General features: G+C 34.4%; 1 protein-coding gene and 1 pseudogene across 1 annotated transcript; both read left to right on the plus strand.

Annotated features, from left to right (window-relative positions):
• The first annotated feature begins 3,388 nt into the window (after nt 1-3,388).
• Nucleotides 3,389-88,124, plus strand: LOC113093589 (receptor tyrosine-protein kinase erbB-4). Its single transcript, XM_026259281.1, has 29 exons — nt 3,389-3,453; nt 4,961-5,065; nt 5,152-5,153; nt 7,932-8,083; nt 20,419-20,605; nt 32,950-33,084; nt 33,565-33,630; nt 35,272-35,390; nt 35,608-35,749; nt 35,951-36,064; nt 37,863-37,989; nt 38,113-38,186; nt 39,826-39,916; nt 43,354-43,553; nt 53,873-54,005; nt 55,098-55,191; nt 56,214-56,368; nt 57,214-57,258; nt 57,450-57,582; nt 59,398-59,520; nt 59,616-59,714; nt 62,160-62,345; nt 78,726-78,881; nt 79,146-79,221; nt 80,062-80,208; nt 81,193-81,290; nt 81,408-81,578; nt 83,244-83,541; nt 85,078-88,124. The coding sequence occupies exons 1-29, from the start codon at nt 3,389-3,391 to the stop codon at nt 85,935-85,937; spliced, it is 4,353 nt and encodes a 1,450-aa protein (XP_026115066.1). The 3' UTR covers nt 85,938-88,124.
• A 33,050-nt stretch (nt 88,125-121,174) lies between these two features.
• Nucleotides 121,175-121,291, plus strand: LOC113093590 (uncharacterized; annotated as a pseudogene).
• Nucleotides 121,292-144,179: the final 22,888 nt, after the last annotated feature.

The raw sequence follows: 144,179 nt of genomic DNA on the forward strand, positions 1-144,179 counted from the left end.
TGTGCGTGAAGAAGAACAGTGTGACGAGTGTGTTGTTGCATGTGCCATTAACGTTATGGTGCATCATCATGTATACATTTTTTTTTTTGCACACAATCATATACATATTCTGGAGGAACATATTTGCATTAATTAAAATAACTGTATAATTGCAGTAAATGAAAAGCAAGGTGTATTACACTTCTAAACCGATATATTTGTGTCACACCAATTGCTTTAAATGCGATTACTTTGTTACTGCAAAACTCAGTGGCAATACATTTCTATTTAACTTTAGGTTTGCAATAGCCTGAATCCCACTATCAAATATTATCAGATTATCAGAGATCATAATCCAATAAAAACAATAGGTAAAATTAGATATATTGTGAGATAAAAGATATATTGGTAAAATACAACATTACACAAAAGCGCCAGAGCCGAAGGAAGTAACTCAGTCAGCATGCTGACACAAAATCTGCTCATGTCCAGATGGTTTTGTCCACAGAAACCAGACCGCTTGGTTAAAATGGAGTGATTTTAATGTACATTACTGCAGGCAAATGTGCCAGCTATGATGAAACCTTGACCCCTGAATGGAACTGCTACAGGTCTGGCTCTGGAAAATGAGCTCATATGTGAACAACAGGAATTTAACTCATTACATATGTACATTTAAATTCTAAATAAGGTTTTTAACCTCTGTAGATGGTTAACTTTTCACCTCTGTTACTAAATAATTCACACTTTTGGATCATGGCATTATCTACTCATATAGGAGATTTCGAGATTGAAGACCTGGCTTGCATTCCTAAATATGGCATGTGGCAGAGTTCAATTTGTCTTACAGGATAATTTAAAGGAAACAATTCACCCTATAACCTTCTCACTAATGGATCCTCCGCAGTGAATGGGTGCCATCAGAATGAGAATCCAAACAGCTGTTAAAAACATCCCGACACTCCACATGAACTTAAGTCCGTTAATTAACATCTAGTGAACCGAAAATATGCCGTGTTTGTTTGTTTGTAAGAAACAAATCCATCTTTGAGACTATTGTCAACTCCAAATGTTTTCTTCCTGCTACATGAGTCATCGATTCATAATATTGGTTTCTCCAGTGAAACAATCAGTAAAGAAATATGCACAGATCATGAAACGTTTAAAAGCGGAAACAGTCAAAACAGTTTTAAACAAATATTTTGATGTGAGAGGACAACAGGAGATGGACTTTAACATATTAGTGAGACAGATAACCTCTTTAATTTGTTGTACTGCACATTGCTGGGCTGAGGCCTCAGAATTACCTTGGGAGTCAGCCGTTCCAAACTCTAAAAAATTAAAATAAATAAATAATCTCAAAAGAAAGTAGGAAGCAGAGAAATTCATCGTTGATTTTTGCCCATTATCCCGATTTTGTGCCTATTTATGTTTGGACAGCAAAACATTACAATTTTAAAAACATGTCATGATTTTCTTGCATTTCTGGATTTTTATAATGATCTGAATTTTAATGGTTAAGTTTTGTTGTAAATGTAAACACATAAAAGCCCAATGAAACCAATAATTGGCAGCATCTACAAGTTTTAAGACATCATTTATTACGACTATCCAACTATTAATAATCTAATAAATTAATATACTGTAGCTAAATCAGCCTGACTACATTAGTCTAGACCAGTGGTTCCCATCCTGTTCCTGGAGAACTCTCAAGACTGTACGTTTTTGGTGTCTCCCTTATCTGACACACACATTTGAGGTCTTAGAGTCTTCACTAATGAGCTGATGAGCTGATGTGTTTGAAAAGGGAGACATCTCAAATGTGCTTTGTTGGGGGTTCTCCAGGACCACTGGTCTAGACCAACGAGTGAGAGTTTTTATTTGATGTCTAAATCAGCCTTTATTACTTTGGATTAAATTAATAAATTTTTCTTTTAATCAGATCAGTAGAAATCACACCTTCCATTTAATATTTCAGAGTACTTTGGAAGTGATTTTAATTAGTATTAACCAACTTGTAATCTTGTTTTGTAGTGTGCAAGTAATATAATATATCAGTATATTTATAAAGGGCATTATGAAAAGGACTTGCTTGGTAATGTCCTAATTCAAAAAAATAAAATAAAAAAAAAAAGATAAAATAAAAAATGATAATCACATGCAAATAGTAGAAATAGAATAGCCATAACAAAACACTTAATGACTAGTATATAAGACTTTATGAATGTTAAGGCATTTTTGAAAAACATTTGAATGAACCATATTTCTGCACCAGAATGTATCTTATGAACTTGTACTTGAAGTATTGTTCTAAAAACTGATGGCTGCAGTTGCATCTACAATACTCAGATATGAGATTCGGGGATGTGTCTTCTTTCTGTGCTTCACAGGCTGATTCATGTTATTGCACTTGACAGAGTTCATTTCCAAGAGGAAACCATCAAACTTCCTGCTCATCGCTAGGGATATTACGGTCAATTTTGATATGAACAGCCTAACTGCAATGGGAACACATTACATTCGGAAGCCTGGAATGCAGATGCATGATTATATCTATCACAAACATCAAATTTCCATCACATTACTCAACCAAATGTTGCGTGTCATGTGCACAGCACTGCCATTCCTCCCTACGCTTCTTTGTAGATTTGTTGCTTCATATACTTCTTCCCAGAAGCAAAATGCTATTGGTAAATCCCAAGTTTGACAGAACGGGAACATAATTCCACCTCCCAACATGATTTCTATGCTTCAGTGATCTACTACAATAGCCGGCCACCTGAGATATGACTTTTACTATATTACATTCAGCAACTGTGACTCTTAATAAGAATATGGATTACTGCATGAATCTGATTTATAGTCACCTGATTATATTCTGGCCGACCGCATCATGTAATGTCCAGTTCATGTCAGATTTCTGCTATTTACACCCTTCTTTTTGCAGTTTAAGCAAATTACTATTGATTCAGAATGTGAGAACCGAGGCTAATTTTAATCTCATTAAAAAGGCTGCACATATTCTTCAGCACGTCTTCAGAATGGTCCTATTTTCATGTATCTCAGCCTCTTATAATTAAATAATTGTTCATATTGTGAATTTACCCCATTCAAGACTGCAATATCCTTTTCCAGAATGTCATGTATATGTAAATACAAATTTTGTTCTTAAAAGACTTGAAATAATAACAAATTTACTGATTTATGTATTGAATTATTTATTTATATAAATGCTAATTTACAATAAAACATGATAAGAACCTGGATGAAAACATTAAAGCTGTCCAAACTTGGGGACCTGAAAAGTGTGGATATCTTAATCAAATGAAATGAACAGATTTGTTGCACATCAGCACCCCAGGAGCTTGGGTTTACAGAGTCAAAAATGATGAGTGTGTGAAATAGCGGGATGGGTGTTAATGTGGTTTGTTACTCCATTGATCCTGCCTGGATCCCATATCCTGAAGTTCTGACGTGGGCTTTTTAAGTCTGTAAAGCTAAGGGCTCAGTTTCTGTCGACAAACACCATTGAAGTATGGCAAGGAATCCCTTAGCATCAGAAACGATCATGGATTATTGGGTCATTGTGGTCACGGTGCAAAAGGACACATTCTCATTTTTCATTCTTCGGTTTTGAGCACATCAGTCACCCTTATATTGAACATTTCATTTGAAACCCTTTTGCTTCTTAACCATAGTAAAGCAAAAGCTCAGAGCACTAAAAGTTAAAGGAGAGATAACATTTTTGAGGCGAATTCTGTAGCATAACCAGAATAGCCATTCTCACAAATTGCCAAATGTGTGTACATTTTTTGTAAATAAAGCACACTAGTTATCAAACCAGTTATCTGGTGATTTTGCAGCATAACTACAATTGTATTTTTTTCATATTTGATTTATTATTATTATTATTATTATCCTGAATTTCTTTTGATTTTACTGTATGTGTTATGGTATCCTTTTGTCATTTTTTATTGTTTTTCAATATTTCTATTTAGCTTTCATTCCTAATTCAGTTTTAGTAATTTTAGTACTATTTAGTTATTCCAGAGGGTTAAAGACATGCAAACCATTGAATCACACTTCTTACTTTTATATCTCATGATCTAACTACGTATCTCACACACACAACTTTATATCTCAAAATCATAATTTCTTGTAAATTTGACTTTTTGTCTCTCAACTGAAACTTCATATCTTCCAGTAGTGCATATTTATAGTGAATAGTTTCATAATTGCAATTTTACATATTGTTGTAACTGTATATACAAAAAAGTGTAATGTTTATTTTACTCAAATTTCCTCTTATTTACTTTTTTCTTTTCTTTCTTTCTTTTTCTACTCTGAAGCAAAAACATGCTTCCATATCTAACAGCTTTTATCCAAGTGTTAATTTACAATCATACATTTTTCTAGGATGCCTTTTCTGTTTATTAAACCCTTGTGAAAAGTGAAAGCAGGACACTCTTTACAAATTAAGGTACTTTGTAGCCTCAATCTCCAAATTTAAGCAATGTAGCTGAAAAAAAAAAAAGGCAAGTAGAAGGAAAGGGTGGGGGAAAAAAGATCAACGTCTTACGTTCGCCTCTCTAGTGCACTTTCTCAGAAACAAATTAACCCCAAGCACAGAGGAGACCCCTATTTGAGAGAAACATGGTAACGGACAGGGCATTGTTCTCCTCACCAGCTGCTTTTCTCACACATAGATATGTGGCATATTCAATAAGGAAATCTATTCTCCATTTGTCCAGCAGAGGTCTAAATCTTCTCTCTGTGTTCACCATGGCACCGCCATGTCCTCTGGGACTACCTAACTGTGACAGTGAATGAATTTAGTGGGGAAGATTGTAATTTGTCCACAGCAATAATATGGAGTGGTCCGCTCTGCAGGCGGCGGGCCGTAATATAGCTTGCTGTAATGTAGAGAAACAGTCACCCTCCGGGGTTCAATAACTGCTTATTACTCCTGCCTCCACTTCAGAAGCATCACCATCACCATCAGCCCAGTGGCCTCCCACATTATAACTCTACTGTACTATCGACTGGAGTTTCTGTTATTCGCTAAGCCTGTTGAGCAAAATACCCTGTTTGTGGTCATGGTTCCACAGGTCCATGATCTAAAAGATGATGTTAGGGAATTGTCCTCGCTAGCTCTCATTTGTCTTCATATAGAGGTAAGAGCCGAGCTTGTCAGCTTTCAGGAACAGGATCAAATGACATCTTGATGAAACCAGCTTCAGAACCTCTTTATGTGTGTGTACTATATATACAACATATATATATATATATATATATATATATATATATATATATATATATATATATATATATATATATATATAACATATATATATATATATATATATATATATATATATATATATATATATATATATATATATATATTGCTCTGAAATGTATTTTTTTTACCATCAAATTCATGTCCCAGTCACATATTCTTAAAAAAAAAAAAAAAAAAAAAAAAAAAAACATATACTATCAGAAAAAGAAACAGTGAGAAATAAATAAATAAATAATATTATTTATTTTTACAATGTTATTAATATTCTATTTATTAAATCCAAGTATGAATCTCATCAATTTTGTGATTTTAGAGATTTTACATATATTTTAAACATAATAACTCAAGGCTGTAATTTATACAATATATTTTATATGTGAAATTATATTATTTGTAATAGTTAACATTTCACTATTTTTGAATTTGTTGGGTCATCTTTTATATTGTAGCAGTGTTAATTTTGACACGAAATTTTAATTTAGTTTTAGTCTTAGTCTTTTGACTATAATTCTTTTTAGTTTTAGTCAAGTTTTAGTCATCTGATTTGTTTTAATTTTAGTCTTATTTTAGTCGACTAAAATTGCTTGGTATTTTAGTCGACTAAAATTGCTTGGTATTTTAGTCGACTAAAATAAGACTAAAATCAATAACAGATTTACTAGACAATTTTTTACAACTGGTATAGGAAACAAACTTAACCAAAATATATAAAACACAAATTCAACTTTATTTCAACACAACTGTGTCTTTATTTCGATTCAAAAGCTTTTATGCAGCAACAAACACTGTCATGATAATGTAAACAATAACTAGCTGCCAATTGACCATCAATAAAAGAAAAATAACGTTAGGTCCAGGACCTTAAAGCTTACAGCTGAGCTGAACAATAAGTGCATACATTTAAAGTAAATATTTAATAAGTTGGCAGCTAGGTGGATAAAAAAGTAACAAGATTTTATAAGGTATTCATTTGTCTAGCAATATTGTATGTTTTAAATACTACAATATTGCTAGATTTGTATGTATAATGATAGGATGTGAACATTCATGTTTCACATGACTAATATAGAAATATTTGTGATATTGTCAACAAGTAGAACATTATAAAATATACTAAACATTAGTATTAATCAAATGAATTTATCATGATATTACGTATTAGTATTGTGCTCGCATCTAATTTGAAGAAGGGGCTATTTTACAGTACTTTTCAGTTCGTAATATTTAATGCTACAACATCTACGCACTGCACTATTCCAATTTTGCTTAGCTCAATAAACAAAAGAACATCGTTGTGAAATTACATTTGAGAAAATGTCCGGGTGGCTCGTCTGTAAATGTCTTTTCAAATTGGTTGTGCTTTACACTTTGTTTTGTTTTGTTCATCGTCAAACGTGAAGTGAGCTGTGGACATTTTGTCGCTCTTTTAGACAGTAGGGACTTTAAGCAACAGCTGCGAATGGAACGGCTACAGCGACCGGAAGTTTGCCGTCACACCGCTGTAGCCAAGAACGTAAAAGTCATTAAGCAACGGTAAAACAGAACAGCGCAACGCAGCATTAATTCATTTATTGAGATCCAAAAAAATATATAATTTAAAAAAGCAAGAGAAGGATTGCTTTTGGCGTTAAATGACAATCTTTTGTCAGAAGAGGAGTTTTTAATATTGTATGATGTAAATAAGTCTAAAAACATAAAATTTATTTACCTAACCTCTCACGTTGTAGCGACTCTGGCAAATCAGCTGTTCTCCCGTAGTAGACCGTTAAATTAGAACGTCACAAAGTAGCAGTTAAATTCGCGCAGGCGCCGTTCCACCAGAGGCTGTTGCTTAAAGTCCCTATCACCTCTTCGAATGCCGACTTCCCGGGAGCTCATAAAAACTGAAAACCTTCGCTTCACGTCTCAATAAGTCAGGCTCTGATTGGTTCTCTTCTCTCATGCAGTCTGTTCTGTTTTGCCGGTTCTTTTGCTCATTCCTCGCATCTCTCCCGTCTGCTGATTTGATTTTCGTCACAGTCTATTTTCGTCTCGTCCTTTATTCGTTGACGATAATGTCAATCAATTTAGTCATAGTTTTAGTCTCCATCAGTGCCTTCTTTTTTAGTTTTCGTTTCGTTTTCGTCAGCAAAAATATATTCGTGACGAAAATAATGACGAAAATATTTAGTCAACGAAATTAACACTGTATTGTAGATATACATTGGTAAATACTGGTCACAGACACAGATGTTAACTTTAAATTTAGCCAAGCTGATTACACACTAAAACTATCAGAGATCATGTTTTCAATCCATTCCAGGTCTTATTTTTACAGGATTTATTGCATGAACCAATCACAGCTGAATATAAACAGTCATATCCAATCATATTGCGATGACTTTTCCCATTCATTCTCAGTTACCCCCCACAAAACCCTCAGCACGCTTTATGGGTTCTGTTTAAACTGAATTGGCTTAGAAGCAAAGCAGATGCCAACTCCCGATGTGACAGTGTTTCTTTAGAAAAACAAGTGATTTATACCTTTTTAATGTCATATTTTGTAATATTTATATAGTCTTGTGGATTTATTTTCACTTAATGAACCTCTGGTTCAAAACTGCCTAATCACAGTCTGATCTATTTATCTGTCTCTTTTTCTCCTCTATAGTGTGTCCTGGCACTGATAACAAGCTCAGCACGCTGTCAGATTTGGACGAACAGTACAAAACTCTTCGCAAGTTCTACGAGAACTGTGAGGTGGTCATGGGTAATCTGGAGATCACCAGTATTGAAAGAAACCGCAATCTGTCTTTTCTTAAGGTGAGTACACAGACAGACAGACAGATAGACATAGATAGATAGATAGATAGATAGATAGATAGATAGATAGATAGATAGATAGATAGATAGATAGATAGATAGATAGATAGATAGATAGATAGATAGTGTTTTTCAGCTTTGTGCCTTTTATTAAAATAACACAAATGAGCAAACTATTATTATGCATGACTAACAGAATACTATGTAAATATATAAAAAAGCAGAAGACTGTTTGCTCCCAATATGAACACTCCAGTGACATGACATTAGAGAGCAAGTCATCATGTTTTTCTGGATTTCAAAGGCAGTTGGAGCTTTTAGCAGTCTTTTGTACGGGTGCTGCAATTACTGGTAACACTGATGGTTAAATAGCTCTTTTACATTTGCATTAATGGATGTTACTCTGGTTCCACGCTTGGTATAACTGCAGAAATAGAGCAAAAAGGCTTTATGAGGCTGCCTTGTTTAAAACCAGGTGTATGACTTATCTACAGAGAAATCACATGGGACCTGAGTCTTAATAAATTAATGGTTAGGGCTATAAGCTAATAGTGGACTGAGGAAATCTAAAGAAATCAATTTTGTGATAACAAGGTGCTCCGATTGTTTTTGTTGTAGAATACGATAGGGGATATATTCGCATGCTATAGGAACGAAAATGATTGTGTATAAAATAGATTTTAAGGTGAAAAAATAGACGAAATATAATTAACTTGATAGAGCTCAAACTCAAAACAAGCAACAGCAACAAACAGGACAACTGTCTTTGTCATCAGACTTTGACTTGTAAAGGTGGTCTAGGTTATGGTTCACATATTACAGAAGTAAACTGACATTTTCATATAGTTATTTATATGCGTCTCCTGTGCATTTTATTGAGACACTTCCCTCTTTTTTGCCACACATTGCGCACAAAAACAATTGAACAAACGAATGTGTGTTTCAAAGGTCTCTTGTTGTAGCCCTGATGTTTTCCAATCAATCTACCAGCATCCAGGATCCAGGTGTGTATTGGCAGGTGGTGTCACTTTGCTGTCAGGTTTTATCCTGGTCAAGGCCTGAGCGTTCCAGCAGAAGCTAATGATGTTACAGGCTTTGACTGACTCTTCATTAGGGTCTGATCAATCAGGCTGCTGGCTCCCTCCATGTCAGCTTTGTGGGATACCAGAGTGGCTCAATGTCTGAGCTGCCAACTCGTGTTAACATCAGGAACTGCCACAGACAATCACCTCTTTGCATTTTTATATATATATATATATATATATATATATATATATATATATATATATATACATGCAGTACATGTGGAGAGACAGATCTATGCAGTGGTAGAAAATCTCTCAGATCATGTTTTCTCCTTCCCTGTTAAAATCCTTCTCACATTTCAATACGAGACCCATTGGCAAGAAAGCACAAGTTTTGCAGTGACCTGATTATGGTTGAATAGCAAGGGTGTAGAAGCACCTCACTCTGGTTGTAAGGCTACAATTGACATTTCCTGTAAACTCTTATTTCTGATTGATTGATTGATTGATTTGAATGTTGTTCCAGGATCAGAAATCACTTTCACCCATACGATACATACATGCATGTATTAATAAAAAACTGGAACGTTTCTGTGTAAAATAGTTTTAGATTTGTTGCATAAACCACTTATTTCTAATAAATCAGTTTTATGTAACACACAATAAATAATTCATGTAAAAAATTTATTTATGCATTTTATATTATTTATGTATTCCAGGTAGGCTACTACACATTTGTTGCATATGCTTTTTGAATGGAAATCTGAGTCTGTGGCCTTGAATGCAATGCATTTTGGGTGACAAGGCATGCAGAGGAGAACATTACAGATACTCACAGTGACAGCATAACCAGCAACTAACTGACTCAACATAGAGAGAAAGTGACACAGACTGGAGTATTGGGCATTTTCAACCATGTAAACAGACACTGTACGCAAATGAACCCATCTGTTACAGAGCTCTCTCTATTTCTAACTATTTTCTCTTTCAGCAAGAGTTCAGAAGTCAAGAAAGCTTGTAAAAAAAACTCCATTATATGAAAAATTGTCATAGTTTTGACCTAGAAAAATTTATATTCAAGGCTTTAGCCACAACAATCCATTTAAATTATGATGCTGTTAAAAGTGGATTTATACCTTACTGTTGTATGCATGCAAAAATTGTTGTGGTGATGTGTTTTGCTACAATTCTCCCATACAGTTATGCTTGTATTAATATTATTTTTACAGTTTTGTTCCTCCTAGGGAATGAGTTTAGTAAGTGCGATTACTAAAACGCTCTGCCTCTATACCCATTTCCCTCTTATGCTCCATGAAAATCCATTTGCTTTCCTTTTTAATTAGGTTGTAATCAGAAACTGGGCCTGTCATTAATCAAAGCCACCCAAATGAGAGGGGATTGTCCAGCTCACTAGCCTCATTACAGGTTTGTGTGTGGGGGGTTTCTCTACTAATATTTCAAGGCTGAAGCCTTTTGCGAACCCAGAAACCAGTAAGTCACTCCTATTGGAGTCCTTCTGCAGGTTAAATCCTTAGGCCAGTAGGTGGTAGCAAGAGAGTCACTTTATGAACTACTGTAGTTATTCAATCTTTTGCGTAACCGATTTGTTCAAAAACACTGATTCATTCAGGGACACTTATTAGCCTACAACATAACTGGCATTATAAGTTGAGCTTTTGTTAACTCAACCATTGTATGAAAGCTAAATAAATAAATTCATACATAAAAATAATAATACTAAATAATAAGTAATTTGAATAACTTAATGAGTAAGTCATTGAATAATCATCTATCTATCTATCTATCTATCTATCTATCTATCTATCTATCTATCTATCTATCTATCTATCTATCTATCTGTCTGTCTGTCTGTCTGTCTGTCTGTCTGTCTGTCTGTCTGTCTGTCTGTCTGTCTGTCTGTCTGTTACTGTAATTTTACACAAAAATCACAACCACTCCTTTAAATTATTTTGGAAAACCTTGTTCTTAAATTGTATAAATATTTCACATTATTACTGTTAATGTTACTGTATTTGTGATCAAATAACTTTGACCGTATTGGTAATATTCTTCTCAAAAAAGAGTATTATAAACTGAACTGACAATTTTCATATGGTTATTCACTGCATACTGCAAAAACACTTCTTGTTCACAATTTTCATAGTGCAAACAGCATGAAAATCACAATAGAAAGTATGCTGTTTCAGATATACCCAGTATTTCTGTGTATTTAGAATATCTATCAAAGTTGTATGTCCATTTCCTCCTCATAGCTGTTATTTCACCAGCTAAATGTGTGCTGCTGTATGGGCATGTCCTTTTCCGAGCGGTAAATGAACCAGGATGTAATTTTACTAGAGATGATGCTACTTGACTTCTGAACCTCTCATTTACAGATGTAGAATTTCACTACCTCCTCGCTATCACTAAACCCTCTAAAATCACTTCAGCCTGACATAATGTGCCCAGTGAGAAAGAGGAAGGGTTCAAGAGGGCTTATGGGAGAAAATGGTAATTGTGTCTGTGGGCTAATAGCACTGTCTCATTATCCCACTGCACTTTCACTGTAACATTGTTGGAGGAGAGAGTTTCAGCGCAGCCGCAAGCTCACTAACATTAGTGTAATTATAGCTTCTTCTTTTTTCATTGGAAATTAACACATTGTTAGATTAAGTGTCTCTTCACCTCCTCAAAATTACTATCACAAGCTCATAGCATATTAGTGTTTACTAATTACACATTTTAAATTTATGCTTGAAATGCCATGAAATAAAGGCCGTATTCATGGCTCTGTGCACATACAGTATGTTCAACTTATTTTCTTGCTGTAACTTTTTTAGTGATGAGTCTGAGGACTGCATCAGATATATGTTTTACAAACACAAAGAGAGAAACGGAAAGTGTTGACGCAGTGCTCCATCTGTATGCAGCCATTTTTTGTGAATCAATCAATACGAACAATAAAATTAGCAGATGACTTTAAACCGAAAATGTATGACATGCACACAGAGATTATTGGAGTTTGATTTATTAGAAAATACTTTATTCTGAATACATTTTTTTTAATTAGTTTTTAGTTTTAGTTAAGAAAAAACAACAATCATATGAAGTGTGTCCATTCAGTTTATACATGGCTATCTAAGTCTCATTACATTCACCAGTGTTATGAAATTATCTCTGAGGTTAAATTAATTCCTCACAGCAATTATAGACACCTGGAAATTATTACAGCTACACAAAAAGCGCTGACAATAAAAATGACCATAATTGAATGCACAGCATTCATATGAATGATGATTGAACTGTGTATCTTAATCTGTCATATTAGACAATATTGACCCTGGCATAGACGAAGCTGAAGTGTAATTAATTCTAAATCAATTACACAGAATCTTTTTTTGAAAGCTTCTTGCCTGCAGATTGAATTTATTCAGTGCAGTAAAGCCATTTCTTGGTTTGCAAAAAAACGTTCTTCTATGAATCACATTCAGTGTAATGCATTTAAGATTCATAGCAATTTTCCAAAATGTAGTTATGGTTTATCATTCACAATATGCCAGCTCTCTTCTCCAGTGGTTGAATGATTGCTGTTGTTTGTTCTCATGGCCATGATTGCTATTTAAATGACAGTAATGATCGTCTGAGATGCCGAGCGCTAAAAGAAGTCCCATTATTTGAGTTATGGAAGACCAAACTTTGCTTACAACATGCATTGTTATTAAAATGAGTCTTCAATGTTGCTTAATTTAGCCCTTCAATTTGATTTCCTTTATGGATTTTTAATATTTGCCAGTGAGAGCTCGTTCCAGGCAAATATGTGCAGTGTCATGTAGCTTGCCACATGCAGTTGAACAAACAGATTGCATTCAACAATAGTGTTGACATTTATATTGTGTTTGAATATAGAACAGACATTGCCTGCTCATAAAGACGCCTTCGCCACATTCTGTCATCTAAAAATGGATGATTGTGACCCTGAAACTCTTCCCACTTCTCACTGCGGGGTTCTGTCAACTACCCTCCTCAGTCACCGTCTCATATCTCTCACGAAAAATGATCTTCTGGCACTTTCTCGCTTGTAACTGGAGTTGTTTTGTTTGTTCTGAATATTCTCCTGTTACTTCATTGTCATCTCGCTTAAAAAAAAAATGTTCTCAATAAAGATGTCAGCAAGCTTTCATCATGCATTCACCAAAGACAATCAAGTATTTGAAACGAGACAATGAAATATAGGGTATAAAGTAGGGGTGTAACGGTTCACAAAATTCACGGTTCGGTTCGATATGATACACTGATGTCACGGTTCGGTTCGGTTCGGTTCGATACGTTTTAGATACAGCAAAATGTAAAAACATCTCAACTTTTCAGAATGCCGCAAGCGCACCGCGGGTCATGTGACAAGAACCAACCAATCAGCTTCATCCTTTCCCGTAACAACGTTGAGAGCTCAGCCAAGATGAAGGAACAGCTGATCGTAGTTGTATATGGATTGCAATTTTGAAATAAATTTAGTAGCAGAGCTACTTCAAGCGATTTTGAGAGCTGCAAATCCATTTATCCTTCGTTGAAATTTCCGCGTCTCATGGAGAGAGCACGTCATTGTTGCTTAGCAAAGACAGACGCCTCATGAGCGCTTCTGCCCAAGCGCTTTGGAAAGGAGGAGAACGACATACCGTTGTTTTTTTATCCACCACTCTCTTGCCATCACCATTATAGCTTAAAGGGAATCCAAAGTGCACCCAAACACCAGACCTGTTGGTTATTGGGGGATCTTCTCATTTCTAGTCTGTTAAACGCATTGGCTATTTTGCAACGAGCCTTCAGCGCGTACTGAGTGAGCGAGCGCCTGCTGAGTAGCCTAACATAAACATATAAGATGGTGTTTTTTTCTTCTTCGGGAGTGTCAGGGGCGTTGCCTGTTACGTTGTTTGGGTTATTGGGCTACCTTGTTGAACGCATATCATTATATTTCTATCTCTCTCTCTTTTTTTTTTTTTTTCAAATATAATTAATTACTCCAACGAACCGTTCGGTATACATAATGCGTACCGCGTACCGAACCGAAAGCGTCGAACCGAACGGTTCAATACGAATACGCGTATCGTTACACCCCTAGTATAAAGTCATTAGAACTCCAAATATTTATTATTTGCTGAAGATGTTTTACCGGCAATGATTTTAATTTAATTTAATTTATTTGTCTTATCTTGGAAGACTGTGGTTCTCTTACATTTGAACATCAATCTTGTCCTTGATATTATGGAATAGTAATTGTGGACAAAGTAGAGGTATAAAGTGAATGTGAATAGCAGATATTCATATTGAAATTTCTTAGTTTTGCTAAATATCTTGATAAATCTGTGCACTGTTTAAGATATCATTGAGAAATATCCAGAAATTGAGTGCAAGATTACTGGGGTAGCTGGGAAGCTAGAGACTTATTTGGCATTATTTTTTAAATCGCATTGCTATCTAAGAGAAAAAAAAAAGTGATTAAAGAGCTTAAAAAGCTATTACAATAAGACTTGTATAGTATAGTACTATTATAGTACTTTTTATATAATATAAAGTTATCTGAAATAAAGATAAACTCTAAAAAGATGAATAAACTCTATATCGACTTATTAAAAAGCAACAAGAACGGACTAAAGGATTTATATACTAAGATACTAAAATGAACACAAAAGCAGAAAAATATAAAAATGAAATATTAACACAAACTACAATAGTACCTTACTGATACTAAAATAAACAATTGCATCCAATTCATATACATGTATATACTTATTTATATATTATACATTATAACTTTCAATATTACAGTTTAAAAATACATAGTTTTGAGCCCATTCTTAGACATAATAATGCTGACCACTGTATTATTGCTCCTTTACGGCTAATAAGTTTGTGATGCATGATATTGGACAGCTTTGTGGGATATCAGTATTCATGCGGTCATATAGTGCGTGCAAGTGTGTGTGTGTGTGTGTGTGTGTGTGTATGTGTGTGTATGTGTGTGTGTGTGCGTGTGTCCTTTATAGATCACTGCATTTACATTTACTGTGCTTTGCATGCGTTCCTGTGACTTTTCTCCTGTGGAGTGCATAGACAGAATAAAGTCATTTTAGTGTGAGAAGTAATAGTTAGAATAGTACAGAGGTGGGTAGAGTAACCAAAAACTGTACTCAAGTAAAAGTAAAAGTACTTATGGAAATATTTACTCAAGTAAAAGTAAAAGGTCTAGTCTGAATATTTACTTGAGTAAGAGTAAAAAAGTATCGGATAAAAAATCTACTCAAGTAGTTAGTTACTTGTTACTTTGGTTCATACATACTGAGTCTATTTTTATTTGGATATATAGATAAAATGTATGTAATGTATGTGTGTGTGTATAAATATATATATATATATATATATATATATATATATATATATATATATATATATATATATATATATATATACAGTATTGTTCAAAATAATAGCAGTACAATGTGACTAACCAGAATAATCAAGGTTTTTAGTATATTTTTTATTGCTACGTGGCAAACAAGTTACCAGTAGGTTCAGTAGCTTGTCAGAAAACAAACAAGACCCAGCATTCATGATATGCACGCTCTTAAGGCTGTGCAATTGGGCAATTAGTTGAAAGGGGTGTGTTCAAAAAAATAGCAGTGTCTACCTTTGACTGTACAAACTCAAAACTATTTTGTACAAACATTTTTTTTTCTGGGATTTAGCAATCCTGTGAATCACTAAACTAATATTTAGTTGTATGACCACAGTTTTTTAAAACTGCTTGACATCTGTGTGGCATGGAGTCAACCAACTTGTGGCACCTCTCAGCTGTTATTCCACTCCATGATTCTTTAACAACATTCCACAATTCATTCACATTTCTTGGTTTTGCTTCAGAAACAGCATTTTTGATATCACCCCACAAGTTCTCAATTGGATTAAGGTCTGGAGATTGGGCTGGCCACTCCATAACATTAATTTTGTTGGTTTGGAACCAAGACTTTGCCCGTTTACTAGTGTGTTTTGGGTCACTGTCTTGTTGAAACAACCATTTCAAGGGCATGTCCTCTTCAGCATAGGGCAACATGACCTCTTCAAGTATTTTAACATATGCAAACTGATCCATGATCCCTGGTATGCGATAAATAGGCCCAACACCATAGTAGGAGAAACATGCCCATATCATGATGCTTGCACCTCCATGCTTCACTGTCTTCACTGTGTACTGTGGCTTGAATTCAGAGTTTGGGGGTCGTCTCACAAACTGCCTGTGGCCCTTGGACCCAAAAAGAACAATTTTACTCTCATCAGTCCACAAAATGTTCCTCCATTTCTCTTTAGGCCAGTTGATGTGTTCTTTGGCAAATTGTAACCTCTTCTGCACATGCCTTTTTTTTAACAGAGGGACTTTGCGGGGGATTCTTGAAAATAGATTAGCTTCACACAGACGTCTTCTAACTGTCACAGTACTTACAGGTAACTCCAGACTGTCTTTGATCATCCTGGAGGTGATCATTGGCTGAGCCTTTGCCATTCTGGTTATTCTTCTATCCATTTTGATGGTTGTCTTCCGTTTTCTTCCACGTCTCTCTGGTTTTGCTCTCCATTTTAAGGCATTGGAGATCATTTTAGCTGAACAGCCTATCATTTTTTGCACCTCTTTATAGGTTTTCCCCTCTCTAATCAACTTTTTAATCAAAGTACGCTGTTCTTCTGAACAATGTCTTGAACGACCCATTTTCCTCAGCTTTCAAATGCATGTTCAACAAGTGTTGGCTTCATCCTTAAATAGGGGCCACCTGATTCACACCTGTTTCTTCACAAAATTGATGACCTCAGTGATTGAATGCCACACTGCTATTTTTTTGAACACACCCCTTTCAACTAATTCAACTAATTGCCCAATTGCACAGCCTTAAGAGCGTGCATATCATGAATGCTGGGTCTTGTTTGTTTTCTGAGAATCTACTGAACCTACTGGTAACTTGTTTGCCACGTAGCAATAAAAAAATATACGAAAAACCTTGATTATTCTGGTTAGTCACATTGTACTGCTATTATTTTGAACAATACTGTATATATATATATATATATATATATATATATATATATATATATATATATATATATCAAACCGTAGACAGCACATTTGGTTTTCATCCAATACAGATCTTCATCGCAAGCAAATAATAGCCTTTGCAGATTTACTTTCAATTCAGTGCAGATCATGCCACATCTTCAACGCTCTTTCTGTTCTTAAACGTTACAACTCTGAGTGAACCGTTTCAAACGCTCAGTGCGCGCGGCAGGATACTGAACGAATCATTCAAACTGATTCACAAACCAATTCACTCATTTGCCAACTGGTTTGAACAAGCCTTTGAACAGAATTGACTCAAAAGAATGAATCATTCACATATGGGCATCGCTCTTTGCCCAGAGAAAAGTAGACGGCGCATTTGGATCAAACTGAACAATTTATTACATTTATTGCATTAAGATAAAGTAACGAGAGGAGCGAGGCCCACAGTATTGAAGTAAAAGTACAGATTTCCCCCAAAAAAATTACTCAAGATAATTAGAGTAAGAGTAAAAGTACCCATTTTTAAATATACTCCAAAAAGTATTAGTTACCCCAAAAATTTGCTCAAGTAAATGTAACGAAGTAAATGTAACTCGCCTCTGGAATAGTGAATACTTTCCCAGATCTCAGAGCATTTCTAGATCTCTAAACATATAGCTGAAACATTTATAATGACTGAGATGCTGCTATAGAAACATGACCTTTAATCTGGACAGAATCGGTATGTTGTACAGTATCGTTTTATTTAACGATAGCACCAAACCTCTTATATCAATATTGTTTTTTTTTTTGTTTTTTTTTTGATAAGTGTTTTTTTGTTTTTGTTTTGGTGCCTCTGTTGTTGTGGTTCCCATATGCAAATGTACCACAGTTCATATCGCAAATTTTAATTTCACTGTTGAAGTTTCATAAGAGTTTTTGTTATCCTTGAAAAGAAGACTATGCAAACTAAACCCAACAAAAGTAATTTTCCGTATTAACAACCCTCACAGCTGCTGTGTTTATGCTTAACATTTAGCTAAAGAGGTGTTAGCATGCAGTTCACTGTGATCTGACATTATTCAGAGTTATGCAAAGCTCCTGTTTAAAAGAGCAAAACCTTCACAGGCATATTAAACAGCTTAAACCTCATTTAGCAATAAATAGTTTATTGTTTACTGCTTGCTAAATTACCTTGACTCAATTATGAATTGTGTCACTGAACTGTAATTGCAATTGCATTAGCCTGTGTTTTTAAGAAAGTCTGTTAATACAATTCAAAAAATAAGATTTTTTTTTTTTCTCTTCCTTTTTTTTTTTTTTCTTGGCAGCTAAGTCACTGGTCCAGTGAATTTTTAATACCAAAGGGGCAAAAAAACTAATTAGTGTCAAAGTAAACAGTGTTATTTGAGAAGGTTGTGAAAAGCAAAGTAATCCTTTAATTAAATAAGGTGAATTAGAACCAAATTAGAAATTCTGCCCATGTCCTGAAGGCCTGTGTAAGGTTTTGGAGGAGAGTTTTGGTTTGTTGCTAGGTAACAGAAACTGCTGATGACAATAACATAGGTTGCAGATTTAGTAGTGATACTCGCTAATGCCAGAATCACCATTAACAATATGTATACTTAGAGTTAGTTATTTGGACAAGAATAAATATATAAGTTACCAAACCACAATAATGTGGCATGAGATCTTACAATTTAAAATAACATAAAAATCTACTCTATGAAGTGTCATTCACCAAAAAAAAAAAAAAGAAAAAAAGAAAAGGAAGAAGAACATTTACTATTAATGTATCTATTATCAGGCCGTCCAAGATGTGGATTTATCTAGTCTATTTCTTCATTTGAACATATTTGGAGAAATGTACCATATCACACTGTGGATCTTCTGCAGCAAATGGGTGCCATCAGAATGAATATCTGTTAAACCCTTACAATAATCCAAATGTAATCCACACCACTCCAGTCCATCAATGAATGACTAGTGATGTAAAAATCTGTGTGTTTGTAAGAAACACGTGTATCATAAAGACGTTTTAACTGCAAACCATTGTTTCAAGCTAACATACAAGTCCTTAGTGAAAAAAGTTCTCATCTTAAACAGGAGACAAATATGCACCATTTATAAGCGAAACCAGTCCAAAACAGTTTTTAGATAAATATATTGGTGGATTTTGATGTTAGAGGACAGAATTTTTTTTCTTGAAGGGAGTGTTATTATAGATTATGGGTGCACATTGGCCAGAAGCTGCGGTTTGAGGTTAAAATGTCTCAATCAATGTCTTTCTTACAAGCATCATAACAAACAGCTTTTCGCTTTTCAAGACATTCCTTGATGGGCTGGGGTGGTGTGGATTACTTGTGGATTGTTGCAGTGTTTTTTATCAGCTGTTTGGACTCTCATTCTGACGGCACCCATTCACTGAAGGAGATCCATTGGTATGCAAGTGATCTACTGTCATTCTAAATTTCTCCAAATCTGTTCCGATGAAGAAACAAACTCAGTCTGAATCTTGGATGTCCCGAGTGTTAGTAACATTCAGGATTTTATTTTATTTTCTGGTGAACTATTCCTTTCGTTTAATCAATATGTGATTGGTTGTCTAAGTGTTTTGCATATGTGATTTCTCTGAGTTAAACCCTCAGTAGAATCCTCAAAAAACATATATTCAAAACATATTAAAATTCATATCACAATTCTTACACCCAGCTGTGGCCATTGAAGTTCTGTCTGAAATTTGACATTATAATGATCTTTAGCAGTGTGTCTCTGCACTTCCAGTGATCCTGACTGGCAGGTGACAGCTGTCGGTGTCTGCTTGGTCAGCTCTTCAGATAGATTTCCATGACTATAGTTTCAGTGTGTGTGTGTGTGTGTGTGTGTGTGTGTGTCCGATCAGTACAGCTATATCAAATTCACTTCTTCAGCATGAAATAGACCTGTCCTCTGTGCCTGCTAATGATATGCAGTATGAAACAGTGATTGGATGTCAACATGATTGATGTGGGTGTGGAGAGGGAGGGTCCAGTGCTCTCTTGGGCCATTATCTCTTCAAATTATATCAAGGCTGACTGATGAATCGACTAATAGACTTGATGAAGAAGTTTTGGTAAAGCCTTGACTAAAGGACAAACTACATCCTTGAACTACCTAAAGCAAGTGGCTCATGGGAATCACCTGAGACTGTAGAATGCATTTGTTTAGTGAATTTCTTTTTATCTCTGCAGTCCATCCGTGAGGTGACGGGTTACGTGTTGGTGGCTCTGAATCAGTTCGACTATCTTCCTCTGGAGAACCTGCGGATCATCCGAGGAACTAAACTGTATGAAGGACGATACGCCCTGTCCATCTTTCTCAACTACAGACGAGATGGATTCTTCGGCCTCAGACAACTCGGCCTCAAGAACCTGACAGGTATATTCTGTTATGTATTCCTGTTCTAACCTATTTCTTCAAAAGTTCTATAAGATTCTAATCTGACAACATTAACCTAAAACAACCATCCAAAAAAGTTTAAAACATGTGGCACAACTTCTTAGCTCAAATAAATCTAGAATGCTGCAGAATATCAAAGAAGGAAGAAGTTTTTTTGAAATTTCCTCTTAAAATGCTAAGATATTTTCTAGATAACATGTTTTAATATTACCGCACTACTTGGTGTCCGTAAGATTATATATATATGCATCTCGTCTGTAGTTGTAATTTATATTCAAATATATATTTGTAACTTTCTATTCAACAAAGAAACCTACAAAAATGTAGCACAGTTTCCACAAACAAACATTAAGAAGCACAACTGTTTTCAACACTGGTACAGTTGAACAGTAGTGTGTATGCAATTACTGGATAGAAAAAAAACCCAAATAAGATCTGTTAAATAATTTTCCATATTGTAATTTGGCCAGGGTTGGTGCAGAATGGTTGTCTAGTTAGTAAACTAAAGTTAATGTTTGTACTCTTTTAATGTCTGACTGAGGTGTATGTTGTGCTCTTAGTCTAAATGAGCATAGCAGGGACTTGTGTATTCGAACACATGTCTGATAAGATTGGCTCTAATAATGTCTTTCATGCTGTGCAGATCACAGCTATGATAATCATGTACATCACAAGATGTCTCTCATACAAATTAGCCACTCTTCATTATGTGATTGCATTTTTATATTATCAGTGTATTTTATTTCAGTTGAGCATGTTTTACAGATGCTTTTTTTTTTTTTAAGCCGTTCTTGGTTGCCTCGTAGGGCGACTTTCTTTTACATTCTATACCATGCAATATAGAAACTCATCTTAGAACAATATTTCCAGATCCCTGTTGGGAAGCAAAACAATATGGAGGGAAACAGAAACAGATCAAGGAGCCAAACAACCAACAGACAAATAGAAGAAGCTGGTGGCACCTCACAGCAAAACAGCCAGAGGCGTGATAATGCTTGTCTGACTTCTGATGAGTCATGGATGGGCAATAGAAGCCCAGAGGAGTCCGACAGGTGGTACAGAGTCACAGTAGGTGAGGGAACGAATATTAAGACAACCACTGACATGTCCAGTAGGCATCTTGCATAATCATGTAGTATTAATCTCAAATACGGCTTTAGCACTTTAATGGTTTATTAAATAATATATTGGTGTAGAGATAAAGCCACTGCCTTCTTGTCTTCATTTCTTAGTGTCTTCAAATATAACTCTTTGCTTTTATTGCTGCTCTCTTGATTGTGATGCGGTGTCAGATGGCGTCTTTGAATGACTGGGGTGTGAGGTCACTTGTCTTTGAGTACTTCAGGATTCAAGAATCCACGAAATTTAACTGCCACAAATCATTTTGTCAGGCTTAAAGGGATAGTTCACCCAAAAATGAAATTTCTGAAAATTCACGTTGTGTAATGTAATGTGACATAATTTTCATTTTGGGGTGAATTAACACTTTTAATGAACAATACGAGGATAGCACATGAACTGGATGCTGGCATACGTGCATTGGTGGATTTTCGGGTTATGCATCCTTTATGGTTTAGAATATCAGAAAAAATTAAAAAGTGTTTACAGTAATGCACTTACAATGGAAGTCTAAGAAGCAAAGCATTGCTCTAGGATATACATCAAGTACACATTGATTCAAATCTTTAAATCATGTTAACATATGAATAATATTACCTTTTTAACTATATGCAAAGTTATATTTAATCAAATCCTGTCATGCCCATGAAAAGGACAACAAACCTGATAAACTTTGTATGGTATGCTAAAAAATGCATTTAGATTATATATGAATATATAGAATGTCTTACTGCAGACTTTAAGTGCATTACTTTAATCACTATTTTGGCTTATTTTTCATTTACATTTGTTATTTACAATCTGAAGGGCAAGCCTATATTATTTAATTTCCAATGATGCTGTTGATAGTGGAGCATTCATTTAAATTAGTTAGTGACTGTTTACAACCACAGTTAGAAATGTGCAGTAGAATCAGAGTAACTTTTATTCTGAACCTAAAAGCTTGCATACACAATGTTCCAGCGCAGTGTTGCAGAAAGATGCACACTGTTTATGATACTACAACAGAGCCCTTCATAAAAGACAGTGCTGTATATCATAAGCAAGAAAATGCAGCAAAGGTTGGCAGGGTTGAATGGGAAGAGCTGCACATTTGAGGTAACTGTCGTCTTTTTTGAATTCCTCGCTAAAGTCTTTGAATAGTTTTTTTTAGGATTTAATTTTTCTATTCCTGCAGTATTGCTGGCAAAGTCTGATTCTCGAGGCAATGATAGCCATGTTTCTGCAATTTTCAATATGAGTTTTAAGAGATGAAAGTTGTTCTTCAGCCCCTTGAGATATTCAGCACATTGATGATGAATGACTCCTTTGATTACACCCATGTGCTCCTCTCTCATGGCTCCTGTACACAGCTCTGCAGCATGATCAATAGCTTTCATAAGCAACTTATGATACAATGATGGCTGTAACCTTATTTTCGGTGGTCCTTCAATCAAATGTTCTTCTTTTTTTGACTATGTCCTCCTAGATGACCTCTATAACCATCAGCTACGTGAAGGGCGGTTTCATCAACCTTTTAAAATCTCATAAGATAGGATTTCATGCAGTGTGTTGTCCGGAAATAGTTAAATTACTCAGTGGGCAGATCCCTGTATGTAAATATTTCTTCATCTTTCACCACATGTGGCCAAAGCTTATTGCATAATACAAATTCAAGGATCATGCGCAATACTTTCAAGAACTTGTTCAAAAATCAAGGCTTGCATTATATGTTGCTCATAGACAGTAGTTTCTTTAATTACACACCAGGAACAAGCCAAGAAATCTCATTGTGCATGCAAAGCAATTAGACCAGTATGAATACAAATTAAAAAGCATCATTTAAATGATCCACTCATCTTGAATTAAAAATGACATTTCTGTATACAGTATTTCTGATTTATCTGCTTATGTTTTTGTCTTATTTAGCTGCATTAGATGCCACTATTACTATAAAGTACTGTCAGTGCAGCAGAGATTACCACATCGTTCCAGTATATATAATGCATGCTTTTCCAATAGAAACATTGTCATATGAAAACCTGAAACAGTCATTTTAATGTAAAAACTATGCATTACCTTTCTTATGAAAATCCCCCCGAATTAATTTTCACTGAACTGTTCCTTTATGAACAGCCTTTTTTTCCCCTTTAAGAAACAAAATCTTGAATTCTCTTCTTATAAAAATCTGTATTTACTAAAATCGTTTTAAAAAACTTTGTTGTTTTCTGAAGGGTTGAGAGTTGATTTTGGTTGTGTTTAACATTTATCAAAATTGTTCATACCTTCTCTAAATGTTATTCTGATAAAATGCAGTATGGTTTGGAAACCAGTCTGAAATGTAGATTCTGAAAATGTAAATTCAAACGTTCCACTTTATTGCATGTTTTTATTTATTTATATTATTTATTTATTTATTTGATTGTTATTTATTTATTTATACAGTATGTTGAATCCTGTTGAGTTATTCTCTAAAGCTTTGCCATTAAGTCTAAGCCATGTTTGCTGACTCCACAATTCCACCTTGTCTAATTATTCATTATGTTAGACAAATCTCCATGCAACCTAACACTTTGTGCCCTCATATGTATGCTTGTGCACATCCCTGGCGGTGTATTAATGCAATAGCCTTGATGTGAAGCATGCTCGCCGCCCACCCCCACAGAACCTCTTGGGCTAGCATGTCCAGTCCTCTGCTCTCCTCCACACAGCCTTGGCTGCTCAGTTAGTAAACTCTTTCTTGCTTCTGAGCTTCTGTCCATGAACCCAAGGCTGGGTCTTCATTGTGTTGACGTTTCTAATCCAGCTGGGCTCCTGTATTGTTCAGCTTCTTTGCAGACTCTCTAGATAACAATCCTGTAGATGAGTTTCAATGCTTTTTTGAACAGATTATTTTGAGTTCTACTTTTGTTTACAAGGTCACTTATACAGTGTGGTTAACAGTGTTGGGTATAGTTACTTTGGAAAGTAGTTAGTTAGGTTACAACGTTACCATCAATTAAAAGTAATCAGTTATGATACAGCGTTACCTATTCATAAAAGTAACGCGTTAGAGTACTCATGCGTTACCAAAAATTAAAAGCCGTTTGCAGCGGCTCACACACGACAGACACAGCCCCCGGCCCCTTTAAATGCACCTAGAAGTCGTGACTCCCGACAATGAATAACGTCAGTCATCCGACTAAATTAACACTGCAGGATAACAATAACAGGAAAGACAGTCAGCAATAGGCTATTCCACATGGCGTTTTATTTATTTGTTATCACAGAACATATTATTAATCAAAATTCGCACCTAACGTTACCCAGCCCGGGTAGCCTAGGCTACTGTATATTATGAGCACCACAAGATAACTCCTGATTTTTCTTTAACTTTAAATAATGCAGTTATCAAAGTACAAGTATGCTTGTAAACACAACCTTAAACAGGCTTGCAGATTTAAATCCATTTAGAAATGATGAACAACCAGCCAGCCAATGATCTAACAGAAATTAACAGCTGACTGTCAAACAAAAATGATAACAAACCGAATTAAATCCTTCACTGCCACACAGGCAAATGACAAATCGCTTAATAGCCGAACTAATTATTATTAAAGTGTCACTCACAGTCACAAGCCTAAATTCGCTTTAACACAGTCCTCTTACATTTACTCTTCAAAGTAGTGATTAAAACGTAGCGATAAATTTGAGGTAGAATTTTTGGCGGTCGACAGAAGCTTTTCACCAAAGCAGAGTGTGCATTTTACCGTTATGTTCTTTTCTTTTTCGTTGACAAATTGAAAATAATGTGCGTACTTCCATAAACCAAACGCTGTCCTCTCTGCTATCCTGCCGGGAGTTCGAAAAAAAAAACACACACACACAGGGTCAGGCGCAGGGCACAGACGCATCACAGCCATTGTCTTTACGATCACAGAGCTTCGGCTCCGCTGATACATCCGCAGGTGGCACAGTAGACCTAGGACTACTGTCTGACAAAAAGCAGGCTGCAGTCGGGATTTTCCTTTCCTTAAAATAACGGATTACTTTTTTTAAAAAAAATAACGAAGTTACTGATTACTTACGCACGAAACTAACGCGTTAAGTTACAAATTTCAGGAAAAAAGTAATTAGAGTACTCTAACGCGTTACTTTGTAACGCGTTACCCACAACACTGGTGGTTAACTGTAACGTTATGTTGTGCAAAGTGGGTTGTGATTTCATGTCATTTCATGCTCACTTCCAAAAGAGGAACCTTATTAAGGAAATAGCTTGGTTAAAGTTTCAATGAAATATACGGTATAGTGTCAGGAGTGTTACTGTATATAAAAAGAAAGAAAAATATGTTGGGCACTTGGTTCCATGCATTGGTTATCGGTTGGATTTTGAGATGTTGGTGCTGCACTCAAAAAAGGAGGCAGGTAAATGTGAACTTGAAGAGATGGGAACTAAATGACATGAAGATCCAACATAAGGAACATATGAATAGTAAGCAATGAGATCTATAACATGCATTTGGAAAATAGGATACATTTTTATGTCATGCTGTCTTTAACAACGAAACTTGTAATCTTACTAATTAGAGAAGTCAGTGACTGTTTAAAGTAAATACTTCAAAAAGAAAAATACAAAAAAAAAGAAAATGCATTTTTTTTGTCTAAACAGTGAAAGCTAATGTGGTTCAGTGTTTTCACCTCCAATTGATTTCCATTTTATGCTGCATAAATAAATAAATAGTTGAAACATTGATAATTGATAGTCTGTTGTCTCTGCTGATTTGACAAAACTTTTTTTTTTTTTTTTTTTTTTTTTTTAAATGTATGATATTTAACATGCATTACGATTGATTTTGGAACAGTGGAAGCAAATTAGGTTAATTGTTTTTCCGCAGTGGATTGCAATTGTATGCAAAACAGACAAACAGACAAAATAAGCAAACAAATAAATAGGATTAATATTAATGTAACTGTCTAACTAATTGGGTAGAATTATAACAGTCATTAGGTGTGTTCACATTGACACTTTTTGCTTCCCTTGGAATAAATTAGATCTGATTGACGAATCCAACCGTAGTGTTCCCATGAACACTGAATAAAGTGATCAGGTTGATATGCGCGTTTATATGTCACAAGCTTCTGATCAAATTTACTCTTTTAACATTTGCACACTGCATAAATATATACAGTTTTCTGCTGTTGTCGTATACTGTTTTAAAAAGCATTATATTTATCTATTTCGGGTCCTCATTAGGCTAAAAAAAGGTTGTAAAAGTGCCCCTTCCTGCACCCAGAACTATTCGTCTGTTCATGAGAGTCTTCAACAAGGACTAGTGGACATTTTCCTGGTCCACTTCACAGACGCTGAGTCAAAGGGGAGTTTTATAATGACAGGACACTTATTTAAGATACTTTATTTGCCAGGAAGAACAGCTCATTCTGCGCGCCATACGTCATTATGCTGTGTCTATGTCACCGTGCATGCGCAGTACTTTCCAGTTTCAGTTTTCAGTCTGATCAAGTGTTTACATGTCCTCTCACTCGCATTACAAAAAGAATAAACCACCCCTTATAATCTGATCAAACTTTTAGTCGGATCTGGCCAATTCAGTCCGATTGACGTGTTTACATGTTACTTTTTTATTCTGATCGTGCGTCTAGTCCTGTTACGATCGGATTAGTAGGGTCCATGTAAATGCAGCTCTTGATCAGGTTAGGTAAATGAATCAAAACAGAAGGAGAAAGGAAAATGCATTAGTGTGGCATTAACATTTTTGTTCTATTTTTAATCAAACACTACAATAAACAGCCACCATTTTGGTCTTTAGCTGCTTTCTTAGCATAGCAATACTTTGCCTAGCCGAAAATAAGACGTGAACATACAGTAGATTGGCTTTCTGAAGCTGCCACCTCTCACCTTAAAGAATGATAGTTATAAGTGCTTTGATTTTATTTCCAAAGCTATTGTAATAGCATTACTTCTTGAATATGAAATTATGTCAGCAAATTCTGTTTTTCCAACCATCAGTCAAGAACAAAGTGGGGACAGGAAGAGCGCTTTGTGGGTAATAATTGGTTTGCCTCTGAATCTCTCAAAAAACAAAGCCCGTTCATTGCAGCTGAATGTGATTAAAACGGCTCTCTGAGGACTTCCTGCGGTGGGGATATAAAGAGATCTCCTGACTCAATTCTGTTGGCAAATTGTTTTCTGGGTGTTCCTTCTCTCAGCGGCCCTTCCTTGTTTTTTAATGCCCTATGCAAAGCTCCACCATTAAGTATTTAACTCATCGTCCCTGTGAAGTGCAGTCAGAGCATTTCATGTCAAACGTAATTGCAAGATAGTTCATGAAGTAGTCTGAGGTCTGTTAATTTTAGGCATTTTTGGCATCAGCAATTTGTCTTTGCCAGGGGAAGAGGTATTTGAAATAGACTGACGTTATTTTGGGTCGTTTGGGTGCTTGAGATTTGTTAAGGTGACCTTTGTTCTGTTCTGTTGTAAATAATCCCCTCAACTTTCTTAAAATTAATAGAATGTGCAAGTCTTATGTGGCCACCCTCTGCCCGTTAACAGACTTTCTAATGTGTACTGCACACACAAAATGGCAAGAGCTAGTTGAAGATTGACATTTCCAATCTGATAGTCTTCAGGGAGTAGGGATGTGCCAGTCTTTCTGGAAACTAGGAGTTGTATTTGTAAAATACCAGGTTGACAATGATTTGCTGGATTTACTGGATTCATATCTTTCCAAGATACTTGTTTGAGACACCAGTGAGAAGTAAAAATGATGGCCATAATCAGTCTGTGTATAATCTATACATACACTGTAACTTTTGGGCAGACATTAATTGTAATTCAGTTTCAGTTATTTAATATATATATTTATATATTATTCCTTTAAAGCCTTCTATGAACTAAGATTATATGCAATAATGCTGCAACCTAGTGTGGTTGGAGGAAAATATCTGCATACTGCAGTGCTTCCTAATGTACCGTAATCTACTGTGACAAGAACTAATTGCGTATTCCATGAGGTTGCCAGATTGTTTCACCAAAGGGGTTTGTGTGTTAGTGGTTTGACATTGAGAAATGTCTTATTGGATACTGTGAGACTAAATGCCTGCATTGTAAGTGTAAATCAGTTTGCTTTGAACTCTTCAGGGTCTCGGTAATCGAGATGGCATTCATTGTATCAAACTGTATGTAGCGTAATGGATAAGCAAGCCACCTCATGTCCCGCATTCATTATCAGCACAATGCCATTCACTGGAGAGCAGCAGTGTCAATATCCCAGTTGATCTTTGTCTTCTCTTTGTGAAGGGACCCAGTTTCAAAGGTACCTGCTCGTGAGATCAAATCCACCTTTCACTAAACATAAAAAGAATAGGTGAGAAATGTGAGGTGCACCAGCGAGCTCGGTGTTGCAAAATGGTCTGTGAGGTTTCAGTCGTATCATGGCTCTACCAACCCTCCCAGCCTGGCCTCCTGAGACCCTGCTGCTGGCTGTGATTTTAGGGATGCTCTGCTATCTCCACCAGCCAAACTCTCCTCCCTGTGTGGCTGAATAATGAGAGGCATGGTGAATGTGGATGGGTGGAGGGCGGAGGCGACGGAGGGCCGTGGATCATGATGCTAGTCTGAAGAGGATATTAGTGGAAGTGGCACTAAGCGACGGCAAGATGGAACTGGAAATTTCATTAGCATTTATTTGATATAAATAGTGTGACTCGGCACATCTCTCATTTTAATAGAGCCGTGTTTTCTTCAGCAACCATTTCAGACTCTATAGATGTTAGGGAAATGTAATAAGCAGTTGCAAAGTGACTTGATGATATTGGCAAGTCAGTCAAGCACTCTAAAGTAGCGCTTCTTAATGTTTTTGTGTCAAAGTCCCCCAGTTGTTCAAAACATTATTCAAAGCCTCTCCAATATAGGCTATTTCTGGTGTGTCTGTTCTAATTATGACAAAGATGATTGTTTTCAGTCTCTTTTTAAAATCTAAATGGGAGGTATAGCTATATTAAATTAATTAACCACAATTCAATGATTTCAGAAGTTTTAAGAACTGTTATTGATGGGGAAAATGCACCATATACAATAAAATAAGAAATAGGATTTTTATTAGTATTTTTAATTATATAATATTCATTTATGTATTTGTATTGTATTATAATAAATTTATGTTTTCAATGTTTTTATTTTTTTATTTTTAATTTAGAGTTAGAGGTTTTTTTATATTAATAATAATTATATTATTAGTAAATTAATTATATGTAGACATCTCAAGGCCCCAACTGCTGTTATACCGAAGACTGGAATAATTATGTTGAAAATTCAGCTTTGCATCACAGGAATAAATGACATTTTATTTATGCTAAAAGAGAAAATTTAATTGCACCAAATTGTAGTGATGTTTCACATTATTACTGTTTTTACTTTTGATTAACAAAAACAAGCAAAGTGGGTCTGGTGAGAATACAAAACTTTTTTTTTTTTTTTTTCTCAAAAGACAAACCCAAACTTTTGAACTGTAATGCATTTCATAGTACTATAATATTGTCATCTGATACCATTACTGGACCATGGTATTCCAGCCGTACTTGTTTGCAAAGGATAAACAGTATAATAATATGCCATTTATCATCTGTTTTGTCCAAAAAATAAAAATAAATAATAATAATGTGCGTGCTACTCCAACATGCTGCTCACCTTATTGAATTACCATTTGCAAAACTTGGATTTACAGTAGATGCATTTTCCATAATGAGCTCCACATGTTGTTGTATCTTTTGATTTATGGCCTATGATTTATTTGACCATTCGCTCCAAGTTTTTCACGCCAGCAAAAACAAAAACCTGGAAGATACTGAGCTGCCAGTTGAAAAGACAGCAAAAACAAAGCAAAGCAATCTTTTTAGAAAGTTTTAACAGCTGTTATTTATTTCTTTATTTTTGCCTTGCATATTATTTCAGTTATCAGGACAATGCATCACATTTGTCACACTGATTCACTGTGAAGCAATAACATTTAAGATGGCTGAAATTTAATCAGGAGGCTTCAACACAATTATGGATATCCATGAGGAGGCCCTCCTCCACACAGTATACGCTCTGAGATAAGCTCACATTTTTCATGCAAAACAATCTTTCCACTGCTGTCAAAGAAACTAATGGAAAACACTGGCGTTTCTTTTAGAGTTTTATGTAGTGACAAATTTTTGCTCTTTTAGCCAAAGAAGGATCTTTTCTGAGGGTAAACTGGATTTATTGTTTATATTCTGTATAATCTGTCACACAATGCTTAGGTTTTCACACTCTGTGCATACATTATGAACAAACAGTGGGATCAGTAAATCAAATTTATATAAAAATATATATTTTAGCGAAGCTCTTTCAGATCTGAGGTACAATTCGTTTGTGTACAAGGATGAGTTGTGTGCCACAGTTTAAAGGCATCATGTTTTTTTTATTTTTTTTTTTTTTATTTTTTTACTTTTATTTTATTTTTAAGTGTATTTATTTATTTACTTACTATTAAATGGTTAATTCACTTTGAAATGAAAATTTCTGCCATCATTTACTAATTTACATTACTTACATTTACCCTCAATTTGTTCCAAAAAGTCCATGATGTTATGTCAAAAAGACGTATAATGTGACGATGTTATGTCAATAAATGTATTTCTATCCCTTGACACTTGATGAGTCCTTTTAATTTACAGTAGCTCTCATTGTCAAACAGGAGATTTGTCTCTGTACTTTAACAGAGATCTCTATTAGTTGAGCGCTGCTTCATTTTGTACTCAAAGATGTTTGTCTGGTTTCAAGTACGCCGGTATGACTGCTAAGTGTGTTTCTTGAAGCTTAACACGCAAGGTCTCGGTGCTAAATTTTAAGATAACTGAATCTAAAATATGAATAAGTAGTTTGAGGTTTGTGATTTAGTTTTTTTTTTTTTTTTTACAGACCATATAATGCGTAAAAAAGCCAACAAATGTAGAATGAAAAACAAAACAAAAGGAGCCCGTGCCAAAAAGAGACTTAGAACATTGCTAGTGTGTGTTGGCTTGGATGAGCACCAAGTCTGCTTTCCTTCCAGACTCATTCATTGTGTTTGGAAAGCACAGTACAATACGATCAGCCAAGCATGCGTGTGTCTGATACACCTTTTCACACTCTCAGAAGGGAGCCAGGCAGATATGGACCACAGACTGATCTTGATAAAGACTGAAAGAGTTTATGGTCATTTACAGATAGAGGACGTCGAAATGAGATGCCAAAAACAGATTTTTATTCTTAATCATTGTAATTACACACTGAGAATGAGACGGATAAATTGAACTGTCTGGCCACTTATCTCTGCTCGTCAAACCCGCACATGCTCACCACAACCAGCGTGATGCTTTCCACTCATCTGAATGCTTCATGGAACCGTGAGAGACACTTTTCAGGATAACAGAAACTTTGGAGATTAGAAATGTATGCTGCTTATGGAGAAAAGCTGGAATCACTGAATGATACACAAAGACAGTATCAGTATGGATGGCTTCCATTGTAATATCCTTGCCAGCATATGACTGGAGTACACATATGGTTGTGTTTATGCCAGTGTTATTTTAGTATTATTTTATATGGTTACTGGATTTCCTAATATTTTGAGCTGGCTTTTATTTTTACATTTGTAGTTTTCATTTAATTTTTTATTTAAGTTTTAGTAATTTGTGGTTTAAAATGTCAGTATGATAAAATAAATATCATGTTTATTTTATTTTAGAATAATTTACTGCATATAATGTTATAGTATTTGTTAGTATTTTAAGTTAGTTTTTATTTTTTGTGTTTTATTTTTCATATATATATATAATATAACAAACACACACACACACACACACACACACACACACACACATATATATATATATATATATATATATATATAAAATACACACATACAATATGTTTTGAATATATTTAAATGTATTTACATGTACTGTACATATTTATTTAATGTATATTATATATAAATACATGTAATATATAATCATATATTTTTTAAATATATGCATGCATGTGTGCATATTTATATGTACTGTATATGTTTTGTTTTTTATTTTTGGGGGGAAAATAGCACAAGTACATCCATAATATTTATATTTCCAAATATATTTTGGAGCCACTGTATTTGAGTGTTGATCCTTCAGCTAATATTCTTATTTTAACAAGTTAATATTGTGATGTTTTGAACCAGAAATCCTGAATGGAGGTGTGTATGTGGATCAGAACAAGTTATTGTGTCACGCTGACACCATCCACTGGAACGACATCATCAAGAACCTACGTTCTGAACTTCTGGTGGTTCCTTCCAACAACAGTGGCAACTTATGTGAGTACTTCATTAAGCAGATTTGACCGGTTTTTAATTACCCTGTTGGTCTTCATTTATTTGTAAACTATGTGGAATACTGTTCTTCACATCAGAACAGATTTGATAAATCTCATGGCCTTTTTGCAAAATCATTAAAACAAAACTTTTTTGGAACTAATGGTTAATGTTCCATTCATTTATCCTTTGAATGCTAAGCCAGGTTCTTCAAACTCAATTCAAAAGCCATTACATCTACAATAGGGAACTACTCTGTGCAGAACAAGAAAAGAAAAGAAAGAAACTGCCTGTCAGTAGAACAGTAGAAGGCTGAGTGAATACGAGATGTGGTATAAATGTTACAGCCAAATACAAATCCACATGTAGGATCTGAACTAAATCTAAGTGATCTTTGTTCATACATTTGAATGGATCATTTCAGTTCTGTTAATATATTGAGCACACAATGTCATGCTTGATTATTCTGGCTTCTTTCCGCAGGCAGACGATGTCACAGATCTTGTAATGGACGCTGCTGGGGTCACCAGGAAGACCAGTGCCAAAGCTGTGAGTTTTAAAGGGATAGTTCACCTAAAAATTCAAATTCTGTTATCATTTACTCACCCTCATGTTGCTTCAAACATGTATTAGTTGCTTTCTTATGTTGAACATAAAAGAAGATATTTTGAAGCTTGCTGGTAATCAAACAGTTGGTGGTTGCCATTGACTTCCAAGTCACCAACTGTTTGATTACCAGCAATTTTAAAATATCTTATTTTATGTGCAACATAAGAAAACAACTCATAATTTTTTTGGAATGACATGAGGGTGAGTAAATGATGACAGATTTATTTATTTATTTATTTTAATTCATCTTTCTTTGTATACAATATACCTTAACTTTATTATTCTCTATTCCAGTTTTAAGCTCTGTAATAGCTTTCTTTTAAACTTCATCTTATGTTTTCTTAAAATGTAAAAATAGAATTTAGGGGGAAATAAAATTAAAACTATCATAATAAAAGATATGAACGCATTGTATACACTGGCTTTGTGCGTCAAACAGACCCAAAAACAAGTCACCTTTTTTTTTTTTTTTTTTTTGAACTAGAAAAAACAACCGAGATCACACTTGATCAAAGTATCAAATAATAATATTTTGAACATTAGAAGCACTTTTGAATGCTAATTGTATAATATGCTTGTCTGATAGTTGTTCCAGACATATTTTCTTATTTGTTCGTATACAACATTTATTATTTTTTCTTTCTTTTTCTTTGTTTCTCGATGTGCTTTTGTAGTTAGTGATTTTCATTTCTGACACCATTTCTAATAAAAGGCAAAAGTCAGCTGTCTGGTATTGTCAGTTTGAGCCTCTGGGTCGGTAGCAGTGATAATGAACTGGTAGGAGGGTTATCAGAGTATCTCTACTGTCTGTAACCTGCTGGTGATACGGCCCATAATGTGGGTGGTAATTAGAGCAAAATAAAAGAGTGAAAGAAAGAAGGACAGAGAGAGACAGTGATCATAATCTCTTCTTGAGCTCTGGGCGTCAGATCGATGCACTTTAACTCCATGAGACATTTTAGACCGCTGGAGACGGCATGAAGTATTTCAAGTCATGGAGTCTACTGTCTGATGAGACAGAGTGACAAACTTGTTATTTGACAGTGTCTGTTTTGCTTTTGCACACTGCTTCACTTAACTAATTTAGCTGTCAAAAGAGTACATTTATATTTAGGCTGTGAAGCCGTATATCAACCAAACCTCTAACTCAAGCATGACATTATCTTCTAGAAACTGTTAATTGCACATATTTGGCTATTTTGAGATTATCATCATCGGCCAAAATCATATCCACCATGCCAAATTGTGTCAGTTCCAACATCTACAAAGATTTATTTATTTATTTATAGCAATGGATAATGCACATTAGTTTATGTCATTATTTAAATATATATTTTCCAGTATTTTAAGGAATGTATTTGTCAGATATATTTAATTTTCATTTTGTCTGTGCACGCATGAGATTTTTATTAAAATGAATCATTGTTTTGTATGTTGAATCAGGCCATTATTTGAGGGAAAATAAAGAATTCATAGCACATACAGTATGCATTGCGAATTGGAATAGAAAAATGATTATTCCTTTACATAAACTTTTCCCCCTCTCTGTTTCTGTCTCCATCTATGTTCATAATCATACAGTGACAAAGACGGTGTGTGCAGAGCAGTGTGATGGACGCTGTTTTGGTCCGTACGTCAGTAACTGCTGTCACCGTGAATGTGCAGGAGGATGTTTCGGACCTAAAGACACAGACTGCTTTGTATGTCAACATCTTGTTTAACTTTAAATGTACTAGAGGTATTGACTAATGTCTGCTTGCTTAATTTTTTTTTAAGTAGTTTTATGGTGATGTTGTACTGTAATGTGTGTTGAAAACACTGAAATCTCTGCAGAAGTGTTTCTCTATTATAGTCATGTTTTGTTGATTGACCACATACTTACATGCCTGTTTTTTTTTTTTTTTTTATTGTTCTCAGGCTTGTACCAACTTTAATGACAGCGGGGCCTGTGTGACACAATGTCCTCAACCATTCGTCTACAATCCAACAACCTTCCAGCTCGAGCACAATCCCAACGCCAAATACACATATGGAGCTTTCTGTGTCAAGAAATGCCCACGTAAGTAAGGTTTCTTGGAAAACGAGATGACTATTTTAACAAACAATCACTTTCTCATTGTCACTACTCTTAAAAAAAGGATTGTTTGAATCAAATTCCAGTTTCCAAATTCCAAACATTCCAAATGTTCTTTCCTCACCTCAGACTATCATTGCACAGCTGTCTCATTAATACTCAAATATTCTGCTATCTGGATCTCAGATAACTTTGTGGTGGATCACAGTTCTTGTGTCAGAGCCTGTCCGAGCAACAAGATGGAGGTGGAGGAAAATCACATCAAGATGTGCATCCCATGCACTGACATCTGTCCTAAAGGTCAGTGATTTTCACAAAGGTTGTTCAGTTATTTTATTTACTTTAGCGTGACGATGATATATAGATCCAGAAAGTCCCTTTAACCCTCTGGAGTCTAAGGGTATTTTTGGGGCCTGGAGAGGTTTTGTCATGCCCTGACATTTGTGTTTTTTTTTTCACTTTTCAGCCATGCAGGTAATGGTACATTTTCCTTTTTAGTGCAAATAATACTATATAATGTGCACTATCATTCAGGATTTTTAATGTGGTTGAAAGAAGTATGATATACTGACAAAGGCTGCATTTATTTGATATATATATATATATATATATATATATATATATATATATATATATATATATATATATATATATATATATATATATAAAGATAATAAATAAATAAATAAATAAATAAATAAATAAATAAATAAAATAAAAAAACAGCAAAAGTGAAATATTGTCAATTATTATTACATTTTAAAAATACAGTATATATATATATATATTCATTTGTTTGTGAAAACTGTGATACAGTAAAAAAAAAAAAAAATCAGGATTCTTTGAATAAAAAGTTCAGCGGTTATTTGAAATAGAAAGCTTTTGTAACATTATAATTGTCTTTACTGTTACTTCTGATCAACTTAATGCATCCTTCCTGAATATAAAATGATTGATTGATTGATTGATCTTTTCAAAGGATATGTACTGCAAAAAAATAAATGAAATGTGTATTTTTCAGGCTGATCCAGCTAATGCATATATCAAATTTGAGAGTAAACAAAGATGATCAAAAAAGCAAGTTGACTATTTAAATAAAAGGCAGGACTTTTATTCCTTCGTCCACCAAATTAAGCATTATGCTTTCCTCCATTAATTTTCCTTTCATTAGTTCCATCTGCGCTTCTTAGTCTGTCTCTGAAATGAAAAGACCAGCATATTTTGTGTTGTGGATGCTGGTCATTAGCATTGGATGCTGGTGTTCTGGTGTCTCGAACAGACTTCATGTTAACCAACAAAAGACTACCTTGATCATCCAGAAATACCATTTTAGTCTATTCATAAACCAGCCAAACCAGCACTAACCAGCCATGAAAAATTCTTGCTAGTTTCAGATGGTTTAAGAAGCAGAGGAATCATATACCTGCAGTGCATGTAAAATTGTATAGTGTAGCACATTATTGGTCTCCTCTGTCATGATTGCAACAAAAGTTTGTTGTTTCTCAATACAGATTAATGAGGGATGACCACAAAATAAGCAGAAGTGATAATGGGCCAAGGCACCAAACTGGGTCATATTAGTTCTTTTCAATATACCTCGCATTTGATCATAATTAGGCTCAAAATGAGGGGGAAATTGACTCGCTTGATGTCTGAATAACTCTCTTTCTTCAGTGAAATATGATAAAGCTGTTAAAACATGTCTTTGAGAATCTGTTAAAGGGGACATCGGATGAAATTGTTACATTTTTTAGCTTTTTTTTTTTTTTTGGAATTAGTTTCTGACATGTCTGCCAGCTGAGAAAAGCTGAAAATTAAAGAAAGTAAAATCCTTCCAGCCAGTTTGTTTTGGGTTGTTTGAGTCTGAAATTGCAGTTTCAATTTGCAGCCAGTTTCTACTTTAGTTCATTTCCAATGCAACAATTTTGTATTGTAATATTTATCTTAGATTTTATTTCAATTAATTTAAATTGTAATAGTTTTTAGTTTTAGTCAACATTAACAACACCTGAGAATAACCTTTGAGAATTATACAACAAAGGTTTGACAAAAAAGGTTTTGTTGTATAAATGATGAATTGGTTGTTTGTGGTGTTCAGTGTGTGATGGTATAGGTACTGGCAGTCTTCAAACGGCTCAAACTGTAGATTCCAGCAACATTGAGAAGTTTGTCAATTGCACCAAAATCAATGGGAACCTCATCTTCCTCATCACAGGCATTAAAGGGTGAGTCCAATCTATTTATCTGTTAGCCTATATATACTAAGCTTTGGCTAGCATATATATCCTATACATGGTCTATCTTTTATAACTGTTTTTCTGGCCTGTTTTGTGTTTTATATATAACAGGGACATGTTTCATGGCATAAAAGCTCTGGACCCTGATCGGCTAAATGTATTCCGCACAGTCAGAGAGATCACAGGTGAGCGACAGTCAGCATCCGTCACAAGACAGCCCATTAAACCTGTGTAGTCTTGCATAAAACCATCAACTTTCTTTATTTCTTCATACATTAAAGGGAAAGTACACACAAAAATGAAAATGTGATGTTTATCTGCTTACCCCAAGGGCATCCAAGATGTAGGTGACTTTGTTTCTTCAGCAGAACACAAACAAAGATTTTTTTTTATACAATCCGTTGCAGTCTGTCAGTCTTATGATGGAGGTGAATGGGAATCACAGCTAAAACATACAATAAAACTAAAATAAATAAATATATACACAAATTAAAGCAAATTAAACCCTGAAGCTCATGACGATACATTTATGTGTAAAGATACAAAACGATTCGCCTGTGCAAGAATCTGAACAGTATTTATAACGTTTTTTAATTTTTTTTATCTTTGATTCACGTAGTGTCTGAACTATTAGAACTCTCCTAAGCGCGTCCTCCTGAGCGCATTCTCAGCAGCAGGCATTTGAAACGTCTTCTTCTTCTAGCTTTAATATTTGGCGGATTGATGACTTATACAGTAGTGCATTACCACCACCTATCTCTCAAATGGACCATTGACACTCCTAATTGAGATTATTCATAGAGTGTCAATGGTCAGTTTGAGCGATAGGTGGCAGTAATGCACTTATAAGTCTGTGATCCGCCATAAAGCATGAAGAAGAAGACACCTCATGTGCGTGCTGCTGAGAATGCTCTCAGGTGAGTTCTAACAGTTCAGACATTGCGTGAATCAGAGGTAAAAAATAAATAAATAACTATATAAATACTGTTCAGTTTCATGCACAGACTGATCCTATTTTGTCTTTACAAATCAATGTATCGTCACAAGCCGCAGGGTTTAATTTGGATTTGTTTCAGTATGTTTTTTTTTTTTCTTTTTTTATTATTGTAGGTTTAATCCATAATTCCCATTCACATCCATTATAAGACTGACAGTCTGCAACGGTCTGTGTTAAAAAGATCCATTTGTGTTCTAGTGAAGAAACAAAGTCACCTACATCTTGGATGCCCTGGGTGTAAGCAGATAAACATCAAATTTAAATTTTGGGGTGAACTATCCCTTTAAATGTTATCGTTTGAGTTGGGATTCTCTGTCATGAATCCTTATCTTTATCCGGTACACAATATTTATTTGTTTATAAAGCCTCTAAGGAATGAACTATGACTCATGCTAAAAGCATTTTGTCACTTTCAACTTATTCTTATGACTGTGCCAAATAGCTAATGGAGCGAAGCAGCAAGGCAACGTTTTCTAAATGAAACTCAGAAGCTGTTCTCTTGTGCGCCATTGGTGTACTCTCAGTTTAGACAAATTTCACCCAATACAAGACAACAAACTGCTAATTAAAACAATGTGCATCTGAAGAAATGATACTCTGTGGTAATGGAATGCGTTCTTTTAATTAGCGCAATCATTTCCCTTAATATACTTCCATTTCAATGTAATGGGGTCGTTTTATACTGTCTGACTGGCTGTAAATAATATTGCACTCACTGGACCTGTGGCAATATCCTGAGCCGATGTCTGCTGTCATAGTAACAAACTTGTTTATTTGTTTCATTCTCAGGGTATTATGGTAATTTTTAATTTGTTCCTTTTTTATAGGTTTCTTGAACATTCAGTCTTGGCCGGAAAACATGACAGATCTTGGCGTTTTCTCGAACCTTGCCACCATTGGAGGACGCTCTCTTTATAGGTAAATTATCACAAAATTTTAGCTGAAAGTCATCATATCATCATCATCATCATCATCATCACCAGATTCACAACAGTTGTGTACATTCAATCATTTGTTCATTCATTTGGTTTTAATGTTGATAAATCCTAATAAGGAGTAAAGAATGAACATGATGCTTATGATTTCACACAACTTATAGCTATTGAAAACAGTCAATTAAAATATCGCCCCACTTTATATTAAGTGGCCTTTACTACTATGTACTTACATTTAAATTAATAATTTAATTAGTGTTGTCAAAAGACACGGTACTTCGTTACCAAGTCGGTACTAAAAAAATGAAAATGTGACGGTACAAGGTTTCTTTAAGTACCGATGGTACCGAGGACCCGGTCAGCCCGGTTCTTGATGCATACATCGCTTTGATTTACGCGAAGCAGAAAACGCGGACGGAATCTCAAAATCTAGTCATGAAAATTAAACTTACATTTTAATATGGAATAAATATTAATATTTTAATAAGGAATTTTGTCAAAGTTAGCATAAATTAATCAAATCATATCTCCATATGGACCAGTATCTGTAAATGTTAAGCTGCAAACGTTGGTTGAAATATGAATCCTGCATGTTCTGCACGTCTCTGTGTGAATTAAAGAAATGGTCTGTTTACTACATAGACTGAAGCGTGTGACACTTGCAGTAATGTCAGCATCTGCCGTTTATGAGGACATAAATTCATAAACAACATCACCAGAACTGATCTGAGTCATTTCACAAGCATTTTACCATTTCGTTTGAGTAAAACCAGTGTCAGTTTAAAGGTATTCACGGCAACCTGTCAAAATAAGTACATTTTTACACAATGGCATATTACTATTATTTAGTATGTGATACTGCTACTACTGTTGAAAAAATATATAAAATTTTTAAGAAATAAATCACATAATATTTCTTACATGTTTTTATTTTAATAGCAAATCCCCTTTTGTTACATACCTGGACTCATTAAGTGTGTTTTTGCCCCCGTGACCCAGTTTCTGTCTCCCGTATTTGGTTTGATAGTTCCCAGGTGTGTCTATTCTATTCCCCATGTGTTCCATGTCCCTGTTAATTTAGTCATGCCATCCACCTGTGTTTCCCCAATTATCCCTTGTACATAAGCCTTGTCCTTTCAGTTCTGTTTTGTCGGGTCTACTTGCTACTTACTTCAAACGTGTGTCTTCCTCTGAGTTTCATGTTGGATATTCCCTGTGTTGAAGATAATAAAGCCTTATTTTGTGTATTCCTCGGCTCCGTGTTCCTTCCGGCAGCGAAACTGTAACAGAAGACCGACCCAAAAAAAGTTAAAAATAGCATATTTTCCCTCACAGCATATTTTTTCCACAGTCTTTTCTTTTCGTAGTTAGTGTCGATGGATCCCCTCTATAGCCCCGAATTCCTCCTCCTCATGCTGGAGCAGGAAGGACATTCCCTGTGTTGAAGATAATAAAACCTTATTTTGTGTATTCCTCGGCTCTGTGTTCCTTCCGGCAGCGAAACGGTAACACCTTTATTTACCAAAAAATGTGTTTACATTTAATTAATTAAAAGACAAATTAAATTTGGTGAAACTTGTTTACAGTTTTTCTTAATTATATTACTTGTAGGAAAAACTTTTAACATAATTATAAAGAATGGCTTTTTTTTTATTATTTTTTTTTTTTTTTACATATTTATATGTTTTGCTTTGGTACCGAAACTGGTACAGAGAACTGTGGATTTTCACTGGTATTGGTATCGGATACTGACATTTTGGTACAGTGACAAGACTACATTTAATACAATGCACTTATTGTGTTTATTAATGTTTTTCATTGCACATTTTTTAATTGAAATGTTTCTCTAATTCCTTTTATAATTACACCGTTGACCCATCCCTTACACCTTAACCCGCCCTTAAACCTACCCATGCCGTCAAACCTGCCCCTAACCTTACCTGAATCCCACTTCAATAGCAGAAAAAGTGTTTTGCTATACAATATGTACATAAGTCCACAAATATATATATTTTTATGTCTGTGTGTGTGTGTGTGTTTATTTTTTTTTAATGTAGGAAAATAGTAGTTAAGACGACTTAATATAATTCATTATTTAATAAATGTTCAAAACATTTTCTCTTTTTTAATATTATTTTTATAATTTCAGTTAATTAATTGTTATATTATTAGTATTGCTGTAATTGCTGATGTTATTTATATGATATTTTGTAATTAAATTTGATATTATTATTATTATTATTATTATTATTATTATTATTATTATTATTATTGTTTATTATTATTATTATTTATCATCATGTTAAATGATTATTAATTAAAAGATGTGCTATTACTAATACTAATACTATTATTTTAATAATTGTAATTAAATTTGTTATAATATTAACAACAGCAACGGTAACAAAAATGGCAACAACAACAAAAACAATAATAATAATAGAAGTGTTTGATATGTTTAATTAAATGTTCGAAAATTCATTCAGAACATTGTCTCACAGTTTTGTGACTGAACTAAGTAATGGTGGATTGATGAATCCCATGAGTAAAGCCTGTTTTCCAAAATGTCCAAAATTCACTGCTGGACTAGTTTAGTGAAATCCAATAGGTCTTTGTACTTTCAGAGGATTGGCAAACGTATGTTGTTGTCCCAAGTGTACTTTCTCTGTCTCATCCTTATACTCTTTTGCTCATACTTTAAATGATTTAAATATTCTTTCAGTAATATATTCAGAAATGTCCTCATTAACTACTTCTAAGAATTCCCTTGTTTCATATTAGATCCAAGTGAAAATGTTCACCCCCTTTGGATGTGACACTTAAAATAGTTCCTGTAGCGCTGTTGTCATTTATCAGAGAAATCTTTAGTAACACTTTCTACGAAGCCTGTATTTATAATACATGCATGCATTATAATACATGAATGCATAATGCATTATTAAAAAAAAAATCTTATATGTTATTTCAACCCATGAATAATCAACAACATCAATTATAATACATCATAATACTTACGTATTTGTGGTCATAAGTTTAAGAGTATGATTATTTATAACACAAAATGAACACCATTTTAAATCTACTTAATTTACAGTATAATGGACTGAATCATATCTCGACATTGTTTATTTAAGATCTGCACAGTATCTTACTAAAGGGTGTGAGTGGTTATATGTTGAGTATTATTTGAGTCTTTGCTGTGGAGCTAATTTTAATTAATTGATGCGAGCTTAGTACTCCAACTGAAAAAAAAAAAAAATACAACATATTATAAGTTTTTTTTTATAATGCATTATGCATTCATTAAAATGCCTCAAGAATACCCTTATAATGTATTATAAATAGGGGCTTCATACAATTATATCATGCATTAATGTGCAGAAAAGTGAAGCTGAATTAGCTGTCTGTCTGTTTTCTCAGTGGTATTTCTCTGCTGATCCTGAAGCAGCGCTGGATCTCTTCGCTCAAGTTCCAGTCTCTGAAAGAGATCAGCGCTGGTAACGTCTACATGACCAACAACAGCCAGCTCTGCTTCTACAGCACGGTGAACTGGACCAGTCTGTTCCGCACCAGCACCCAGAGAGCTCTGATCAAGAACAACAGGGACCCCAGAGAGTGTAGTGAGTGTCGTTCAATCTCAGCTCTCATCCACACTTCCATCTGTTCAGTAACTGTGATTTCCTCTAAATAAGATGTCATGTTTGATGCAAGCATAAAACTTGGCAGCCTATAGAGATACATTTGCTTGAAAATCTTCCATATCAGACGTGTGAGTTTTTAAATAGACTTTAATTAGACAGAAATTTGAGGATCAGTTTCTGTAATTTAGTTACTACAAGAAGTACAACAAATGAAATTGCATGTTACGATGTCTTAGTAAATTTGATACTGATACAAGGGAACAAAGAATCATACACTGTTCTGCTCAAGCCACAAGGAAATACAATATTACATTTGTAGTGTTATTCATTATTGCCCTATTTTTTCACCCCCCCCCACCCATGTGTTTTGCTCCAAAAACTGCAGTTCATTTTAAAACAGGTGATTCTTAAGGTGATAATAAGAACAAATTCTTATTATGTTATAGTATATTTATTAGAGTTCAACTAATAACATCATATATAATTTAATATATAATTTAAAAAAATGTATTACAACTTATTTTATATATTTAATATTGAATTTGGGTGAATATTGACTTAACATAAATGTGTTATGTGAGTTATCATACAGTAGACACATTCTTTAGATAGGACTTATATGGATCACATACAGTATAGTAAATGTAATTGATATACACTATACTGTTTTGGATCAGTATTTATATTTAAATTTTTTTGAAGGAATTAATACTTTTATTCCTCAAGGATGCATTACATTGATCAAAAATGACAGTAAAGACATTTATAATGTAACAAAAAAAATCTATTTCAAATGCTGTTCTTTGAAAAATTTTTATGCAACAAAATAAAAACAGATAAACAGTACAACGGTTAAATAATAAGAAGAAATGTTTCTTGAGCAGCAAATCAGAAGGATCATGTGACACTGACAACTGGAGTAATGATGCTGAAAATTCAGCTTTGCCGTCACAAGAATAAATTATATTTTAAAATACATTAAATGGAAAACAGTTATTTTAAATTGTAATACTTTTCACAATATTATTGTATTTTTCATCAAGTAAATGCAGCATTGATGAGCATATATATATATATATATATATATTTCCTGCTGTAGTGCAAAAATATATATTTTTTAAATATATATAATATACAGTATATATAATATTTATCATATACAGACTCATTAAGTTTTAATATTGGGACAAATGTCTATGCCATAAATTAAGTCTATCCTCAAAGTAAAACTGGAATTAGGCCACTGCAGTAAGATGTAACTTGTGAAAGTTAAACTTGTGCGGCTAATGAAGATGTTAACAGACGGCGAGCCATTTCCAGTGCACACCGCCAAGCTGGATGTAATTAGTGTGATAATCAGTCTGTAACGTGAGGGATCAATGGCTCTGTTAGCCGACTCATTCATTAGCCTCTTTTCCACTTCATCGATCAAAGCGGACTGATCTACACAACTGACCAACAGCCCAGACAGATGCCCACAGTGTGTTTATCCATAAAGAACAATGCTTTTACAAACTCTATTGAGGGGCAAGGATCTATGTCTTATATGGCTGGGGAATTTGAAATGTAGACTGTATCTAAGGTACAGTGACACTGACCAACCCATTCTCACTCCAAAGGCGTCAAAAACCGAAGCATGGTCAAGCGCCCCTAGCGTCACTTTTATGACGCCAAATGTGCCTCTCGGCGTCGAATATCGAAGCACTACGACCTTCATTGCTTTCAATGGGAAACTTTTGACGTCAGAATTCGACACGAGGACATGAGATGTTTATCGCTATGAAATCACGTTCAAGAAGTCTCATTCAGCACACATCGCGATACTTGCTATCAGTTCCACAGTTTGGGTGAGTAGTCGTATATACGCTCTTTTAATGCCTTTTATAAAATGTATTCTGTCTTATTTATTAATCAGATTAGTGCCATATGTTTAATCGCTGTATTATATCGGTCATCCGCGGCTGTCTTTGAGTTTCATTGCGTTTAAATAAATGAACACAGCTGCTAATTAGTCTGATTAAACTGTCACCTGACGTGCCATAGACCTTCGATCCGTTTTATATTATTATTAATTTCAGGATCAATGATGTAAGTTGTATTTGTAGTAAAATCATGGTAATCACGACACTTACAATAGTAATAAATGAAATGTGAAGTTAAAACACAGTAAACTATAACTGTAGTTTTACTATGGTATATTAATAATCAATACAACAATACAATAATCACCAAACCAGCTATGTTTGTATCACTGTAATGTTAGTGTTTTTATGTGCTTTTATATGACAGATATCACAGTAATCATATGTTCTGTACCATGCTTTTAATACCTTTTAATGTAAATCCCAAAAAAAAAAAAATCCAATTAAAAATAAATAATAAAACATGCATTTTTCCATCTTGCAGTTCTTTCATATCAGTTTATATATATATTATATATATATATATTATATCTAAATATTTTGCTCACAGATCATTATTAACATTCTGTATATAATTCAATTTTATTTACTCTCCCCTTTTTATTATTTTTATTTTTTATTTTTAGCTGAAAAGATGTAAAGGCAGTCAGCCCAGTGGTGTTTCTGGAGAGGGATTCCTTCAGAAATGGAGAAGACAGAAAGCTGCGGAGGCAGATATTTGCAGCAGTAAGTCTGTGATAGTTTGTCCCTTTTATCAAACATTCCTGCTGTTATAATTTGTACAGCATTTGTTGTTTCTAAAACTGTTGCACTGTCCAAATACCCACACTTGCCATCTTTGCACTTGACCACTTGATTACTTATTTGAAGTCTTTCCTGTATTTGGCCTAGTGTTCGAGTGAGCATGATAACCACAAGTGTGTGTCGAACTTTTCATGACCTGTTGACTGTGTTTCCCAATCCTGATCCTGGAGAACCCCAGCACTGCACGGTTTTGGCGTCTCTCTTATCTGCCTTGGAGTCTTCACTGATGAGCTGATGAGTTGAATCAGGTGTGTTTGATCAGGGAGACATCTCAAATGTGCAGTGTTGGGCTTCTCCAGGACCAGGATTGGGAGCCACTGCCTTATGGGACACTTATGTGTTTACAGAGATTTTTAATAACTAATTATCAATATTTCACATACTGTACATTGGACAGCTTTCCATGACCTCTTGTGAGACCTCGGCAAAAAGTCTGACTATTTATTCCAAAACATGATGCATGATGGGATACACAAGGCTTTGTATAGCGCTCTGGAGCAGTATTGGAGAGGTTTAGTGTGTGTTAAGGACGCTGTGCTTTGGCATTATTAAGACCGGGGACAGTCTCGTTCACACACTGTCACGTACACACACTCTCAAGTGGCCAAGACTGCAAGTGTGGGTATCTGGACAGGGTCAAAGTCTTAAAAATGATCCCTAAACACATCACAGTCTTAATAATCCAGTTTAACACTTGTATGATATTGTACAAGCCCCAGGATGATCTCATCTGACACTATCAAAAGAATTCATATGACTATAGCTTGCTATTAATTACTTGCTTTCAATAATGGATGCATTTAACATTTAATTATACAGCATCTTTACAGAGGTGTAATGTACAAGTTGCACGTAATTAATAATATTTCCTTCTTTCTGTCTTACAGGATTTTTTGCAGATAATCCTAATGCTGTTCTTCTTTTTCAGGTCTAAAATATCAAGCTCAACAGCTCACTCAAGAGCCAACCCTCACAAACCTTCCTAAAAACTAAAAGAGCTATTACTGAGTCTCAGCGAATCTTGCCATGATCAGCTCTTCCCAGGTACATTTGTTTAGAATATGTTTTTTAATCAACATTTACTCCTCAAATGCTCTGGTCTGAATCTTACTTTAAATTAACTTAATTATGTTTAATGAGCAATATTAATTGCACACAGAGTAAGTAGAGATTATCTTGTTTCACAGAAGAGAAGGAAGACCAAGGAAATGATTTGCTCAGGATGAGGAATGAAGATGGCCATCTTGTGCTCAAACAAACAGAAGTCCTCTGGTATGTGTGTGTTGAAGCAATGCTGTGTTATACAACATTTTATGATGATCTCTCACAGAACTGGTCATGTCAGCCTTGATTTCTTTTTTTACTATTACAATTACAGCATGTTAGCAACGTGTGACTGGACATTTTTAATATTATGTTTTTGAAAACACACCACCTGTTTTAAGAGTAGACAAGTATCATGAAATTGGTTTAGTTGATATAAACACCAATGTACATTATTTCATTGTTTTGTAAATGTTATGTTATAAATTGTGAATTGATAGTGGATTGGTTTGAAGCCAGGCCTTACACTGCACAGACTAAAACACATTTGTGAGAGAATTCAGGAACTTTGGAGAAAGATTCTAGAGGAAGAAAACACATTTACTGCAACAATAGATGAATTCTAGAGTCTCTGAGAACTACACATGCTAATGCAGTCTCATGAGCAAGACCTTTGCCTCTGTAACTTTTTCTTAATTCTTTAATTTTTATTGCAGTATTTTAATTTGTACAGATGATCTCATCAGCCAAATGAGGGGTTTTGACCAAGTGATGCTCTTGAAAGGAGTGAAAGAAGAAGATGTGCTAAATTCTCTTCAGAGAAAAAGCTTCTCAAAAGGTCTCAAAACAGCTTGAAGAATGGTAAGTGTACAGTACTACAAGGGTCATAGTTGCTCACACTGCTAAAATCACACAGAACATAAGCTGAGCTCTCTGTCCATTAAACAACTTCATCTGGATTGTTTGTTTCATTTTGACCAGGTCTGGGATCTTAGGACTGAGAGATCCTCTGGCTGAGGACAAGCTACACCACATCAGTGCTGGATATCAGCCACAAACTGTTTCCAGACACGAGAGAAGAAGATCACGATGGGGAGATGAAACCAGTTTAGATGTGATGATGGGAATCATTATTTTCTGGAACAGTATCTCATGTCTTATATGTATCACATGATCTGTATCACAGTTGACTGGATGGGACTGTGTGACTTTTAAGGACATTTCATCACTCATCTGTGTGAACTGATTTATATATGAGGTTAATGTATTTTTGATGATAATTATTTTCATTGAATCTTATTTGTCTTGATGCTACTTTATCAACTTTATAGTCTATGCTTCAATAAAATGAAAATGGTGAATATTGTGTTCTGAAGATTCTTGATAAATACATAATTTTACTAGGTAGGCTCATATGTGTTTATTTTAGACTTGGAAAAACAACATATTAATTATTGGGATTATTTTTTTATTTAAGACATAAACATTTTTGATCGGATTAATAACATCTGGGACATCAGTACACCAGAAAGTAATTTTTTTTATATTTTAGTAACAAATATGCACATTTTTTAGTGAAATAAAGGGAGTTACGAGATTAATTATTCTGCATTACAAGATGGTGCCATGGGCTTTATTGTTACAAACACTTGAGGGATAACTGAGAATGTAGCAGGAATGATCAACATGGATCTTGTACTGCATTAAAACCAAGAGCACGCACATTACTGATGTCCAGCACCTGAGGAGCAAGATACGGGGGTGAGGAGGACATTTTTACACTGATTTTTGCTAAATAGTTATATATATATATATATATATATATATATATATATATATATATATATATATATATATATATATATATATATATATATATAAATTAATATTCTTAGCACTGCATGAATTTGTCCTTGTGTAATAGTGAAGTATCACAATGTGTATACATTGTCCTTGATTACTGCTTTACAGGTGGGGAATAGATAAAGGCAAGTTGTTGCAGGTTCATCCATTATATTTCTTGCCATTTACTTCAAAAATCAAATAAATAATCTATTATTTTCATTATTAAATCATTTCTTTCTAATTTTTCAATGTTTCATCATATGGCCTCACAATGTCCTGTCAAAAGGTATAATAGTCATGATGAATAGAATAGAAAACAGAGGACTGTGAAAACTGTCAGATATAAATGTGACTCAGCTCAGTTTGTTGTTCATGATGAGGAGAATACATATATGTAGGTTTTACTGCCCTTCTACCCCCAGGGGCCCAGTAGCACCCCCCGGAAGAGCCCAAAACTGTACTTTTCAAATGGCTGTAAATCAGAGTCCAATTAACATATCAAAGAGGAAATGGGCAGGATTATTACTTATGCTATGCTGATAAAATAATGTTGAGCTCAGTTTTCAGAAATAAATGGAAAGCTGGCATAAAGGCATTTTAATTATTGCTCACTTTAAAATACCACATTTCAGTCTGCCTCTCAAATATATCATAGAGGTTTGCACAATAAACATATTTAGATATCCAGTTTTCCTTAAAATAAATAATTTATTTCGTTTCGTTAATAAAAAGTTTTAAACTACATTACCCACAAGCCTCCATCGTTCTATCTATGCAAAGGCAACACTAGGGGGCTGTTTTTTGTAGTTCATTGAAGTTATGCTTAGGGTTAGGATTAGGATCTTGCTAAAGATGTCATTTTTGTCAAGATAGCAACACTTCATTGTTGACTTAATATATTACTAATGTGATGATAGCAGCAAAACATACTCTTTAACATGATGCGCTGTTTAATATGGGTTAAAAGATAGTCCAACCACAGACTGTCCTGAAAATTCATAGCCAATGACATCAAAGCTGAGCAGCAGCGTCACACTTCCTTATCCATGTATGACAGATGTCTTTCGTTTTTCGGCTGAAGGGATAGATTCGGTTAACAATAGATTAAGCTTGCTACTTATTCGATTCTGTTTTATTAACGTCTTCACCTTCCTCCGTTGTTCAGCTTGACAAACATTGGGCAATATTGATGTGCACATGCCCAGCAGTCGCAGTTGTATCCAACAGACAGATTCCTCTATAATAAATATAAGACACATTTTTAAGATTTGTATTTTTTTTTTTTGACCAAAGACAAATATATTTACTAATCAAATGACGTGCTTCTAAAATTTACATTGCATATTACATTGTGTTTTAAAGTTAAAATTGTTCACATTTGTGTTTCTGTGATTTACCATTCTCTACCATTTGAACTCTAGGAATAAAAACTGAAATTATAAATGAATGTATGAATGAATGAATGAACAAATAAATACATAAAGCATAATAACATGCATATGTTTGTAAGGATCTTCCATTATTTATTTATATGTCAAACTCATTTAAAGACAACATGCCCAAATTACTACACTGCGTCCTCTGTCACCAAGCTCGTTTTTGCCACCATAAAGAATAAAAAGGCAGTTATGTTGTAAACATTAACTATTTTCAGTATACAAATGAAAATGCTTTTATTAAAAAACAAAACAGTAAATACAGTATGTCTTTCAGAGAACACTGGAAAAAGTGTTGTGACCAAAATGTTATACAACACAATGTAAATGTTTCAAACTCACAAAAAAACACCATGAAGACATGCATGTCAAGTGTGCAATATATTTTTAATATGGAGCGCTATTTTTAACTATTGTTTTCATCACTGGTTCTGTAATGTTTTCATTATGAGCTTATAATTAAAACAAAGTTACATCTTCTGCAAAAATCAAACCACTGCAAAGTCAAATCACTGATCCAGGGACCATTTCTGTGTGTGCAGTGGATTAAGAGTTAACAAGGTGAGTCCTTGTGCATGATGGAGCTACAGCGTTATCCTCAAACAATCCTGTAAGACAGAAAGGAAGGAAATATTAAATTACATTCAACTTATACATTACACTGTGTTTTGTTTAGACCATAAAAGCAGCCTCTGTAAAGATGCTGTATAATTAAATGTTAAATGCATCCATTATTGAAAGCAAGTAATTAATAGCAAGCTATAGTCATATGAATTCTTTTGATAGTGTCAGATGAGATCGTCCTGGGGCTTGTACAATATCATACAAGTGTTAAACTGGATTATTAAGACTGTGATGTGTTTAGGGATCATTTTTAAGACTTTGACCCTGTCCAGATACCCACACTTGCAGTCTTGGCCACTTGAGAGTGTGTGTACATGACAGTGTGTGCACAAGACTGTCCCCGGTCTTAATAATGCCAAAGCACAGCGTCCTTAACACACACTAAACCTCTCCAATACTGCTCCGGAGCACTATACAAAGCCTTGTGTATCCCATCATGCATCATTTTTTGGAATAAATAGTCAGACTTTTTGCCGAGGTCTCACAAGAGGTCATGGAAAGCTGTCCAATGTACAGTATGTGAAATATTGATAATTAGTTATTAAAAATCTCTGTAAACACATAAGTGTCCCATAAGGCAGTGGCTCCCAATCCTGGTCCTGGAGAAGCCCAACACTGCACATTTGAGATGTCTCCCTGATCAAACACACCTGATTCAACTCATCAGCTCATCAGTGAAGACTCCAAGGCAGATAAGAGAGACGCCAAAACCGTGCAGTGCTGGGGTTCTCCAGGATCAGGATTGGGAAACACAGTCATCAGGTCATGAAAAGTTCGACACACACTTGTGGTTATCATGCTCACTCGAACACTAGGCCAAATACAGGAAAGACTTCAAATAAGTAATCAAGTGGTCAAGTGCAAAGATGGCAAGTGTGGGTATTTGGACAGTGCAACAGTTTAAGAAACAACAAATGCTGTACAAATTATAACAGCAGGAATGTTTGATAAAAGGGACAAACTATCACAGACTTACTGCTGCATATATCTGCCTCCGCAGCTTTCTGTCTTCTCCATTTCTGAAGGAATCCCTCTCCAGAAACACCACTGGGCTGACTGCCTTTACGTCTTTTCAGCTAAAAATAAAAAATAAAAATAATAAAAAGGGGAGAGTAAATAAAATTGAATTATATACAGAATGTTAATAATGATCTGTGAGCAAAATATTTAGATATATATATATATATATATATATATATAAACTGATATGAAAGAACTGCAAGATGGAAAAATGCATGTTTTATTATTTATTTTTAATTTGATTTTTTTTTTTTGGGGGGGGGGGATTTACATTAAAAGGTATTAAAAGCATGGTACAGAACATATGATTACTGTGATATCTGTCATATAAAAGCACATAAAAGCACTAACATTACAGTGATACAAACATAGCTGGTTTGGTGATTATTGTATTGTTGTATTGATTATTAATATACCATAGTAAAACTACAGTTATAGTTTACTGTGTTTTAACTTCACATTTCATTTATTACTATTGTAAGTGTCGTGATTACCATGATTTTACTACAAATACAACTTACATCATTAATCCTGAAATTAATAATAATATAAAACGGATCGAAGGTCTATGGCACGTCAGGTGACAGTTTAATCAGACTAATTAGCAGCTGTGTTCATTTATTTAAACGCAATGAAACTCAAAGACAGCCGCGGATGACCGATATAATACAGCGATTAAACATATGGCACTAATTTGATTAATAAATAAGACAGAATACATTTTATAAAAGGCATTAAAAGAGCGTATATACGACTACTCACCCAAACTGTGGAACTGATAGCAAGTATCGCGATGTGTGCTGAATGAGACTTCTTGAACGTGATTTCATAGCGATAAACATCTCATGTCCTCGTGTCGAATTCTGACGCCAAAAGTTTCCCATTGAAAGCAATGAAGGTCGTAGTGCTTCGATATTCGACGCCGAGAGGCACATTTGGCGTCATAAAAGTGACGCTAGGGGCGCTTGACCATGCTTCGGTTTTTGACGCCTTTGGAGTGAGAATGGGTTGCACTGACACACAAGTAATAACAAAATGATAACCTGATGATAAGGCTGAACGATATTTGATTATTTATAGATTACTGACATGGCATTTAAACAATCCACCTTCAGTAATTCGATGTATAGCACATTTATTTATGCACAAATTAAGCTTGAAGACAAATATAATTATTAAATTAATTAGATATACTTATATTTTTGAACAATAACTTTTGAACATGATTGATTAATTGACTGATGTGGTCCCTGCTCTCTAAATGTCATCTTTTAAAACATGAACATTTCATTCAACTTTAATTCACATCAACAAATGCACTATTTACTTCTTACAAAAACATTACCTGTCAATAATTAATGGTTTTAATTATTAGTAATATAAATAAAGTAATAACTATTGTAACTTACAGCTAAAATAGTACCTTTTTAAAGCATGTCAAGAAACATGACAAGCTTTCTGAAGGGAATTTGTGTAATAAATATTTCATGAACATCAACAATTCACAGCCATATTTATGGGTTGGAGTTCCAAATGAATGAACTAATTGCAGTGTTTTCTTTGTTTCTGTTCATGTGCATCTGTGTCTGTGTAATTTTTCCAGCTAAAGAGCAGATGGTTTGTGATCCGTTGTGTTCGGAGGAAGGATGCTGGGGTCCCGGTCCAGACCAATGTCTCTCGTGCAAATACTTCAGCCGAGGAAAGACATGTGTCAAGTCCTGTAACTTATATTATGGGTGAGTATTGTATGTGTGCAAACAAATCATCTGTGCTCATGTAAAGAACTATTTTTTTTCTTCAAAGTTCTTATTTTTAATAAATAAATAATTGCTGATGCCTCAATATGAATATGTTTTTCAAATGCAGATTTGTTCAGATGGGCCACTGGCTCCAAAGATATATCTGCAGTGTGATCAGACTATCAAGATCAAGGGATCAAAATGCTTTTAATGCTATTTATAACTCAAAGGAATAGACAGACTCCCTTGCTTTTCTGGCAGGCCGAAATAAAAATTAAAATAAAATGGAGACATGGATACAGGCTTTGAAAGGAACGGGCAAAATGTCCAATGCTAGGCTTTTGTTTGCAAATGTGTTTGTGGCATTTAAGATTGAGTTAAGAATTTAAGAACTACTTGTGTGATGAAAATATAGCTTGTATCCATGGCAAATTTTAATTATTAATTAATAAAAAAATTATTCATTTTATTATTCCATTAACCTCTAATGTCAGATAATAAAATAAAAAAATAATAATAAAAGAAAGATGTTCTCCAAATAAATACAAAAATACTTTTAATTCAGAAAATGTTTAATTCAGGATTACAAATATCAGAATATCAGATGAAAACATTATATATACTGTACAGTTATGTAACGTTTTTTTAAATGTTTTTTAATTGTATTATTATTATTATTATTATTATTTTTGAGTCATCATACCGTTGGCACTCATTCACTGGAGTTTAGATTTCATTACATCTTAGATGTTTGTTACAGGACTCAATAAGCTTTCTTTCTTCGCTCTTTGGAAACTCTTTTTGAATACTCTCAATGAAACTATCGACAGCAGAAACAACTGAGAGTAGTACTGACAGCTCCTTAAGCTGTTTCCACTTATATTGCTTTTCTAGTATGTCTGTTTAGTTAGTTGACCTAGATTTGGATTTAATCACAGCAGCCCCTGGTCACAGAGTATAAAGGCCTTCAGTGTTATGCAAACTGTGTATATTTGTCAAACAGTGCATTTCGCTATATACATGTTTTTGTAGAATGTACCACAGTATACAATAATTGGCTCATAACACATTGATCTCTGTTTGTTCTAGGGATGTTCGAGAGTACACCAATGGCTCAGTTTGTGTTGAGTGTGACAGCCAGTGTGAAAAAGCTGGAGAGAAAAGTTTGACGTGCCATGGTCCGGTACGAGCCTACAGGCCATCTGAGACTATATTAGTTACTGGATTTTGTTTTTGCTTGTATTAAGACTTCACAACCTTGACGTCAAACAACAGAAAAAGCGCCATCATCTCATCATAGCTCCAGTCTGCATATAGCATGAAACAGAGTGGTGTTGATAAGAAACAAATTAAACTATCCACTTACAGTCTCAAATTTAAATCCTGTCTGTAGCCTCATACAGAATGTATTGTCAAACCGTATTAGATGATGCAAGGCTTGGCTAACCATGCTGTATTACGCAGTTGCATGTTATTGATGCAAAGAGGTTGTTTATAAGTGGTGCTTGCATTTAATATGTATGTTATACTTACATTGGGATAATTCCCTTTACACAAATAATTAAACCATGGTGCATAACATAGCATAATTATATGAATGTTTACTTTATTTATTTATTTTAATTTACTTGCTTTTCCAAATGAGCTTTAGATTTTTGTTTGTTGGACAATAAAACAGGTGAAATTACATAAATTACATAGATTTACATTTTTTTTTTTTTTGCTAAATTTTGAGATGTATGTTTATTTATTCTGCAAGGATGCATAAACAACTTGTATATGTTACAAAATAGTTTCATTTGAATACTTAGTAAAAAAAAAAAACAACAACAACAACAAAAAACTATAAATAAATATATATAATTTCCACAAAAATATTATGCAGAACCACTGTTTTCAATATAATACTATAATAATATGGTAATAATACTTTCTTTGTATCCGGCATATTAGAGTAATTAATGAAAGATCATGTTATACAGTATATACATGGGGGGTTCGGGGTTGGGTCTGAGTATCTAAAGACCAGAAAATCATTTATAACTTCAAAATATTTTGTTTTTGTGGTTGAATGTGTTAGGTGTTAGGAAAATGATATTACACATTTCATTAAATGATTCCTTTCCCCGTTTAAAACAATGCTTCAGTCTATTGAGACACTTTTAATTTCTTAATCTTAAATCTTTCTCTCTTCTCCCATTACAGGGTCCAGATCACTGTGTGAAGTGCTTGCATCTCAAAGATGGTCCCAACTGTGTGGAGAAATGCCCTGATGGTCTGCAGGGAGCAAACAGCTTCATCTTCAAATATGCTGAGACCAACAACGAGTGCCATCCCTGCCACCCCAACTGCACCCAGGGGTATGACTGTTTGCTTGTGTTTGCACTTACATCTATTTGTAAGCTTCTTTCCTTCCTTCAACTACATCAAGCACAATATGCCTAGAGCACTAACCTAATTGACCATGTGGGTAAAGCCATTGTGGTTACCGCATTCAGTTAGACGCATGAACCTGGGGGATTTGAGAGCAGAAAAACTAGTTCCTGAATTCCTAGATCAATGGTTCTTGAATAGTTTTGCTGCAGGAACTAGATTTTGCGCTGGACTTGTGTGATGATCCATCAGTGATAAGATTGTTTATTGGACAACAATGTGTTTAAAATTGAACACTGAAATGCATAGGGGTTAAATGAATGGCCTAAACTAAGTAATATGCACAATTATTAACATGTATTGAGTGTTTAATTTGTAATAATCACATTTCATGACTTTATTTATTATTCTCCGCTCAACACTTTTCTTTTATTTATTTATATATATATTTTTTTACCTGGATGGGCAAATCTTACAAAAAAATGTCCAGGTCACATGTCAGATCAGAGGAAAATTTAAGAAATTATATTTTACATGAAGAAAATGAAGGCTAATTTTTTTTTAATCTTTTACATTTTCAAGATAGTTTAGCACATTTTTTATCTTATATTAACATAACTGTAATGCACCATATATTAGTATGATGCTAATTGTTTTTTTATAGTTGTTTTTTTTTTTCAGGCTACTTATTTTGTTCTTTTTTACAGGACAGAATAAGAAATGGAAACCATGGTGAAAAATAATTCAATAATACTGGTAAAATCTACCAGTCTGTTGCAATGCAACTCAAGTCTATTAATTATTCATTGTTATATATTTTTCTGTGTTGTAGTTGTACTGGTCCCAGAGTACAAGATTGCATTGGCATGTTGGACAGGTAAGATATCTCAAGTGCAGCTTTGACAAAGGACAAATTACAATAAAAAAGCAAAAAAAAAAAAAAAAAAAAACTAATACCAACACTAATAATAATAAAAAAAAAAAAATCATAGGGGTGCGGGGGGGGGGGGGGGTTGCTTTACTGGTTTATAGAAAAATCAACTTGTTTATTATCCTATGATCTTTCAGGACTCCTCTGATTGCAGCTGGGTTAATTGGGAGTCTCTTTGTGATGGTGATCATAGCTCTGGGTGTGGCCGTTTACATCCGTCGAAAGAGCATTAAGAAAAAGAGAGCTTTACGTCGTTTCCTGGAGACTGAGGTGAGAGTGGCCTGTTCTCATATAAGTTTGATTAAATCAGTGAACACTGACTAGAAGAGAAACATTCCATACATTATGCATTATTTCTTGTGTCTCTTCTGTCTGTCACTATGCATCAAAATCCTTCCCTGTCCACAGCTTTTTCATTCGTTTAGTTTTGTTTCTTGGTGAGCTGCATGCTTAAAAATTCCACAACACATAGCCCATAAAGTATTCAGTGGAGGGCCTTCCTTAAACGCGTGGCAGGTTTGTTGGGTTAATGCATAGCCCTGTTGCCCTGAATGACTGTGCAGCCTATTAAAAAACATGGCCTGTCTATGCTGGTTTGGATAATTTGCAGGTGGAGCATCAGTGTTATAGACAGCTGTCAGGCTGAGAAGATGCCCTGTATCCAAAAGCTGACAGAGACACTCACGCACTAGAATCCCGAAATCCGTTTTAGCAAACCTGAGGCCTCTTTTCAAGTAGAAAGTGGTGTGTTTTTGCGAGGTCGAGACGAGGTCTAGACCACCTAGTTTATATATATATATATATATATAAAGAATCTGCACATTTTTGTATTAAACTCTTTTGAATTCCTCTCCCTGCATTTACATTTTATGTGCATTACTCTTTTGTTGCTTAAACAGAGGGAATGTTGAACCTGAAATATTAATTTACTTCAGCTAAGATAAAAGCTTTTTTTTTAGCTATGTCAGTGTGCACATATACTGTACTTTTACAATTGGAACAATAAAACTATTTTTTGATTGACAGACATTTCTCTTTCAGCACCACATATCTGGACAGCTCCCTCTAATGCTCAGTCTGAATGCTGGGTTTCAGCACCACAGAGATGGACAGTTCTACATTGTGTGTTTAGTCTGTACTTTCATAAATCAAAGTGGCATCCCTCCAGTCTGTGCTGTGATTGGTTAAACAAAGTAACAGTTAACCCCATGAATAATGGATAACCAAATTTACACATTTATAGATTGTTAAAATATCACTATAAAAATGTATTTTCAATTATCTAAGATTGAAAGTGCTGAGTGGACTGTTTGTATAGGGTGTGCTGGGAGTTTCCTCTTTCTTTTCACATAAATAAGAACAGTGCATCCAGGGACTAAATATAATTCTTTTAGCTGCTATTTAGCTGTCAATGGTTTAATTTCTCAATTCAGAAAAACAATAACTAAGTTGTCGTTTAGCAAATACTTGTTTATGTGGTGGACAAAAGGGACAATCCCCCTGGAGAAACCTGGTGTTAAAGGAATAGTTCACACCAAAATAATAATTCATTTAACTCCTTAATTGTTCTAAATCCCTAAAACTTTATTTTTAAGGGCTTTGGAGTGTTTTGGTTTCAGTAATATCCTACACCACTATATTAATAATATTTAGATTTTAAATCTCTAGTGCGCATAGTTGAAAAACACTGGCTTTTTCTTATCCAGGTCTGAAGTCTGTTTATTATGAAGTCATGCTATTAAACATGTCTGCCACACACACACACACACACACACACACACACAGCTCCAGCCCTAATAAACTAATCGGCACTTTATATTTAGCAATTATGTCTCTGTACATACTTTTCAACCTCACCTCTTCTCTAACCTTCTCATCTTCACTTGGTTCCCTTCACAACTGTTTACTCTGTAAATATCTAGTAACATCTTTATTTTCCCTCCTGGGAAGTCTAATGACTGCTGCATAAACAAACTTAATACCAAAAAAATATGGTTAAGTGTAATTTAAAAAAAGAGCTTGTTTTGGAGCTCTCTGTTTTTGGGTGTTCAGTAGTTGTGACTGAAGACCTGGTTGTTTAAGCAGTTGGTGGAGCCGTTGACACCCAGTGGTACAGCACCAAACCAAGCTCTGCTGCGAATACTGAAGGAAACTGAGCTCAAGAGAGTCAAGATTCTGGGAACTGGAGCCTTTGGCATGGTCTATAAGGTAGCACTTCTACGTTTAATGTGTGTACCTGTCAGCATTTGTTGTTTTATATGATTTGAAGGGCTGTTGACTGATTCTGATGTCTTATTTATAAGGGAATCTGGGTTCCAGAAGGAGAAACTGTGAAGATTCCTGTCGCTATAAAGATACTCAATGAAAGTACAGGACCTAAAGCCAATGTGGAGTTTATGGATGTGAGTTAATTACTTTGATTCTTATAATACCACTATAAAGCGTTGTTTGAATGTCAGTTCAGCTATAAAGGTAGTCATAAAATCAAATGCAATCCCATTTACTTTCTTTCCTGGTCTTAATATAATATATAATACTCACATAATATTGTGCACATTTATCCTAGTTAAATAAGAGATGTAGCTTCCTTATATTACCATTTAAAATACTATTTTTTGCAAGAAATTAATTATTTTATTCAGCAAAGAGGGATTAAATTAATGTTAAATATTACAAAGGATTTTTTTCTTTTAAACTTTGTAATCATCAAGGAATCCTGAAAATACTGTATCACAGCTTCCACTAAAATTGATTATCCATTTTTCTTTTGCACCATATCAGCATATTATAATGATTTCTGAAGGATCATGTGATTTTAAAGCCTGAAAAATCAGCTTTGATCACTGTAATAAATTATATTAATAATATATATTAAAATATATATATTGGATTGTTGATTTAATAAATTCAACTTTTTTGAGCATTTTTTCTTTTAAAATAAAAAATACACACACACACACACACACACGTATATTCAGAGAGAGAGAGAGAAGTTTTGAACAATGAAACTTTAAAAGTACAAGTAATAATAAATAAATGCTAATAAATATGGAAGTGTCAAATAATATCATCATAAATGTTATGGCAACATAATTTTAATTAAGTAATTACAGCCCAATAACAGACATAAAATGAGATCAATTGTAATTTATTGTCAAGGTAAATGTAGTAAAGAAATGCTATAAAAGGAAGCCATGATCTGTGGACAGAAGAGTCCAATAACTGCAAGAAATCACCTACTACAGTATATCACGTCTCCTTTTTTTCTTGTCACTCTTTTTTTCTGTCTCTTTCTTGCTCTCCCAAGATTCAGGGAGAGGTCAGGCTCCTTTAAAAAGCCATCAAAACGCAGCCTCATGTGCTGCGGCTGACTGTGATTGCCAGGGAATTTCTTTGTGTGTGTGTGTGTGTGTGTGTGTGTGTTCTGTTATCTGTGCACATACATAAGCAGGCAAGATGATTCAGACCTACTCATGAAATATCCGTATTCATCCTTGTCTTCGTTGTAACACATAAATATTTATATACTATATGTGCTTTTTTGAAGGGCCTTTTTCCTTTTGAAACATATAGCTAATTAAGTGAGACAGGCCAGCAGTGGCTGGCGAGGTCAGGCTCACTAATGGAGGTTATCTTCACTGTAGGAGGCAAGAGTACGATAGTATTTGCAGAGAGACTTGTTATGCTTTGTGTATGATTTATGCTTATAGTGCTGCTATTTGCTTTAAAATAAAGCTAAAAATGTAAAGGGGTCATATTATTATTATTATTTTTTGCCATTGTTTTGTGTAATGATAATGATAAGTTTTAGCCGCCAAGAGTTGTTCTTGACCTTCTCTCCAACCCTTTGAATTAAATGAGCTGTTTATTTGCTGTTTGTACATGAAGACTTCTGTTTAAACAGCACTATGAAATGAAGATTTGTTGTCAGCTCCAGTCAAGTTTGAACAATTCTGTCCTTAAATAACAACCAATTGAATGGAAAAAAATATGCACCATGTTCTTTTTTTTTTCTTTTTTTTTTCTTTTTTTTTTATAATGGCAAGAGACAGATTTAAAAGTGATGAAGGGGACAAGATTTGAGTATCCTGCACTTTGATAATCACTGTCTCAATGATTTTTTTTTTTTTTTATGCATTTAGCATTTTGTAAATTATATTATAGATTTTGTTATATTTTGTATAATTTGTATAATCTTTCGGCTTTCAATGTCCAGGATGTTGATTTCTGTTGAACTAATTTATGTTATTAATAATCTTGAATATTTCATAAAAATGTAATCATAAAAAGTGCTGTAAAAATAAAGAGTACAGATTAAAGATTGCAGTCAGGTGTTTTTTTTATTTTTATAAATAGCTTCAGAAAATACAAACCAATAATTAAGTTTTGATGTATTACTCTATTCTGTCTTGGAATCTGTCTTGGGATCTCGGAGATTGTAAACAGAAGTGACAAAACATACATTTCACATTATACAAGCATTTCAATATACATTATACAAGCATTTCAATATTATATATATATATATATATATATATATATATATATATATATATATATATATATATATTATGCAAAGTTGGATACTTTGAAGATGTGTCTTAAAATTAATGTTTTAAAAGTTAAAACATTTCATTAAAACAGCACATTAAAAATGCCCACACATACGTGAGATGCTGCAAAAGATGTTTACATGTTTTCACAAAAATTATTTGTGTGTGTATATTGTGAAGTACTATTCTAACGTTCTTTAAGAGACATTTCGGTTGTCAATGGGAAAACATCTCCAGAGAAATATTTTTATGATGTGACTTCAACACCCTATTTTTTCTGTTTTTGTCTTCTAGGAGGCACTGATCATGGCCAGTGTGGATCATCCTCATCTAGTGCGTCTTTTGGGAGTCTGCTTTAGTCCCACTATTCAGCTGGTAACTCAGCTGATGCCCCACGGCTGCCTGCTGGACTACGTACATGAACACCAGGAGAACATCGGCTCCCAGCTGCTGCTCAACTGGTGTGTGCAGATCGCAAAGGTAAGAAGCATTTCACATGTCTGTGCAACCATCTAGACAGCATCCCTGTAAATACTTTAGAATTTTGCTTCATTCTGATTCTTGATTCTGAAACCGTTATTCCATTTATCTCTGTGTCAGATTTAAAGTAGTTGTCAGGTTTAAAGTAGTTTTTACCTTTATGGACAAATATTGCAGTTCAAACATCAGTGACAGCTTTAAATTTGCGTCGATTCTTTGCCTCAACTCCATGCATTAAAATTAATTTAATGCACACCTACAGTACCTGTGGATTATCTATTACTTAGTGTATTAATTATTTTCAGTCTTTTGAAATCATACAATAGATTTTTGTGAGAAAACGTCCAAAATTGAAGTTGTTATTCACCAAAAATCTGCCCCCCCTAACTGGAGAGCTCAAATCATAAAGAGTTACTGACTTCAGACATCATTATTTCTTGTGTCACATTTCTATCTCATGTTTACAATCAAACTAAAAAATTTAATTAAATGACATTGAAATGTGGCAAAGATCTTTTGAGAGTAGTTTTCCCGTCTTCCAGTAATCGGACAAGCATAAACTTTGGCCATGTCCAGGGCAATGCTGTCATTTCAGATCGCTCAAACAGAGTGTTGTTTTAGTAGCACCACAGTATTTTCAAAGTAATATCAGCCTTTCACCGTTTGGTATGTACTGCACATCAAGCAGAAGTAGGATACAGCATTTTAACATAAACACACACACACACACACACACACACACACATACACACACGCACACACACACACACACACGCACACACACACACACATTTGTGCTTGTATTTTCCTTTATTCCCTAAGATCATGTTAATTTAAAAAAAAAATATAATGTTTGTAGTGTACAAATACATTTGTTGGTCTGCTGCGTGATATTATATTACTTTCTGCAACATTAGTCCTTATATAATTTTTTGTTTAATTTACTTTTTAAATAATTGCTGGAGAAGTCATGTAAAAGTCAACGGAGATTCTCTGAGCTGTATTTCACAGCTTTCCTGTTTAAGTTACCTCTGTTCCACTGCCGTAGAGCTGGTCATTTAATCTGTCTGTTGTAAATGGATTGGCTGAGTTCAAGAGATGTGTGCTGGTTTGTTGTAACTCAGGGCTTTGGGCTTTACCTTAATGGCACCTATTAATCAGGTTGTAGGTTGAGCAAACTGCTCGACAACCTTGCCTATTCCTGCCTTGGAATTCTGCTGGTGACTCAGACCCGCTGCTGGAGGTTTTCACGGTCACGCTGTGAAAAGTTAAAATGCTGTTGCCGGCCAAATTCTCATTGAGCTGCCAAACTGCTCCAGCACACAGTGAAATAATGACCTCGGCATGAGGATGAGATTACGCTCATTATGAGATGATGTATTTAAAGCAGGTTACGTGCTTCAGTTTTGAAATGTTAACAAGTGTGAATAGTGCAACAAACTAGCTCTTCTTGACCATGAGACATTTCAGTTGACCAATCAGAAGTGGCGTTAACCCCCTGTGCACTACAGTGATGACAATGGGCAGACCTCCAACACACAAACATCTTTTCCCAGCATGCTTCGATTTCCATCAGCAGCTCAGTACTGCGCCTACAGTTGTTCTTTTATCATGCAAGAGGGAGTTTAAATGATGCAAATGTTATAATTGATATTTTTCCACCCTCGGTATTACGGAGCTATTCATAATTTTCCAAAACATAATTTTTCTTATGCACAATAAGGCATTTTCTGTAATCTTGTTTCTTTTTGTCTGCCATTATGAGTGCTTTCTTTGAAAAGTGTTTCACCGGTTAGGAACCCCTCAGAAATTTCCCATTGTGCCAAAGGGATCTTCTTCCAAGATTCCCTGTTTTGCATACTCTGTGTGTTCTCCTGAGATGCAGGATTGGTAAACCGGTGTATATTGTGAATACCTCAGTGTAATTTCCCTGCACAGTTGGCTTTCTCTTGCTTCAGGCGTATCTCCTTTGGCCTCATTAAAGAGTTTCGGGTCCCAGAGACCTCTTATTCATTCCATCTTTCATTCATCTAATGCTTTTCTGTGGAGAATCCAAATGAGAAGCTTATCTTGGTTTCTATGACACATTTGCATACAGGTTAACCTACTGTTGATTTTTTATATTGCAGAGCAGTACCTACTTATGGCTTTCCAGACTGACTCCTATATAAAAACTCTGCTAGACGTGCTATCGACATATATTTTCCATATTTAATCACAAAAGGGACTTTTCTGTTTTTCCAAATGATAATATGATTAACCATATTAACTGTGTTCCGGTATGTTTATGTTTCAACTGGTTTTAGATATGTTTGTATCACATTTCTGCATGAATCTATGTTTAATTTCAAAGTATCAACTTCAGTTAAGATAATTTTGTGTGGGAAGTATTTGATAATATTTTTTTTTTTCTTTAGCTGAAATCTGAAATCTTTGACTTTTGAAGTTATCTTGGCAAATCTAATAACATTATACTAATTTTAGATCTCCTGTGAAATTGTAAGACACAGTCTTAGGACTGAGAAATCAGCCTCAAAAAGAAGAAGAGTCTTTTTAAAAGTCGCTATGAGCTCTTTTTGACTCATAAATAATTTAGTAATGTTGATTTTTGTACAAAAAAGTTAGAAAACTCACTTTTTTCTTTCTTTCTTTCTTAATATATACTTACTAGCACATTTATTTATTATAATTTCCTCGTTGCAGTGTTGAAACAGTGACATTAATCTAAACTTAAAAAAAGGTATCTGTACACTTTATATGTACAGTAAATACCTACTAATACCAATGATATTATGTCGGTTAGAGGGACACAGGAGCAAATACACCAGTGGATTCTGCTCAACTGAAGTATCATATACAGGTAATATGGTTTCTAACAGATTAGAGGAACTGCTAAACAAAAATTTCAATGAGCCTCTTAGAAGGACTCCACACATGAGTGTGTAAATATCCATTTGTCTGTTACAATGCAGGATTTCATCTGGAGAGTTTGGGGTTGTGTAAGCTGTTGACACCACTGGTGACACTGGGCTTAATTTGTAGATAATTGCAGTTTGTAATGGGAACGAAAAGCCAAGGCCATGTCAGCCAGAGTGTCACTGAAATTGTAGCCATTACCAGAAACGAAACATGGAAATTAATGGCATTCTGGTTTAATTTGCACCTTCATCTTTTCACGGTATTTAATCTTAGCCTCTCCTTCTATTGGGACTCAAAGAAATGTGAGAGAGGTTCTAGAACCTTTTTACAGCCCACAATTACTCTCTCTAACATTTCTCAAAACCAATAATTTCTAACCTCCTTTTGTGTACCTTTTGGTAATGAACTCAGAGAATGCAACTATTTTATTTTTATTTTTTTTTTCTCTCCATGGTTTTAGATTGAGTTAACTCTAATAACCATGAGCCGAAGCCGAACTCTAATAATCTTGAGCTGAAGTTTTGGTATTGTAATATTAATAGCCACATTTTCTCTTTCATTTTTTATTTGTTTCTACCTTCTCAAAAAATCAGGGCTACTCCGTGATATTTACTCTCCTAAATATCAAAAAGATTTATTGTTTTATTACCTGAGTGGTGACATTTCAGAAGATGCCATGAGAGGGGGCAGTGGGACGCTCTGGGAATAGAGGAGCTCACCTCTGCTCTTCAGATCTGGGCAATCCTTTCTCTTTGGTCAAAATCTGCCCAGACATAATCCTGAAAACCTTGTTTAAATGGATACTGCCTTAAGTTAGTCTCTTTTTCTATGCTCTGTCACATTCTTTTCACTTATTCAGTTTTGTGTTTTACATTGGAGAACTACATTTTTTTTTTTTGTCTTTATTTCATCGTAAGCTGCATCATTGCCAGTGAGTCTATTTCTCTCCAAATCTATTGTACTGTTAGATAAGTGCCCTATTTTGCGTCTGAAACAGTGTGTTCTTGTACAGTATAGGTGTCATTTGAGACCCATCCAGATGATGGACAGTCTCACGGCTGTGCTCTTGTCAGTCCACAGGTTTAGGGTAGAGACAAAACTCACAATGTCTCTGGAAAACAGTGTTATGCTTCAGGAGACTCCATAGGGAGATTTTCATACTTGTATTACCAGTGCACAGTTTCAGTATGTAGAGTTTATTAGTGCAGTTCCTGTATGATTCATGCATGTTTAGGGGATACAATGGCTCTAAGTGCAGTCTTTTCACTTTTGATATATACAAACATGTTTGGTTATCAAATGGATAACAAGCACTCAGTCATGCACACAGAATGATTTCAGCGATTTCAAATTAGTTTATTTCTTGTAGTTGACCACTGTACAGTATGTACCATATGGTTACGTATAACTTGTGTTTCTTAAACATGGTTTTGTTTATTGTGTATTTTATATTGTCATTAGTGTAGTAATGTATAGTATTGAGCACAGCTCACATAGAAGACACTTTCAAACCAAGCCACTGCTTCCCGTTGGCCAGTGTGATGAATCTGCAGCACCATATGGTTAATGTGGTTAATGTGACTGCAGCTTTAAAAGCATGTCATCTGTATTTTTTGCATATTTGGTAAGTTTTGGTCTGATGTAGTTTGATGCCAAAAGTACTTTGTCTCATATAGCTGATATAGCTAGCATGAGTGCATACCATTACATTTCCTCTGTGAATTGTAAATAGATTGGCATTGATTTATATTATCAGAAAGATTAGCAGTTATTTATTAGTTTAAAGCATGTAGCATTAGCACAGAAATAAGCTAGTCTTTTAAAGGGATATTTCACCCCAACATGAAGATTACCCCATGATTTACTCACTCTCAAGCCATCCTAGGTGTATAACTTTCTTCTTTCAGGCAAATACTATCAGAATTATATATATATATATATATATATATAACTGTCAAACGCTCATTCACGAGAGAGTGGCGTTTCAGCAGTTAATGTAGGATTAAGGTGTAGCATAAGCCCTGGTGAGAAGTAATGAAGGTAGAAGGGCAGAGGAGGAAAAAAACAAAACACCGGTTACGAATTAGAAGTACAAATTTCGATAAAGGATTTCGATATAAGCAAGAGGAGACTGATTTACCTTTGCTGTAAAAAAAAAAAAACGTTGTTCTAATAAAACTAGCATATTCTCACCGGAGCCTTTGCTGTGCCTATTTCCTCTGTCATCTGCTTGAGTACCACTCTCTCTAAGGACCCCTCTGTCAAGCTCCTGAAGTTTGCAGATGACACCACACTCATCGGCCTCATTCAGGACGGTGACGAGTCTGCTTACAGACAGGAGGTTAAAGAGCTGGCTGTCTGGTGCAGTCTCAACAACCTGGAGCTTAACACCCTCAAAACAGTGGAGATGATCGTGGACTTCAGGAGAAACCCCCCTGCACTCCCCCCACTCACCATCATGAACAGCCCTGTGACTGCAGTGGAGTCATTCAGGTTCCTGGGAACCACCATCTCTCAGGACCTGAAGTGGGACATTCACATTGACTCCATCGTAAAAAAGGCCCAGCAGAGGTTGTACTTTCTCCGCCAGCTGAGGAAGTTAAACCTGCCACAGGAGCTGCAGAAACAGTTCTACTCCACCATCATTGAATCCATCCTCTGCACTTCAGTAACTGTCTGGTTCAGCTCAGCTTCTAAATCTGACCTCAGAAGACTACAGAGAGTAGTCCGGACTGCTGAGCGAATCATCGGTTCAACTCTCCCATCTATTCAAGAACTGTACTTATCCAGAGTGAGAAAAAGGGCTGTCAAAATCACTTTGGACCCCTCACATCCAGCACACTCCCTCTTTGAACTGTTGCCATCTGGTCGACGCTACAGAGCACTGAGCACTAGAACAACCAGACACAGGACCAGTTTCTTCCCTCAGGCAATCCATCTTATGAACAGCTGACAATAATGGCGAACACACTACACTTTATATTTATATACACACACACTTTATTTATCTAACACACATACTTAGTATACACTTAAATCTTGCACACAATATATATGTACATACATAACTTCACTTTGTAATATACCTGCCTACAATTGTCATTTGTATATTGTCATTCACTGTCTACATATTTGTATTTTTTATTCTTTTATTATGTGTTTTATGTTCTGTCGCTGTCATTCTGTTGTACTGCGGAGCTTCTGTCACGAAAACAAATTCCTCGTATGTGTAAACATACCTGGCAATAAAGCTCATTCTGATTCTGATTCTGATTCTGATTCTCATGAATGCTTGTACAACACACTTACACAAACGTATTGCTTCACTTCAGAAGGCCTTTATTACCCGAGTCGAGTATTTATTAAGGTGGATGGGTGCACTTTTTTGGGTTTCAAAATCTGAATCCCCTTTCACTGCCATTTTAAGCTTAGAAGAGGCAGGAATATATATATATATATATATTTAATAATGACTGATTCACTTTGAATTTGTAAGAGTTCTAAGTCTGTAAATATCTAAGTTCATAAAATAAACATCTAATTATTTGGAGCAATATTGGAGCAATTTTTGTTCTTCCCATTTTGGAGTTTCATTATTTTCCCTAAATAGAGAGATGCTGCCTTCAAGACATTTCAGAATGATTGCATTTTTGAGATGAGCACACACAAATGCAACAGAATCTACTGTAAAGGTATTTTTGAATGAAGTCTTTTTGAATCTGAGGATTTTCTTTAAAAATGGTGGATGGCAATTCCTTTTGATCAATTCATTTTGTATACTGTATGTCTTCTGTGTGTTCTTGTAGAATAGTAATATAGTTGACAGTCCATATTACCCATAATTTTTGGGTCTATATCACATGTTGCTATGTGTCCTTGTGTTATGTTTTATGCCAGTCCTCTCTTTCACTTTCCGTTCCCATTGTGATGCTGAGTATAGCCTCTCTCTCGTTCCAGCCCACTTCCTCTTTCCACCTTCGTCAGCATTATTGTCTGCAGAATTAAGCATGCTTTCACCATAGCGCCTGTGTGTTTTTTTCACTCTCTAATTAGTTCCAAATAATCAAGTGAGTCTAATTTTGTTATTTGTCTATTCAGAGGTGAGAATATGTTGTAATAGGGCACAGAGGGACCCTCTTCCCTTCCGTTCCACAGAAATTTTAACCTTTATTAATGCACACATAAAAGCTGCTGCATAAAAGAGTGAGATGAGGAGTCGCTCTATGAATGCCCCCGAATGCACCTCACGCCAGCACTAAGTCTCGCTCCCTGGATTGGCATGCAGATGGCTTGTTATGCTAAATGCAGGCGGCGTCTTGATTAGGTTACTCGTACTTTCATCTGGTTGCTCTCAAACAGTGGACACAAAGGACTGCTCTTTGCTGCCTGTTTTATATATGCGGTCTCTTTCTCTCTGTTTTCAAGTGAAGTTAAAGCTCTGAATATACAAAAAAGCTTAAGCCTCCTAAAAGCAATGGATGCTCCTAAAAATGCACTACAACATCCAAGGATGCTTATTATAAATGGAGAAATCTCTTCATTAGCATTTCCATTCAAATAACCAGAGGTGGGTAGAGTACCCAAAAACTTTACTCAAGTAAAAGTAAAAGTAATTCTAGAAATATTTACTCAAGTAAAAGTAAAAGTACTAGTCTTGAATAGTTACTTGAGTAAGAGTAAAAGAGTATCGGATAAAAAATCTACTCAAGTAGTTAGTTACTAGTTACTTTGGGTCATATATACGGAGCCTTTTTTTATATAGATATATAGACAAAAAATGTAAGTAATGTATGTGTGTGTGTATAAATGTATATATTTCATCAGCCTTTAATCCAATTTATGTAATTTATTATAAAACCCTGTCTGTTTATTTAAGTAACAAATATAGGTATCATGGCATAACATATTTTTAATACGACTGACTTTATTTTAAATGTGAATTTAACATTGAAAGTTAATGTGATATAAATATTGCTACTAATCTTTCATTGTTCAGAAAGAGAGCAAATAACATTTACATTAAACATAATTTTCACTGACAGTCTAGATTTCATTCACTCTCAGAAACTACCATTAAAATCACTGAAACTGTTAACACTGTGAAATCAATCTCTTAAATATAGCTGCAAGCAGCGATGGCGGGCTCAAGCCGTCAGTGCAACGCCACCCCGGTGGCATCGGGAAAACTTTGCCCAGCCGGCATAAGCATTTACAGTAACCCTCTGGCAATCAAATTTTAAGGGATATGGCAGTTAAAGGGTTAATCCGACCCGTCTAGACTTTGAAATCACATACACAGAACAATATATATAACTTTAGTAACACTTTATTTTAATATATATAAAAAATTTATAAGTTGTGCATCGTAGCTGACACCTAAATGAACACATTACAATTGGTTTATGACTGCAAGTCTTTCTCCTCAAATGCTATTGAGCTTCAAATTTGCTTTTGAGCCCATGTGAAAAAGTAGCATAATTTACATATGACTTACAGTTTGTTTTAATAAATATCAAACATTCAATTTAATGGTGCATTATAGCTGTCACCTAGATGAACAATTACAGTTGTTTTTATGACCGTAAGTCATTCTCTTCAAATGCTACTGATGTTAGAAAAGTGTATAACAATATCACATGTAACTTTAGAGACGGTCCCTAAATTTGAGACTATCGAATGTCCAATGTCAAGCCAACTTTATGCCTGTTTTTGTTTTGTTTTTTACTTTATTTTTCTTTTCTCTGTGCCGGATTGCTGATGTCTTTTACCCGGGCATAGATGTCCATCCATCAATTACGAACATTCATCCGCAAATGTCCGAGCGGTCGCGAGCGCGGATGGGAGAATGGCGCATGTTTTATTTTTTTTGAGCTACTGGGATGGTGCCCCCTCTGGGAGTTGGTGCCCTACGAAGACTGCGTATTCTGCATATAGGGAGCGGCGGTACTATCTGGAAGATATATTCCTCAAACCGTCGTACAAGAGGAGGTGATGCTAGTACTTCAAGCATCTCTCAAAACCTGAACAAAAAATCTGTTCATGAAGTCTATATATAAAGTCTTAATATAGTATTCCACAATATGTTGTGCTATTCTAATATTATTGTGGTTTTTTATTGACATTGTTATTTGCTGTTATTTTTTGTTTTAATATTGTTACTGTTGTTACTTGTTGTACGGTGACCTTGAGTGGTTTGAAAGGCGCCTTAAATAAAATGCATTATTATTATTATTATTATTATTATTATTAGCTCTACACTTGATAAAAAAATTAAATATAAACTTATGCAATTGTATATATATGTATATATAGTGTACAGTTTTCTTTTATTGCATCTTGAAATAAATGTTTCTGAGTTCTGTGTTTGTTTATTTTTTTTATTTTTATTCTTTTATTTTTTTTAGGAAGATTACAGCCTTTAATCTCCTCAAAATAAATGTGCATATAAACCATGAACAATTTAATTATAGCTGTATTTATAAAATGCTTACTAATGACTATTAATTTTGGGAGAAGGCTATATAAAGCAGCAACAGTTGATGTTGAGGCCTAAAATATTTCTTAAGCTGTAATGATGAAAAAACAACAACAACACAAAATTGCTTTTTTTTCTGCTGGTGATTAAAGAGATGATTAAGTCTCCCTCCCCCCCTCTCTCTCTCTCTCTCTCTCTCTCTGACACCAAGCCCATCCCCTCTCCCACACATTCACACAAACTCAGCACACACACTTAACACACACACACTTAACACACAAACACACACACACACACACACACATTACCCACAGTGACAGAGGGACAGAGTGACATCAGATGTATGATAGTTTTTTAATTTTATATCATCCATATAGTGTTGTATAGTCATGACACTATGCATATTTCCTCAGCATGACTTCTATGTGTACATTTTGTTGAAGTGTTTAGAAGCTGCACTTAAAAAAATAAAAGACATTTACTGGTTCCTTTTTTACTGTTATTTCAAAAAATCACCATGACAAAACCATTCAAGCTATCCAAAATTCATTCACCTGTTCTGTAAGATAAATTCTATAAACAGTGGTAAAATAGGATGTGGTGCTGATCCTTCAAGAGTCACTCCAAACTTATCTGTCCATAAAGCCTATAAAGAATTATTCTTAATACACAGTATTTCACAATACTTCAGCATATTATTCTAATTAAGTGAGGGTCATTTTATCAGTAAAATACATATTATTTTTCTTTGAAAGATTTCTATAAATGATTTAAATCATACTTGTCTCTACAATAATTATTTAAAAGTAATCATATAGCGCCATCTGGTGGCCATTATTGGTACTAAGAATTGCAAGCTTGATTTATATGTTATGATAGTTTTAATTTTAAGCTGGCTCTTGAAAATGATAAAGCTATGAAACTTACTGTGCTTCTTTCAAATGATGACTTCTACGTATATAAAAAATTATGAAGAGTTGGAATAAAGAATGTTAAAAATAGTAAAATAACTATTGTATTTTTTTATGTTACTTTAATAAATCGGTATGGCCACACCATTTAAGGTATCCTAAACCCATTCGCAATTTAACATCTTCAGTATATTGGCATCATGTTGAAAAAGTTTGGTGTGAACTACTTGTGTCTTCTTGGAGGAGTATGATTCATTTACAGGCTGATTTGATCATAAATCCACAATAAAATTTCTGAGTTCTGTATCAATCTGTGTTGTTGTTTGTTTATTTTCATTTTTTTATTTTTCATAGGAAGATAACTGACCCTTTACTCTCCTTTTTAATAAATGTGCTTATAAACCAAGATCAAGCTATTTATAGCTGTATTTATAAGCTGCTTATTAATGACTATTTAAGTTGGGACAAGACTTTATAAAGCATGAACTGACTATTTACTAATGAGTGCAGTTATTATAAAGTGTTACCAATGCATTCACTAATGTTAACAAATTAGACATTATTTTACAGTGTTATAAAATCCTTTAATGACTTATAAGCATTTGTGAAAGTTCTGCTTGCATTACAGCTTAGTCTTCATCTGTGAGCTGAACAGTTTTACTGTTACATCCATGAGATTATGTAAATTAAGATAAATGTCATGTCACAGGATGGAATAGGTCGGTATCAAATGAGATTGAAATTATTATTTGCAGCACAAATAAGTATTTTTAGAATTTTGTTTTTAATTCCTGAAACTGTCAGAAAAGGATAAGGCCTAAGAGATTTCTTAAGCTGTAATGAAAACAGCAATGTTAGCAAAAGCAACAAAAAATAACAATTTAAAATACATTTTTTTTCTGGTGATTAAAGAGATGATTAAGTCTCTTTCTCTCTCTCATTGTGTCTGCCACTCAGCTCATGCCCATCCCCCACTCACAGACACACACACTCTCAGTCAGCACACATACATTCCTCAAACAGAGGGACAGAGTGAGTTGAGATGTCTGACAGTTTTTTAATTTTCTTTTAATCATACAGTGTTGTAAAGTCATGAAACTATGCATATGTCCTCAGAATGATTTGATCTCTGTATGATTTTTTTTTTAAGTGTTTGGAAGCTGCAATTTAAAAATACAAGACAATTAATGATTCCCTTTTTACTGTCATTTAAAAAAATCACCACGACAAAACTGTTCAAGCTAACCAAAATCCGCTCACAATTTAAGTTCCTCAATGTTTTTTCCACATGTAGACAAAGTTTGGTGAGTATAGTGAACATTTCCTGTGAGGAGTATGCATTAAATCAGAGCTCAATTTAAATATTCAAATCAAAATAGCCGACTTCCTGTTGGTCGTAGCTGATGACTGTGAATTAGAAAGTTGTCCGTCTTGAGAAGAACAATTTATGTACCAAGTTTGGTGTCTGTAGCTAAAACTAACCCCCCCACTTTTGACAAAAGGTGGCGCTATAGAGTGCCTCCTTCACGCCCTTTTAAAAGCTTTTGCCATTGTCTAGCTATCACTAATACTGATATGTGTTTTGAGTTTCATGTAAATCTGAGCTTGCTGTCTGCCTCAAACTCACCATAACAGAACATTCAAGTTTGACACGTTGCCATGGCAACACTATATCAGATATCAATATCCCCACAACAGATTTACATCGGCCGTGTTTTGTCATTATTCTGATGAAGTTTTAAGTAAATAGAGTAAAAATAAGATGCTGAATTCAAAGCATTTGGAAAATGACACACTTCCTGCTGCCAGTTGGTGGCGCTATAATGTTGACTCTTAATAGTCACATATATACGATCAGTATCATACAACGAACAAACCAATGAAGTTTGATCAAATTCAGGAAATGTATGTGGATGTTATTAGACATTTCCTGTTTCTCATTTCTCGCCAAAATTTCAAAGCCTCGCCACGAGCAAACCGTTCGAGATATCAAAAATCCCCTGGCAATTTTTCATCCCCAATGTCTTGAGATCATGTTCACCGAGTTTCGTGGCGAACGGGTTGAAAACCTCAGAGGAGTATTTCAAATTCCAGAGCATGCTTTTTTTAAACAGCCCTGAATAGCTGACTTCCTGTTGGGCGGAGCCTATGACATAGAGCGCGAAAGTTGTTCAGCTCAATGAGATCTATAAGTGTAGTGAGTTTCATATAAATACATGCAAGCGTGTGTGAGCTATGGTTCAAGATTTCTGACGGTGTTCCAGGGGGCGCTGTAGAGCCCCTGTGCCACGCCCGGGTCCCAGTCTCTGTGGCGTCCTGATGGCCGCAGATTCCAATGAGTGTGCCAATTTTCAAGAGTTTTTGAGCATGTTAAGGCCCCCAAAAATGCCCGGAAGGTTTAAAAAAAAATAAAAAAAATAATAATAATAATAATAAGAATAATCCTTAGGGGAACAATAGGGCTCTTCGCCCCTTCGGGCTTGAGCCCTAATTATAGATTCGTACACACATCTGACGAGAGAATTCGGCAGAAAGAGGTATTCAGTAAGTGAGCGAGTGAAGGAAGAACCGGCATTTCAGCGATGACTCATCGGAACGCCTCTGATTGGCCATTGCATTCAAAAGCTCAACAGAACCGTGTGTGATTGGTTAATGCGCAGCGCTGTAAAAACGCGTCTGTCTCTGGCTCAGCGCCAGCAAGCGATCACAGATCTAAATTTAGCAGCTGATGATATGACTTGCTGAACCTACTCGCACTGGTGTGATTGTATTAAAATTAATAAAATCTTAATCGGCTATTCTTTGTCTTTTGGAAGCTGCATTCAACCTGTTATAAGCCACACACGTACAACAAACTAATGTCACAGTGGTATCGTGTACTGTAATCGAATGTAGCCCAAGTTATTACCTGTTAAACAGTAGACAGCACACGCGTTCATCTAATAAGGATCTCCACCGCAAGCAAATAATAGCCTTTGCAGATTAGCTTTCAATTCAGTGCAGTTCCATAGCCACGTTTTCAACGCTGCTGTTATTCTTAAACGTTACAACTCTGAGTGAACCGCTTCAGAGCTCAGCGCGTGCAGCATGGAACTGAACGACTCAATCAAACTGATTCATGAACCAATTCACTCGTTTGCCGACTGGTTTGATCAAGCCTTTGAACAGAGTTGACTCAAAAGAATGAATCATTCGCGAATGGGCATCGCTCATTGTCCAGAGAAAAGTAGACGGCGCGTTTGGAATAAACTGAAGCATTTATTGCATTAAGATAAAGTAACGAGAGGGGCGTCGCCCACAGTAACGAAGTAAAAGTACAGATTTTTCCCAAAAAATGTACTCAAGTAAGAGTATAAAGTACCCATCTTTAAATATACTCCGAAAAGTATTCGTTACCCCGAAAAATTACTCAAGTAAATGTAACGAAGTAAATGTAACTCGTTACTACCCACCTCTGCAAATAACCATATTAACCTTGACAACTTGGCAACAACCACAGTAGTAATTAATATAATATAAAATAATAATATAACACAGCTAATGACTTCTTGCACCTGTATTCTTATCTGATTGTGTTTACTTATCAACCTTCACTCCTGTCAGTTCAAAATTACTTTATTTACAGTATTAATGCGTTCCTGGTCTCATATGCAAAATTAGAGAAATGTTTCATTACCTCTGCAGTGAATGGGTGCCGTCAGAATGAGAGTCCAAATAGCTGATGAAAACATCACAACAATCCCCAAAATCACTCCAGTCCATCAGTTACCGCCTTGTAAAGTGACAACCTACAGTATGTGTTTGTAAGAAACAAATCCTTCATCAAGATGTTTAGCCGACATAACTGTATAACCATCATTATTTATTAACAGATGCCAATAATAAATGATAAATGTTTCAGACCAATCAGCCAAAACAGTACAAGTAAACAGCAATTTTATTCCATGTATTTATTTGGCTACTTCAGGAGAGCCAGCATGGAGCCACGCCAATGCAATTACAGTGCAGTGAAATGAAAGTGTATTTAAAACAGATTGCTTCTGGGACTGGACAGTCAACCAATGGAAATGCTGATTACTACAAACCTCAGCATACCTGAGCCAAGTAGTATTCATTCAGTCCTGTATCTGTTTAAAAGAATTAGAAATCCATGGAGCGTGTAAGACATTAAACACTTGATTCTTTAGTACTAAAGCAATGGTCATGGCGAAAGGGAAGAGCGGAACGAGCCCGAGGGAATGAATTTCAGTTTAATGGTTAATACAAAAATAAACGAATGGTTTGTAAGTCTACGGAAAGATGCTGCTCATTTAGAATAGTGCTGTGTAATTTGTCATATGAGAGATGCTGGGCTTGCACTGCTGTTGACACAGTTATGATTTGGAGTGGGTAAGTTTTATTGCTGTTAAGTGACTGGAGAATGTGCATATTATTCATGCTAAATTAGAGAATAAACTGTAAGAAATGGGGATAGGGACATCTAAAGCCAAGTTCTCCATTTACAGTAAATATTGTTCTATCTGTAAAAGAGTGACAAAAAGAACCATATTCATAATGAATGAATCAATAAATCTACATATCTTTCATTATTAAACTTAGCTTAATCTACGAATTAATCCTACTTCTTTTTTTGCATAGTTCTTAAAATATATTAAAACAGAAAACAGCTGTTTTAAACTGTAATAATATTTCACAATATTTGCGTTTCAAAGGGTGGTGTACACTTAACGCATATTTCTTTGTAAACAAGTTTGAAAATGTATCAAGATATGTAACATTATATCCTGATATTTCATGTTGACTTGTTAGGTTGTATACAGATAGTAATAAAATGTTTCTAATACAGTACAGTACACTTTTTATTAAAACAGTAATTGAAAAGCTTCAATTGGATAAAAAGTTTTGCACTGTTTCACACTGTGGCCTTGGGGTGTGTGTGTGTGTGTGTGTATGTGGCTGGTGATCGATCGGTCCTTGATTCACTCTCTCAGTGTCAGGTGTCTTCCCCTTGGTTCAATTCTCACATTTGTCTGTAATGTTGAAAAGTTTCAGGGCAAAATGCATTGTAGTACAATGTGCTTGCTTTTGTCTGCCTTCTTTTCTGTTGCTGCTGTCTAAATAATTGTGAGCAGCACTTAGGCAAGAAAAAGAGATATACATATTGTCTATGAAACGGTGGACAATGTTGCAAATGGAACAGTGTATTACAGAGAACTGTTTCTCACTTTTCAGACATTTACTGTTTTGAAGACAGCCTGATGGTCACTGATATCTTCTATTTGATTTTGTGTTCATAATAAAAACATTGGAAATATTCAGACCAGTTCTACCATCATGATTCTCATCATTTTTTTTTTCTCAATACAAATGGACACTTGAAACGTTTTTGTTGTCCCTTGGGGTGTATTATTGAACTTTCTTTGCGAAATATTACTGACTGAAATGAAAGCAATTTTATATCACTGTGCCTTTCAATATTTTTCACAGTAAATATGAGCAGCAAAAGAAACACAACTTGCTAGGGACTATTGCTGTCTTCAGAGTTTCAAACATGTCAATTTGTTTGCTACACAATGTTATTTGTTTCTTTACAAGTTTTAATGCTTATATTTCTGGTAAAAAAAAAAAAATCTGTTGTTTTAAGTGCAATATTTCTGAAACACCACTGTCACAATTTGGCTATACACAAGGAAGGATGTTTGTAAAGATCTGCAAAATGTTGTTTTACCAGAATAAATAAATAAATAAATAAATAAATATATATATTTTTTATAACTACATAGACACTAAAACATTCTTCATAATTGATATAACATCTTGTTTTTCATCTATTTCTTTTCACTGTCAATCAAGATCATTTTCTTTTGAATTCCTAACTTGTCCAATGAAATAACTTAAACTTGTCAATAAAAGTTATTTCAGTTTTTACTTCAAAAACAGCTAATTTAGTTTTCAGTTGTAGTATGTTGAATATTCTTAACAGACTTCTGCTCTTCTGAATGTACTGATTCATAGCTGTATTTGTGATAATCATCGTGTTTTTGGTCAGAAGTCCTTAGATCTCCTCTTTGGCAGGGTATGATGTATCTGGAGGAGAGGCGTCTGGTGCACAGGGACCTCGCGGCTCGTAATGTCCTGGTGAAATCTCCAAACCACATCAAGATCACTGATTTTGGACTTGCTCGACTTCTGGATGCTGATGAAAAAGAGTATAATTCAGATGGAGGGAAGGTAAGAGTTTAAAACCCGAGACACACTGATTTGAAATCATTGAACTTTACATTTTTATTATTTAATTTGATTTAATGTGATTTTGTAATTCATATGGTGGATTGGACATCAAAGCATTAATCAATGTTAATCTATGAGAATGGTATTTAGTTGATTGCAAATGTAATTTCTACTTATACTGCAGTGCATTTTTTTTTTTTTCTAATGCATGATTGCATTACTATATAGCTGATCACATCCTAATGAGAATTCTCTCTTATGCAGATGCCCATCAAGTGGATGGCCCTGGAGTGCATTCATTACAGAAAGTTCACACATCAGAGTGATATATGGAGTTATGGTGAGTAAAACACTTTTAGACTGTCCTATTTTATTATTAATATTATTATATATATTTTGTTTTGTTTTGTTTTGTTTGTTTGCTTGAAAGAGCTCAATGCTTTTATTCAGCAATGATGCAGTAATTGATTAAAAGTGACAACAAAGACGTGTAATCTTTCTGTTTTCAGAAATAAATGTACAGCGGTTTCCACAAACAAAATATTAAGCAGCACAATTTAACTGTTTCTTGAGCAGCAAATCAGCATATTAAAATGATTTCTGACTGATCATGTGACACTTAAGACTGGAGGAATGATGCTGAACATTCAACTTTGAATCACAGGAATAAACTTACGTTTTTAAAGTAAATTAAAATAAAATCAGTTATTTTTATTAAATGCAAGCTTTGGTGAGCATAAAATACTTTTTTCAAAACCGACCCCAAACTTTAACACTCTGTTGGTATCTGGGTAATCTGAATATGATATAATATTGTACATATAATATAAATAATCTTTTACAGTTACAAGTTTTAAAATTGCAGATTTGCTCTACATTGTGTAATATTTTATATAATGCAATATTTTAAATTAAATTAATTGTTATATATTATTATATTTATTTTTCTATATTTTTAATTTAATAAAAATATTTTGATAGTATAGTATTGACAATTGATAGATAAAACATGTTATAAAAGCACATTAAAATAAGATACAATTACAAAATATAAATAATATTTTTTTTATATATAATAATACAAAAATAAAATGCATTTGGTGCATGTGGCATAGCTTAATTTTATTTTATTTTTTTATACATAGAACATGATGTGTTGACTTTATATATTGTCATTCAGGAGTAACAATCTGGGAGCTGATGACGTTTGGGGGAAAGCCCTACGATGGGATTCCCACACGTGATATTCCAGACATCTTGGAGAAGGGCGAGCGTTTGCCCCAGCCGCCCATCTGCACCATAGACGTCTACATGGTGATGGTCAAATGTGAGTGTCACGCAGAACCCTGAATGTGATCAGCAGCTCAAATGTTTCAGTATGGCACTAACACGCTAGCACACATACGTCTTGTATTCAAATAGTACACTTGTCTGGTGTACCATTTGATTGATACTGAAAAGGCACTTGGATTCTAACCTATGACAATAACTTTATTGCCCACAAAACAGAATTATCATGATTTTTCCATGCTATAGTTTTTCTGCTAACACAGTGATATTTTATTTAGCTCAAGATACATGCAGTCATGTGGTTTTTAGCCCAGCCGCTCACCATGTTTTGCCAGCCAGTCTTGGGGACTGTGGAAATAAGCAGCTGGGGTTTCTCAGCTGGTTCAATCAAATAAACACAAAGAGATGAAATGAGACGCAGATTGAACCCATTAATTCTAATTACATTTTGACTGTAAGCTGTTGTTTGTGATTCTGCTCCCTGTGACATCTGTAACCCCACGGACAATGAAATGCAAAATATTGATGGAGATGAAACGTGGTGTGATTGCGTGAGTAATTGCTGCTCATTTGGATAATGTGTTGGAGTGTGAAAACTGACAGGAAATTAATTGGGAGGAAATAAGGAGCAGGCTGCTGCAAGGTGAGGGCATGTTACTTCCTGTCAGACACATATTAGAACTTTCAGTAATTTGGAGAAAATTCTAACGCCGATATGAAAAATAGTCTATCTATCTATCTATCTATCTATCTATCTATCTATCTATCTATCTATCTATCTATCTATCTATCTATCTATCTATCTATCTATCTATCTATCTATCTATCTATCTATCTATCTATCTATCTATCTATCTATCTATCTCTGTATGTCTGTTTTTGTGTCTGTCTCTTTAAAAAAAAATAATAATAATACAAAAAATTAAACTGAATTTGTGCAACTGCATTGCACTGTCCATAAAAACTGTGTATATGACAAATGCAGTTACTACATGGCATTTCTTACTGTCTTCACCTCCAGGCTGGATGATTGATGCTGATAGTCGGCCTCGGTTTAAAGAACTCGCTGCAGAGTTCAGCCGCATGGCACGAGACCCTCAGAGATACCTCGTCATACAGGTGAGAATACGACTATTTTTGTATTGCATGTCACCTTGAAAATCAATACTTTTGTCCTACACCACCCATTTAACTCAAGGTGATCGCAGAGTATGATGGTGTCATTTCTGCTCTCAGGGGGACGATCGCATGAAGCTGCCCAGCCCCAACCACAGTAAGTTCTTCCAGAGTCTTCTAGATGAGGAGGAGCTGGATGACCTGATGGATGCTGAGGAGTACTTGGTTCCTCAGACCTTCAATATCGCTACCTCTTCTTACACATCAAGACCACCAATGGATACCAGTAAGGTAAGAATAGCTTTTTGCTTTCTTTACAGTTCTCTTGATGAAGTGATCAAATGTATACCTTAAATGTATGCAGTGCAAGTCATTTTAAATAAATAAAATATTTAACGGTGAAGCTTTTTTTATATATATATATTTTTACTTTAATCGTTTTATTGTACACTACATGCCTGAACTTTGGAATAGCTATGATTTTTTTTTTATATTTTTGAAAAAAGTATCTTATGTTCACCAAGGCTGCATTTATTTAATCAAAAATACAAATATAAAATTTTATATTGTGAAATAATGTTTTTACAATTGAAAATACATCTTCTGTTTGAATATATTTTAGAATGTAATTTAGTTCTGTGATGTAAATTCAATAAATGCAGTCCTGCTACTAAAAAAAAAATAAAAAATAAAAATAAATAGTTCCGGACAACAATAATACATGGCAAGAAAATGTTCTGGTGTAACATGCTTTATCTTTCAAATAAGTTCAAGAAAAGACATAGAATAGGTACAGTTCTCAACTGCTGTGTGATTATTTTTTTTATATTTTTTTTTGCACCATATATGATATTTTTGCACACATACATTTGCTTATCTCTCAGCATGATAACATTTCTGTTTTCTGTCATTTAGTTTAAAACAGGCCAATTTGTGTCACAGTGTGAGTTTGCAAACATCATTATGGTGTAAATTAATGGACATACAGTACAATAATTATAACAGAAAAAAAGCTTTATCTTTCTGAAATACTTAATACATAGAATAGTTTTGATTCTGTATTGATTGCTGCTAAGAATGTGATACATAGAACCCTTGGGTGAAGTGGTCGTAGCTGTGCTTTAATGTAATTGAACCACAGCTGTTGACCAATCAGAATGAGGGACTGGAAATACAGTAGATACAAAGACTGTGAGTTTATGGTCAGGACTATCTGTTTAACAGCAGTTTAATAAGGAATGAACTAGTTTATCCAATTAAAGACAGCTTGGGAAGATGGAGGGGGTAGCTAGTAGTGTTTCCATTCATGTCAATGGAAGTTGTTTAGTCAGTCATCTTCGCTTATGGGAACACAATTGGGCTGGCAGAAAAGGACAATTTGCCGAAAATGTACTCAGCCTCAGGCCAAACAAGATGAAGAAGAGTTTGTTTCTTCATTGAAACTGGGTTAGAGAAATTTATCATCACATCATTTGCTCACCAATGAATACTCTACAGTGAATGGGTGCCGTCAGAATGAGAGCTCAAACAGCTGATAAAAACATCACAATAATCAACTTATTTATTAAGAAGTTTATTGGTGAAAACATTACAAAACACTTTTATACAAATTTGTTGGTGGAGAGGACAACAAGGTGATGTTTATTCACCTGAGAGTAAACTTTCAGAAGATTTTGGCAAAATTATTCCTATTAGAAAAATGATTACAGAATCATTAAGGGAAAACTGTGTCTTTCATTTCACTTATTTACTTATTAATGCTAACCGGTCAAACCTTGACCCCTTATTTTGGAAATAATCACTATTTTTGCAAATTCTGTATGTCCCTGGAGCCTTTACTGTCACCTGTAATGAAACTTGCCATCATCCCTTTGATAAAAAAATAAAATAAAAAATGTGGATGGTCCATCTAAAGGTGGATGATCCATCTAAACTTGATTTTTGTTCCCCATGTAGCCCCAGCTGAAGTGTCGTGAAAGAGTTTTTAGCCCAGAAGACGGGATTGGAGCTTGTTCTCATGATACTGCTGGTACAGCGAGTGGCATCTTCATTCCTATAAGCACACAAGGTGCAGGTCTCGATGCCCTTGAGGAACAACACTGTAACGGGAGCTTGAAAAAACAGCCCATGTCCGCTGGAGACGACTGCGATGGCCAGCGCTACAGCGCAGACCCAACTGTCTTTTTCGGAGAAAGGACTCCGAAGGCCACTGGTGAAGATGGTTACATGAGTCCTATGAACAAATCAGCCTCAGGTAAAATAAAAAAGAGAGCAATTTGAAATATCCAGTCTCCTTTTTGAGGAGTTGCATTCAAAATATGTTTGCAAAAATATGTGTGGGAATGTGCATGTCGCTTCTGGGTATTACTGGGAATTAGTTTGGTGTAAATCACCTCTGAAAGTCTTTTATTACACATTCTCTGGTCGATAATATCGCGGCCATTCCATTTCAACCTCAGATAGTTTAAAACAAAAGGGTGTCTGGAGTAAAACATTAATCCAGTGTGGTGGGTTGAGTAGGATGATAAATCAATAGATTCTGAGTTCCTCCATTACAAATTTTGGCAGCAGTTAATGGTCTCATCCTTCACCTCAAGAGGCCTCAAACTAAGGAGTGCCAATGAATTGTGGGTGGTTAACTACAACAGTTAGGCTACTCACAGTTTTAATGCCAGTATCAGTAGTTAAACTACAGCCAGTGGCTAACTGTAGCTATGTAAGGACACTTAAATGTGAAGGTCATTCAAAAGCTTGGGGTCAATAAAATGTTTTATGCTCACCAATGCTGCATTTAATACAAATCAGTTCAAACAGTAATATTGTTATATATATATATATATATATTTGAAAATAATTGAAAATAAATATATTATTATCATATATTACAAAATGTAATTTATTAATGTGATGGTAAAGCCATTATTGCCTGCAGATTTAAAATGCTTCATGTGCAAAAACATCAGTGTAGCTTGCTGTCGTGCTGCACCACTATTTGAATTAACTAATTCTTAACTGGTAAAGCTACTTTATTTTAAAAAACTGAAAAAGGTAGGTAAGTAGTGTTGCTACTTTTGGTGAGCATATTTACATAATGTACAATAAATGTTCATGTTCTTTTTTAAGCCTTTACTCTGAAGATGTTCACATGCTCCACAGCTGAATGGATATTTCTGTGCACACGTAATCAGCATATTTGATATAAACTAACACTGATGTTCTCTTCTGGAAATACTAGAGACATTGCTTATTTATTATGTGAACAGTAATTTAATCAGCTCATTAATTCTCATTCATTTCCTGAACAATAGCACACAAGAATGCAATGAATTGTAAAATGTAGGTCATGAAATGTGTTCAAATGTATCGTGTTCCTTTTAATGTTTGTAAAATACCTTTTAATGTGTGTAAAATATCTAAATCTCCTTTTCTCTTAAAAAAAAAAACAGTGATTCATCAATAGTTCTGTCTGCATCAGTCACTCAGAATTATATTTCTTTGTATTTTCACCAATTCACGAGTGCTCTATGAGGTGATTTATGCATAATAGTGTTTACAAGATCCAAAATTCTGATTAATACAATCATATATCTGTTTAGATTTATGAAAGCTGGACATTGGTCTTAATCTAGTTAATTTGTTTTCATGACTTTTTGATTAAGGTAAAAATGAATTTTACCTAGTATCCGACTTATACCAGTTTTACTAACTCTATTGCTAAGTCTTTTTAAGAATGTTATTAAATGAAATAAATCTTTTGTCATTCTGTTTTAATTTTCTTTTGTGTCTACAGTCCATCTTAGTCCCGTCGAGGAGAATCCTTTTGTAAACCAGCGGAAAAATGGAAATATCACTGCACTGGACAACCCTGGTTACCACAGCACCCCTGACAGGAAACCCAAGGGTGAGGATGAGTACATCAATGAACCCCTTTACCTCAACACATACAACAACACTAGTGGGACGAACCAGGAGATTATGAGGAAAAATGGAGCTTCCGTCCCGCCACAGATGACAACAGCAGCCAACACCGCAAGTAGCCACGTTATCCTCTCAACACAAACTGGGAAAGCCCACCACCATGGCCAGGGAACACATGTTCATTTCGCCGTTCCACCTGTTCAGCCTCCCCAGACAAGATCAATGAGCCAAAATGACCAGCATTCCCAGTCACCACACGGTGCAGATTCTAATTCCTCCAGCATGTCTGGCAATCCCTCCTTATTAACCCAAATCTCCTTCGTCAGCCAACAGATCCAACCTGCTCTGACGAATCAGTCGGGCCCTTCAACTCATCCGGCTCAAGTGGCGAAATCTGCAGTCACTAGTAAAAGTATATCCGGCCTTCCCGGCCACCTTGTCTATCCAGGTAACATGCTTCAAACGGGTCATTCTGGGACCGTAATGGTTGACAGGAAGTCAAAGAAGAATTTTGATAATCCTGACTACTGGCAGCATAGTCTACCGCCCAAGGTGACCCAACCAAATCCTCAAGATCCAACTCAAGTGTGCAAAAGCAAACATCTCTACAGGCACAGCATCCGAAGTCGCATCACCGTGGCTGACAACCCTGAGTATCTTTCCGAGTTTAACAGGAGGCCGGTAACGGTTCTTCCACCTCCACCTTACCGGCACAGGAATACGGTAGTGTAACCCCCGCGGTTTTAGAGAGCCAGATTCTTTTACCAGCACCATATGCTAAATTGGAATTACTGAGGAACAGGAAAGCTCCCAGCTTTAGGAATTACTGAAGGAGACTTGTCAGACTTTAAAGGGAAAACCGATTAACCAAAGTGCCTCTAAACTATTCCAAAAGCTATTCCATCTTTTCTATTCCAACAAATCCGAATTTAATCAGATCTACTGTACATCCTTTAAAGGGGAAGTGTAAACCAAAAATGGACATTCTGTCATCATTTATTCTCCCTCATGTCACTCCAAACCTAAAATACTTTCAAACACAAATAAAGATACTGTATTTTTTTAATGAAGCCTGAGTGATTTATGTCCCTCCACTGAAAAGCTAACAAACAAAGTCAAATTTATTCAGTTTTTCTTAAACCATATATTTGTGGTTTGTAAAAACCTTACATTTTGATTCAATATTAATGAAAAATTTGACCAAAGTCCAAAAATTTACATTCGTATCAAGTAAAAGGTCTTTACATAAATGATAGTTATTTTTATTTATTTTTTTTTTTTCACTTTTTTTGTGTTCAACAAAACTTTCAAAACATTCATAAAGATATCGTAAAATAAATACATATGAATCGCTTGTTCTCTTGTGTCAAGCAAGTACGGTTGAGCATACATTTACCATAGTTGATAGCTGAGCTCTATATAGTATGTAAATTGATCAGTGTTTATGAATAAATGCCTAAATTAAATCATAACATTTAAGCAATCATGTATCTGCAGAAAATTTAGATGAAACTTCTTTATATTCATTTCTCTTACAATATCTTTAAGTTTAGGTGATGGGACAGAAATATCTTAGATATCTTTTAAAATATCAAAATAACAATATATTTAGTGTTTCAAATATAACGTCTTATGTGCTTTCATGGGTTAAATGATGAAAGAATATTCATTTTTGTGCGAACTAACCCTTTAATTCTCACTTCTGACTGATTCTTGCAACGTAACATTGTGGACACTGGATATGGAATTTAAAGAGAAACAAGAAATCACACTTTCTCATGTTTTTTTATTATTATTTTTAAAGGAAATGTACTTTACTATTGTTTCTTTGTGGTTTAGATCAGCTGTCTTTTTGACCACTTTCCATCCATCTTGTATTGTTGCTGTTGATGCCGTAAGCTATATTCTCTTCCATTTTCTTGACTGAAGGACACAGATGCATTGTGAATCTAGGATCGCCCTCAAGAAAACCGGGGTACCGTAACTCTTATGTGAATGAGACTATGATGTGGATTGTAAATTGGTGCATCTTCTTGTACTGTAGTGGATTTATTCATGGACTATACTGCTATTTTGCTATTTTCAGTCATTCAGTTCTTCTTCGTGTTAAAGATCTTACCAATTTCCCCCCAGTTTTGTACTCGTATATAGGAATTATTAACAAATCTGATACACAGGCAGAGAAAGAGCACATGGGCAGCCATACAGCTTCTTGAGCTAATGGGAAATAAGTGCCTTTCTCAATGGCACAAAAGCATCGGTGGACGTGTCAATGGAGTGATTTGACCTGGAATCTTTAACTGCTGTAAATATATGTGAAACCAATTTGGATATTTACTACTACTGAGCCACCCATGTGCAAATAGACTCACTCAGAGCCGGGAACCATGTATTGAAAATATGTTGTTGTATTTAATTCATCTAGTAATGAATTTAACGGCAAGATCCATACATTCTGGAAGGCAATATTACAGGTGATGGAGGGCACAATACAAACTCAAACTACTGATCTCCAATGGAGAATTTTACAATGTACTGTGACAGAAAATACTTTTGTCGGAAATGTATCCTGCTCTCAGTGAGAGTGTGACTGTATTGTGGCCAGGGAGAAACTGTTCATATGTTTTATAAACTGTAATGGGCTTTTGTCATTAATTATGTCAGAGTGTCATAGCAGATAAGAAGTTGTGACTGTGCAAATCTAGTCCTAAACATACCATGCTGAAATTATGAAACTTTGATTTGCTTTCGACTGAACTGCCATGAGAGATGTAGCTAGATTTGTTTGGCTTTTCTGTTTTAATCTATTCTTTGCCTTGTACTGTTGTTTGTTTTGGGGCTATTCCAAAAGATGCATCTCATCCCTGTTGTAATTCTGTTTGATGGAATGACACAATAAAGGTCTTGTTTGAGATTTTGAACTTGTTCTTAAATTCCTAGAGTCTGAGATGTGAGGCTCTTTTGTTGTTGCATGGTTCGAGCACCAGCTTGTTCACAACACTCTTCAGTTGTAATCCATCATGTCTGAACGTGCCCTTACAAACACGTACCATGGTGCTATCGAATCAGATTCGCCAGTAAGTTAGATTAATATTTTTGCTGCTTCAGCTACTTTTTATTTATTTATCTATTTATTTATTTTAATTACTATTCTTTGAACTGACGATTAGTAGGCTATTTGAATGGAAAATAATATTGAATTAAAGGAAAAGTTCATTCAAAAAGTATACCCAAAGATGTAGATTAGTTTTTTTTTCTTTATCAGAACAGATTTTAAGGCAATTAGCAATGCATTACTTGCTCACCAATGGATCATCTGCAGTAAATGGGTGCCGTCAGAATGATAATCCAAACTGCTGATAAAATCACAGTAATCCACACCACTCCAGTCCTTCAACTGACATCTTGTAAAGTGAGAAGCTGTGTGTTTGTAAGAAACAAATGTGTCCATCAAAAGTGATGTGAGCTGTTTTGACGGCACCCATTCATGGCAGAGGATCCGTTGGTGAGAAAGTGATGTAATGCTACATTTATCTTTTTCCAATAAAGCCTGGATCAGACTACACAATTTTTACCTGATTTTGAGCACGATCTGCTTGATGTAGGGGATTCATAAACAACAATGGTGTGTCACAGTGGAAGACATCCAGTGCCAGGAATGGTCAGGTAGCAATGAGTAGTCTGAAATGTTTCTTGTTCATGACAAGATTTAGGAATCAAAATCGCATAATCTGTAACCGACAAAAAAAAAAAAAAAAAAAATCATGTAGTCTGATCTCATCTACATCTTGGATGACCTGAGGGTGAATAAGCTTTCAACACATTTTTATTTTGGGGTGAATTATTATTATTATTATTATTATTATTATTATTATTATTTGAAACACCCAAATCCACCAATACGTTTTTTTTTTTTTTTTTTTTTTTTTTTTTTTATCACAGAAACATACTAATAAAAATGCTATTCCATGAAGGCAACATTATAAATAACAGATTATGTTTCAGTTTCCCTCAGTCTGGCTTATATTTTTAAAAACATTATGGTCTGTCTCCCAGACTGCAGTAGCGTTTATTGCTATCTCTTTTGTTCATAAGACAAAGAACTAGTGTGAAGGAGGTAGAGTATTTTAGCTCCCTGATCTCTGCATGGAGGCTTTATTCCAGCTAGGCAGAGGCAGTAAATGAATCAAACAGTCAGCACATGGAGGTTTACCTCAACCCATGTTGTTCCTGAATGCCTTTGGATGTTTCTCTTTGTCCTCTCTATTCCAGCATTACAACATTGCACTATGCTATATAGTTTCAGCCAAAATGTTATTGCTACAGTGATTTCAAGTGAAGAAAAATGGCGCTGTTATTATTGCTCATACGCAGGGTTCAAGGTCTGAGCGCTCCATAACTTGTCCTGTGCTCCACTGATGTATGTTTATTTGACAGGATCAGTTAGTGAGACATTCCTGTCTCGCTCGGTACATTGGGTATGATGATCTTCATGCGCAGTGCCAGCATTGTCCTTTTGAATGTCTCCTTTTGTGTTGGTGACCTGTAATAAATGAGTGTGTGTTTAAAGTGGCAGCTGTTTGAAGTGATTAGGGAGAGAGGGAATTCTAGAGGAATGAGAAACACCACAACTATGGAGCTTTTCCAAAACCTAGTGCATGGCCTATCTAGGATGCTTAGGCATCGCATGCATGTTCCTAATGCATCAAAATAATGGCAACTTATAAAATAATCTCTTTTTGACCAAATTTTGAAGAAGAAGTGCATGGTATTGAGACTAAGGCAATTCCAAAATGCACTGTTATTTTTTGTATTAATGTACTATAATATTATAGTGTTTTGATATTTAGATTTTTTTTCATATTTTATTATTATTTTATTTACATGCTTATTTTAACTTTTAATGTAGTTTTAAGTATTTCAATTTTCATTTTTAATTTTAATTTTAGTAATTTTGTCATTTGCTTTTGTCATTTAAATATCTCTGTTTAACTTTCTTTTATTTCAGAACAATTATACTAATTATTCATATTTTTCATTATTTATTTTTTTATATTTAATTTAATTTACTTTATTTTTAGTTTGAATATTGTAATTTTAAGTTTAGTTTTAATATTTCAGGTTTCATATTTGGTTTTGTTTTAGAGATGTTATTGTGCTTTTATCATTTTAAATATTTCTGTTTAGCTTTATTTTATTTCAACATACTTATAATTATACTATTTGTTATGTTGTATTATTAAGTTTTAGTTTTCCATTTCCATTTTTATTTTTGTTTTAATAATTTCACCATGGTCTTTTGTCATCTTTATTTATTTATTATTTTTATTATTTTTAGCATTCCTGTTTATTCAAGAAAACCTACCTGCAAAGAATCTTGGAGACGTCACCACAGTTCTTCTGTATTTAGTCTACAGCAAAAGATGGAAATAAATCACTTAAAACCATTTTTTTTTTTTTTTAGCTGGTGAAAATACTAGTGTTCTAATAATTTTGGACCTACTGTAAATATACCTAAATCAATATTTATCTATATTTTATGTGGAAGGCATTGTCATGTAGTTTTCTTATTTGAATATTCAAATGGTAAATGTGTTAAATCCCCATACTCTTTGGAGCAGAGCTTGTGTGTAAAAACGTGCGCTTCATGTATGTGACAGTAAGAGCAAAGCAGTCACTTTGAAGCAGAAATATAGCTGCTGTTTCCCCGAGTTTAAAGGCACATAAAGCTCTGTGTGAGGAGGTGGGGGTGATGATGTGTGACCTTGGATTACTGGCTCTTCAAAAGGAGGTTCTGAGAAACCATCATGACTGTGCTTTATGCCCTCAGTAGGGAGTTTGATGTGCTATTCGCTCACAATAGTAAGAAATTGGATTAGAGGGGAGAGCAGACGGGAATGTGTTTTAGTGAAGGAGGAGTTCAAGCAACTGAGACATTGCAAAGAATTAGCGTGCCGTTCAGAATAAAAGCTCGCCGTAAGCCCCAAAATAGACATTTTGTTAATTTCTCTACAAAATTCATTCACACTAAAAGTGGGCTTTCAGTGCACATCCAACTCAGAGCCCCAGTGTGAACAATGCTGAGCTGGATCTGTTGGATCTATTTTAGGGCCTGTTTACACCGTATCAAGATGCACTAGATATATACAATGCAATGCTAAATAGAAGTGTAAATGGGATCTTTTTTAATGCACATCTGAAGATGGTTGGAATTGCATGAGACACTGCATGCATACGGCAAATGCGTATGCAGTTAAATGAACTTAAACAGCATCAAAGGACTGTCTGTTCACCAGTCAATCAAACACTGTGATAAAACAAGTTTGTAAATCATTATGTCCAGCTTTAAATAATCATCTAATTAAAAAAGATGATTCTAAGTTCATAGTTCGTATATATAGACATAGGTGATGCAAATTATTATTATTATTATTATTATTATTATTATTATTATTATTATTATTATTATTATTATTATTATTATTACAATGATAATTAGTTTAGTATTTCAAATTTAAGAAACTTCAAACAAACAACATAAATATAAATGTTATTGATTGATTGATTGGTTGATTGATTGATTGATTGATTTGTATAATTAATTTAAATAAAATATATTTAATTAATATATTATTTAAGTTTTCATATTTACAAGTTCAGAAAAAAATAAATACAAAAATAAATGAGGAAAGTTTTTTTTTAGAAGAAGGCATGAGTAAATGTTGACAGAATATTTGTTTTTGGTGATCTGTGGTCCATTATTAATAATTGCTAATTATAGAATGCTGGCTGAAAGGTCCATGCAAAATGTATGACTTCGCCAAATGAAATTACACTACTTAAATACTATAAGAGAAGTAAACCTGTAGTGACATTGTCGGCTGGTGCTTTGGAGAACATATCTGTGTCCTCACACTCAAATGCAAACACAGTTCTGTTCCCATGTGTCTTCCTTTAGCACCACCCATTGTGATGAAACACTTTCCTCCTGGCAAGGTGAATCTGTGCTGAACTGTATTATTAATGAGAGACAGTGAGAGACTCTCACAGTGGAGTCCTGGAAGTGTTTGAAGCGCGCTGTTTTTGTGTGTGTGTGTGTGTGTGAGAGAGTCAGTTGTGTGGTCAGTGCTGCTTCTCCCTGGTGAGCCACAGCCACAACAACATTTCCAAACCCAGTCAGACCAATTAATCAGATTCATTCTCTGTGGATCTGTGTGTGCATGTGTGTGTGTGAGGAAAGAACAAGATACTACCACACATCTCTTCCACTGGGACTCTTACCAGCAGATATCAAGACACATTCAAGGTCAACTATTCCAGAACCACCACTTCTGTTCAAACAAATCCGAGTCCAAAAGTGAACTCATGTATGAATAATAATAATGACAACAACAGTAATGATGATGATGATGATGATAATTATGATTAAATTAGTTGAGTCTTGGGGTCAGAAAGCCTAAAAGAAAATCAAGCAGCCTCTATATCACCACATGTTGTTGGGGAGGGAACATTCTCTCAATAAAAATGATCCTCACTCTTCCAGAAACAAACTCCAGCATATTTAGTTGTCAGACACAACTGGAACTTCAAATGACACTGGCTTCTATGGTTAGATAAGAAAAAAAAAAAGCTTTTTGACTGCAAACACACCAGAAGGGTTTAGTACAAACAGGGATTTTTCCTGTCGGAGATCCTGGACATCTTGTTCAGATGCATAGCATCCATGGATTCTATCAACAGATAAAAAATGTAAACCTGACTGCCTCTGTTAGAAATCTTCTAATGGGCCAGTGTGTGATATTCCATCAGGACAATACTCCAAATAAAACGTCAGAATCAACACAAAAATGGGTCACAGCACAAAATGGAGCTTTTGGTCTTTATTTTTTTGAAGACCAAAGGAATGGTCTATGATCTCTTATCAGGTGCTCTCCAAACTCTTCAGGCATTATAGAAGAAAATAACTCATAAATGTGCCAATATTAGTAGAGGGCACTGTATATATTAAATAATAATAAAATTATTAACTAATTCATAATAATGGTAACACTTCTGAATAGGGAACACTTGTTCACTATTGACCAAGATTTTTCCCTCAATAGATTTGCTGCTTATTAATGGTTAGTAAGGTAGTTGTTAAGTTTATGCATTACTTTGTGCTTAATTAAAACTAATAAACTGATAATATGCATATTAATAAGCAACTAGTTAAGAGACCCTAAAATAATGTGTTAACATAATTATCATCAATTATATGTTTTTATATTTTATCTATTTAGTTTTTGTTGGTAGTGATAAGAATTCATTATATAACTAAAATGTGTGTGTGTGTGTGTGTGTGTGTGTGTGTGTGTGTGTGTGTGATTATCAATTAATAATAATAATTATCATTATCATCAATTATATGTTTTTATATTTTATTTATTTAGTTTTTGTCGGTAGTGGTAAGAATTCATAATATATATATATATGTGTGTGTGTGTGTGTGTGTGTGTGTGTGTGTGTGTGTGTGTGTGTGATTATCAATTAATAATAATAATAAATTAAGCATCAATAATACATTGAAGATTTAAATACTAGCAGCTAGGCTAGTTTCTTAATGGTTCTAAGAGTTTTAATAATTTGAATGTACTTCTCATTTTATCTTCTCCTTTAAAACATTTGTGTCTTCTGACTAATGTGCAGATCAACATCTACAGGTGCAAAAACAGATTTGAAGATGGAAAATGAAAGGTGTATGTCTTCCACATCAACACTATGGTGATGGGCGAATAGTCTTTAATTCTTTAAGAATGAATTGCTAGCTAACCTATAAACATTTTATTAGCCAATTTGACATTATTGCTTCAAATCTGTCATCCTTTATGACATCTTAATGATGGGGATATATATGCAATCAGTGCTACCTTTATTAACTAGCCTTTAAACATCCTGAGGAACAGGGACTGGCGAAGGGCTGGAGATGAATACAGTGACTTCTGCATGGCTCTTGTCTCTAATTAATTCTGGCGATGAGAGGAACTGGCAGGAATAGACACCATCAGGTGCTCAGCAGAGAAACCCTGAGCTCCACACACCGGCTCATTTTATTAAAAGTTAATTTCTCTGGTGACCTGAAGTGACACGACAAATCATCGCCATCTGCAGAGAAATGGAATCTTGGTTGGAAATAGAATGTTTACTAGCATTCAACTGCTGTTTTCAGAAATAATTTCTTTACAATAATAACTGCGTCTAAAATGGAACATGGAAATTCCAACCATTTCTTTAACGTTTAACTGAATTTTTTTTTTGTATTAATTATTAATAGCAAACATACACAACTGTCCAAATGTCTGAGGTTAAGTTTTTTTTTTTTTTATGATATAAAATAAAAACATAATTTTGCTCAAGGAAATTGTCACACTATTCTGCTGGAAGGAACACAGCGCAAATCCAACATGGAAAACAGAAGGAAGACACACATACATTACTAGTAGACCCAACAAAACTGAACAGAAAGGACATGGGCTTATAAAGGCAGAATGATGAGGAACAGACAGGTGCAGGGAGTCAAATATAATCAAACTATACAAGGACAGGAAACAGACCAAATAAGGAAAAACAGGAACTGACACACATGACAACAGCTCCAATCCTGACAGCAATTAAGTCAAAACATTTACAATTACTTACAGAATATATCTATTTCAAATAAATTGAGTTATTTTGAACTTTTTTACTTATCAATCCTGAAAAACTGGTATCACAATTTCCAAAAAAAAAGAAGAGAGAGAGAAAAAAAAGTTAAGTATTTCATTTCAACATTTACAATAATCATAAATGTATCTTGAGCACCAAAACAGCATTTTATTATGATTTATTGAAGAATTGTGTGACACTGAAAATATACAATGTCATATGAAGAAGAAAACAAAAGGTGTAACATACTGATTAATCTTAAAATTGAAATACCACAACAGATTTAATGTATCCAGCCATGCATATGGGCCTGGCTATTTTCATTTTATTTTCATTTTCATTGTTTTCTTGCGCAGACGTTGCTCCTTCTTTCTGCTCTTCCAGTACATCCATTCACACAGCTTTTGAATTTCAGCTTAATTAAGAACATAACGAAACTCTCTGATGTGCTGCAGCCGCCGCTGTGACAGCTCTGATGTGCCCATGTTCTGCGGATTGAAAACCCCAGTCAATGAACACAAATCCAGTTGAACATTGAATATTAAAGTGATTAATGGTTTTTCAAGGCAGGCTGGTGTCTCACATGCTGGTTTATGACACATGTGGTGTCTGATTTGTCTCCTGTGACCTCAGTCTGAAGTGAAGTCTGGCTGCTGACCCTCCAGTACTTGATGTGATGTTCAGTGCATCTGTTGCCACCAATCCAGTTAATTGAATGCTAATTAACAGAATTTGCTAAGGCAAAATGTTGCTAGGGTTAGGGATTTGAACAAACCTCTAATCAGTAATATAAACATGATTCCTTTTTAAATGTTTGGACTGAAGAAAAAAAATGCATAAATTCAATGCAGTAGCCAGAGCCATAGACATATACACAGAAGCCTCATTAGCAGCTGTTTCAATGGGCTGCTATAAAAAAGTCATCGAGCATATTGGAATTGTCAAAGCAGGTCCATGAACACTAAAAAGCCAGTTGACTGTACATCTGCAAATGTGGTTATACACATGCTTGGATAATTAAATCTGTGACAGACTTTGGTAGATGATTTTGATGAACTAATACAACAAGATGAAGGCGTTACCTAACACAACATTAAAAAGTTACCATTCTTAAAATAATGTACAAATCTAGTTTCATACCTACGTTATGAAACAGCATTCGGTTTGAGAGAAATCTTGAGGTCCTTGGCCAAAAATGCATTTTGTGCAATCTGTTGGGGTGTAGAAGATCCAGGTGATTGTGTTTTATTTACAACTGCTTTTCATGTAAATATTCTCAACTTTTGAAAAGTTTGTGGTAAATGCATGGACCTTTATAAAGATTTTTATGCATATAAATTCATGTTTTTATTAAGTAAAGACAATAAATTGATCAAAAGAGATTTACAATTTCCCAATAGATTCCTGAGCTGCAGAACAGCATATTAAAATGATTAGAATGATTTCAAAAGGATAATGGAGACTGGAGTATGCTGAAAATTCAACATTCCATCACAGGAATAAATTACATTTATGCAATGTATTCAAACAGAAAACAGTTATTTAAAATGTTAATACTATTTAGCAATAGTACTGTATTTACTATATATATATATATTTTTATATATATATATATATATATATATATATATTTTTTTTTTTTTTAATCAAATAAATGCAGCATTAGACCCTTCTTTTAGAAACATAAAAAAAAATCCATTCCAAACTTTTAAACCTTTTTTTAAACATGATCTTAGAGGTCCTACAAAATCAAAATGTATCCATTGTTTTTTCATTTATTAGAGCTTACTTACGTTTTAATAGGTTTATTGAACTATAGCTGATTTAATTCTCAGTTGCCTTGAAATTTCATAGGGTTGGCTTTCAAACACTGTGAGACCGAGGGGGCAAAGCAGCAACTTTTGTTTGGGACGACTTGATTGCTCGCTGTGTGCCAGTGTAACTTGATAGTTTTGGAATTATGTTTTCCAAAATGTACTTGTGTTGGATAATTATGCTTCTGACAGGAAGTCCCATGGAGGGCTGGGGCAGCTAATTTCAATAAGGGTACACAATTGCTGGCACCTCTTTGACGGCCGTGTTTTAATTAGAGGCAAATCCAACACATGAACTGATATTATTTTGGAGAAGGACGAGAAAATGAAAGCCTGCCTGAGGTTATTTATGACTACCAGTTGGCACAAACACACGCACACAAACCGGTCTGTAGATATTGGTTTTGATTCATTATTTGTGCGTATGCAGTGTCAGTCTCAGCGTCTAGCTTGGATTAAGAACTCATTAGTAGATGTGCTCTTGCTTAATTGATATAATGATGTCTAGATTAGCAGATTATCTGCAGAAGTTGGCATGTACAATGAGATAAAGGAACAAATTCACTCATAAATATCTTGTATGGATGTTAAATCGTATTATTCTTTATTCTTTCATAAGAAGATGATCTGCTCCTACATTAGCCATTTTAAAAGTAAAAATCCACTTCCTCTCTATAGCCTTTGTGAGTGTAGAAGGTTGAGTTTAATTGCTTTCATGGTTTTATGTTGTTGTTTTATGATTAGATTTTTCCCTTACCAATGTTTTATCAATGTCTGTATAGCATTTTGGTGAAACTCCTTTTGGTTGTTTGAATAGTGCTTTAGAAATAAATGAAATGAAATGACAAAAAAAAATTGTTCACACTGTCCCTTTTTCTATAATGAAAATAAATAAACTAAACGTAGTTTACATGACTTGTGTGTTATATTCTAAATCTTCTAATGAAAGTATCCAAACAGAGTGAATCAGACAACAGCTCTGATTATAGAATATGTGGAAGTTATTGCACACTACACTGCACTACAAGCACAACCAGTGTTTTGTTTATTTATTTATTTTCTTAGTAATAGTTAACAAGTTAATAAAAAAATAATACAGAAATAGTTTTAAAAGTTATTGAAAATGTATGTGAAAATAATTGTAATTTAATTTTAAGTCTGCTTATTTTTCTATGAACTAATTGTGTTTGAATTTTCAAAACTAAGTTATTAAGCATACAAAAATTTATGGTTATTATAATTATTATTATTTTAGTTTGTATTTATTTTTTGTCAATTACTAAACTGAATATTGTATTTTGAAACAGGTTACTTCATTTTATATATATATATATATATATATATATATATATATATATATATATATATATATATATATATATATATATATATATATATATATATATATATATATATATATATATATATATATATATATAGTGTATTGGATTTAATCATACATTTACTGAACATCCTTCTGTGGTCATTGTTCAGTCAGTTTGCCCTGTATATTTTCCTGTCTGCTGTCACTAAAGATGGAGATAGATCTCTCCATCTCTTTTTTAATATAAAGACAGGTTAATGCTCAGTGTCATTGACTAACGCCCTCTCTCAGATATTAGGTGAGAGAAAAGAGTGGGGTAAGGAAGGATGAGTGCTTCTCATCTTCTGCTAGCCAGCTCCTGAATGAATCATTAAATAGCGTATGTTTTTACATATTTAGATATGCTTTGCTCTCTTCTTTTCCTATCACTCTGCTCTTTTTGCCTCCTGTTTACTCAAGCATGACAACTATAAAGGGCCATGCACCCAGCCTTGTAAGCACTTATTATGTCAGATAATGCACTGTTTGGGGATTCATATTCCATTTCATGACTTTGAATATGAACATTTCAAACTGCACTACAATAGTGTCTGATTTAACTTGAAGGTCTGTGACCTGTTCATGGTGTAAAGATTATTCTTGATAGAGTCAAATCACAATTCAAATAATACAGTTAAAAAAATAAATACATAAAAAAAAAAAAAAAAAAAAAAACAGGCTTTACTGAATATTAATTTCTTTTCATGAATAAATAATAAATCCATCAATCAATCTTACTGACCCCAATCTTTAGAACCACATTGTGCATAGTTGAGACATGTGATATGATATTTGTTGTGATGATTGTTTTATATTGTCTTGTGCTTCATCTGTTCGCTGTCCTATTCTTTGTGTCCTCCTTCAACATCTGATGAAAAGTTTCTTTCACACAGATCCCTCCTGCATTATGAAGCATCCCTCAGACCATGTCTTTCACTCTCTTTCCTCTCTTTCCTCTGTCTCACCTCTCTTTTATTTGACACACTAGTGACTGATGAGATGAGATCTGCCAACTACTGACCGTCCTCAGATAATCTATATGTCTGCAACCATATACAGTATAATGACAAGCAATCTTCCTTCCAACTAAAGGCATTTAAAATCTGTCTTCAAATCTTGTTATTGTATTTTTTTTTATAATGGTTTTTAGTTGGTTTCATCTTTGGAGTTACTGAAACACATTATTTTATTAATGAGGATGTATTTATTTATTTATTAATTTTCTCGTCTGAAAGTCATATACACCTAGGATGACTTTGAAGGTGAGTAAATCATGGGGTAATTTTCATTTTGGGGTTTAAGAAGAATTACATTATTATGTTACATTTTGCATTATTTCTAGGTCACTAATCAAAAAGCAAATTTGTGACATTGACCAAATTTAATTAGAAAATTTGTCTGAATAAATCACATTTATTACATTGGCTTACTTTATTAACCAATTTATGACAAATATGTAATCCAGCAGCAAATCATGAGAGTGTGAAAAAGATGAAGTGCTTTATAATGAACAGAGGAGGTGCTGCTATTATTTAGTGTCTTTGAAGTTCATTTTCTGCATCATTCCATGTTTATGAGGATGATTATGACACTACGGAGGAGGTTTAATTTAATTCACGTTAACTAGGCCTGCTGTGCTGCACAGTTAGCGCTGTGCTGAATTAGCATCCACATTAGCGCCGTGAGAACACTTAGCAGGGCGCTCATGGCCAGAATAGATGTTTCTCAGGAGAGGTCCTTTCAGATTAAAGACAGGCATTTAGCAGTTTCTCACATTGATTGTGTGCACCATATATCACACTCTTAGAGTAGGTTTCAGTGGTTTGTTTGCAAACTCGACTGCTGTGGCCTGTAGGTCTCTCCATGTTTAATGAAGGACATGTAACAAACACTATATTTACTTATAAAGACACTTCTAATGTCTTTAACGTAATGTCTGTTTAGTGATTTATGGCTCATCTGCCACAATAATTTAGGCTAACGTTTTTGAATTATCTTCATTTGTGGGAATTTCTCAGCTAATATTGTTATATGCAATTATTCAGTTAATTAATCGGCATGTCATGCAATTAATTTGATCACATTTTTAAATAGATTGACAGCCCTGTTTATTATGCATCATTTCTCATTCTCTTTTGCAAATTTTCCATGACTGTTAACTCCTCTGTCCAGGAAATGAAAACAGTTTTTAATTGATACAGTAAGACAAAGCAGGAGGACATTGCTGTGGATTATAAGAATTTAACAGCATTTATTTTGTGTGTGAGGGAAATCCAAACCAAAAAGCAATGAAGTATTGTACATGTTGAACACAATTTAGAATAATAAGAGAAAAAAAAAAAAAAAGTTTAGGGTTAAGTTTTTCAAACATATTGGCATATGTGAAAGCAATTACTGTCAGTTTCGGTAATCAATTTAATGCATTTTAAAAATAATAATAAAATAAAATAAAAAAATCCTAATATCCTGTTGGAAATCAGTGTAACATTTGGAAACTTAAATTTTAGGGATTTTTGTTTTATTTTTTATTTTATTTTTTATAAATAATAATAATTTTAAAAATTTTGGGATTCCTTACAGGCTAATAATAAAAGCACAAACCGTTTTTATGCTTCCTGAAAGTGAACATTTATATAATGTTGGTTTAGATTGTGTTGTCTTGAACTTTAGAGTGAGGTCATGCCCCACAGCCAGTCTATGTTGACATCTGCCTAATTTAGCTTCTAGCAGATGAATTTGAGCCTGAATGCTAGTTAAAATGGATAAACAACAGGAAATGAGGTAAGATTTTCCCCCTTTTAAAACCGACCAGCGAATCATTTTCAAGTCATGACGCATAATTTAAGAATCACTGAGTGAGAATAGAGTACATAATCCTCTTAACATCAAGAAAAAATAAAGTATTTTTTTTCTTCTTCTTACAACTGATAATTGTCATTGATTTAACACTTCATATTGTCAGTAAGTGGGAAATCTTTGCGCACACTTCAAATAGTTTGTGAATATGGCTGAGTTTGTTTGTGTTTGTGTGTGTGTGTGTGTGTGTGTGTGTGAAGAGGTCACAGTCGCTGTGATTCTCCAGCCTGCGGATTGTCCACTGGTTATTTGCTAAAAGAAGCTGATGAAATGATGGGAAATGTCTGAGTTTGCTGCAGTGGATGATGCATTTAGGAAGTAACATCCTGTTATTCCTTAAAAAAATGTACTGCACACATTTTCTGTATTTTACTGTAGTTTCACATTATAGTGTACTGTTACTCAGGCATGGTATGAAATCCAAATTAAGGAAGTATGAAGGGCAAAGCCATTCTTTTACATAAAGAAATCTCCACAGGAAAATATTAATAAAAAATAAGACCATTTTATTTTCAATGGGGTTAACTGTAGAATAGTTCACCTCATATATATATATTGAGATTTTATACAAGTAGGTTGGTAACCGAAAAGTTGATGGTAGCCATATTATTATATTTTCTTTTCTCCATACTATGACAGTCAGTGGGGGCTAGTAACTGTTTGATTATCATCATTCTTTAAAATTGCTTCTTTTGTGTTAATAAATAAATAAATAAATAAATAAAATAAAAAGAAATGAAGAGAAAATGTTATTTTTTGGGTGATCTATGTCTTTAAGTTTCCTATTTCTCAGATATGTCTTCTCAGAAATGGGAATAAATGAACACTAATAAACATATAATTTTCTCACATTGTTTTAAGAATTGCCAAGCTACCAAAGTCTGTAATCAAAAGTCAGAAATCTCATGAACTCAAACTCAAACATTTATCATCATTTTTTTTTCAGCATCAATTGATCTTAATCATTTGTTTTCATTTTATATCTATATATTCTTCCTTAATGAGAACTGTTGTAGTGCATTTAAGGTATTTAATTATTTATTTATATCTTTTTTTTTTTTGTTTTTTTTTTTTACTTAAGAGAATACTCGAACTTTTGAAACAAAATAAGAAAACTAAACCTCTGGCTAATAAAATCTTCCTGTACTTCATCATAAGCGGGATGCATGTGAAAACATGATATTGTTAGTGTTTGATGAATGTCAGAGAGATTGTTTGAACTGTCAGTGTTTACAATACACCAGGAATTGATATCCAACATTTAGCACAAAACATTTCTTTCTGTGACTGTCTCTATCTCCCTCTGTAGATTGTGTCCCTGTTGTTTCCACCTCACTGTCAGACTCTGGAATAACAAATTAGAGTGGAATTGTGTCTTTCTAGCACCTCCTGATAGTCTCACATTTCCTCAGAAGTGTTTTCTTCTTCCAACAGACTGGGTTTGCAAACCTAGTAAGCTGCCTTTCTAGACTGCATTTTTGTTCAACATAGACATGTTTGAAGGTTTCAGCTGAACATTTTTGTTTTTATAAAATGCTGACTAAGTAGGCAGAAAACCTATTGCTCAGGGGTTGCTCTTTCAGATTACAGTAGGTTTCTTTCCCATTATGTTTCATTTAATTATAAATTCTGTTTCTATACAAATTCTGTTCTGTTGTATACTGTAAAAATAATATACACAATAAAATGTTATATTGTGTCAAAAAACATGTTAAGATATTTGTGTTCATACAGTAGTAGACTATTAAGATATTTAAGATAATTTATTCTTATAAAATTATGTGAGATATGAGTTTATATTGAAATCTGACTTTTAATTGCAAACTTTGGTACAGTAGTTGTACTTTTTGTAAGTATTTTAATCAGATTATTTTCTTTCAGTTTTCACTTTAATTTTGTCGTTTTTCACTGTTTTAAAAAATCTGTCTAAATAAGGTTAACTCTAGTTTGTTGCAACTAGCTGAAATAAAATACTTTTTTATTTTATTGTTCTTTATTTCAAGTAAAAAAATGTATAGTTTTATTTTTAACTTAATGACAATAATTCAACACATCACTGGGATTCGTTATTTTATTTTATATACATTTTTCATTTTAGTAATACCAATTATTTTACTCTGTGACAGATTTGGGCCATAATTGTTTGATTAGATCATTAACAAAGATTATATATATATTGGTTGAAATGTTGTTGTTTTTTTGCACAAATTTTTCCCAAATGGAAATTGAGGGTTAAAAGAACAAGAAAATAAACTTTCATCATCTTTGTTGTTGAAGTCATATGTCATGATTCACAACTGAGACCATGAGGAACAAATTAAGGTCTGCTATAAAATAGATTATAGAGGGTTAATGTAGATAAGCTTTTTGCTAACTACAGTATGCATAATCACATGCTTAGTTTAGTTTATGTAATATTAATTTGTATTGTTTTAACCCTCAAAAATGATCTGCATCACATACGTCTTGTTTTCTAGGGTCTTAGTTATATTCACTGTATGCAATTAGCATTAGCATTTGAGTTTAATCTCCTTGACTAATTAAGCTGAGCATGTTGTTTTACATGTGTCTTAAACTTGTAAGCCATGTAAGGGCATTCAGAGATAGTTCTTGTTTTATTGTTGTAGTTATGAAATGTTCTTCAAAGCTTCTCTGAATAACACATTCAGGGATAATTACCGTAATCAGACTTTTCTGATACATGAGAAGCTTTTGAGTAAAGTACTACTACATTATGATTGTTTCAGAGTTTCAACTCTTATCTGATTATAAAGCACGGTGGTGCCAGGGGGTGGTGCTGGCCAAATGGATGTCATCATGAACTTGAGAATAATGCCTCGCACTTAACCCCAGATTGTTCCTGGAGGACATTTTCTGCAATTAAACTTTGGATAGCAGTGCTACATGGCCAATAAGCAAAAAGAAATTAAAGCAGCAGTTGATACTTAAATGGTAATCATGCATCAATTGAATTCTAGTGGAGTCCATTTGGAGCATGTGTGGGGGTGCTTGAAAAGTTTATTGCCGGATCAGTCATTGAGTACATGTTGTAGCAGCTAGTTTCACATGGGGAGGATGGAGAGGATGGGAGGAGTGTTATAGCTCAGCACTGTTTGAAATTTTGAATCAAAAGTCCAATTGAATGAATGCTTGTTTTTTTTTTTTTTGACCTAAAAATGTGAATTTGCTGAAAATATACTCACCCTCAGACCGATGTAGATATAAAAGAGTTTGTTTCTTCGTTGGAATAGATTTGGAGAAATGTATTATTACATTATTTGTTCACTAATGGATCCTCTGCAGTGAATGGGTGCAATCAGAAAGAGAGTCCAAATGGTTGAAAAAACTACATCTTGACCTGAAGGTGAGTAACTTATGAGTATGAATGTGCTGTCTTTGTCTCAGAAGCATTGGCTTTCTGAATGTCTAAAGTAATGCATTTTTATTACAGTCAACCTTGATGAAACGGGTTCTCCTTGTAGTTTATGCATAACTTCCCCATCCATCCTGTGCAAAGACTATCATCAGGATGCATCATTTAGAGATTTCTGTCAGCAGACTAATGCCTTTCCCCTCTTCCCCTCTGTTGCTCTGTTTATTTTGTTCTTCTCATTCTCTCAGTGCTCCCTTAGTCCTCATATATAGTCTGACACCGATCCAGTGGACAGGTTAACTGACTAGCCCTTTTATAGCTGTTGCAGTGCCTGGGGAAATCGCCTTTACACCACCACTGTGAAAGAGCTAATGCACCTAGCACTGCTCACCGAGACACCACATTACTCTACCTGAGCAATAGAACTCTTTATATAAAAGGATACAGTGTTGCTTTCATTTTCCTTCAGATAAATGCATAAATAAATAAATAAAAACTTGTATTCACCAGGACAGTCAGTATATATAAAGTAAGAACATAATTAAAAAGTTTGGGATTAGTAAGATTTTTTTATTGTTTATTTTATTTTTTTTATGAAGTCTCGTGCTCATCAAGGCTGTATTTATTTGATCGAACAAAATTAATATTTTGTGATATTATTTTAATTTCTAATATTGTATTTCTGTTAAAATATACTGTAAAATACAATGTTTCCAACAATGATAATAAATCGGCATATTATAATCATTTTAAAGGATCACTTGGCACTGAAGACTGGAGTAATGATGCTGAAAATTCAGCTTTGCACAGAAATAAATTATATTTTAAAGTACATTAAAATAGAAACTGATATTTTGAACTGCAATAATATTTGATAAAAAAAATCTGTATTTTTGATCAAATAAATACATCCTTGATGAGCACAAAAAACTTTGGTAAAAAATATAAAAATCTTACTGATCCCAAACTTTTGAACAATAGTATATGCATATAAACACTATGTTGTTCAGATATTTGGGGTCAGTAAATTGTTTTTTAAAAGAAAGTAATTATTTGACTAAGTAAGGATGTACTTGATTATTTAGTTTTATTCAGAAATTGTTCTGTTTAAACTGACTTCCGTTCTTTTGAAGATTCTTTTTGAATCCTGCAAAAAATAAATAAATAAGTTTCCAGCATTCAACACTGATAATAATAATAAATGTTTAATGAAAAAAATTATAAATAAATAAATAAAAGAAACATGATTAATGGCTGTTGAAAATTCAGTTTTACCATCACATGTATACTGTATGCATGGTTGCTATATTAATTTGATGAACTTCTATGATTATTTATTATATTTCATGCTGCAGAAATTGTGATAAATGTCTTATGTATGTCATGATTCTGCCCTCGTGTCCTTGATTTTTCCTAGTCTTGAGGCAGGATCATGACAGACCCATGTTTTGTGTACAAGCGCATGGCCTTGTCTTTGGGCCATGTGCTTGTGTTGTCTCGTTCCCTTGCCCCGCCCCCTTGTTATCCTAGTCGTGTCGTGATTGTCCTATCTGTAACACCTGTCGTGTCTTGATTAGTACCCCTATTTGGATCTCCTAGTGTGCTCTGTCTTGCGTCGGTTCATTGTCATTGTGATTGTACCTGTGATTGTGATTGTTCCACTCTGTGATTGTTCCTTAAGAAGTGTTTGTATTACCGTGAGTTTTGTTTATAGTTAGTATTTAGAGTCCTTGTTTATCTTGTCAGTCCAGTCCTGTTTTAGTTATTTAGTCTTTACCTTGCTCCGTGTTTTCCCCCTCGTGGGTTTTTGTTTCCCCTTTTTGTAATAAACCCTTTGTTTGAGAATCCCTGTCTGCACCTGAGTTCCTCCCTTACCAAGATCCTGACAATGTATAGACAATTTATTTGGGTTTGAGTTATCGAGAATTTATAAGACATCATGGGAGTTTTTCTTCATTGTCTTCTAATAAATGAAAGTGTCTGTATATCGAATGGTTTTGTGAAGTTACGATTATTTTTACTCATTTGTAGAGCACAGACAGTGCTGTATATGTCTTTGTTTTTAGCACAAAACTTCTGTAAAAGAGCCAATTACCTCTTCAAATATTTTCCCCCTTAACATATGTAATTGATCTCAAAGGTGAGGATATTAACTTTGGCAGCTCTAATTTTCACACTAAACATTTTTAATAAGACAGAGATTCAGTCTGTGGTAAGTTAGAGAGCTTTAATGATGGCACACATTTCTCTGGCAGTAGCATCAGTGCACACAAAAGAGCCCATGCCAGGGCTTGGGTGTCCCCATTGGTTGCCATGGTAACATAAAGATGGGGACAATAGAGCGTCACAATGAACGCTGAGTCTGCTAGTGGACTAAAGAGATAATGGAATAATGATGAACAGGTCTGGCTGCTTATATTTGACTCTCTCTCTCTCTTTCATTCCACCTGGGCCATTATTTTCTCTTTCTAATTGTACTAGAAAAGCTACCAAATTCAGATCTAAAGCTAGTCATTGGTAATTACTTAGAAGAAAATATTTCATCAAATGCCAACCACATGCTTACATCATTAAACTGAGTGTTGTAAATCAATGGTGCTGCATAAAATTAATAAAATAAATAATCTCATTTAATCAAATTATTTATTTATTTATTTAATTATTTTGGAAGTTAACAGACCTTGATTATCATTCACTTGCATTGAGTAGAAAGAAGGAGCATGGACATTGCGTCTTTGTGCCATGATCATCTCCTTTTGTGTGTGTAATGGAGGAGATGGGTTCAGAACAGCTTGAGGGTGAGTAAATAATGGCAAATTTTTCAATTTTGGTTGGAATTTTAACTAATCAAGAATGTTCCCACTAACCTTTTGCCATATCCTATAGTCAAAGTAACAAATGCTAAAAGCGTTTTTGATCAGTTTTGTCCCAACCAACCAGAAATGTGTCAAGTATCAAGACAATCGATCAATCTTTTGATTTCTATTTATATAGCCCCACCCACTGTTAAATTTCATTGGTTAAAAATCCTGCTTTATATTAAAGATTAAATACATGCAAATGTATCACAGAGAGTTACTTAGTACAGCAGTTCAGTGCGGACAGACATCTAATCACTGGAAACTGTCAAACATATTTAGCCAGAGCCTTAACTTTATGCGATTTGCAAACTCATCATACAATAACATTTTCTTACAGTATAAGACCCACTTAAAAAAAAAAAAAGGGCTTCTGAGAAAAAGTAAAGTGTTTTTTTTTTTGTTTATTTATTTTTTACATTTGCAAGCCTGAAAGGTCAGGGGCCAGATTTACTAACAGCTAAAAGCAAACCAACTTTTATACACAAAATGTATAGGAGGAGAGCATTTAAATGAATTGCGCAATTTGATTTACTAACCTTCGATCATTCAATTATTATTTGTGCCATTATTTAAAAAAAAAAAAAAAAAGTAGTCCTGCCCAAACTTAATGCAAGATTGAGCCAGGATTCTCAGATAATATTATAATTATAAAAAAAAAAAAAAAAAAAAAAAACCCTTGTCGAAATGTTGATACATTTTTGGTACTATATGTTTACTAATATTAAGTAACCAATAAGGTACAAGAGGCCACAACATGCACAATACAATTATCAAAGGTAAAAATATATGTATTAAAGGGTTAGTTCACCAAAATATGAAAATTCGTCCATGCTTTACTCAACCTCGAAGCATCCTGGGTGTATATGACTTTTGTCTTTCAGACGAATCCAGTCAGAGTTACATAAAAAATTATCCTTGCTCTTCCAAGCCTTTCAATGGGGCTAAGTGGGTGTTTGTTGTCAACAGGTCTGATGACATGAAATAAAGTGTCTGTAATAAAATGTCCTTCACATGGCTCCGGGGGTGAATAAAGGCCCCCAGTAGTGAATCCATGCGTTTTTGAAAGATAAAACTCCAGATTTCAAACATAACAAACACTTTTTTTTCTCACATCTGCTGACTGTGGGACACAGAAGACATGCAGGTGGAAGATATATGTGTCTTGTGTGCCTCTGGGAAATGTAGGAGCAAAGGGAACAAAGTTCCCTTACTTTAGCAAAGGAAAACCAGTCTCCTCTTGCTTATATTGCAACCTTTTAACGTTGTTCTTTACAAATCCTTGTTTTGTGCTTCTAATTTTTGACCAGTGTACTGTTTTGCTCTCTCTCCATGCTCATCAATAACCATGCAGCGCTGACGTACTACATCATCCGCCTGCACGCCTTTAGCTGTTTTAGCAATGTGGTCTAAGAAAGTCAGCTGATCATCAATCATAACTCCAAGGCTTCTAGCTGTTTTTGTAAGAGCTATGGTTGATGTGCCTAACTTGATGTTGAAATTGTGATGAAACGATGGGTTTGGTGGAATCACAAGCAGTTCTCTCTTGGTAAGGTTGAGTTGAAGGTGATGGTCCATCATCCAGCAAGTAATGTCTGTTAGACAAGTTGAGATGCGAATAGCTACCGTCGGATCATCAGGATGGAATGAGAGGTAGAGTTGAGTGTCATCACCATACCAGTGGTATGAAAAGCCATGTTTCTGAATGACAGAACCTAATAATGCCATGTAGACAGAGAAGAGAAGTGGTCCGAGAACTGAGCCCTGAGGCACCCCACTAGTTAGATGTTGTGCCTTGGACACCTCACCTCTTCAAGATATTTTGAAGGACCTATCTGATAGGTAAGACTCAAACCATTGAAGTGTGGTTCCTGAGATGCCCTTTGTCAGTAGGGTTGATAGGAGGATCTTGTGGTTAACCATGTCAAAAGCAACGGACAGATCAAGCAGGATAAGTACTGAAGATTTGGATTCCGCTCTTGCCAGTCTTAGAACTTCAACAACTGAGAGCAAGCAGTCTCAGTTGAATGTAATATACAGTATGATATATACATGCAGATTCAGACCTTATATCCACAAAAACCACAAAGAGAGAGAGAGAGAACAAATAGATGGATGGATAAAGAGGAAGAGGTTGACCTGCAAAAAAGGGGGGAAAAGAGCCTCAATTCTCATAAATTCCCTCGATGACCTAAGGCTTTGTGAAAGCATCACTTTCTGCTTACACTTACTTCAAAAGGTTGGTGGGATGTGTCACTGTGTTTGTAGGAACGGGGCAAGACTGAGTGTGTGTAATAAAATAGGTGAATTGCACCTTCCGGGCTGGTCAAATAGTGGAAGCCTCTTCCATTTCAGTAAGAGCCGTGTTTGATTGTGCTTTCTTAGAACTCTTCCCTGCAGGATCTTTCGATTCTGTCTTTTCAGGACTCCTCAGAGACTCGTGCAGATCTTTGTGTGATCAGGCATTCTGATATGCTCATCTATTCCAAGTCCAAACTTACAGCAGCTTCAGCTGAAACACACTTTTCTGGTGCACAATCATTTAGGTTCACTCATATGAAGTGGATCACCATTTTTTTAAACACTTAAATATCAGTTTTACTTTTGTCTTTTTTTATTTATTAATTCATTCATTATTGAGAAAAAGGATTACTCAAGCCCTATTCTAAAATAATTAATTCTAAGTAAGCTTACTTATAAAATATATTTTTTTGCAACATTACATGTGTGTCTATGAGTCTGAGTATCAAACTCCTCATTCACAGATTATCTATTCACTGATTAATTAATACTATACACTAAACACTAAAGCATTTATGAAAAAGTGCACACTCCAGTCAGATTGCCTGAACACAACATCATTCCAATGGTTTAAATGTTACCAGACTGAGCACTTGTGAGGAAGCAACTAAACACTAAGTTTGCCAAATTTTCTTAAACTGGATTCCTATCTTTGAAAATTACTGTTTTGTTTGATGTTCTTAGTATAAAAAACAACAAACTAATCTCACAAACTGAAGTGTAATTTGCTTAATTTTTATCATTTTATTTTTTGATAAAATCTTTTATTATTATAATTATTTATTTATTTATTTTATTTTGTTTTTTGTAGAACCATTTTCAGAGACTGCTGTCCCATTCATTGCTATTTCAGATTTACCCTAAATTGCATTTGAAAACAACACAAACTGATGTTACTAATTTTACATGCCATTGTAGACCAGAATAAGCAGAATTTATGTGGATCAGAATTTATGGCTAGTGAACAGTTATGATGTCAAACTGCACTGGAATCAAATGTGCATCTTAAATCAATCACTTAGGATGCTGTATTTCAGTTAGGAATTCAAGCTGCTTATTAGACAGACAATGAAACATCTTATACATTATCTAGTGCATTTTTTTTTCTCTCTCTCTCTCTCTCTCTCTCTCTCTCTTTCTCTACAGTCACGATCCCCCTGAGTAAGCATTTACTCCATCAGCAGAGGGTTTCACTCGAAGATCCACAGTCAGTGTAGCTAAATGGGGCAAAATGTCAGGATTTACAACACCTTGAATTAGGCACCTAAAAGATAAAGCAAACCTTATAGTTCCCACCTCTTGAATGATGCCGTATTATTGGCTCTCAAACTGCTTTGTGAGGTCCTAAAAGTCCCTCTTTTGAAACAAAATACATTCTTATCCCTTTCCTTATTCTTTGCAGATGGCAGATGAGCCATGTGCTCAATGGCTACAAAACAGTGCTGCAGTGGATGTGTTTTCAGTTTGGTTTTGATTATAATGTGAAATCTTTATCTTATTTTTTGGAGTTATTAAAAGCAAAGTTGGTGGATCATTAGAAATTAAGCTTCAGCCACAGCATTTGTGGCATTGTTACTATAGAAAATAACAACTTGAATTGAACCAATATTTTCTTTCATATCTAGACAACTTTAGACATCTGCAGCTTGAGAGCAATTAGTCGATCTGTTTTACTCTCAAATAAATAACAAAACAGCCTTTTGATCACCTCTACTCTTTCCTATAACATCTACAGGCTTCCTAGACATCAGTAGAACCCATCCAGCATATTTTGTGCCAAAGGAGCATTGGGATTTTTGAAAGCTAATAGATAATAATCTTCCAAAATGAAATGCTTTTCACAGAAATAATAATATATTTACCTGATCTTAACGGATTTCTCATCTTTTATTGCCTCATCAGTGCTGTGAAACCTCATTGATCATTATTACCTAACAAGATTGCATAAATCCTATTAGAGAGGTCTGGTTCAGAATATGACTGTGGCCCACATATTGTGAAGATTTATTTATCCGACGAGTAGTTTCAGTGTTCTTAGGCCTTTGCTGTAAACTCTTTTATGAACGGTTGTGCAACTACAGCACCTCAAAACTCAGATGGGCAGCTCTCGGTGATTTAAAGTGGTTAGAGACGGCCGTACTTTATCATTACACAATACTTTTGGTCATTTGTACCATTCTCATATATGCTTTATGATTGTCTGGGGCAAATGTACAGCCAGGTTTCTAATGGTGAGGGACGGTTATCTCTTGCGTTTGCAATTTTGAAGAACATTCTTGTTTCATTTAGTTTCTAGCTTTGATGGATGTTGTGATTTTTTTTTTGCAAGTGGACCACAGAGATTTGTGTTTAGTGCTCGGCAAAGCATTAAGAAGAGTCATGCATTAATTTGGTCTTTTCTCCCATTAAGGCCACTAGCTGATGTTTCCTATCGTGTTTATGAAATGTAAAGGTAATGCCAGGTTTAGCAGAACTGGTCCCCATCCTATTGTGGGATGCACCTTCTTTGTGGTAGGGGCAATAGCCGATGGCAATCACAGTGAAAGGCAACATTTCATGCTCTGGTGGCCTGAGTGGGACAAATGAGGGTGACATTGAACCCCACCGGTTTCAAAGCCTCATTAAGTTGAAATGTGTGTTCTGAATCCTAGACCCTGCATTCCCTCATCCAATAGCCTATACAATATTCCATTATAATTCCAATCTGATGTACAGCAATCCTTTTTTCACCTTTAACATTGGCAATCAGTCACAGTGCCCCTTCTTAACTGCCGTTTTATGCTTTGATTGCAAAGTGAATTACAATACCGAATCATTAGAGTGTCCAGACTAACTGTATGTCCTGATGGAAAGAGTGTAAAGTGGAGGTTCTTTACACATTGTGTGTAGTTGTTTCAGGTAATATATAATAAAATAAACTTAAATAAAAAAACTTAAGTCTCTTCAGTCCAGTAAATGTTCACCTTCAAATATTATTAATAATAGTTATTATTAACAAATATTCAGAATTATTAAAGAATACTATACTAAAAATAAAATATATAAACAAGCATTAAGCTTACATTTACTTAATGTTTGCATAAAATAACTTTACAGATTTAAAAAAATAACAAAAATAATTAAATTAAATTAAATTAAATTAAATTAAATTAAATTAAATTAAATTAAATTAAATTAAATTAAATTAAATTAACATATACCACAACCTGAAAGGAGTTTTTTATTTATTTTTTAAGAATTATACTGAAATTACTTTTACTTGCTTTAAAGTAAAAACCGCTAGTTAGACAACATAAGGCATGTACTGTAGTAGATTGTGAACAACAGGTTTTTCAGCAAAGTTCTGGTCATATTTGGTCAAAGTGATACAAGGTAGGATTAATAAATTGGGAAACTTAGTAAACAATAGATTTAAGTCTAGGATCAGTCTAACTTTGCTAAAGGAATAGTTCTCCTAAAATGAAAATTTTGAACCCATGTGAGTGTCTTTCATGCAGCACAAAAGAGTTTACTTAGCTAAAATGCTCACACTGGTATTTTTCTACCCTTCTGCCAGCTTTATTAACCACAAATTTAGCAGCAAGTTTAAATATGGAGAATTATGAATGAAATTTGATAAATTTGCTTTTCAGCTTTAATGGTGAATTGTAGTCCTCGACAGACTCCAGTCAATGTTTTTATGAGGAAAGTCAGAAATGCAGGTTTGAATGACATGATGCTGAGAAAAAGATCACAGTAAAATCCCTTTTATGGCAATTCAGTGGATGGCTGTTGGTGTTCATACAATATAAACCTTTTGAAATGTTTACTGTGTTCCTGATGTCTGAAGACCACTCTTCGACTTCTGTGATAGTTGTGCTGCTAATGGAACACTCTGAAAACATATTATTGACAAATATTTAGTAATTATCAATTATCAAAACTGGCCGCGAGATGTTTGTTCTCAGTTGCTTTGCTCTGGTCTGCTGAATGAAAATGAATGACAAATGAAAGTGTGAGGCTGTGTTCTGATGCCCCTGGCACAGTGATTCCATTTGTTTCTATTCTCTCCAAATGCTGTCAGCATTTCACTGTTAATGTGAATGGAGTGAAAGACTCTTAATGATGATGCTGTTTTCTGTTTGGCAGCATGCAATTCATAGTGTGCATTGGAGTTATTAGCAGCTAGATGCATGAATTAACAAAAGCGCACTTCATTCAGACATTATCATAACTATCATTACGAATGATTACAAGAGGATTTCACTTTAATAAAGTCTTTAGTTTCAGCTGTTTCAAAATGTTTAGCTTTATAATTTAAATATTAAAATATATTAAATTATATACATTATATTGTATTAGATGTTTAAATGGATTTGGCATGGTGGGGGTAAATTAATTAAATATTAAAGTGGGGGGGGGGGTGAAATGCTATTTCATGCATACTGAGTTTTATACTCTGTTAAAGAGTTGGATTTCCATGCTAAACATGGACAAAGTTTCAAAAATTAAGTTGTACTTCTGTTCCAAAAATACTCCTTCCGGTTTGTCACAAGTTTCGGAAAGTTTTTTTCGAGTATGGCTCTGTGTGACGTTAGATGGAGCGGAATTTCCTTATATGGGTCTTAAGGGCACGTCTGCCGGAAGAGCGTGCGCTCCCGTATAGCAGAGCAGAGAGAGCACAACAGACTTCACTGATCAGAGCGAGAGCGTCGCGAAATGTCACAAAAGGAGTGTGTTTTTGGTTTCCAGGGCAAGACAACCCTGCACAGATTAACAAAGAAAAAACAGCATTAAGGGACCAGTGGATGGAGTTTATTCTTACAGAGCATCAGTTGTGCAAGTGTTTGTGTTTGTTCTCTGCATTTCGAAGATGCTTGTTTTACAAACAAGGCCCAGTTTGACGACGGATTTGCGTATCGTTTATTTCTTAAGGATAATACAGTCCCAACGAAAAAGGGTCATGATCGTGTGTTGGAACCGCAGGCGGAGAGTAAAACTAAAGACTTTTTGGAGTTATGAAGGATGCAGTACTACTCTATAGGTACTCAAGATTAACAGGATATTGAGTAAAAACGAGCATTTCACCCCCCCCCCCTTAAAGTGAAGAGAGATGTAATGCAGTTACGCTAAAGTAAATTGTTCATGATGTGCAAATTTTATTTATTTTAAACCTCTTTAAATGGGCCTTATTCAAACAGTTTTCAAAATTGCACAACCTTTAATTATTATTATTATTATTATTATTATTATTATTATTATTATTATTATTATTATTATTATTATTATTATTATTATTATTATTTTCAACAAAGTGTTTCTTCTATTATGGTGCTCAATGTTATTTTAAGGGGGTATTTCTCCATCAAGCTAGCGTGAATCTGAACTCCACTGTTACGGGTTCCTGAGGGAGACGTTTGGAGGACGCAGATTGGTCATGCTATCAAAACCAAACGGGAATGAGGTCTCTTGGCTGCTGTTTTACTGATAAACTGCCTACGGGTCTTTGTGGAGAGGACTGAGACATAAGAAAAGGACGTGAGACAGGGGATCTGTATGCTATAATCTAACTAAAACAGACATTATAGGAATCAATCTAAACGCTAAAGTAAGGTTTTCTGAACCAGTGAGATTGCTTTTGGGATCTTAATGGAGACCCAATATCAAGGACCGACTGAAGTGATGAACTGTAAGAGCTCTGTTCACAAACAGACAGGCTGAGTAATATTTTTCTGAATAAAAGTCTTAAAACATAAAGATATAGAAACTGAAAGACTCATGCACATTGCACAGTGTTTATGAATGTTCCTACCTTTTGTTTCATCCGTGTCCTCTTTTTCACTGGAGTCATTCTGACATTACGCAGGTAATGATGACAAATGCCACGCACTCACCTCTCTGTGTCAGGTCTTCAGACATGGCCATTAAATGAGGGCAGAAACAGGCCTGTGGAGAGAGTTCACATTCTCCCACTGAGAGCAAAGTGCATTCACACGGCGATGATTTGTTAGTCACAACAGGACGGAAAGCAGCCTGTTATGCACAGACAGCAGGGCCTCTGTTTGGATCTGGAAAATCTGGAAATTAACTGAATTGAGCTGAATAATGACACCTTGTGTTCTGTAGAGCTGCTTTATAGCCGATCTTAATTTGTTTCGCAATTGATGAACTTGCAACACTGACATTTAGTAAATTAAAATAAACTTTGGAATGCCAACACTGCTAATTAACTATTTAAATTAAGTAAAATAATGACACTCTTTTGTCTTTTTTATGTGTGTATGTACATACTGTTATAAAATTGACACATCATAGTATGGTTACCACCTATAGTGTTTAATCAACAGCAGGCATCAGTGATGCTTTAAATTATTCAGGACCTTGTAAAAGTCTCCACTGGCCACTCTCTAAGGTTTGCACTCACAAGCTCATTGACTAAACTACAGTATTTAGTTACAGTGATTGTTTGGACCGTGAGCCAGCGCTGGATTTCTGCCCGCCTTCTCCACAGGAGAGCTACTTCAGACTGATCTCTGCTATTCGCACACTTGACAGTCTAATGACAGTCATTATAACCAGAGCTAGGACAAATAGAAACGAAATATATTCACTTCAACATGCTGTTTGCACTAAGGAAATAAAGGTGACCAAATGTAATTGGATTAGACATGACTGTTTTTAAACCACAGATATAATATCTGATGAAATTTAGCTTCCCATTCATCTCAATAGCAGTTTTTTTTTTTTTCACACATTTAATATTCATTCTGCACTAAATATTAAAGAATACACCAATTGCAAGTGTAAATGTAGCTTATTTGTACATGCATGTATTAGAAATGGAAAGTTTCAAACCTAATTTAAATAATTTGTTCTGTCTTTTGACATTTTTTTTTTGTTGACAGAAGGCAGTTCTCAATGGGAGAAAGTCATGTTGCTTTAAGAAATAGTAGTCTGATAAAGAAGAACAAGTGGTGCTAAGGAGGAAATTAAAATAAAATTTCTGGAAACACTTAAATGGATTACTCTTCAGGGTCTGACTCAACATGGCTGGAATGGCGGATAAGCTTGGTGCAGATGTGACTTAACATGCAGACAAAGTCCAAGGATTATTTGAATAATATGCACAGGTTTGAGGTATATTTTTCAGTAGAGCATTCAGCTCAATGTCAAAGCAGTCCCTCTTGTTTTATCGCTATGGTTACGCTGACCAGTGGCCAATCAATTAGCTTAACACAACAAAAAACATTTGCAATCAGCCAGAGCCAGATTCGGCGGGTACTGGCTGTTGAACTGAGAGATGGAAGAATTCAGAGGAAGAGAGAGCTTGGGGACTGCAGTCGTCTTCTCTGCCTGCTTGTCTTTTTTCGTCTCTTTCATTCTCTCTGTTCTGCGTGTTTTCTTTCCCCCAGGCCACCTCCTCTTCCTCCTTGCTACTGATGTCTTTAAAGTCAATTCATGACAGGTTCACTCTTGGTTCATTTAGCAAGTCCTTGCTATCACAGATTCTGTTTAACTGAACTGACTAGTTCAGTAAATGCACTTGATATACTATATATATATATATATATATATATATATATATATATATATATATATATATATATATATATATATATATATATATATATATTAATGCTGTCAAATGATTAATCACATCCTGCATAATATGTGTGTAGTAGTATACTGTGTATATTTATTATTTATATGTAAATACACACACACGCACTTCTGTTTAATGCATTAAAATTCAATGACATGAAATAAATGAGGTTTTGATCACAGGTTTGCCATTATACCACTTTAAATTAGCATTCTCACCATCTAGATTTGCCGGTATTTGCATTAAGCATGCTTTCCACGCTTACAGCACATGAGTCCGTGTGCCTTTAGCAATGGAATCTGCACCTCCCAGGCACCAGGAGGCTTTAGTTTGATTGACAGCTGCTAGAGCTACACAGCCAGAGATGGGATCTCCACACTGCTGCGCTTGTTCTTGGGTAAATGGGCAATACAGCAGGAGTCTCTTTCATTAGGCGACTCCTATGAGAGAGACCCACACACAAGCCCTCATTAATTAGTGCAAGCCCATCACTAGCATCAGCCAGTGAATGACAACTAGCTCTGCTTAGCCCAAAGAACCAAAGTCCCTCCTGAACTCAAATCTTTTTTTATCATAAACACATTAAATTAGTTATTTGCTTTTTCATGCAGAAAATCTTTTTTTTTTTTTTTTTTTGAGTAAGCCAGCCTGCTGTACATGAATCGTGGCTTTTTGGGGAGAGGTGTCCTATTAAATCAATCAATCAATCAATCAATCAATCAATCAATCTATCTATCTATCTATCTATCTATCTATCTATCTATCTATCTATCTATCTATCTATCTATCTATCTATCTATCTATCTATCTATAATTTTTTTGATTAAGTAGATTACAATTAAAACATTTCTTTTGTATTTGCAGGAATACATCACATTTACAAAATATTTTACAATAGAAAACAGTTTTGTAATAATTGTAATATTTCTGAATATTACCTTTTTACTTTTTTTTATCAAATACATGCAAAAGACTTTCAAAAACATAAAAAAACAACAGAAGATTTTAATAAAACATATTTTAAATATGAAATCGTTGAAGCAAAACAAATGCATATGCAGAAAACTGGATAATAATTCTTCTTGAAGCAAGCTAAGGCACATTGGTTCTTTTTTTTTTTTGTTGTTGATGTTATTCCAGTGATGCCAACAGGGATGACTTCATTGCCATGTTCTCGTAGAGAAGGGAACGTGCTTCTGTGGCAGACCCAGGCATGATTTGGGTGCTCAGCATGTCCACAGATGGCTGGGAAGGGAGCGGAGAGGGTGACCATGTGTATGGCCTATGGAGTTGGCACAAAGCGGGACTTACGTATTTCCATTGATGTCCATGTAAGACTACATATGGGTAACTAGTGGTCCTCATGGACTTTTTGTTCCTCTGTGTTGTTTACATTCAACACTCTGTACCCCCAAGAGATATTCAAGACCGAGGCTGTCACACTCACAGCATCTTCCTCATTAGTGCTCAGGCTGTATAACGATGTGGTTTGATGAGCACTGACTCTTGCCTTTGGTGGTCCTGTTGTTGAGATTCGGTTTTGCCTGTGTTGCAATAGAGGGACAAAAATGAATGGCAGGTGGACATGTTTATTCCCAGCATGCCTGTTGATGGCACACGGCGGAATCATTCTCCCTACTGCTGTCCAAGCTGCTCGACTTTCTCAGACATGGTGAAAGAGTGGCAGAGGAAAGTTTTTTCTACCCTTAACAAGACGCTGAGGTCATATTCAGTCAAATAATAGAGTGTAACAGCAGGGCTCTGGAGGTTCATTTCTCATTCATTTTCTCCACAGAACAAAATATTTTTAGTTAATGTACAAACCTTTCCAGACCTACTATGAGTTTTTTTTTTTTCAAAGGTTTTTGTATTGATTTATGCTGCTGTAAATGCAACCATAGTGTGTAATCACCAGTGTTATTTTTCTATTACTGACATAACTGTAATAGTTTTTGTTAACATAACAAATTAGATTGTGTTTACACACTGCAAAAATTATTTTGCCCCCCTTACTTTCTTTCTAATTTTTGTCTTGTCCTACAAATATCTAAAAATTCTTAAATCAGCATACTTTAAAAAAAAGTATGATTATGTGTATATATATATATATATATATATATATATATATATATATATATATATATATAATGTATTATTATTATTATTATTATTATTATTTATTTTTTTTAGTTGTCCCGGAAAACAAGAAAACATAATAATTAAGGATTATTTTTTTATTTTATTTATTTGCGGTGCAATTTCATTTTAGTTTCAGTAATTTTCTTGTGTGCTTTTGCCATTTATATAAGTTTTAGTTATTTTAGTTCTTCAGCTAAAATATGTAAGCTATCCAAAATATAAATGAGTTTAAGGTCAATGTTATTTCAGCTAATGTCTACTGTATTTCAACTAAATAACTTTGTCAATAAAATAATGGCAAAATCATCCCATTTAGAAAGAATAAAGAGAGAGAGAGAGAGAGAGAGAGAGAGAGAGAGAGAGAGAGAGAGAGAGACTATTCCTGAGATTTGGGATCATAATTGCCTCATGAAAACTTGGAGCTCTTGGTGGTCTTGTGGTTTGTCAGGGGTCACTTAGGGCAAATGATAATGTAGAACATGGCATTTCATTATGCAAGTTGGCTTTGTCTAACTGTCACTGGACTCATAGTTCACTCAAACAGATGGCCTGCACTAACACTGCTGCTCTGTGAAACTGTCAGTCCTGCTGTTCAGACAAAAAATAATTACCGTACAGTTCGACATTACTACCCTAGTATGCAGATGGGTAATATTTAGCTTGACTAGTTAAGTCAGCTAAAGGAGACATGTAAGATGATTATTGAGATGGTAATTGTATTGTATTGTATGCAGGGACATTAATCCAGGAAGTGAACTGTTGAGGTCATGTGACATTTGAGCCACTTCAGAGGTCATGCACTACTGTTTAAAGGGGTCATCGGATGCCCATTTTCCACAAGTTGATATGATAACATATGTCTTTACAGTCTCTTTTGATTAATGTAATGCACCTTTGCTGGATTAAAATAAAAAAATAAATAAAAAAAAATAAAATAAAAAAAAAATACCATGGTAGAAGAAAAAAGTTGCACAGCATTTCAAGAAATAAGTTTAATCAGTATTTTGAGCAGTTTGGAAATCAGGTGTGGGTCAGATTGAATTAAATGAAATATGTAACATGCATTGCACTGTAAATTTCTGTTTGCTAAATGGTAAGTGATAAATGGGTAACACTGTAAAATTACTGGTTCTCGCTTTAAGTTTGACAGAATCTTCTGTTAATATATAAGATATGAGCAAAAGCGTAGGGTAATTAAATGCCAGTCAAATGAATAACTGCTAAGCTTGTCATACTCATACTGTAATAAAATCTTTTGAGTGATTTTAATATATAAGAAAGATTTCTGCTAAATCAGTTATTTAGATCATCTTAGACATTTAAGAGATATTTGCAGGGCAAGACCGGTGCATAAAATGAGAGCATGAGTGAATAGATCAGGCTTCTGTCAGGTGAAGTGATTAGCTCTTCTTAGCTCTCTATTCTGTCCACAAACATCCACATTTTTAAGCTAGACTGCAACAAGAAGACAATAAATAAATTAAATGGGTTCATTTGGATCCACATACCCACTGAAATTATATATTTTGGCACTCATGCAGAAGCGTAAAAAAGGGTAATGGAATCCACTTCAAGGTTCACTGAACATTATACACTCATAAGGCATATCATTTATTGCTATTTACTGAGCATAACTAAGCCACTGATTTCAATTGACAAACATATGTTTGAGGGAGTCAAAGAGAAGGAGTTAGTTTATCCATGCTAGATGCACATATACCTCAGAGATCTGGGAGCGCATGCGGTTATTTACAAATGAAAATGACTGAACTTATTTATTTACAGTACATATGGAACTGATAATTATTCAGTGCTCAAGTATACATACTACCAGTGTACAGTCAACCCCCACAAGCTCCATGGCATAATTTTAGCATATATTGCATATAGTTCTGCAGTTGATGAGTCTCATCAACAGTCTCAGTGTTTATGTGACATGTACAGTAGGTCTGAGGGAGGCACACCCAGGACAAAAAAATAAACAAAATAAATAATAATAATATCCGGCAGCCATATCACCCTGGAGCCCAAGACCGGTTGCCCACTGAAGCTAAGCAGGGCTGAGCCTGGTCAGTACCTGGATGGGAGACCTCCTGAGAAAACTAGGTTGCTGCTGGAAGAGGTGCTAGTGAGGCCAGCAGGGGGTGCTCACCCTGTGGTCTGTGTGGGTCCTAGCGCCCCAGTGTAGTGATGGGGACACTATACTGTCAACAAGCACCGTCCTTCGGATGAGACGTTAAACCGAGGTCCTGACTCTCTGTGGTCATTAAAAATCCCAGGATGTCTTTCGTAAAGAGTAGAGGTGTGACCTCGGCATCCTGGCTAAATTTGCCCATTGGCCTCTGACCATCATGGCCTCCTAACAATCCCCATATCCGCTGATTGGCTTCATCACTCTGTCTCCTCTCCATCAGTAAGCTGGTGTGTGGTGGGCGTTCTGGCGCACTATGGCTGCCGTCGCATCATCCAGGTGGATGCTGCACACTGGTGGTGGATGAGGAGATACCCCTTGACTATGTAAGCGCTTTGAGTGTCTAGAAAAAAAGCGCTATATAAATGTAAAGAATTATTATTATTATTATTAATAATAAACAAAAACCAGGAAACCAGGATTAGACTCAAAGATTAGTTTTGTTTAGATTAGTTTGGTTTTCTTTGCTTTTTTGAAGGTTCATATAATTAGGAGCAGCATATGTTGCTGCTGATATGTGCTTTATTGTATTTTTATAGTTGTCATGATTAGCCAAGATGTTGAACTTTAGAATGAGTTCCTGTTCAGGTCATGAGTGAATTTATTTTAAATGGTCCAAACTCCACAGGAAATTGAGTTGAGATTTTAAAGGGGGGGTGAAATGCTATTTCATGCATACTGAGTTTTTTACACTGTTAAAGAGTTGGATTCCCATGATAAACATGGACAAAGTTTCAAAAATTAAGTTGTACATTTGAAGGAGTATTTTTGTTCCCAAAATACTCCTTCCGGTTTGTCACAAGTTTCGTAAAGTTTTTTTCGAGTATGGCTCTGTGTGACGTTAGATGGAGCGGAATTTCCTTGTATGGATCCTAAGGCACTTCTGCCGGAAGAGCGCGCGCTCCCATATAGCGAGGCTGAGCAGCACAGACATTTCACTGATCAGAGCGATTCACTGATCAGAGCGAGAGCGTCGCGAAAAGTCACAAAAGAAGTGTGTTTTTGGTTTCCAGGGCAAGACAACCCTGCACAGATTACCAAAGAAAAAACAGCATTAAGGGACTAGTGGATGGAGTTTATTTTTACAGAGCATCAACGGAGTTGTGCAAGTGTTTTTGTTTGTTCCCTGCATTTCGAAGATGCTTGTTCACAAGGCCCAGTTTGACGACGGATTTGCGTATCATTTATTTCTTAAGGATGATGCAATCCCAAGGAAAAAGGGTCACGATCGTGTGTTGGAACCGCAGGCGGTGAGTAAAACTGCTTCAAATATCTCTGCCTCCTTGTTAGTGCGTCCCCTCCCATGCCAGAGACCCGGGTTCGAGCCCCGCTCGGAGCGAGTCGTTGCTGCTGCTGCTTTCGTTCAGTTTCAGCCTCTGGATCATAAATAAACGGCTGAATCTGACTGTAAGCCATGGTTTGTTTTGGATGATGGGTTTTCCTTCACGGTAATGTCACAGCTTCCACATGCTCTCAACGCAAAAGCCTACTGGCGCTCGTGATTCTTTAGCTCCGCCCACACGTCACGCCTCCAGCCGGTCGTGTTTTTCCGGGAAAAATCGGTACAGACTATCTTTCTCTTATGAATATAATAAAAACTAAAAACTTTTTGGAGTTATGAAGGATGCAGTACTACTCTATATGTACTCAAGATTAACAGGATATTGAGTGAAAACGAGCATTTCACCCCCCCTTTAAGTATAGTTTTAAGTAAATTTTTAAGCCAACTCTCAAAATTTGACAAACTTTTTATGTTAAAATGTAACCTTATTTATTTATTTTTGTATAAATGAATTTAAATATCTGTTAACCAGTGGCGTAGCCACGGGTGTGCCAGGGTGTGCCACCCACAGTGGCAGCTGGCACACCTAAAAATAGATGCAGAATTATGTTTTATAGTCTCAAAATTTTTTTTTTTACTATTGTTGTTTACTTATATATATATTTAAATAGCGTAAGTTACAAATATTTTAACTGACCCCTTGTTTCCATGGCGACGCGTCATAATGGTCACGTGACACACCTCAGCCACTAACAGAACTATCGGTATTCGTTTTATTTAGTTTTTCATTTTTTTTAATTAAAATGTATACACAAACTTGCTTACCATGTCAACTATCTGATATTCCGTTTCTTCTTTTAAAAACCTTTATAAATTATCTTGATCTATAACGAGATGAGCGCTGCAGTTCAGAGTCCTGTTAGTTGGATTTTACGTACAGCACTTGAATTCCCCAGTTTCTCCCGAAATACATGAAAGCAAGTGACTGTTGAACTGGACAAAGAATTAGAGTATTAGAGTAAACTTTATTTTTCTGCTATGTGTCTGATTTATGAATAAAACGTCGGCAAATTACATTTGACTAGATCGTTAGTGAAGTCGTGGCCTAATGGTTAGAGAGTCGGACTCCCAACCGAAAGGTTGTGAGTTCGAGTCCCGGGCCGGCAGGAATTGTGGGTGGGGGTAGTTCAATACCATGACTTAGGTGCCCTTGAGCAAGGCACCGAACACCCAACTGCTCCCCGGGCGCCGCAGCATAAATGATGAACACTGTTCTGGGTGTGTGTTCACAGTGTGTGTGTGTGTGTGTTCACTGCTCTGTGTGTGTGCACTTTGGATGGGTTAAATGCAGAGCACAAATTCTGAGTATGGGTCACCATACTTGGCTGAATGTCACGTCACTTTCATCATTTTTGCTGCTTTCGTAGACATCAGTGTGTATTTTACAAACTACCAATGTATTGTTTTACTAGTGATTATGTATATTTAAATGTATGAAACCTAAAATAAACATTATGTGGTTGAAAACACTGCATATTAATTGTGATATATGAAATTAAATTTAAATGTAAAATTTGATATATGACAAGCGCTGAGCGGGCGTCCGTCTCTGGCTCAGTGCCAGCAAACACGCGAAAGCTGAACCTAACCCTAACCTATAAACAGATAATTTTTGATTGCACATTGCTAGCTAGCAATATGTCGTATGGTTGGACAGAAGCAGTGCGACCAAAATACTATCCCATAATTTTGCACAGTAATCTGACAATAAATGTGGCACACCCAGATTTTCATATGCACACCCAGAGTCTCTTTTCTGGCTACACTACTGCTGTTAACTTAAATGCATGCTTACAATTAAGTTTTAACTTATATTCTATTTCCACTTTGCAGCCCTAAATTAAATTTATTATAAATTCAGGAAAACATTTTTCAGTTATGAATGATACACAACCATGTACTGTATACAGTATATACATCAAGGAGAACAGAAAGACGCGATTGTTACTGAGCAGAAAAAAAGTTATTTAGTTATAAGTGTTATGTCAGAGCAGTAATCCTAATGATCAGCCAAATTTAGAAGATACACTTGAGATACTTTATTTAAACCTTAAAAAACATGTTCTAGTGTGTCTGCTTTTTAACTTTCAATACAAACATCTCTGCTTTTACTTTTGTAGCTATTTTGCCAAGTCAGATCCCGACACGATGTCATTCACTGTACGCGCAAATCCAAAGCGTCACATCTCGTGGTCTTTTAAACTCAAAATAAAGCAGTGAATGATCTGTATGACAGAAATGACGCTCGACAGAACAAGTTTATATTTAGAAAACATTGCAAGCTCTCCAAAATAGATTACAAGAACTCACACACCATTAAGAGCTGTACTTCTTTGCATGCCTATTTATCTGTTTGAGCAGCTAGAAGTCGGGACCACCATTGAAACTGCAACCTCAATTGGTTTAATTGCAGATGAGTGACAATTGAACTATATCCAGTGAACAATGAGGCTAGTATTTCTGCCCGTCTTTACCGGTGGACTGGCGTATGGGGGATGTTACGGTTATGAAGGCCCCTCCTCAAAGCCTGAGGCTCCAGGCAATCGCCTGCTTTGCCTAGACCTACGCAGACATAAAATTAGGCTCTTCTTCCTTCCACATGATATTCATGCCATTATTTCCATATTAGTATTATCATAGAGCTAAAATTGTACTGCTTGAACTCTGGGAGCAGTATTGTTGTAATCAGTTTAAAAAGTATAATATACCGAATCAGTTCTGCATGTGTCTACATTTCTATATTTATAGCATTGAAAGGCTGCATTATATTCTTCTGGTTTTCTTTTTCATTTCTAGCTCATGTCATCAAAACCTTTAGGGCTATGTTTGCTGTTTTGCAAGCACTAGTATTTGCTAGAGAAAGTGAGAATTTCAAGAGTAATATATACTGATACAGATTTGAAAATCACAAAGACAGGAGTCACCAGAAGATAGCAGACATTTAAATGACAGAGGCATAAATCATATAGACACACACGTGTTGTAGGTGTTGACATGATGAATGTCATGTTTGCAGATAGACATACAGATGGTGAGAGACATGGGGGAATATTAAAAGTGTGTGACTGTGCTGTCGTGTCCGACTTGTTCAACTTCTCAAGGGCGTTTTGATCAAGGACTGTTTTAAGATCAATTCTAAATGACGTGCCTTATATAATAGCGCTATCTTTCTATGGATATCCTTGTTGCATAGGGCATTTAAGATCAGTGTAATTACACTTTTGGTTCACTGACATGCTTTGACTGCTTCAGGAAATCAGACGTTACTTTAATTTGCTAAATAAGAAATGTCGCCTTGATCTTTTATTTATTAGCCTTAATATTGCAGTCAACCTTGCCAGAGTCTGGTAGTGCGAATCCTGAATACAACTGTTGGTTAATCCACATCTGTGTTGACAGGTGTGCTCAGATACGCTTCCCTGACCTCGCTGATGCTTTCTTGGTGCCAGATTGCCACCCTTGGCAGACAGACGTCGTGCGAGGGAGCACGGGGCCTGATCCGCACCAGGTTTGTCTGCGAAACCCACATGGTTTAATCTAAAAAATATCCAGTCTTAAGCTCAGAGCATCTGACCACAAAATTCACCCTCCACCAACAGAACAATAGCACTAATTGCTCTTGTTAGGTGGGCGTGGTGTTAAAAAAAGTTTCCGCTGGCATGTCGATCAGTGTTCTGTCTCATTTAATTGAGCATTACAAGCTTATAATTATCTTACAGAGCGATAAAAGGCAGGCGGTACACTTTTTCTCCATCTTTGTAGCCGTGAATTTAACCGCTGAAGAGAAATTACTGGCAATAATTAGCACTTAAGTGATTGATTAATGCATCTGGGCATATAATCAGTTATCGAAGAGGAATTATGGAAGAGTTAACTTGGACTTGAAGGTATTATATAAAAAAAAAAATTGAGGAGATATTATTTATTTTATTTCCTCATTATGTTTTATTGTTTTCATAAAAGGTGGCGTGTGAAATACTATGCTGTTCACAAATGAGGAAACATATTAACATGACCTCGGATAACATTTCACATTTAATTCAATAAAGCAAAAAAAAAATCTGATATTTTAGATAGATATATAGATTCAAATGTTTTTGCACCATGACTTTTGGGTTTGTACAGAGGAAGCTGAATTCAAGTTTTGCGAGGCAGAAAAAAGGTACTACTGATCCCTGAGTCCCTTTAGTCCCTGAAAATCAGGACTCTGGCTTGATGTTGTTTATTGAGTATTCTGTCAGGGATTCTGGGGAAAAAAGGAGAAGATAGCTGCCACATCATCACTGCTTGCTCCTCTTAGACTCTCTAAAGAACTTTTCCCACTGGTAACTTTTCAAACGGGTTGTAATGGGCTTTGAACCAGCCATCAAAAACTAGGGAGTCTTTTTTGTTAGCCTGAATATTTTATGTGGACCAAGTCTTTGTGCTCCTGAAACTAGGGCTTGTTCTCTCAGACACAATACCCACACAAGGACAAAGTCAATCTGTATGATGACCAAATGTGTCTGTTGTACACTAATACCTCTTTTCCACCATAATGGTGCTGGTTCTCGTTCTGCAGTCGGTACTCAGCTTATGCAAAATTCATATCAATCAGTTTGTTTATACAAGCAAAATGTGAAAGTGCTGGTTTGAATCAGTTTGAATAGGAGGGGTTCAACTTGTCACTGAAGTACACTCTTAAGGGTGTTTCTGCAGTGAACCATTTTGGGATCCATAAACCATGTTGAACAAAACAAAACATATTCAATATCGCTACTCATCATAAATACTTCAGCCTGGACGCTACGGGAGACGTTCAAACTAATAGCATGTAATTTACATCTCTATGATGATTGGTTGATATACCAGAAGGGAGGCTAGCTTCCTCTATGATGTTCCTTTTCTTAACACTCCTCAGTGCTAAAAGTGAACACTTGATGCTTATTTTTTTTAACAATGGAGGCATGAGGGCTCATCTCTCTCCCGGCCTCCCCCTCCCCTTCTCTTTCACTTAGCGGTTGTAATTACATCAGCAGATTCGGCACATTCACGATAGAAAAGTGAAGCTTTCACGTAATGTTATTACAACTGTGAAATTACAAACAAAAATATATTCATTCTGAGACATGAAATGAAATGAATTGTGAATTTTATTAACATTAAATCGTCCTCATATTTCCCCTTAAAACTTTGGGGAAGCTGTGCCTCCCCCGATGAGCACGAAGTGATTAGTGACAAAATTTTAGTTTTGGGGTGGAGCATCCCTTTAAGCTTAATGCCACCAATTATTTGCTTACAAAACACTGATTTGTTCATGCAGTATATCTGAGAGAGAAAACTAATTTTATTTTATTTATTTTTTTGCCACAATATGTAATTAGCCTTTTCCTTATTGTTACAAAAAGCGTAGAATTAAATTCAGAGTAGAATTTTACCCATTTTTTTTTTTTTTTGCATTATGCTTTTGAGAATAGTCATTTTAACTGCAGGGGAAGTGTATTTTGAGATTGGACATGAGCCTTTGAAATAGCAGGTACTGTATAGGAAACAGATTTGGAAAGCTGTTCCACAGAGGGTCAAATGTAGGGCAAAAGCCACATCATTTTTTTTTTTTTTTTCAACAGCTTGAGTCAGTCTTACACTTGGAAGAAATATTTTTTTTTCAGTCGCTGAAGCAGCCCTGATATTCTTCAACACAAGAGCAGATGGCATTGGAACCATCCCTTTTGCTTTTTCTGTGCCACTGAATGACAAACAATTTTAAAAGCTTCCTGGAAGCCACAAAAGAAGAAGAAGAAAAAAAAAAAACTATATCCGAGCAGCATATTAAAATGTTACCTCAGTGTTGAAAAATATAAATGTGCATCTATGGTTTATTGCCAAACTCAGTTTACAAAGCCCAAGTCAGTATATAATTTGCACTTAGCTAATTATATGATAGTATAAATGGTAGTATATAATGATAGTATAATTGAGTGCAAATACTTTATGGATTTAGTTTTATGCCAGAAATATTTTAAATGAATCATTCGCATGTCTATTTCTTTTTTTTTACCTGCAATTCTGGACACTTATGGGGTTTTATCAAGGAATAAAAAAATAAAATAAAATAATAATAATAATAATAATAATAATAATAATAATATATATATATATATATATATATATATATATATATATATATATATATATATATATATATATATATATATATATATATATATATATAATTATTTTCATTATTGAATAAGATCATCAGTCAGTTTACATATTAATAAATTATTCATTCTAAAATACACTGTATGGAAGTTAATGATTAATTCAGTTAAATCATTTTCTTAGCTTTATTTTGAAACTTTGATTTGTTCATTTAGTATATCTGAGAGAGAACATATAATTTCTATTCTTTCATTTTTTGCCGTAGACAGTGTGACCTTAGCCTTTATTCTGTTTCAAAATGTAATAATTCTTGTAAAGATACAACTGAAGACTCCAATGTTGAACTGTGGAAGGTCAAAATGAGCACTACAGGCACTTGAAAAGCTGCAGCCAATAAAGAGGACTGAATGGTCAGGTAGAGGGTTGATTTTAGATGTGTTGTAAATTCTGGGCTTTAGTATTGAGGAATCTGTCAGTGTCAGTCACATAAATTGACCCTCACTTTCCTGAACATATGCTGTAGAAAGAGGAATCGCTCCATTAAATGAACAAATGTGAATGGACCAGTAAATCCTGATGGGAATGGATGATAAATCGGACAGAAAGGGTACGTCCACCCACAGGTAAGAATTTGGAGAGACTTTTTAAAAAGTAAAGTACTAAACCAATCTAAACCCTTAATCAACCAACACATCAGCTCTAAAGAAGCACAAACCACATTCTAGTCTAGCCAGTGGGTTTGTTAATTCTATTTGTCGAGTAGGTTTACAAGTTCAATTTTAATTTTGTAACCCTAACTGAAATCTGGAATCGAAATTTTTTTTTTGTAAAAAGTTATAACATTAAATTAATGTAAGATTCTTCCCTTTGTCTGTATATTTACAAATCTGTCCTAGGTCTGTAATCAAGTAAATGTTGATAATAATAATAATGTAATTTAAAATGTGGGAAATAATATTAACTGTCACATCTGAACTTTTAAATGGTTATAACTGGAATGCTTTAAAATAGTGTCCGGATGTTGGTCTATTTTTAAAGAAGACAGTCAGCAGATTATTTCTAAAGTGTAAGCATAATACAAAGTTAAATGGTATAGATGTATAAGTTAACTGCAAATATATATATATATATATATATATATATATATATATATATATATATATATATATATATATATGTATATATATATATATATATATATATATATATATGTATATATATATATATATATAAAATGTAAAACATTTTGAAACATCTAAAATGGCTATATACAATCAAAGTCACATGTCTAACTAAATTATGTTTCAAATTTGAAGTTGATGTCACAAAAATTGAGGTTCCTTTAATATTTTGCTTAGGCACTATGCCAAAAATAGCCTCCAGGTGACACCCAAACTCCATTATTTATATATATATATATATATATATATATATATATATATATATATATATATATATACATAAATAATTTTATTTAACGATAAGATATTCAAGTAAATTTTGAGATATGACACTTGACACCACCCAGGAGGAGCCAGCTTAAAGTATTTAATGTAGAGAAATTCCATTCAAGTACGCATTTTTCAGACGTTTCTTTATCCAATGTATCTGGAAACATCTCTGTCATAGCTCTATATAAATGATGCATGAGTTTCACATATTAATTATATTTCAACCGGCTATTCATGCATAATTTTCAACTAAATCGCCTGGAATCAAACTCTGGGCCTTTGACCAGGACTACGGCTTGCTTCCACGTTTGCATTCAGCGTTGGGTCTATTTGTGAATGTGTAAAGACGACTGCAGTCAGCACCAATGAAGCTCTCTTTCCATGGTTAATGAGAGGCAAGCTTTTCTGTGCACAAGCAGCTCACTGAAAAAAAGATGACGTTGGGGAGAATGGCAAATTTAAATGCGCAGCACATAGAATATTAACTACTAGGAGCGCCTGTGAACAAACACCGACTTATTTACACATGAAGTCAGGATAAGCTCACAGTATCTATATCTTATTCAACAGCAAACAAGAATTTTCATGAATCCCTGGTGGTAAGATTACAGTTTACACAAAGCTTTAATATGAGTTTGTGATGGCCCATAAATAGCTTTGCAATAAGAAAGATATTCTACCAGTAATGTATTTATTTATTTTTGTCAAACATAATTTCTAATTTATATTTAAGAAACTGCTTTATATATATATATATATATATATATATATATATATATATACATTATTATTATATATTTTTTGTCATCATATTAAAAACATGCTAAATGACTAAAAGCAAGAAAAAGTGCACTCACTGCAATTTGAAATCTGGTTTTATATTATATTATATTATTTTATATTATATTATATTATATTATATTATATTATATTATATTATATTATATTATATTATATTATATTATATTATATTGATTAAAAATAATTTAGATAATTTTATTACAAAATTTCTTTTTGTAACTATTTGCTGTGCTTTTTAGATTGAAAGTTTAGTTATTTTGTTGACAGTAGTGTTGTGGCACAGTTAGCTTTTATTAACTGACCTGACTGGAGTGCATTCTGGGATTGCCTATATAGAATACATGTGAAAAAATACAAAATAAATATGTAACACTTAAAAAAGTTCTATGTTAGACTGTTGGTCTGATGACTTCACATGCACAATAATTCAACAAATCCTGTTCAGTCGTCATATTGTAAATAAATATAATTACTACATAGTTTTTATAATTTTTTTTGTATAAAGCCCATTATGGAAGTTAGGAATGTAATTTTTAAAAGAAATAGCTGTTTTTCGTTTGCATTTTGGGATGCAGTCATTCACCTCACCTTACATTCTGCCTTTTAAATAAATCACTAATGCTGTTTTATACTCCACTGTATCTTTCTTTTTTATCAGCTGCCATCTTCTAGGTCTACACACTTGACAGCCTGCCCGTGAAAATCGATGTCCTCACTCAAATATCTTCTCTGAGACAGGTAAGCAGTAACACATAGAGTCATCCGTCACCTGTGTACGGCTGTAGGATAGCGTGAATCCCACCCACTGCCACTGCTGATTCCGGCATCTGTGTCGCTCACTGAATGTAGGACAGCTCATATTAGCTCACTCAGCACAGAAACAAATGATGATAAAAAGACAATGTCTCTCTTAAGTTTCTTTCAGCCATTTTAGCAACTGTCCTCATTCAACTTGCACTGGTTCATCATTCTAAATGAGATTTTGTAGTTCTTCAGCCATTGGCCATTTTTCACTGGAAATAGTTGAGTCCTATTCTAAGAAATAAATCAGATTTAGCCTCTATGTCTCTGTGTATGTCTATTCTTTCTCAAGGGTTTTGCACTCTAACATAAAAAAAAAAACATGATGACAGAAAGGAAAAATTGTTGAAAATGGGTCTTTACTTAAATTAAAGGTTTATATATATATATATATATACACTGTAAAAAATTTATTGTTGTTTTTACAAAAACTTTTTGGCAGCTGTGGTTGCCAGAATAATTTTGTAAAAATAAAGAAAACTGTAAACACATTTACGTCAAAAACTGTTAATTTTACAATATAAAGCTGTAATTTACAAACAAGAAAATGTGAATATAAACCAGTAAATTCAACAACACACAAAATTAAATCTGTTTTGTACCTTGAAAATACTGACAACCACCATAATAATAAAGATGGTACTGTATAAGAGAAAGCCACATGAAGTATCAAAGCTCATCACAAGTAGCTTCACCACAAGCAGAAGTATATATTAACATATAGAAGGTGCACATTTATGGAAACACAAAACACCATCATGGTAACACACGTGATACTTAAATAATGCAAAAAACTTTCATTAAGCAACAGAAGATGTAACATAAAGCTCAAATGTACATAACTGATAACAAGAACTATTTAAAAACATGATTATTTAAACAAAATACTTTCAAACGTGGAGTGTCACGCAGGGAATTCTGGGAATATCAGTTTACAGTTTTAGACTGTAAATTATACATTGATTTGTTCTTTTTTTACTTCTAAAAGCTGTATAATTAACAGAATTTTACTGTAAATTTACATTAAATGCTTTGTTAGATCTTTTACAGTTTTTCCCTGTATATAGTACGGGAACTTACTGTTAACCTATTATCAGTTTTTTTCCGTAGCGTTTTTACAAAATTTTACAGTTAAAATTACACTTATTTTTTACAGTGTATATATATATATATATATATATATATATATATATATATATATATATATATATATATATATATATATATATATACATATATATATATATACTTACACTGTATATACCCCACTTGATGTATATTGTAAAACATATATTTTATTATATTATTAAAAGATTAACGCTAAATATGTTCCTTTTTTCATACTTTAAGAGCCTGTTTTTGTCATATCATCATAATGGAAACTGAATGACACGATAATATCTGACTCCAAAATTATACTTGCATAGTTATTGACCCTGGATTTTGAATTCATTATGATTTTATTACATTGCTACAAATGATAGATTACAAAGTATTTTATAATTGTTTGTAATTAATCAGGATAAATTATAATATTGTAGCTTTTACATATAAAATGTGTATATTTAATTCAACAGCATTTCTCTCATGAGGACATCTTTCTTTCTTTCTTTCTTTCTTTCTTTCTTTCTTTCTTTCTATTACAATCATCCGTTCTTGATATTTTCAATTCAGTTCTAAGCAATACAAATATTAACTGAATTCCTATGCAAATATGAAATAAAACATCAAAAAAGTTTTAAAGACATCAAAACAGTATTGTGAGCTTGTTTGAGGTTATGTGTGCCAAATAATATATAGATATATAGAAATACAGTAATATATTTCATTCATATGCCAGGATTTATTAATTTTTCCTCAAAAAAGGTACATGCTGTTTTTTCTGCTGTATATACAGTTTACATGGCTTTTTAAAATGTGTAATATTGAGCTGTACTGCAAAACGTCTGCTTTTCCAAGGTTTGTCACTGTTAAAGTTAAAAAAAATAAAACACTTTGTCTTGATGATAGCTTTAGTTTGCTGCTATTTCTTTCTTATGTCATCCCAAAGCTGTAGTAAGGAAGAAAGTATTAAGAAAGTAGTAATAAGTTTCAACAATATTACTATCACAGAGGAGAGTCCTGCAATAAATACAATCCTCTGTGTGGCTTCAGCTCCCACAAGATGTTTATGAGAAATCATATTTTTTAAAGAAATGTTTGCTAATAAGGAAGTCTAAACCAGTTATTGTTCTAGTTTGTTAGCTGCTGTGTTGTTGGTTGGGTGCTCGGAAAACTAAGATGCTGTAAAAATCATAATGTGTAATTTCTTTTGATAATCAATTAATAATCTGTCTTGTCAGTATTTAAAAGCAGGGGTATATATTCATCTAGTTGGAAGAAAAAAATAATAATAATGGTAAAAAATGGTGAAAGATTACAGTTTTTCTGAATAGCTAAAACACATTTCTTGAAACCATCACTCATTTTATCAAAACCTTTAACACAAATCCAGATACTCAAACTAAATTCACAAAACCTCTGACTCTTCCATCAAAATCAAATAACAGCACTAGTGTTTTAGCAATTCAGAAACACTGTAATACTAACAAATATTTTGCAACAAAAAGATGCAAAATGACACACAGTACCTCTTGACAGCTCATGTATATCAAAAGGTACACTCATGTTAATCAATTAAACAATTTGTGATTCACTACAATGAATCACAGATTTACTGATTCATTTGATGTCCTGCACAGAAGCTCTTTGCATAAACCATCCAAATGCTAAAACTGACTATTTTCCTGGCTTTTGCACCGTACAATAGATGCACTCATTGGGCCAAATTAACATATTAATCTTCAGAATATATATATATGTGATGATTTTGGCTCGCATTCAAAAAAAAACCCACCAATTCAGTATCAGCAAATTAGAATATGGTGACATGCCAATCAGCTAATCAACTCAAAACACCTGCAAAGGTTTCCTGAGCCTTCGATATGGTCCCTCAGTTTGGTTCACTAGGCTACACAATCATGGGAAAGAATGCTGATCTGACAGTTGTCCAGAAGACAATCATTGACACCCTTCACAAGGAGGGTAAGCCACAAGCATTCATTGCCAAAGAAGCTGGCTGTTCAGAGTGCTGTATCCAAGCATGTTAACAGAAAGTTGAGTGGAAGAAAAAGATGCACAACCAGCTGAGAGAACCGCAGCCTTATGAGGACAGTCAAGCAATATCGATTCAAGAATTTGAGTGAACTTTATAAGGAATGGACTGAGGCTGGGGTCAGGTCATACATACGTGTCAAGGAATTTGGCTACAGTTGTCGTATTCCTCTTGTTAAGCCACTCCTGAACCACTGACAACGTCAGAGGGGTCTTACCTGGGCTAAGGAAAAGAAGAACTGGACTGTTGCCCAGTCGTCCAAAGACCTCTTTTCAGATGAGAGAAAGTTTTGTATTTCATTTGGAAACCAAGGTCCTAGAGTCTGGAGGAAGGGTGGAGAAGCACATAGCCCAAGTTGCTTGAAGTCCAGTCTTAAGTTTCCACATCCTGTCATGATTTGGGTTCAGTGTCATCTGCTGGTTTTGGTCTACTATGTTTTTTTGAAAACCAAAGTCAATGCCAAATTTACCAAGAAATTTTGGAGCACTTCATGCTTCCTTCTGCTGACCAGCTTTTTGAAGATGCTGATTTCATTTTCCAGCAGGATTTGGCACCTGCCCACTTTGCCAAAAGCACAAAAAGCTGGTTAAATGTCCATGGTGTTGGTGTGCTTGACTGGCTAACAAACTCACCAGACCTGAACCCCATAGAGAATCTATGAGGTATTGTCAAGAGGAAAATGAGAAACAAGAGACCAAAAAAAAAAAAAAATGCAGAAGAGCTGAAGGCCACTCTCAAAGAAACCTGGGCTTCCATACCACCTCAGCAGTGCCACAAACTGATCACCTCCATGCCACGCCGAGTTGAGGCAGTAATTAAAGTAAAAGGAGCCCCTACCAAGTACTGAGTAGATGACAGTAAATGAACATACTTTTCATAAGTACAATTCACTAAAAAATATATATATATATATATATATATATTTTTTTTTTTGGTCTTATGAAGTATTCTAATTTGTTGGTAAAACAACCAAAGACTTAAACTGCTTCAGTCTGTGTGCATTGAATTTATTTAATACACCAGTTTCACAAGCTTTTTTTTGAGTTCAACTACTGAAACAAATGAACCTTTCCACGGCATTCTAATTTATTGAGATGAAATGTGTGTGTGTGTGTATATATATATATATATATATATATATATATATATATGGGCAATGAACTAGGCTTTCTGTGGAAAATTTTAAGTCTCTTATTTTTATTAATTTAAAATATAGTTAATTAGCAGTTGATTACTTGTTCTTGATTAACATATTGTTATGTTTTATGCATTTAAATGTGTCTGGTGATCTTGAAGTTAGAACATGGGCAGAATCAGGCGGCATGAGTTTGAGTCATTCTCCTATAAAATGATGCCAGTGTAATAATATTTGAAGCACAAATTCATGGGGTTATACCACTAAGTTTGGGTCAGTAGATCAGATCCTTAACCCTGCAAGGAACAGACAAAACAAGTAACCAGGGTAATTCCTCAACAGGATATCAAACACATCTAAATTTGTGCCTTTAGAAAAAGGACGGCTTTTAGGTGCCTTACTGTGTTTTATTGCTAGTGGTTTGTAATATGTTGTTGGCCACTCTGAGGGCAATAGGCTGTGCTCTGTTTTGTAGAATATGGAGACACAGTTCCCTTCAGGGTTTCAATAACATCTTATTACCACTGCTTTCCCTTTAGCACCATCAGCTCATACATTATAACTATACAGCAAATAAACAGACTAGGCTATAGATCAACTGTTGAGCCAAACAAATGGAGCCTCCTTGAGCATTCTCTCAGTCCAGTTTCAAAGCCCCACAGACACAATTTGATCATGGATTTTTTTGTGGAAGAAAATTCAACATTTATCTTCATAATTATGAACTTTTTACTGTGTCTCTGTTCACTTGTTGCATCTAAAATCATACAAGAAACAGAGCAGTTGTTTACAGACACCACACTATTATGATCACATAGTTGAGGACATATTTGCAGCGTTAAGCATGCTGAATTTTCAGGTTGAATATTTTGTGATCACATTACTTTTGACAAAGGCAAATGAAGTAATGCAAATTATTATTGTATTTACTCTACACTCGTCAGTCACTATATTAGGTAAACCTGTTCAATTGCTTCGTAACACAAATTGCTAATCAGCCAATCACATGGCAGCAACTCAATGGATTTAGGCATGTAGATGTGGTGCAGACGATTTTCTGAAGTTTAAACAGCATCAGAATGGGGAAGAAAGGGGATTTAAGCGACTTTGAACATGGAATGGTTGTTGGTGCCAGATGGGCTCAGTATTTCAAAAACTGCTGAACTACTGGGATTTTCATACACAACCATCTCTAGGGTTTAAAGAGAATGGTCAGAAAAAGAGAAATTATCAATTTGTAGTTGTTTGGACAAAAATGCTTTCTTGATGTCAGAGGTCAGAAGAGAATGGGCAGACTGGTTAGCAATGATAGAGAGTGAACAGTAACTCAAATAGCCACTTTTTACAACCAATTTTGTGGAAGACCATGTCCATCCCTTTATGACTACAGTGTATCCATCTTCTTCTACTTCCAGTAGGATAATGCACCATGTCACAAGCTCAAATCATCTCAGACTGGTTTCTTGATCATGAGTCATGACAATGAGTTTACTTTACTCAGATTGCCACCACAGTCACTAGATCTCCGTACAATAGACTACCTTTGGGATGTGATGGAACGGGAGATTGACATCATGGATGTGCAGCCGACAGATCTGCAGAAACTGTGTGATGCTTTCATGTCAATATGGAACAAAATATCTGAGGAATGTTTTCAACACCTTGAATCTATGCCACGAAGAATTAAGACAGTTCTGAAGGCAAAAGGGGGTCCAACCTGGTACTAGCAATGTGTACCTAATAAAGGGAATGTATAATTTACATGAACAAAACCTGTATGCTCCCTTTATTGGAAAATTGTCTCATGGACACTTTAACCTTCCTCACACTGTCACTAGAACTGACCGTCTCTGGGATTGACTTCAGTAACTTTTTTGCTAAAGATCTCTACTACTCTCTACTTTCTTGCTCTCTCTGTCATTCTGTCTGATCTAACAGTGCATTAGTATTAATGTGCAGTACTAATCTCGTCTGCTGCCGTCCCTTAGGATGTTACACTGAAGTGAACCTGTCTGACTGAACACACTGATCTTTACACTCCCTGATGCCAGTTTGCTGTAATGGGGCCATCACAGATCAAAGAGCAAGTGTGTTTCTGCATTTCTGATTCACCAACTGTCTACATTGAAAAAGCTGAGGAATATCTCAATTCAAAACTGAGTAATATCCTACATTTCATATGTTAGTTATTGACAATTATGCAGCAGTCAGTTACACTCCTCTAATCTGGGCTGAGTTTCCCAAAAACGTTGTAAGCCTAAGAAGTTCGTAAAAACTATCGTACGACTGATCTTAATATTACGGTCTGTTTCCCAAAATCATGCTTTATTGTACACTTCATAACTCGTTTTCTTCATATATATATATATATATTTATTTTATTTTTTATTTTTTTTATTATTAATTTATGAATAAATTAATCTAAAAGGGCAGGGAATTTTTGAAATACACATTTCAATGACTGAAAAAAAAGAATAAAAAAAAAGAATAAAAGAAATAATGTAGGAAATGCTTCAAATACTGATATGTTAATGGCTTGCTGAAGTGCATAAAAACTAACTATGTATTGGACCCAGGAAATAATGTCTCACTCTCTCTCTATACTGTATATAAATAAATACATTTAAATAAATGTATGCATATAGCGGACGCCTTTATCCAAAGCGACTTACAGTGCATTCAGGCTAATTTTTTTAACTAACATAATATATAAGTATATAAAGTATGTTATATATTAATATGTAAAGTATAATATAATATAATATAATATAATATAATATAATATAATATAATATAATATAATATAATATAATATAATATAATATAATATAATATAATATAGTATAGTATTGTATTGTATTATAGTTGGAATGGAGCATTAGGTTAGCATCAATACACATCAGTGTACTGCAATTAAGAGCCATTCTAAATGGCGACAATACAGCACTTGACAAACTGATAGTGACTCCTAAGTAGCACTTGCAGTTTTTCTCAGTTGCTTTGGTACATTTCTTGAATCATCCTTGAGATTTGCAAAACAGTAAGTGAATATCTCAAAACAACTCGTACAGATAGCAAAACACAATGGATTACCTGCAAAAGCTGGGCTCTTGCTCAAAATCCTTAGTTGGCATCAGAATGACAAGTCCTTGTGTCGTAGTTTACGGATAAGACAGTCAAATTGCTTAGTCATGTTGTCAATAAAACAGTGTACTTTGGAGGAAATTTCTGAGTATGCCATATGCTTATGTATGCCATATATCCATTTCAAATATACAAATTTGCACATTACTGTATGTGGGATATTGATTGAAAGAGACTGGATAGAATTCCCAGTTACACTTTCACTAGTGGTCTGACCCAAATAATAATAATTATAAAAACCTTTACAATGCCATTGTGATATAGAAAAGGAAAAATAAATATTGGCACAAAGATGAAAATAAGTCAATTTTCTGAATTTGTAACTCTTGTGTTGTCCTCTGTCTATACAGTATACGCTTTCCAACTGAAGGTTCATGAGATGAACCTTTGAGTTTTATGATGTGAATGAATGACTAGATGATGTGGAGGTTGTACAAGTAGTTTTGAGAATTTCATTTCTCATTTGAGAAATGCACCAAAGTGACTGAGAAAGACTGTAAAGTACAGCTACGTGTGATTGCTTTACGTGCAATGTTGGGAAACACATGTGAAACAATAATGAATGATCGTAAAATTACTTGTAGAAAACATTCATAAGCTCTAAGATCAATCGTTATTGGGAAACCCGGCCCTGTATAGTATATTTTAAATATAATTGTATTATAGAAACCATTAAAAAGTGTTATCTATTTAATCATTTAGCTGGAATGTTCATAACATAACAAAAATAATAAAATGTATTTATTACTTTTGTATTATTATTATTATTTTACTTTTAATACTTTAAAATCACTAACATCTATCTATCGATCGATAGATAGATAGATAGATAGATAGATAGATAGATAGATAGATAGATAGATAGATAGATAGATAGATAGATAGATAGATAGATAGATAGATAGATAGATAGATAGATAGGTAGGTAATGTGAAGATTCTGACCAGGAGAGTTTCAGAAACTGCTGCTGTCAGCCGCTGAAAGGCCTCTCATCGGAGAGTTCGATTTTTTGCCCAGATCTAAGTAATGGAATATTAGCTGCTTCAGTATCCTGACAAGCCTGCTCATTTGGGCTTGCCTGACTCCCATATCAAAGGCACTTCTCATGGAATTGATTTTTGATGACCAAAGAAATGCAGGTTAAAAGAGTGAAGCTTAAACACTCTGTGAGCACCGAATGTTCATCCCTGGGATTTATCTGCATTAAAATATTGAGTTTATGTTAGTGTTCAGTTCTTGAACATGACCTCAGTCATCTCCGCTCCTCAGGTGCCTTACCCTGAAGAGTGCAACCAGACTATTGGTGGACCAACCTTTTGTATGCCCCAAGAGCACTGTAAGACAATGTACTGTTTATAGAGATCATTTGTGCCAATCTACCATCTACTTAAGCTAAAAAATAAAAGTGCTGAAAAGTCATTTGATGTTTTTATTATTATTATTATTATTATTATTATTATTATTTATTTATTTATTATTATTTATTATTATTATTATTATTATTATTATTATTATTTTTTTTTTATTTATTTTTTTTGCAGGCAACATGTAAATGACCCATTTTATTACAGTATTATTTAGTACAGTGTTATAGTACAGTGTGTATATATAATTACCTCTGGACATTTGTATGCACTGAATATAGATAAGATGGTTTGTGGGTGGTTTGCTGTCTGAGGCTACATGAAATGGACAACAATTCAAAACAAAAGCCTGAGATAGAATGAAAGATGTATTTTGATAATAATAATAAAAAAGCAGTTTATATTGTATGAATGTAAAAAAAATTATTAAATAATATTAAGAAAAAAATCTATGCAAGAACTCATTTGTCTTGTCTTAGCATTCCTTCTTTCTTACTTTTTATTTTGTAGCTTTGACTTTATGAAATTCAAGTCCTCTTCTAAAATTGTTGCTTGAAATTAAGCAGGGCATTGATCAAAAACTGCTCAGATTCAGAAGAAATTCAGCTTTAAACAGCTTGTTCAAATTTGACAGTAAACACATTTAAAATAAATAAATAAATAAATAAATAAATGCTGTTCTTTTTTATTTTATATTCATCAGATAATAATGAAAAAAAAAAACATCAATTGTTCTCAAAATTAGAAGAAATGTTTCTTAAAAAGCAGATCAGGATATTAGAATGATTTAGACACATTTAAACACATTTAAAATATATTAAAATAGAAAAGAGTTATTTTAAATAATACTTTTATTTCACAGCATTATGGTTTTTACTTTATTTCTGAGAAATGCAGCCTTGGTGAACATAATAGACTTCTTTAAGACATGTAAATAATAATGTCCTCAAATTAAGTGCTATATACAGAAATGTCAATAAACCAATGTATCCATCATCCAACACATTCATACTCCTCAAAGCACTAAAAGAATCACAGATGAACTGTGAAGTCAGAACTTCTTCTAGGTGTGACTCATCACGCTGTGCTGGTTCAGTTGTATTAATGCTTTGACGTAATGCAGATCATTGTTGATTAGAATATTGCTTATATTGATTAGAATATGTTTTTAGTTATTTATAGCTATGTTGAAGCATTTCTGCAAAATTTAAAGACTGAGACCTAGACAAGTGACTGAAAAAGATTAAGAAACAAAGATCCTCAGGAATTTTTTGGAACAATCAAATAATTGATCTCTTATCAAAAGTGGAGCTCATGAAATTACATTTTTCTGATAGACGACATAGTCCAAAATGAGTAACATTACACCCCTGAAAACACAAGAAGGCTGAAAATGAAGCTTTGTTGAAAATATATTTGGATGAAGTAACCTAGAGATGGAATCATTAATGGCCTCATTTAAACTCTGACTGTCTATTTCCAGGGAAACATAAGGGTTATTTTAAGCCTGATATAGATGCAGTTCTAAAAAGCAGGAACTAGAACAATGTTGTTCACTCTTTTTAATGCTTTAATGGCAACAAAGTAACTGAAAGATTTTACAAATTATTTTTGGTTGGTCAGAATTGGTACAAAACTCTTAAGCTGAGACTTGAGAATGTCAAACGCTCGTTATCGTTCTCATCTTTCAGGTAACATAAATACAGTATTCTATTATTCACTAAATGAGTGACTTCATTAGAATATACATGGGCAAATAATGACAAATTAATAATTCATGAAATGAGACATCAAGAGCAAAATGGACCTGTTGACATTATGAGCAGTGATTGGCACTTCACAGCTGTTTTGAAAACTCTCCAGGCGCTCATTCAAACTGCTGACATAAAACTCCATTAAAAGATTCAAGAGCACTCTCATAAAACAAGGTTTTATGCTTCATTAGTTATGTAAACATTCAGTTTAGGAGTTGTGTAGGTTGTGATTACATGCTGGAGGCAGATTATATATTTCCATACATTACTGGTGAACTTTCTGTTGAGAACTGTTTTAATCCAAATGGCATTTTTAATGCTTGAGACGCTGAAAACCAACATACAGTATATCCACAGCTCTGAGACATTCTAATAGACTCAAAGCAAATTCAGTTTTTCCAAGTACTTTAACTTTTTGAGTGAGTCTCATGATAAAAAAGGTGCAGTGGTTTTTCTTCTGAGTTGGTACTCCCAATTACAAGCCCCTTTGCTGTGTTCTTGAGTAAAACACTCAACCAAGGGATGCTAGAGAGGCACAGTTGTTGTAATGAGGCTCCAGTAAGTCACTTCGAATGAAAGAGTATCAGATTCAAATTTGTTTCTTAGGTCTCTGAGGATTTAATTCTCTGCTATATTTTCCAAACTCCTCTGGGAGTGTGACATAATGACTAAAGTTCAAACCTGGTTCGAACCCCATTAGGAGCAAACCAAGAGGCACCACCACTGAGCCCTCCAGTGAGGCACTTAACTCCAGCTTGCTCCAGGGGATAGTCCTTATAAATTGTGTACAGAAAGTCACTTTGGATGAAAGCATCTGCTAAAAAGAATGCTTACAACACCTTTGCTGGAGAACACAAAGATTTGTTCATTCACATGAAGCAGCCAAGATAAATCAGCAAAAGGACAAACCTGCTGAAGTAAAAACATATCAAAAGAAATGAATAAACACAAACAAATGAATAAATAAATAAAATGAGTATTCATACAAAACAATTCATTATGTATAAATAATCATAAAAAATAATGGTTTACAAAATAATAAGTAATAATTGTACAGTACCATTCCATCTTACTATTAAATAAAAGTATTACATTCGGAAGCACAGATGTTGTTTTTAAATGATTAATCTTAAATTAGAATAAATATACAGATTAAAACATTATCAATCTGCTTTGTTATTCAGTAATTTAACAGTAGCATGCTTATATGTACACTTATATTCTTACACATACAGTATAAGCTACTCACACATTAACATTTGTTAATATTGCACGATTACTGGTTTGCATATCTTTATTCTCTCTCTCTCTCTCTCTCTCTCTCTCTATATATATATATATATATATATATATATATATATATAATCAACTGAAAACTGAATTATTCTGGCAGAATAGACAATATGCAGAAAACTAATGTGAAATTACAGCAGTGTGACTGAAAGTCTTAACAGTCAAAGAAGCTCATACCATGTGGCACATATTTAATTATTAAGAGCAAAGCAAACTTTTTAAATTATTATTATTATTCTTATTTTAAAAAAAGCATACTCATATTTACATATTTTATTGATGAGTTGGGAAATCTAAATATTGACATCATTTAAATATTGCAGAACTTGCCTATATAACAAAAGCAGCAAATAGGCCCAAAGCCTCAATATTACATGATTGATATCCCAACATTTCTCTTAAATTATCCAGCCGAACCATCTATAATTGGAATTTA

Source organism: Carassius auratus, unplaced genomic scaffold, assembly GCF_003368295.1.
Source record: "Carassius auratus strain Wakin unplaced genomic scaffold, ASM336829v1 scaf_tig00215105, whole genome shotgun sequence".
In the NCBI taxonomy this organism is placed as follows: domain Eukaryota; kingdom Metazoa; phylum Chordata; class Actinopteri; order Cypriniformes; family Cyprinidae; genus Carassius; species Carassius auratus.

Bases quoted from the DNA above. Each gene is read 5' to 3' on its own strand.
- LOC113093589 (XM_026259281.1), top strand. From the start codon at position 3,389: ATGGGTGTTAATGTGGTTTGTTACTCCATTGATCCTGCCTGGATCCCA. The intron at 39,917-43,353 runs GTAAATTATCAC...CTGTTTTCTCAG, and splicing joins GGAGGACGCTCTCTTTATAG to TGGTATTTCTCTGCTGATCC. The intron at 79,222-80,061 runs GTGAGTAAAACA...ATTGTCATTCAG, and splicing joins GAGTGATATATGGAGTTATG to GAGTAACAATCTGGGAGCTG.